At 44.4% G+C, this 143,563-nt stretch overlaps 3 protein-coding genes across 5 annotated transcripts; 2 read left to right on the top strand and 1 right to left on the bottom strand.

Moving 5' to 3' along the window:
• The first annotated feature begins 209 nt into the window (after positions 1-209).
• Positions 210-15,076, top strand: PROK2 (prokineticin 2). The gene is made up of 3 exons (XM_082698514.1): positions 210-340; positions 3,970-4,095; positions 13,443-15,076. Exons 1-3 carry the CDS (start codon positions 245-247, stop codon positions 13,545-13,547), a joined length of 327 nt encoding a protein of 108 aa, XP_082554640.1. The 5' UTR covers positions 210-244; the 3' UTR covers positions 13,548-15,076.
• A 6,718-nt stretch (positions 15,077-21,794) lies between these two features.
• Positions 21,795-27,257, bottom strand: GPR27 (G protein-coupled receptor 27). 2 transcript variants are annotated; one of them, XR_014303754.1, is made up of 2 exons: positions 25,697-27,257; positions 21,795-21,808 (listed from the first exon to the last, which is right to left on the bottom strand). XR_014303754.1 is itself a non-coding variant. In XM_082702192.1 (1 exon), the coding sequence occupies exon 1, from the start codon at positions 27,126-27,128 to the stop codon at positions 25,995-25,997; it is 1,134 nt and encodes a 377-aa protein (XP_082558318.1). In that variant the 5' UTR covers positions 27,129-27,257; the 3' UTR covers positions 24,652-25,994. The 2 variants fall into 2 exon arrangements, 1 of the variants encoding a protein (XP_082558318.1); XM_082702192.1 differs by lacking the exon at positions 21,795-21,808 and having other exon boundaries at positions 24,652-27,257.
• Positions 27,258-52,832: 25,575 nt separating this feature from the next.
• Positions 52,833-93,066, top strand: EIF4E3 (eukaryotic translation initiation factor 4E family member 3). 2 transcript variants are annotated; one of them, XM_082702002.1, is made up of 7 exons: positions 52,833-52,980; positions 69,734-69,806; positions 78,809-78,903; positions 80,409-80,469; positions 83,068-83,134; positions 86,511-86,666; positions 91,018-93,066. In XM_082702002.1, the coding sequence occupies exons 3-7, from the start codon at positions 78,878-78,880 to the stop codon at positions 91,062-91,064; spliced, it is 357 nt and encodes a 118-aa protein (XP_082558128.1). In that variant the 5' UTR covers positions 52,833-52,980; positions 69,734-69,806; positions 78,809-78,877; the 3' UTR covers positions 91,065-93,066. The 2 variants fall into 2 exon arrangements, with proteins under 2 accessions (XP_082558128.1, XP_082558129.1); XM_082702003.1 differs by lacking the exon at positions 52,833-52,980 and adding an exon at positions 55,948-56,203.
• Positions 93,067-143,563: the final 50,497 nt, after the last annotated feature.

Raw genomic sequence — 143,563 nt, forward strand, 5'->3', positions numbered from 1 at the left:
GCCGGGCCGGGGTGGGCGCGCGTGTGCGCGTGGGGGCGTGGGGTGTGTACCCGCGCCGTGCCTCCCGCGCGTGCTGCCGGGCGGGCGCCGGCGTGAGTCACGGCGGGGCTCGCCTTTATAACGGCCCGGAGGCTCGCGCCAGCCGCCCGCCAGTCCGCCCTCCCGCCGCTCCGCGCTCCAGCGAGCGCGCCCCGGCTCCGCGCCCCCAACCGCCCCCCAACCGCCGCGTAGTCCCGAGGGCGCCATGAGGGGCCCGCGCTGCGCCCCGCTGTTGCTCCTGCTGCTGCTGTCGCCGCTGCTGCTCATACCCCCCGCCGGGGACGCCGCCGTCATCACCGGGGTAAGCAGCCCTGGGCGCACCTGTCCGCCCGGGATGCGCGCCCGCGCTGCGCCCCGGGGGGCTTGGGAGGGGAGCGGCTCGGGAAGGGTCGCCCCGGGCGGGGACATCTGCCCCAGGTGCCCTTTGGCGCTCTGGGAGAGGTGCCGTACTCCAAACGCAGCGGACGGCCCGGGATCTTAGGTGCGCTATGGAAGAAAAAGTGACCAAAGTGTCACCCACCTCCTTTATCACCACCTTCTCCCCCTTGCTTCCCTCTTAGAACCCTGCAAGCTCTCTCCTCGAGTTTGATCTGTTTTTCTGTTAAGCTGAAAGAAGTTTGCTTTTAGAGTCTTCTCTAGCACTTCTTCTAGGCGTTCCAACCTCGAACCGTAAAATTTGGGAGGCCCTTTCTGAAATGCACAGGGGGCAAGACGAGTATCTCCCATTCCTGAGACTTAACCCTCTGGTCAGGGAGTTTGCTGCCCTTGCACCCTCCACAGAAACCCCTTGAAATAACTTGGTCCGAGGCCCTGTGCATGTTTTGAAAAGCAATGTGGGCACTTCCTTCTGGTTTCCAGAGGGTACCCCCCCCCGCCCCCCCCCCCAGCTTCTTGAGGCTTTCCTTGTAAAATTTTTCCATTTCCAATTCCTGATAAAACACCACCAGGGCTCGGGCATAATTATGGAGTAGGTTACAATGTAGATGTTTGTTTCAACTTAGTGTAGTTGTCCTCATCATTTCTGAAAGTAGGAACTGAGTCAGTTCTCTCTTATTCTCACCAACAATTTTCTGTGTGGCTCTGAAGGATGAGTTTACTATAGTCTACTTTGCATCAACAATGCAAAATCCCTACCGTTTCCTGATTGCTCAACTGCTTTACTCTTTTAATTTTTTTTTAAGATTTTATTTATTTATTTGACAGAGAGAGACAGCGAGAGAGGTAATACAAGCAGAGAGAGTAATAGAGGGGGAAGCAGACTCCTAGCTGAACAGGGAGCCCAAAGCAGGGCTTGATCCCAGAACCCTGAGATCATGACCTCAGCTGAAGGCAGACACTTAACGATAGAGCCACCCAGGTGCCCCTGCTTTACTCTTTTATCTTTTTTTTTTTTAAGTCTTAAATTATTTTACACCTCCATTAAATTACCTAAATTATCTAAGTGCACATTATAGGATTTTAAATAAAACTTAACATGTTTGAATTGATGATACATAATGAAATATTGAAGTTTGAGGGAAATCTGTCCTGGTCTTGAGAAAATAAAAGTTCCATAGTCTCCCAAGTGAGTTCATAGATTTATAGCATCTTGAAAGCCCTTGTACAATAACAGTATTTGGTTTTATCCAATAGGATTATAAGCATTGTGATATTTATTAAAATAGTTAGAGGTTTTTTGAAAGTGTATTTGAATAGCTTTGTCAGTCAGTCAGTGTGGTTGAAAAAAACTTTTTACAGGTCTTTCTAATATAAGAGCTGGAACATGATTGGTTTTTTTCTCCCACTCTTCCCCTGCTGGCTCATTTTAAATTTCTGCTAATCCTCTGAGCCCAGAATTCCTTTGCAATATAAGTATCTTTTTGTTCCATTCACAGGACAACACTATTTGAATAGATCTGCAATGGGTTAAGGATGAAGGGCATTAGGAAACAGCAGTCTAATTAAAATTATATAAACCTATGCATTTCTTTGTAAATATTGCCAAGAAGTGAAGTTTTTTGTTACAAAAGTGAAATTTTATCATATGGGGTATTTATCCGTTAGAGAGGCTTAGAGTGGACTTCTATGAGCTGTTTTTGTTGTTTTAACTCAGTGTAACCAAAAGAGAATTTTTTTAAAATTCCTCTAAGCAATGTAACAATAAAGAAACGTATTTATGTCTTCACGACAGGAACCATATGGAGCCAAATGAAAAACCTGGTAACTTATCATCCTCAGGATGTTAAATATCCAAGTGATTGACCGAATTTTGGAAAAATTTTGGCTGGATTTTTATTGTCTTTTAAAAAGGGCTAGTGGGGTCTCTGAATTCCAGGTCTTGAGCATCTGTTGACAGAAAATACTGCCTAAAACCTCCACCTTAAATATTTACCTTTTTTGGTAATAGGTGTAGCTATTTTGAAATTGATTTATGTTCCACATAGATTTGTTAAAACCATATTGGAAAAGATCACATACTGAACTTCTCATTTACAAATTTTCATGGCCTTGTATACATGTCTCTGGCATACAGCTAAAAATTGGAAAATGGAAATGTTTGGATGTTTTCCTCTGAATGTCCTAACGCCCCAAGGTGAAAATTGGAGTTTTGTCCACACAGTCATTTTAAATAGGCTGAGAAAAAAACTCTAATGAGGGAAATAAACCAACCTTAGAGTAGGATGGCTGATAATTTTAAACAAAAAAACATGAATGAGGGTGAGCCCATATACTTATGTTTCGAGACTTGTGGCTGGCCCCCAAACTTTAAAGGAGAAAAGCCTTGAAGGAATGTTTTAGTTGTTTACAATAAATATAAAAAATTTATATTTTTGTCTAAATTATAGACTTTTTAGTTTCTTATATATATAGTACAGCATGTTTTTACCTTATCACTAGCAAAACAGATTATTAACATACCGTTCAAACAAAGCATCCTATTTTTTTGTTGGTTCTAGGAAGGAACAATAGTTCTTCAGATCTATTTTCATGCAAATAAATTCAGACAGCATTATTTATTTCTATTTAGATAGAGTATAAAATCTCCTCTATAGTGGATTCTTTAATTATTTGTATTTACAATTTTTATATTGAGAACAGATGCCTCGAGTAACTGTTGTTAAGAATTGCATCTGTCATTTGAATTTCTAAATCTGATTAATCTTAAAGGATAGTTCAACTGATTTTGTAATGTACACATGATTATACCTTAAGCCAATAATTTCCTTTTTGCAGGTTACTCACCTGAAAACAAAACAAAACAAAACAAAACAGTAACCTAAGGCAAAAATCTTGGTTTGTCCATTCCCAACCTATGAAATTTCTTTCTTTAAAGATGAAATGTGAAAACAACCCAGTGGTTTGAGAAACATCAAATCTCATGAACCAGAATGCAAATATATTTGAAAGGGAAAATGAGCATTTTTAAAATTTACATCAATACCTTTGTGGGTCTGGAGCATTTCGTGCCAGATTTGGAGACCATTTAAATCCCTTTAAAAATAAATAAATAAATAAATAAGTCCTTTTTAAAAATTGGGCCCAATGTATTCTGCGGTTAATAGTCATAAAATATTGTGATTCGAATTATGTAGTTCCTAATGGCCATGAGTGGTATAAGACTAATCCAGACTTGTTTTTCAAACTCAAAGCCAATTCAGCCACAAAACACTAGAAAAAGAGGTGATTTTCTGTGTGCTTATTTAAGATTTTCGTAATGTGTGGGCCATTCTTTAGGCCATTTTTTTTTTAAAACTAGGAAAATCTCTTCTGTTCAGATTTTATGGTAAATATGTACAAGCAAATGAAGATTACAGTCCTTTTTTATATGTGTGATTATTAAAATCCTAGTGGTTGGAGATATAAAGAGCACTTTTGACTGCTAATTTTAGATTTCCTCAGCCAGAGTCTTGCCCGCCATCTACATTTATCTGTTTGTTTGTTACATTTCAGGCCTGCGACAAGGACCCCCAGTGTGCCGGAGGCATGTGCTGTGCTGTTAGTATCTGGGTTAAGAGCATAAGGATTTGCACGCCTATGGGCAAAGTGGGAGACAGCTGCCATCCGCTGACTCGTAAAGTTAGTACATCCATTCGTATTCACGGTGGTTCTCTTACGTTGTGGTAGCTGAACTCCCAGCAAGGCCTGTAGGACATGAAATCCAGGGTGTTGTGCTTGAAATTGTAGAAGATGGCAGTGGAAAACTCCCTCCTCTTCCCTCCCACTTTAAAGAACTGGGTCCTCTACAATCATTACTTTAGTGAATCATTTTCATAAACTTGATGTCATGACATTGGCAACTTCTCAGAAAAATAATTTCAAACACGGGAATTTGCCTAAAAGGGATTTAGGACAAAAATACGTGTGTGTAGTATAGTGTATGCTTCTCTGCCAAAATCGGAGTACAGAAGTTCTTGAAAAGACTTTTCATCTCAGACCCACTGATGAGGCAGAAGTAAATAATTGTGTTTTGTTTCTTGCAGAAAATTGTGCATGATATAGTTATCCTTGTATCCTAATTTAAAAGTCCTTAATTTTCACTCCATCTGTGCAGGACACTGTTCATAATCGTAGAGGTTAATGATACTTAATTTTCCAACTTCTTCAGCTCAGTGTCCCGATGACCTAAACAACACTTTTGAACCATTTTGGCAAGGAGCAGCAGGACCCGACGTAGGCGGGATTGGATGGTGCTTTTGAGGTGGGATGGCAGACGCTCCTGCCCACGAGGCCAGTCAGCCACATCACTTCAGGGAGCCGGGTGGGTGAGAGGCAGAAGGGAGTAGAAAGGTACGTGGAGCTTGGAGAGTCTTGGCCGTTCTGAATCAAAACTTGAAAACGGTGGGATCTCAGTAACATGCCCCAGGGACGCCAGGTGGTGGTGCCTTGCTCCCCTAGCGCCACCTCCTGGTTTTACCCAGCAACAAAGGGAAGTCAGGAGCCATAGAAGGGCCCGTCCGGAGCCAGGTGGCTTTTTGGAGGCAGAGCTGCGTGTGTCCACAGCCTTCTCTCCTGTTTAAAATAGATGGAATGTTTGCAAAGTAGTCTGCCTTCTGGACTCTGCTTTCCACCTTTTTTTTCCCCCCACATGTGGTTTAGGGTGGACAGCTGTAGTAGAGCCCACCATCTTCGCTGTCCTTGACAGTTGTGGGTGACAGTTACTGTTTTGACTTCTCAGAGTGAAGGTAATGAAGTAAATGGGCTTCTGTTGAGCTCTGAGGGCTGTAATAGGAACCCCACTTGTTTGGGTTGCACTGAAGACTGAGTTTGGCTTTCCTGTGGTTTCCTTGAGAAATACTTCCTGTTCCATTTAGACCATCCCTCCCTGTGGCTTCACTGTCATTGTCACATGTGACATGCACCTTTTATTTTTGGCCACTTTCAGACAGGAAAGGTTGTAAACTGTTAGTGGTCTGTCTCAGTGCCTGAATCCCGGAGAGGCGGTGACACCAGCCCAGCCACCTTGGGCACTGATGGCACTTTTGCCCTCACCTTTATCAAGTGCAAGTCAACTTTTGTACATTGGAGCCACTGTCCTTGAAAAGTTTCCTCTCGGTCTTTTAAGAATGTTGTGGTTTTTTTGTTTGTTTGTTTTTGTTTTTTTAAAGATTTTATTTATTCATTTGACAGATAGAGATCACAAGTAGGCAGAGAGGCAGGCAGAGAGAGAGGTAGAAGCAGGCTTCCCGCTGAGCAGAGAGCCCGATGCGGGGCTCAATCCCAGGACCCTGAGATCATGACCTGAGCTGAAGGCAGAGGCTTTAACCCACTGAGCCACCCAGGCGCCCCAATGTTGTGGTTTTTGTGCAGTGTTGGTATACCCTTCCACTCCCTGCATGCCAGAATTGTGCAGCCTTTTTGCTAAAACAAATGAATACTGACACATTCTATGCAACTGTTCTTTGCCATAGTAAAGCGCAGTTGTCCCTTGTGGAGGTCTGTGACATCCCAGACACCCTGCCCTAAATATTGTATATGAGCTTCTCGTTTCACACAATGAGCCCATGAGGCACATTTGTTTCCTGCACATTCTGCATTCAACCATGATAAGCCTCAGAGGGACTCAGTGACAGGCTGAGGTCACCAGGTGAGAGGGCACACAGCAGCATGGGACTTCGTGTCTGGCTGGTGCTCCCCTGGTTGTGGGGTGTTAGTCCCCATACTCTCCCACCATCCTGAAAGTGGGTTTACCTGAACACTTTACCAAAGCTGGTTGGTGTGGGATGAGAAACAATGGTTCCTCTTGGGAATTTGTCACATCCCACAGTTCTGATGAGTTTTCCAAATCTGAGGTATTTTAATAAGAGAACCAAATTCTCTTTCCCTGGTGTCTGAATAACTTCCAGTTCAGGTATATGAAGTGCAAGGTCATATCCGAGAGTAAACAATACCATTCTTCTCCTGGAAACCCAGGTACACCTCTACACCTTTGCTTTTAGTCACGGTTTTAATAACGAAGTCTTTAATAACAAGTTGTGGCTTTCATAGTAGAATTAAGTTATAAAAGAACTAAAGGACTAAAAAGAGGAAGGTTTTAATGTCAGCTCTTAAATATTCCCCTATTCAGATACCCATTTGGAAAGTGTTTCTAGAACTCAGTTTTATACCTTTTCCTACTGGGTACTTTTCTGTCTTAAAAATACATTTTCATATGTCATTTCTATTTTTAAACTAGGTCCTGGAGTTGTTACTTGCTCTGGGTGAAATTAACTTATCCTGGTAAAAATCTAGTTACTTCCAGATTATCTCTCTGCTATATTCTATTCAAAACAACCTGAGAAAAGAAATTTTTGTAAATGTGTCCTAGTGAATGTTAACATATAGTATTCAACTTCAAACTATAGTTTGATGGTTCATCAGTGAACAGTAAAAGTATAGACACTGCATAGAAAATTCTATTTTAATATGTGTTCATTCCTTTCTTTTTTCTTCCTTTTTTTTTTAAGGGGGGATTGTGGTCACAGGGCTTGGTGTTTTAAAAACACAAGACTATGAATAAGTCAAGACTACACCTGTTTAAATTTTAAACTTTCCATTCTGGCTTGACTTAGTCATAGCCACAAATGTCTGTTTATTTTGATAAAGTGAGTAATATTTGATGAATGAAATTGCAGACTACAGGTAGAAATTGATAGTCACAGAGTTCAGTTTACTATTTTATTTGAGATACATCCACTAATTTGTGGAGTTTACAGTGACTGCTAGGCTATACCTTATAATTGTACAGTTTTTAAATTTACATTTGATAATTGAATAATAGAATAAAAGATCAGTTTACCTAAGAAGAACAGGATGTAGGTTTTCCAAACACATTTTTAGTCAAATAAAATTCTTAACATATATTCATTTTTAATACTTAGGGATGAATTACTGAATCATGTCTGCAAGGAATATTTTGCTATTTAAAAATCACACTATTTTAATATTTCTATTAAAACTTTTCAGAATTTACAAAGATTGGCTATTTCTATCCCATTCTGATTACTGCTTGGCTTTGGAAGTTTACAATTATGTAGTTAATACTTTTATTTTTATTGCTTATTAGTTTATAATTTTCTTCAATTTAAGAACTGTGTTTCCTCCCCCAAAATTGTTTTTGCTTCACTTTTTTTTTAAGATTTTATTTATTTATTTGACAGAGATCACAAGTAGGCAGAGAGAGAAAGAGAAGGAAGCAGGCTGCTCCCTGCTGAGCAGAGAGCCCAATGCGGGACTCAATCCAAGGACCCTGAGATCATGACCTGAGCCAAAGGCAGTGGCTTAACTCACTGAGCCACCCAGATGCCCTTTTGCTTCACTTTTTATGTTAACATTTTTAGTATCAATTTTACTTTTTGTTTTCTGGTATGCTTTTTTGTTGTTTTTTTTTTTTTTTTAGCTACACTTTAAGATTTGACCAATGTATTTTCCTTTTCTGAAAAAAAAATTTGAAATTAAAACCTGGGGTTTGTCTTTGTTAAAAACAAACAAACAAACAAACAAAAGGGCGCCTGGGTGGCTCAGTGGATTAAAGCCTCTGCCTTCAGTTCAGGTCATGATCCCAGGATTCTGGATCGAGCCCCGCATCTCTGCTCAGCAGGGAGCCTGCTTCCCACCCCCCTTTCTCTCTGTGCCCTCTCTCTCTGTGCCCGCCTCTCTGCCTACTTGTGAAACTCTTAAAAAAAAAAAATTTAAAATTATTAGCTATTTCTGTCTTAAAAAAAAAGATTTAAAAAATTATTAGCTGTTTTTGTCTTAGTTCCAACCAATGATGAAACATTGTAAACATACTTCCAGGATAAAGTATAACCTTAAAAAATATTAATTAAAATATGACTAATATAACGACAGAATTTAGTGGAAGCTGGGTGGATGAAAGCCCAATATGTTAATTTCCTCATCTTTCCTACCACACAGCTCAAGAGCCATTATCTGCATTTTCTCTCCTGGGGCAGCATCCCTGCTGTGAATACAAGTTCCTTGTCAGAGAGACTCAGGGGACATAAATACACTTCAGTGTGATAAGGTTTCTCAGCCTGGGAACTTGACGGTATGGGTCTGACAGCTCTTGGTGGTAGGGGCAAGCCTATGTATCAGAGAATGTTCAGCAGCGTCCCTGGCCTCTACCACATGACGCCAGTAGTCTCCCTCTCTCAGTTGTGACAACCAACCATGTCCGCAGACTATGACAGATGTCCCCATGATGGTTTGGGGCATGGACCTTGCCCTAGTTGAGCACCCCTGGCCAAACACTACATTGACTTTGCCTCACAGGACACAGTGTAGGAGATGAAGCAGCATCATTGCATTGGGAGCTCAGCAGCTACTGAAACCCACAGCTTGGCTTGCCCTCTCTTCCACACAGGATACTTGTAGCTGCCCCACTTGAGAGCTAAAGGGGGGGGGAGGCCCCCCCTTGACTCACAGAAGCTACCACCCTTACTCTTGCAAATATTTTGCACCTCTCTAGACCCAGAGGCCCAGACCTGCAAACCAACAGTTTCTCCAATCCAACTCTAGTTCCGCACAACCCATGAGGCTGACCCCCTTATTCCCTGTTTTTCTTTACTCTTGCTGAGGACGCAGAGCAGTGGGAGGCCAGATCCCATGGTAACCCTCTGTGCACAAGAAGATAAATCATTGCATCATTTAGGGTTGTATGAATATATAATTATTCCAAAAACGTTGGAAGAAACATTAAACATTAAAATACATTGGCGACCCTCCCAATTATCAAAGCTGGAAATTGTGAGAGAGGGACAGGAACTGTGAGACCTTTAGTTTGTATTTTATGTGCCATCATGCTATTTGAAATTTTTTAAACTGTGTACTTATTGATAAAAGTTATGGTAACAAAACTGGCATTCTTTAAAATTGTCGTTTTTTATTGAGGTAAAATTGGTATATAAATTATAGAAGTTTCAGGTATACAACATTGTAATTTGACATCTGTCTGAAGTACAAAGTGATCACCATCCTTCACTATTCAGTTGACCCCCTTCACTCATTTTCCTACCCCAAACCTTTTTCCCACAAGAGACCAGCGCTTTCTATGTGACATGACCAGCCTTCTCTATATTTCTTTCTTTAGCAAAGTTGACTCTGTTTTGAGAGAAATCACAAACAATACGTGTGTTTTGGGTCTTCTCTTTACAAGTGCTGCCGATGGCTAGGAGTCATGCCTTGTGGAAAGCACTGCAGGTCCGACCTCGGTTTCGTTGAGAATCTGCTGTTTGGCATTCTGGGCTTGTGGAAATGCTGGAGTGAGTTGATTCTAAAATAAACCGTCAAGTTGGGACTGAACGGTTGGCTCCTGGGCTCTCTCTGTGCCTCTCCTGTGTCCTTTCTTGTGTCTCTGGCTATTAGACACCTATCGACTTTGTCACACAACACGTGTAGAACTAGGGGATGCCTGTGTGGCTCGGTGGGTTAAATGTCTGCCTTCCCCTCAGGCCCTGAGGGATCCAACCCTGAGCCAGGCCCCCTGCTCAGCGGGGAGCCTGCTTCTCCTCCTCCTCCCAGCTGGCGTGTGCCTGGGCACACAGGCGTGCTCTCTCTCTCTCTCTCTCTCTCTCTCACTATCTCTCTCTCTCAAATAAATAAATAAATAAAATCTTAAAGAAGAAACATATGTGTAAAGCTAGAAATGGAGGGGCCAGTGGAGAAATTGCCAAGTGTATCCCATCAGAAATGTTGCCCTTTGTCAGTAGGGGCTCGGCGAGAGAAGGAGAGGAGGAAAACTGCTATGAGCAGGCACAGATGAAAAGGCTTGGCAGGGGGAGAGACACGGAGCAGATCTGGCAAAGGGGGAGTGGGCTTAAGAAGAAAAAAGAACAGGGCTGCAAGGTATAAAGATCCCTGCAGGACAGTGTGATCATGATGTCAAGGTTGTTGGGGCAGATCTGGGCTGAAGCCCATAGTACCTTGTCTCCTTCAATAAGAAAAAGGAAAATGCGTGATATTTTTGAAAGGATCACAGAGACCTATGACCTTGGGAGCACGTTGTCAGGGTGCTCCCTAGGCCCTAGAACTATCCTGGAACTATCCCCAGGAAGGCCCTCTGCGTCTTTGGCTTCACGTGAGTCCTTCTCTGTTGAGTTTGGTGGCGTGGGTCACTTTGGGCCTGCTCAGTGCCGGGCAGTGGTGTATGGAGTGAGGAGAAGCCACAGTACCTGGGAAGGACACCCCTCGGCCGTTAGGCAGAGCACATCTGGGGAGATGGGAGGGGTCACCGACAGGAGATAGGCTTTTGATAAGTATTCGCTTAAGCGTCTCCTCTGTGTCCCAGGCTAAGTGCCGTGTGTTCACAAATGAGATGTCCTTTCCTCAAAGAGCCTGCAGTTGGGGGAATAGTGGTATTTGAGAAAAGAGCAAAATCTGGAAGAAAGTGGGGCTGGGTTTGGTGATGACAGGTTCCCTTTCAGCTGGGTGACCTCAGTCAGCCGTGTCACTTCACCTCAAGAGGAAGCCACTTAGCTTGGGTCAAAAAAAAAAGGCAAAAAGCTAGCGTACAGGTTTGGTGTGACGTTCATGCACGATGCCTCATGAAGCCTGGGTCTGGCTGGCCACCGCTGTCATTTTTCTTTGCAACTGTTTTCAAGGGACTAGGAATGCACATAACAGGCCAGAGAGCGCCCATGGTGCCTTGGGGCCCACGTCACTGGACGGCAGGTACCCCAAGGGGCTTCTTTGGTATTTAAACTATCCTCCTGGTCCTCTGTCTTCTGTCACTACAATTCACGCCACATAATGGGCCCAGGCCTTTCCTGTTTTGTTCTCACTGTCTCTTTAGCACGTGACATAAGGCCTGGTAGGTCAGGGACAGTAAATGTCTGTGGAGTGGGCAGATGAAGGAAAGCTGCTTGGCGTAATCTGTGCGTAGCAGTTTGACGCAGTCATTATAGTTACACCTCACTCAGGTCAGGCTCCTTTAGCTTGGATGTTGCTGCCTCTGTTCATTTTTCTCCACATCAGCATCATTGGCCCTTTGGGCCGGAGAGGTCTTCTTGTTGGGGTGGCCATCCTGTGCGTTGAAGGCTGTCTAGCAGCACCCCAGGCCTCCACCCACCACTCATGCTCCTTCCCCCAAGTTGTGACAAACAGAATTGTCTCTGGATACCACCTGATGTCCTCTGGGGGAGGGGGTGGGGTCACCCCCAGCTGCCCACGAAGTGGTCTTAGGCGTGACACAATGAAGCTCTCAAAGACTCAGGCCTAGAGCAGATCCGAGAGGTCCAGGGTTGGGACTTCTCCTGCTGTCCCCTTGTAATCCCCCGAGCCAGTGCAGCTGGGCCCACCTCCTCCGACACGTTCTCAGGGCCCACAAATGAGCCAGCCATCCACATGCCCCTGCCGCACACAGTGACAGAACCATTCTGAGCATGAGTCTGAGGGGCGTTGAGGGCAGGCAGGCACTGTCACCAGACCCTTGACAATAAGGCCCTTGTCAAAAGGCAGAGGAACCTGGGGTGGCTCTGCCGCTTCTCCACGTGCATATCAACGCCCACCTGTGGCTTCCCTCTCTTCCTTTTGTATTTATTGACCTCCGTCATTTCCCTGGTCGTTCCAGAACCATTTTGGAAATGGAAGGCAGGAAAGAAGAAGGAGGAAGAGAGGAAAAAGGAAAAAGGAGGTAAAAGGAACATGAGCACGGTGCCCGCCCGAAGATAGTGCCCACTGTACTGAGCCCTGACCACCGTTTGGACTACCATACAGTTGAGTCTGTCCTCTTAGTTCAGCCCCAAAATAAGGTTAGCATGGTTCTGTCACTGTCTGCAGACATTTTTTTTTTTTTTTTAACGAACAAAGGAATTATTTCAAAGGCATCTGGAAGATGCGTCTCGGACTTTTTCATTAGGACAGATAATTGGTATGGGCTGACCTCTCTTGGTGGCATAGACTAGGAAATACACGAGAATGATAGAAAGCAGACAAAAAGCAGCAGAGTTGAGAAACAGACAGGTTGCATTTTTTTGCCCTGTGTAAACCGTAGAAGGATCCCTGCGGCATGAGTCTCTGATAGCTTGCCTCTCTCAACTTGTCCTGGACCAGAGTAATTTGCTGTCCCATTTCACTGACTAACTATTGCCTCCATGCCTGGGGAAAATCTCTCCCTCTAACTTCCCAAGGAGGCAGAGTCTCAAGAGGACACCATCCCCAGGGCAGAGAATGAATTTTATTCTTTGCCTCTGGAACATATATGTACTTTGAGGGACTCCACTGGCCCTGAGACAGAGAACCATGATGCTGGTTGCTGATTGACCCCCTCAACCCTGCTTCACTGGTGGCATAGGCAAGACTCACTTGGATGTCTCTTAGAATGAAGCCAGTCTTTCTCTGCTGGCTCTCCCTGAGCCTGGGTTTAGTTTGTTGCTTTTCTGTGACTCAGGCTTGCCTCCTTCCCTAGTTTCCCTTTTGCTCCTCCCCTACCCACACTGCTCAGAATTCTGACCCCTCCTGCCATCTGTGTGCAAATGTGTGAGTTTATACATTGCTTGTTTTCAGTGACTCCATATTTACTCGTTATAATATCATTGTTGTCATACCCTTAATGTCATCCCCTCCTTAAGGAGCTTACTAATAGGATGCTATAAAGAGAATCAAAATGAAGAAGTAAAAGGCAGTATAGCTTGGTGGTTAAAAGCTTGGTCTCTCTGGTCCAGCTGCCGGCCAAGCTTCAAGGTCTGCATCTGTGAGCTTGGGCAGGTTGCTGATCTCACTGTGTCTCAGTCTCTCACCTGTAAAATGGGTATAATAAAGGCATTTGTCATCTTCACAGAGTGGTTGTGGGATGAAAAAAGGATAATAAAGTGCAGAGCGTATTGCTTGATTAAGAGTTCCAGGTAACACTAGCTGTTCTTATTCAAAGAGATTTCTCAAGAATCAGGTTTTTGGGTTTTGTTTTTTAACATTTCCTGCTCTGACTCAGTTTTCTTCTTCTGTCTTAGGTTCCATTTTTTGGGCGGAGAATGCATCACACGTGTCCATGTATGCCGGGCTTAGCCTGTTTACGGACTTCATTTAATCGATTTATTTGTTTAGCCCGAAAGTAATCACTTGAGAGTAGAAACTTTAAATGTGAACAGCCACATGATGTCTGTAAAGTCTATTTACTTGTGATTGTGCCAAACAAATAATATGCCAGAAAGAAATGCTGTTGCTTCCTCAGCTATCCAAGTAACATTTCTATCTTTGATGTTTAAATGACTTTTTTTTTTAATTGAAAGTGGATTTTAATTTTGGATATGAATATAAAATGCAGGGCATTATGGAACCAGTTCTCATTTTCCCGTCTGTGTTTTGATTTGGCTGACTTCTTTTAATGCCAATAACTCACCTATTTTCACAGAAATGAGAAGAATAAGAATTTGATATTTTGTCACAGGAAATTTTTTTTTCTTAAACCCTTTCCCACCAGCCCTGCCCACCACACACACACACACACACACACACACACACACATACACACACTCTAGGGTCTCTTTTCTCTCTTCAAAGAATTTTAAGGCTCTCACTTTATTTTTCACCATTTCCCTCACCAGTCTTCTAGCCTTTGAAAGTGGGGAGCAGGGTTGTTCCACAGACTCTCATTTGCTCGCAGAATCACTGTTGAGACTCGAGCTTTTTGCCTGATACTTAAATAGTGAAGGGTGTGTAGTTGAACTAGACACTCCAGACTTCTAGATGGAGTAGAGGTTGGAGTGCTTCCAAACTTTCACGGAACCTGTCCATGCGACAAGACTTCAGGTCCACTGTGTGACAGGTGTGAGTGAGTCCAGAGGGAAGGGAAAGTCAAGTTAGTCCATATATCTAGATTCGGGTTTGTTTAAAAAAAAAAAAAAAACTAAAAACTTCTCCAATATGACATTACATTTATTTCTCTTTCTCTTTATGAAGTTTTTTTTTTTGAAGTCTCACAGAGATGTTCCAGAAAATGCCACTTGAAGAGGAAGTATTGATTTTAATCTGGCATAACCCCTGTTACCATTTTAAAATCGGTATTAAGTTGTAATTTAAACTTCATTTGTAACCAGAAGATCTCTTATAATGGATTACCTGACATTCTGCCATGTGTACCTATATCAATATTGCCGTGTAAAAATTCTGTATCAGAAAAATTCTGTATCAAATTGTATATCATTTGATTTATTTTAATATTATATCCTTATTTTTGTCACTGTTGTCGTCAGTTTTTATTAAAAGCAGCTTTCTCTTATCTCACATTCTAAAATGGGCAAAGACCCCCCAACGCTGGGCAGATGGCACTCAGAGGACCTGCTTGTCACTCACTTTCCATACAGGAAAGTTCTGTTTGCATGAATCTTAAGGTCGTACAAAAAACAATGTGTAAATCAGTAAGGTTTGGGAACATGAAGGAAGATTGTGACGTGCTAAACTGGCTGTAATCAGGAATGCACTCCTGTGATGTCACTGTTGATTCAGCAAATCATGACCCAGTGTTTATCACGAGCCGTTAGGCAGGAGGCTAGGTGCTAGCCGAACAGTGATAAAGAACCTTGAAAAACCCCACCAAGTATTGTAAATGGAATCAATGTTGCAAATAAACAACTTATGAAATGTGTTTAACTGACTAAACTTGACCATGCCAACCCACTGACTGTTGCCAAAAAAAAAGAAAAGAAAAGAAAAAAATCTGTCCATTTTGTAGTTACTGATTCAGCCAAGGCTGACAGTTGCACGTTATGTGTAACTTTAGCCTTGGGGCTAATGTGTCCTGTAAATGTATGGGATTTTGCTGTACTCATTACCATACCTGGGCATAGAAATATTATTTTTGGTTCAGTTTCCTATGTGTGCAAGAAGCATTCCTCAGTGAGTCTGTTGGAAAAAACACCGACTTCAGCAAGTGGAATTACAGATAAAGAAACATACTGCAGCCGTTGGGCTAAATGTCACCTTCATATAATGGTTGAGACACCCTTTTTCATAAATTGTAAACACTTGATTGGATCAATCATCCATTTTCCCCCAAGTTAAAAAAAAAAATCGAACAAACATAAAATTTTAGTTTTACAAATACCAATTCAATTTAAAAAAATGACTACAAAAGGGTAGACCATAGGACACAGCCAGGACAAGGAATGTAAAGTGTGTGTGGGAAACAGAACCGTGTCTCCTGACTTGCTCACCGCCATTCAGAGAAAAACAGAACTTCATCATTTGGTATCTCTGCTCTGGGTTATTATTTTTATTGGGGAATAACTCCTACAACTTTATTTGGTTAGTACTCTTTTTAGCTTGTCACCGAAGTTAGCACTTTTCAAATAATTATTTCAAAAAACTTATAGTCATGTTCCATGGAGATTTTTTAAGATAAATGCATGCAAAGCACACAAAGTCTTGCACTGTAAAGACTGTGGTACTGTTTCTTCCCATCCCCAGGATGCTTTCTCACTGAAGTTGGCCAGATCTCATAGGCCAGAATGTCTGCAAGGAAAGGCAAAGTGAGAATTTACATAAGAAGTTGTTAAAGTCAGCAATCTACTTTTTGATGTAAATATTGTGAATGGATTCTATCCATTCTAAGAGAGAAATAGATCTGCCAGCACCAGCCAAATTCAGGTGGACCTTTAGATTCCTTTACAAACATTGACTTTCATGAAAACTGTCAATTCTGACTTCAACCTCTTTCCTTTTTTTTTTTTCTTTAAGCATCGCTTTTTTCTTTTTCTTTCTTTTTTTTTTTACCATGGAAGAGTTTGTGCCACAACTATTTCCTTACAGACCCTCTTATCTAACTGAAGACCTTCATCCTTCCCAGCGTTTCAGTGTTGTTCTCTGGTCGGAGCTCTACAAATTCAGTCAGTCCAGGGAGAGATCACACATGTAAGCCAATTTTCTTCTTCATTGGTTTTAATATCAGAAATTTCATCCCACTCAGAATTTCCTAACCTCAGTTTTTGAGAGGATTAAATTTGAGGACCATTTTGCTTTTAAAAACGGGATTTTTTTTTTTTTTGGTAGCTACTTATTTGATTTTCAGGTGCACCCATGATTGAGAGCCACTGAGAAAGAATAAAGAAATGTAATTCTATAGGAAAGCTACTGCTCCCCTGGGACATCCTTTGGCAAGACAACTTTCTAGTCAGATTAGAAGTAGCTAATTGTCTTGCCTTTTCTTGCCACCTTCAGAAGTTCCCATGATCCTTAAGCGTAAATGGATCTATTTGTTTGGGGGATTTCCCCCCGCCCCACGACTTCTGGAAGGATAATCACAGAAGGGTCCCGTGTGAGAGTTTTAGCTGCAGTTTCATAGCTCATTTGAGGAGTCTATTCAAAGTCTCTTGGAATTAGATGAGGGAAGCAGGCTGGATGCAGCCTAGCTGGTCCCTGGGCTCTGGACTAGCCCTGAGGCAGGGCGTGGAGCCATGCATCTCTTCCTCCAGGCAAACCCTCCCAGGTGACTGTTTTCCCAGCTGGCCCCTCTGCCAGCCCCACTTTCCAATATCTCTTCAGATTTCATTCCATCTTACAGGGCCCATAAATCATCCCAGTGCTCGAGAAAGTCCAACGTTGCAGCAAAATGTAAATGAGTAACTCCCATTAGTAAGCATTTAAATAAAACTTATATATGCCACAAGAGAGTAAAAGCCAGAAAGTGGAAAATCAGGATGTGAACCTGATTTCTGATGATAAAAGCACAGTCTCTTCTATATCACATGCATACATGAGTCCACGGCGTTCTTCATCCCTATGAAGGAGCCCTGGGGCCCCTACTCATGAATTGTGCTGGCCAGGCAAGACCATGGCCTGCCCCCCGGAACGGCAGCTGGAAGGGATGTTTCCAGACATCCACTCACTTTAGTGGAGATTTCTGGACACCGACACTACAGACATTCTGCGCCAGGCCATTTTTTTGTTCTGAGGGACAATCCTTATAGGCTGTTGGGCAGCACGCTTGACCCCTACCCACCAAATGCCAGTAGTTCCCCTGAGCTGTCACACCCCAAAATGTCTCTAGACTTTATCAAGTGAATGTGTAGGGGTAGATAGTCCCCCTGCGAGAGCCACTGGTTTAGTCTGAAGACATTTTCCATCTGCTCGTATAAATACTTTTTTAAAGAATTTTTTTTTTTTTTTATTTGACAGAGACACAGCAAGAGAGGTAACACAAGTTCGCAAAGTGGGAAAGGGAGAAGCAGGCCTCCCAGTGAGTAGGGAGCCCAATGCAGGGCTCAATCCCAGGATCTTGGGATCATGACCTGATGAGCCCAAGGCAGCTGCCTAACGACTGAGCCATCCAGGGGCCCCTAAATTTTGTTTCAGTATCAAACAAAATTTGAGATGACGGTATTAAAAGATAAGTTAAACCTCCAAGTGGGGCTCTACAAAATAGGTCTGCTGAAAACAAAGTATCATTTGTATTCAAAGTCATGAAAAGGTAAACATTGGATATATTTTAATAGCCAACCAAAGAACTCTTAGTTGTACATCAGCTCTGTACAGTTTACTGTTGCAAGGAAGCCATTTTTTATAAGCCACTCTTTAAAGCTTAAGGCAAAGGCTCACATAAAATAACCTCAGTCACAGATGAGAGATATCACAGCTTTATAGTGCACTTCTGAGCAAATTTCCACGTTGTTTAAATCCAGATTTTCACTGTCTTGAGTAAAATGTGATAAAATTTGTGAAAAACGTTTCTGTTGCAGAAACTCAGAAGCTTTACAAGAAGTTGGAGAAGACTGTGTTTTTGTATTGTTAGATCTGAATAGCTATTGGTAAGCTTCCCAAATTGAGTTTTCTCAGTGTGACGGGGAATGGACCTGTTCCCTATAGGTGGGGCTGAGGCTGGCTTGAGTGTATGTGGCTCATCCAAGCAAAACAAAAACTTTTTTTTTTTAAGATTTTATTTATTTGACAGAGAGAGAGACAGCGAGAGAGGGATCACAAGCAGAGGGAGGGGGTGAGGGAGAAGCAGGCTTCACGCAGAGCAGGGAGCTCCAATAAGATGCGGGGCTCCATCCCAGGACCCTGGGGTCATGACCCAAGTTGAAGGCAGACACTTACAGCTTAACACTTAATGACTGAGACACCCAGGCGCCCCCAAACCAAAAACTTTTTATTATGGAAATATTTAGACATAAAAGTAAGCAACCTAAGAAAATGCGTAAATCCATTTCCTGCTCCCACTAAAATATGTCTAAAATATGTCATCTACCCATGGATTAAGAAATTTTGGAGACAGGGAACGCCACTGAGGTCCATTACAGCTGTAAATTTTCTTAGGATGTTTAAGTGAATTTTAATCTCACCCAGAGGTGCTAGATAAAAACTTTAAATGACAAACTTTCAGTGAACAAAGCTGTTTTTTCAAGTAGCAAAAAGTACAATAATATGCCATTAGCAGGAGACTAATTATGCCTTTGTATAATTGTGTTCCTTTCAATAGAGGCAGGTTATTAAATATATATCTAAAGGTGTTTAATTCTAATATCTTTATAAAACTTATAAGGTAACTTAGAAATTTAAAAAAATCTTTTGTCAGACCACATGTCACCATACTCATAAAGGATTAGAACAATTATGCAAATCAAATTCTAGAAATAGCTCCGGGTATCCCATAATTCCTCAAGATAGATATGCTAATTAAATGGCTTGTGACTGTGGGTTGAAAGAATTACACACTGTACAGTTTCACTCTTTATGTCACTCTGCCGAATACCTGGGACAGGGGTTCCTCCTTATCTCCTCTCCTTCTGCCTCTTCTACGAAGCATACCACCATGCAAATTGGTCAGTACTCAGGAAACACATGGGAGAAACACATGGAGGAATAAAAGGGGAAAAAATAAATATGTTACATGAAAAAGACAAGGAAAATTTTCATTTACATTTCATGATCTCCAGAGAATATTCTGTAAGGCATGTATTAAGTCAGCATTGAAACTTTGATAATTTTTCAAAGCCTTTTGAAATTGTAGCACATCTATATTTCAAGAAAATGAAACCGTTTATTACACTTTGCAGGTTCCAAGACAAGTCCTAACCAAAAAACAGTATGTGCTTCTCAGATATCATAACCGGGCAGAAAATAAGATTTCCCATCCTAGAAGGCTACACAGGCTGGCATAATTCAGGTAATAGAAATGAATCAGGTAAATTTTAAAACATACACATAACCAATAGTTTGCATGTTCTCCACCTAGCGTAGGCTGGCCACTTAAATCTTAATTTATAAATGACTAAATTATTCCTCCTAGAAGCCAAATAATAATAACCTTAATGTACCTGTCTGTCTAATGTTACCAAGAAGTAAGGGAATTGCATTTATGCCTTGACATTGCAACTTAAAATAGTTTTACCTGTTTTCACTGTGTAATTTGAGGTGACTTCAAGACTTGGGACTTGTGCGTATAAATTTCAAGCTGTTTATCTGACATGACTGAAACCAGGACACAGCGTGAGTTAAATCCCTACTAAGTCTCTCCCCATCCCTTATCCTTGACCCAAAGCACAAAATACCCTTTTCTGTGGGGTAAACCTGCTTCTCTTTCTTCTTTTGGGAGGGTAGTGGAGTGGTCTTCTTAAAGACTATCTGTTTGATTTCTATTAAGTTCTGACTCTTCTAACCAATAATGTCTTTGCTGGCTCTCCTTGAGGCAAGATTTTGTGTAACAAACTTTATTAAAATGGCTTCATTCTTTACTGGCACTTGAATATTTGAAGAGAAGTGTAATAGAAAATGCTGAGGAGAGAATCAGGTGGTTTTATTGCATTAGAGAGATTTACTTTATTTTTTTTTTAAAGTTTTTTCTTTTATTATTATTTTTTAATCCAAGGCAGAGAGAGAGAGAGGAAGTGAGTGCACACAAGCAGAGAGGGAGATCCAGAGGGAGAAGGAGAAACAGACTCCTCTCTGAGCAGGGACCCTGACCAGGGGCTCGATCTCAGGACCCTGAGATCATGACCTGAGCCAGAGGCAGACACTTATCCAGGCAGATGCCTAACGAACTGAGCCCCCAGATGCCCCTAGAGAGATTCACTTTAAAAATGGACACCAGAGTGGGGAAGATGCGGCAGTGAGAAGGTAACTTAAGAACATGAGAGGAGGGGGAACGTGGAAACTGGGCAATTTTTGTTCCAGTCTTTTGGTTCTTTCTGCTTTCCTCACTTGGGTAACCAAAGCATTCTAGCGTTTTAGCCTGTCTCAGACAATCGATTATGATGTCTGATCTCCTCATTATCCCCAAGCTTTCTATCTAGATCTCGCTTTGGGCATATATTATGTTCTGACTTGATTTGTGGTTTGAGACATGCGTGCCAGGTTTCTCCACTTAGCTTGCTAACTCATTAGCAAGAGAACTAGAACTTCCATACCCCTGTGTCCTCCTGCACTGCCAAAAGAAACTGCCTTATTAGCTTACAATACCTATTGATTACTGTAGATGGATTCATTCAAGTGGTTTTCCATTTTCTTGTAACTAGATTTATTAAATCAAAATCTTAAACATACACTGATCAAAACCAGCCCAGTAATAGGTATATTTTTAATCTTCCAGATTTATTTCATTCTAAGAAATAAAGTGAAATCTACTTTCTCCAGAGACAGGAGAACTTAATTTAAAGAAATTAATTTAAAGAAATTAAAGAAATAAACTGTTAATTTAACAGTTAACAGCAGGCTGAATGACCTGATAGTTGGAAAGAGTGATTAAATAAGTCTTTTTTTTTTTAACTTTGTAAATACGGTTCCAAGATATCTAGCATACCCATCAAAGGAGTGGAGGGAGTTGAATATTTTAAGTATTGTTGCAGTTAACTATTATTTCAAAAACCAACAATATTAGTGCCTAAAGCACTGAATACTAGTGTCTGAAGCAATAGTAGTATTTATTTCAAGACCAGAGTCTGTAGATATGAGGTTGCTTGTTTGGTTAGGTAGCTCAACAATGTTAAGACAGATGCCTGTTCTTTTTATCTTTCTGGTCTGCTACCTTCACTGTGTCGACAGTATCTTTTCTCATGGCTGCAAGATGGCTGCTGTGGCTCCAAGCATCTAATCCTCACCAAAACATCCCAAAAGAAAGGAAGCAATGGGGGTGGGGGAAAACAAGAGAGTTCTATTCATGGGCTGGGTTGGACCCCAAAAGTCTTGCCTAAGTTGGAAAAAAGGTATAAGGAACCCCTTGGAGTCAGATCAAGTCTGCCGTAACTTCCATTCACTCCAGAAGCAGCTAATAGTGCCACAGTGGTCTAGAATAAGGGTGAGTAGAGGTTTCCCATTGCCTCCTTTACCCCTCATGGAGGGAATCCTGAAACTCAGTGGTCTTGGCAGGTGACAAAGAAAAACACATCTACTAGAGAAGGGTATTTTGCATCCACTACATTTTATAACCTAGGCCACCTTGGTGCAAAGACTACTCAAAATGCTGGTAAGACGATACATTTGCTACTCAACCCACCATGGCACTTGGATCTAATGCGTGGGTTTGGAGACTTGAATATTTTGCACAGTCTGTCCTAAAATGAACTCCCTCTCTCTTTGCATAGGTTAGTTCACCGCTTATATCTGGGAATTCATCCCTTACATCTGAAGGCTTAGTAGCAATGGAGTTGGGGTCAAGGGCCTGAGGACTTTGGACACAAGGAACAATACATGTAGAGCCATGTATAATACATAACACAGTATTATCTGGGCACTGTATTATTAGGGCACTGGCACTGATGGAGTGGCTGGAAGACAGGGCCTGGGAAAGGAATGGGAAGAGGTGAGACCTAAGGGAGCTGGGAGCCATGGCCATGCATGAGGATTCATGCAGGTAAACAAAATGGGCCAGGAGAACCCAAGGAGGGGTGGCTGGGGCTAGAAGGGGCTGCAGAAATCTTGGATCTGGGGCCAGCACAAACCTGATGGTCAGCCAGGACCCAGGGGTATGGATGTAGAGTTGAGTTAGCCCTCTGCCATCCCAGTTCTTAAATATCGTGACTATTGCCTCTACCCTGGAGGGGTGGGTGAAGGATTTCCAGACAGAGAAGGGGACATGGGCTTTCCAAGGAGAGCTTATACAAAGGTCATCAGAGAAGGAAGAGATGGAAATGCACAGAGAGGATGAGGCCAGGGGCATGGAGGGGCTGGGCAGTGAAAGGCCTTTTGTGGCAGGCAAAGAAGGTTGCACTCCATCCTATATGCCTCAGAAAGACCATAAAGGGTAGACCTAATCCTGCCCATCCAATCATCTTCCTGCAAAAGGAACCCCTAACTCAGCGCTAGGACCCAGGACCCTTTTACCTCTTAGCCGGTAGGGAGGGCATTAGAAAAGGTAGGGGGTGGGGGTGAGACCAAAAACTTGGCAAAAATAATTGTGTCTTGTTTTATTTCTCTTAAAAAGAGAGAAGAAGAAAGGGGGAAAAGGAAGAAAGGAAAGGGAGGGAGGAAAGGATGGAGAAAGGCAGTAAGAGAAGAGGAACAAAGATAAGAAAAAGGAGTCAAGGAAAGAAAAGGGCAGTGGAAACCAATATGGCAAAACTGGTAAGATTTGTCAAGCTTGGATAATGGATACAGAGATTATTGTCATTATGGTTATTGATTTATTACAGCTTTCCCATTTGAGATATCTCATTTTTTTTAAAAAAAGGAAACACGGGTGGAAATATAAATAATCCTTTTTTCCTGCGAAACTTTTAGACATATGATATGAAAACACCTAAGAATTCTTATTTTTGACCCAGTAGTTCCGTGCCAGGACGTGCTGATGAAGAGCTATATACAAGAAATCTACTTTCTACTGGTTCAAGTTCAGGGAGAACTTGTTATCTCATGGGAGCAGGGGGAGAGTGGAGCTGTGCTAAATTAACTTCCCAAATAAACAAATGAGCTATTTTAATGAAAGTCTTCCCCAAAGACCTTGTACCTGCCCTGGTACAATGAGTAGAGTATTCTGAAACACAACTAAACTTTTTCTTGATGATGTTTTATTAATATAATTAGCAATCAAAGTACATGTTAATAGAGTCATTGATCCAAAGAGCTGTTGAGGTGTGAGGGGCGTTTTGCCTCTATTCCCATAGACCGCTCATTTCTCTGCCTCTCTTTGTTCTTCTGTTCCCTTTACAGTTGGCTGTCATTTCTCATTACTCTTCACCTGAACTCTCATTAGAAATCATCCATCTAATCAGAATAAAACACAACAAAACCAAAACCAGATAACCGAGTTTATAGACATGGCATCTAAAATAGATCTTACATCTGAACACAAAGGCCTATTGGTCTCTCTCCAGCCAACTGGGGTAACTCTTAAGGATGTTCTTTCTTGGGTCCAACCTCAATCCCTCCTAATACGAAATCTCTGGACTCTGCAAGCACTTCACGTAATTATAATGAATATTAAAATTTGAGGATCACTGACTTATGGATTCTCCTATGAAAAAAATATCCATGAACTCAAAGCCATATATATAGGGCCCACGGGTTGTTCCGACAGGCTGCTGTGTAAGGCTGGATGTGTTCAGGAGTCAGATGACTTGGTCTCTGAGCCATGCCAGGTGTTAAATACTCTGAAAATCATATTGGCTTAGAGACTTCTTCTTCTTTTTTTTTTTTTTAACATGGATGGGGGGGGGGGGGTTAAGATGAGATTTACTTCCCCGCCTCTCTGTCTTCTGGTTAGCTGAGATTTCTGACAAGCGGCTCTTGGAGAATTAATATCTATCTGGCATCATGATCTGGGAAGAAATAGGGTAATATTTAATCATATTTTCCAAATATGAGACCATCTTCACAGACTGTCTGCTACAGACAAAACAATGCCTTTGTCAGAGATAAACTGGCCACCCCTTCTTATTTTGGCTTAGGCCTCTGGCACTGAACACTTTATATTATGCTCAATTATAGTAAACTTCAAGATATTTACTGCACCTTATTAGTTATTTTTATCAAAATGCTCACACTCGTGTTTTGTATGTTCATTTAAAAAGTTATAAAAGCAGTATATACATCGACTGTTTCTTTAAAGAGAAGATTTGCAGATTTTTATCTTGCATTTTAACTTGCATTTTAAGTTAACAAGACTCCAAATGTCTTAAATATGCTGATGGTCAACCAAATAGGCATGCACAAAAGGCTAATGGAACATGAATATCATATTTAGAAGTGTCTTACCACCAGGTACAGCCTCAGGCAACAGCAACAAGAAACCACTCCAGAATGAAAATACTGGTATATTTGTATAATGCAAAGAGAAATACAGATATAAATCCTCAAAACGTAAGGTACATTAATAAAAATGTAGCATTATAAGCAAAAAATATTGTACAGTACTTGCAGAATTTAGTCTTTCCATTTAAGATTACAATATGTCTAACAAGTATTTAAAATTATGGTTGTCATTATTAATTTAAAATATCCATCAGATGAACAGCACAGCTTAACCTAGCAAACATTTTAAGGAAATGCTTTGTCTTGTAGAAGTAGAGTATCATTATGTTTCATTCATTTATACCATGAACAAAAGAAGAACCATTTTCAAAGTGGAAATTCATTTCATAAGACAGAATAAAACTGGGCTTCTCAAAGCACAAGCTGCTTCCCTAAACGTATTTTAATCTTTATTGGCAAAAAATACCTAAGCAATTCTGATTTCGTACTCTGCTTCTCAGAGCCTTCCCAATCCGTGAGCCACAATCAGCACAAAAACATGCAATACTGTATTTTCTTCACACCATCACTAACCAAAACACTTTTACTCTTTTAAAAGTTACAATTTTACAGAAATGTTTCCACTCAAGATTGGTATAATACAGAGAGCAGTTGTAGCTGATGTGTATTTTCTAGTAGTAGAAAGTAAGTCGGAAACAAATCCCATTACTTGTTACTGCTTACAAACACCGCCTTGCAACTTTACACTCCGGTTTCTGCTCTTTAAATTCATTATCAATACCGAACAAAGTTTTCAACCCTTTCAACAAGCCAGGGCAGCGCAACGGACCCCACGGCCGGCCGGCAACTCAGAGGGAACTTAAGACAATTTCCCCCCCTTTCTCCTGCTTCCAACAGAAGACCCTCAAGAAGTCAAACTTGTGAAGTCCCCCTAGGTTCCTCTACTTCACTGCAAAATGTAATGCCACTTGAGGTTGTCAAAAATAGCTTCTGTAGAAAACTGGCCATGGTCTTTAGGAAACGTTGCATGAAGAAAATTAGTTTTAGCCTGTATTAAAAAAAGAAAGGAAGAAAGAAAGAAAAACACAGAATAAAAGACGTCAGTCAGTACCAGTACAAAGACTCCAAGGCCTATTGTCAGGATGAAAATACACTTAGTAGGACAAAAGCACGGAGCTGGGGTAGGGCTGGAACATCGAAACCCATCCCTCCCGCCTCGAAAAAAGTAGTCTCTCTGTACAGCCCAAGTGCTGATCCACTTGGAGAGTCATCTCGAAGGCAGCTTAGAAAATCAACAAGGGGGCCGCAAGGGGGGGGGGGGGGACGACGTCCCTGTCCGAGCCAAAGGGAAAGGCCGGGTGGGGCGTCCGTGGCTCGAGAGCCCCTCATAAGCCGATGCCTTTCAAGTCGCAGGGGAGGGAGGCCTGGGTGGTCTGGGGGCTCTGGCAGCAGGGGAACTGGGCCCTGAAGCAGTCTCTCAGCTCCCTGTTGAAGAGGAAGCACACAACAGGGTTGATGCCGGCCTGGGCGAAGGTCAGCCACACGGAGGCCGTCAGGTAGGCCTGGGGGACGGCGCCGGGCCGCACCAAGACCCGCAGGTAACTGGCCACGACGTAGGGCCCCCAGAGCAGCAGGAAGAGCAGGGTGACGGCGTAGAACATCTTGCACAGCCTCTTCTCCGTCTTGAACTCCTCGAGCACGAGGAGGCGGCGCGCGCCGCGGCCGGGCCCCGCCGGCCGGATGCCCACGAGCGCCGGCGGCGTGGGCCCGCGGCCGAAGCCCGCCGTCCAGTTGGCGGCCGCCTGGCCGGTGGCGCCGGGGCCGTGGAAGGTCCAGTCGTGGCTGACGGCGGGCACGAGGCGCGCGGGCCGCATCTTGCGGCGGTCGTGGATGAAGAAGAGCAGGCGGAGGTAGACGAGGTGCGTGGCGCCCACCACCACGGCCAGCAGCAGCAGGAAGCCGAGCGCGCCGGGGGCGCCGTCGGGCCGCTGCTCCAGGGCGCACGGCGCGTCCTCGTCGTCGCCGCCGCCGCCGCCGTCCAGCACGGGCGGGAAGGCCGCGGCCAGCGCCAGCGCCCAGGCGGCGCACACCAGCATGGCGGCGCACGGCCAGCCGGCCAGGCGCTCGGCGTAGAAGCGGTGGTGCGCGATGGCCAGGTAGCGGGTGACGCCCACGCCGAGCAGCAGGAAGGCGGCGTGGAAGCAGAAGAGCGCGGCCAGGAAGGCGAGCAGCTTGCAGCCCAGCGCGCCCGGCGGCGCCCCCGCCGCGGCGGCCGCACGCCGCGCCGCCAGCATGACGGCCGGGAGGCAGGCGAGCGCGCGCAGCCCGTCGGCCAGGCACAGGTCGAGCAGCAGGTAGTACGGGGCGCGGTGCAGGCTGCGCTCCCGCACGATGAGCAGCGCGAACAGCACGTTGCCCGCCAGGCTCACGCACAGCAGCAGGCTGAGCGTGGCCAGCTTCAGGCCCAGGGCGGCCGCCTCGCCGCCGCCGCCGCCGCCCGGCTCGCTAGCGTTCGCCATCGCGGCCTCCCCGGGCCGTGCGCTCCGCTCCGGGGCCGCTCCCGGCCTCGCCGCCCTCCCCAACCCCCGGGCCTCCGCGCCCGGGTTCCGCCGCCGCGCGGGCCCTCCGGCGAGCTCCCGGCCGGCGGGGCTCAGCCCGCGCCCGGCTGGCCCCTCCCGGGCTCTCCGAGCCGCCGCGCCGCCGCCGCCATCTCAGGAATGATGCGCGCAGGAGGCGACGGCCACTCCCTGCACCTCGGGCGCCGCGGGCTTCACTGCGGACAGGGCCGCGCCGCCGCCCGCAGCCCCCCGCATCCTCCGCCTTCTCCTCCTCCTCCGCCGCCGCCGCCGCCGCAGCCGCGCCTCTTGGCTCTGCCCCCCGCCGGGCCCGCCGCCGCCGCCGCAGCCTCTGCCGCCGCCGCCGCCGCCGCCGCGGAGCCCCCTCCCCTTCGCCGGAGCGCGCAGCGTGGCCGCCGCCGCCAGCCCCGCCGAGGCAGCCCGCGCCGCCCGGGGCCGGGCTGGGCTGGGGGCGCCGCCGCGGCAGCCGCGGGGCCGGGAGGCGGCCGGGAGGGAGGCAGGGCCCAGGACGCGAGGTGGCGACAAGTCGCGTTTGGCCCCAGGTAACGGGGGTCCGGCGGCGGCGTCCGGCGCCCGCGCTGGGGTCACGGTGGCCGTGCGCAGGGGGAGGTGGCTAGGGACGGCAGGGTCGGGGGGCCTGGGGAGGCGGGGGCCGAGCGGAATCTGGGGGTCGAGGCTTCTGGCCGCAAGCTAATGATTAACAGTAGCGATCGTCACCGTCGTAATCCTGTAACCGCGGGGTTCAGGCGAGCCCTGATGTGGCAGTCTTGGGGGAGCTCTACGAGCGTTATCTCCCTGACGTTCCCAGCAACTCCAAAGTTGGTTCTATCCTTAACACCACTTTCTACCCGAGGGAGCAGAAGCCTGGGGCTCGAGGGAGTTGAGAGCCAGCAAATGGCAGAGCGGGGACCCCGATGCGCTGGGTCTGATTGCCAGGGCTGGACTCTCAGGGACTCTGCCGCGTGCCCTACTCTCGGCCTCACCTGTGGTCCCAGTGAAGACTTAAGTCAGGGAACAGAAATACAGCATTTTCTCTCAGGTGCACTCCATGACACCTTTCTCCAGGGGAATCTCTTTTCTGGGTGAGCCTGAAAGGGCAGCCTGTGTTCTGGTCATGAAACTCACCAGATTCTCTCAAGGTTTTGCGTGTGCCTTTCCCTCTGCCTGGTCCAGTCCCAGAGCAAGCTTCCCACTCTGCGGGCCATCCTTCTGACCAGTCCGCCTTGTTCGGTACCTCTGCCTGCTCATTTTTTTCACAGCACTTATCATTTATCGTTTGGTCGTTTTATTTTCTAGACTTCTCTCCTTCCAGCCTGTCTGTAAGCTCCATGAAGGCAAGTGGCCATGTCTGTTTTGCTTTTTGGCTGTTTTTGTTGTTGTTTCTTTTGGTGGTGGTGGTGGGGGGGGGTGTCTTTGTTTTGGTTTGGGTTTTGGTACTACTCTATCCCCAAAACAGAAATGAGGAATATGTTGTTTCTCAGGTACCCTGATTTTTTTTTTCTTTTACACAGAACATTATTTATGGCCCACCTACGGTGTGCATGACCGGCACTTTGATGGGCCTTTCCAGGAGAACATAAGCTCATGGAAGGCCTTGACCATCAGGCTAAGGAGTCTAAACTTGAGTCTGTAGGCAGTGAGGTGACCTGAAGTATCCCAAGGAGAGTGATATTGTTAGAGCTGTGCTTCAGGAAGATTCTTTCGGCAGTAGTGCTTAATTAAGAGGAAGGACAGAGTAGAGCCTGGAAGTCTAGTCCGAGTCTCAGACTGTAAGGTACACAGAAATCACTGGGATCCTGTTAAAATGCAGATTCTGAGTCAGTAGGTCTGGGATGGAGCCAGAGACTTTGCATTTCTAACAAGTTCCTAGGTGCCATTAATGCTACCGGTCCTCACACCACACTGAGTAACAAGCACCTCGAGGACAGTTTGGACCTTTTGTAAAAATTTAAGGGATGGCCAATGGCAGTCTGTCTTAGGACTCCTAAAGGGGTCAGGTACAAATAGGTGGCTGACCTTGTAGGTCTGCAATATTTGTTGACAGAAAAGAGAAATAGATTTTGGAGAATATTTTGGCTAGGAATTGCATATTGATACCGGTAGCCTGAATGTGAATGTGTGTTTACTTTCTTCATGAAACAAGAAGTCTGGAGGTCAATGGTTGCTGGCATTGAATTATTGGCACAAGGACCAAATCTCTGAAAGTCTTTTAGCCCTTCCCTTAGGACCCATAAGCTGCTGAAGCTCCAGCCATTGCTTCTGCATTCCAGGCAAAAACAAAGGAAAAGAAGGGAAGTGCAAAAGTGTTCCTGCCATTTAAGTAGGCCCCCTCTGGAGAGCTTTTGAGAAGTCCTCTCCTACTACAAATACATCATTGGCAATCCCTAGCAGGAAGGGAAATTAGAAAATTGTTGTTGTTTGTTTGGGGTTTGTTTGTTTGTTTGTTTGTTTATTGAATGCCAGACCATAGCCAAGAATGAAATCCTGCCTTGAAGTGGACCTTAGCACTTGGGCTGCTTCTGCCCTAAAGAAGGGATGCCTTCTTAGAACCCACACAAAGATGCCAAATCTGGTTACTGTCATGTTAATGGCAGCCTCTCTTTATGGGTATTTGCTCTGTACCATGCGCCGTGCTGAAACCCCTGAATCCCTGATGTTAAATGTTACCTCATTTAATCATTGTGAGGGCCAGATGTAGTAGGTACTGGGACAGTCGTCGCTTTGCAGATGAGGCAGACAGGTGAGGTAATCTGTTCAGGCTTTCCCTCCTCATACACGTAAGGGCTGGAATTGGGAGGCAGAGTCTTGACTCTCAAACCCATAACTTCTGTTCGTATTGTGTCTTAATCATAGCTGCAAAGAAAGTTCCTGAGTTTCTGGAAAGAAAAACAAGCAAAAACTACTGAAGTCCATGTTCACAGATTTATAGCCCCTTCAGAGAGGAAAGGATTTTTCAAAACCATCTAATCTGACACTTTTATTTAATAGAGTCTCATTAATGGCTGAGTGCAAAGGCAAATCCAGGTCTTTCCACTCTTAGATTGGTTAGTTGAAATAATAATATTAATTGTCCTAATGAACACATGACATTGGACAAGCCACTTCACCTCATGGAATCTCAAATGTTGCCATTTACAAGACTTATAAGACAGGACGATGGACGAACTGGTTTCTGGCGGTCATCAGTGATGATATTCAGTGTGTCAGTGAGAAAATGAAAGTTAAATGATTATATAATCCCAAATGGGGTGAGTTTATTCCTCAGAAAAGGACACAAAAGGAGGGACATCTGTCTCTTATAACTTATATTTCCGTGTGTTTTCTACTTCTCTTTATGGTTCAATATGCTTCTGCTTGGGATTCGAGATTTGGTTTAGTTTATTTGCCCACGATCAAATAGCAGAAGCAGCAAAAGAAAATACATATATCATGGCTCTCACAGCATTTACATGACTACTACTTTCATTCTCAACATTTGTTCAGTAGATTAATACTTAAGGAAAAACTATTAACATTTTATTGCCAACTTATTTTCCTTTTATTGTTTCTAGGAAGCATCAGACAAGAATTTAAAATATAGTTCTAAGGCACGGATTTAAGTTGCTGCATTTCAAAGCAAAACAGCTCTATGAGACTTTTTTCTACAACCAAAATGTCTGTTCTGCATATAACCAAATTCTTCCTTTTGTAAGTAGATAGAAAGGTTGGGATTCCACCCCCAAATCAATTATGTCACTTCTTTTGCTGCACCTGTAGACAGTGTCAGTGGTATTGGGAATCCAAACTGGAGGAACTGGTTGATGCATCTTGACAGTTAGACTAAAAAGTCATGGGTCCTGTGGTCATGGAAGCCAATTTGGCTGATCTCTCTTGTCCAACTTCAGATCCCTGACCAGTCGCCTGCCAATGGGTGCATTGAATACTGAGTCAGAGAAGATTGGTTTGATTTAAGCCCATCCTAACTCTTAGAAGACATGAGCTAGAGTCTATACCTACTGGATATTGGGTTATCAAAGGAGAGCTCTCACATTAGCCTCTCCATGTGAGGGAGTCATACAGTAGGAATGAAAAGGGACTGGGAGTTAGTGTACCTGGGCTCACATCTAAACCCCACACATTACGAGGGTGCATCCTTAGCCAAGTCCCTTGCATCCTTTAAACCTCTGAATCTCAAAGGCCTGTTCTGGGGAAGATTGTCAATGTGAACCATTACAAAGAGTATACACAGGGTGTGCACACAGGTGGTGTGTAATAAGTGATTACTACAGTAACTGTTTTTGCTGTTAGCACACTAGCTTTGGCTAACCATGTCTTGGTGAGCTTCTGTATTTTTGCCCCAGCTTAGACTAACAGAATACCATATACATAGAGGTTCCTCAGAATTTGTGTGGCGGTGTGAAGGTCAGTCTGTAAAATCAAGGGTACATTACTCGTGCCGCGCTTCCTTAGGAACCTCATTTCTGACTTCGAATGCTCATTTTGCCTTGCAGGTGGGGAGAGAAAATGTAAACTTCTCAGTGCTTCTTGGGTTTCCATCATGACGCCTGCTTTTTCAGGGTGTGTCGTAGTCCCACACTGCATGTTAGGCCATCCTTAAGGAGAGTGTGGGCCTGTGTAGGTCAGGTATTCCATCCAATGTTTGGTCGATCGTTGTTGTGGTTTTGTGATTCTTAGCGCCTCCTGCCAGACTTAGGGTTGAGAACCTGAACGACACCCATGATATCGATGTAACCACACACCCTCTCAGCACTGTCTGGGATACCAAGTGCAGGTCCCCTGTCTCTTAGAAGCCTCCCTCTCCCCTTCTGCTTCATCCCCGGAGACTCCCTATCCACTCCGATAGTGGGAAAAACCAGTCCTTCCTTATGTTTCTAGGATTGGGTCCGTTCTCCTAGGAATCTGTGCTTCCAGAATTTAGGTGTTTGGAAAAATAAAAGCCAGGAGGCCACCTGTCTTAAACCTGTCGTAGGAAAGGAAGGCTGCCTGCTCTGTACTTGAATGTTGGGAAGGAATAGTTTGGAAAATAGGGGAAGAAGATGGTCAGCTCCTATCTCAAATATTGTTCTTGCTGCATGTATATGTTGAATGAGTATCTTTATGTGTATACATGTGGTGTAGTGTAACACTGTAGTGAAAACTCTTTTCATGGTTGGGGTTCTGCACATGCAAAAGAATGAAGTTGAACCCCTGCTTCAAACCATATACAAAAATTAACTCAAAATGGGTCATAGTCCTAGGAGCAAGAGCTGAAACTATAAATTCTTAGCAGAAAACATAGGAGTAAATATTCATGACTTTGTGACTTTAGATTAGGCAGTGATTTCTTTGATATACCAGCAAAAAGATAAATTAAAAAAATGAAAAATAGATAAATTGGATTTTATTAAAAACTTTTAAAGTTTGTTCTTCAAAGAATACCGTCAAGAAAGTGAAAAGACAACCTATAGAATTGGAGAAAATGTTTTTGGTTACATCTGGTGAGGGGCTTGTGTACAGGATATATAAAGAACTCATATAACTCAACAATAAAAAGACAAATAACCCAATTTTTAAAAATGGGCCAAGGAGTTGAATAGGCATTTTCCCAGAAAGGTACACAAATGGCCAATAAAGTCAAAGAAAAATGCTTAACATCTTTAGTCTTTAGGAAAATGCAAATCAAAACCATAGTGAGATACAGCTTCATACCAACTAGGATGATTGTTATCAAAAAGACAGTAACAAATGCTGGTGATGATGTGGAGAGATTGGAACCCTCCTGCAAGAATGTAATTTGATGTAGGTGTTTCAGAAAAATAGTTTGGCAGTTCCTCAAAAAGTTAAACATAGAGTTACCACATGACCCACTTAGACTCCTAGATATATATACTCAAGAGAAATGAAAGAATGTCCACATAAAAATTCATACGCAACTGTTTATAGAAGCATTTTTCAGAAGGGCCAGGAGGAGGAAGCAATCCAAATGTCCGTCAGCGGGTGAATGGATAAACACAATATGGCGGGTCCATAGAATGGAATACCCACTCATAGAAAGGAATGAAGTGCTGATATCTACGGCAGTATGGATGAACCTTGAAAACATTGTGCTGAAAGAAAGAACCCAAATACAAAAGACTATGTACTATAGGGTTCTGTGTATACGAAATGTCAAATAGACAAGTCCATGTAGACAAAAAGTAAGTTGGCGGTTGCCAGGGGCTGAGGGTAGAAGAGATTGGAGAGTGCTAATGGGTTACTGGGTTTGTTTTGTGGGATGCTGAAAATGTTCTAAACTCAGGTGGTGTTAGTAGTTCCCAACTCTGTAAATGTCCTAAGAAAATACGGAATTGTGAAAAAATTCATAGTATAGTCAGGTCACCTCTGTGTCCTTTGGCAGTGTCCTTTCTGAAAGGTAGATGGTGGGGCACCTGGGTGGCTCCATCAGTTACACATCCAACTCTTTATCTCAGCTCAGGTTTTGATCTCAGGGTTGGAAGTTCAAGCCCCAGCTAGGCTCCTCAGTGGGTGTGGAGCCTACTTAAAAATGAATGAATGGTGGAGAGGGCCCTGGAAAACAATGGGAACTTCTTGTTCCTGCTTTCTGAGGGAATGTATGCCTTTAAGGTGTGAATTCATATGTCCTTTCCTGGGGTGAACCACAGAAGTAAGTCGTGCCTTTCCCTGTGATCACGTGTTGCCTCTTTGGTCGGCTTCAGCTCTTACATGCTTTGATGCAGAAGTGAACTTGGAAGGAGGGGTAAAATTCTTATTTAGTCGCTTTATATTGTGCTGTCTGCCCACTAGAAGACTAGTCTTTTTTAGACCCACTAATGTTTTTTTGTTTTTGTTTTTGTTTTTTTATTAAACATTTTATTTATTTATTTTACAGAGAGAGATCACAAGTAGGCAGAGAGAGAGGAGGAAGCAGGCTCTCCACGGAGCAGAGAGCCCCATGCGGGGCTCGATCCCAGGACCCTGGGATCATGACCTGAGCTGAGTCAGAGGCTTTAACCCACTGAGCCACCCAGACGCCCTCTACAGGGGTTTTGCATACATTATACAATTTACTCCTACAAAGCCCTATACCCCTATTTTACAGAAGAGGAGCCCAGAGTCTCATGTTAATGAGAGCAGTTAATCACAAAGTCTGTGGTCACACAGCACAAAGCGGTGAAGCAAGGTTACAACTGAGACCGTCTGGCCCGATGGGCCCAAGTGCTTAGCAAATATGTACGGGCTGCATTGATGAATTCATAATGAAGGAAAACCTATCAATATCATATAAATATCAAGCTGGGGGTTGCACCACCTGAGACAGAGTTGAGAAAAACCATTATGTTGTAGGCAGTATTTTAATCCCCTGAAAATGAACCCTTCCAATATGGAAAAGAAGCAAAAATCTGCACTAACATGTTATCACAATTTAAATTCTCTCTCTCTTTTTTGTTTTTCTGTCATCTTTTTTTCCCCTAAGATTTACGGCCATGGCTGAAAGTGAGAAAAAATCACCTTTCAGGTGACCCCCCTCTTTTCCCACTATGCTTAATAGCTGTTGAAACTCCCTCTAGTGGTTAAATCATGATGTGACCCTAAACTTGACTTTTTTAGAGATTGAGTGCGACCCCCTTCTGTGAATGCAGAAGACTGTAGGGTCACACCTGTCCCTGGACTGTGCCCCTGCTGTGTGTGGACTAAGAGTATAAACCGCATGTGGAAGAGCTCTGCTGCTATAATCCTCTCTCCCACCTCTGTCCTCTTGACTCAGAAGTCAGATTGTGCATTGATCACTGTTACTGTCCAGACCAGGAACCACTGAGACGGTAATTTGTAAGATAACAGATCGTGGGGCACATCCTTATAAAATGCTCTGAGCTGTGGAAAGGAGACCCACAAGACACACCTCTAGAGATGTACCTCCTATTTCTTGATTTGCTGTCTTACCTATTATGCAACAACTTTCTTATAATGAGAAAGGAAAGTGACTACTTAAAATACCCACCCTCTGTACGCGTACACATCCCACACGTGTACCAATTCTCTCTCTCCCCTACCCGCCGGCCTTGGCACTGGGTTTTGATTTAGATGAGGCAGAGACAGACTTTTCATTGGCTAGAATTATTTCTGTTTTGAATTAATGAATTATTTGAATTCTGTTTTGAAACAGAATTATTATTGTTTCGGGGAGAGCAGCTTCAAAAGTAAGACCCAGGCTTAGCTTAGAGACAAGACAGATTTGGACAGTGAAACAAATCACACACTTGGGCACATTTCTTATTTGACATGATGGTTAAACAGCTCCATTTCTCTGAACCCTCACCCCCTCCCTGCCTCTCTTAAATTGCTTTCTAAACGTGCATAGAGCTCACTTAATGAGTACAAGCTCAAGTCCGCTTAGCATTAGTGGGATGTGGGATCATGAGATTCCATGTGGAATAGTGTAGATCACAGGGGAATTACATAATTGCATTTGTCAATTGTACCACCGTTTTGTTTTCCTTAAAGTGAATAATTATCTTTTCTCTCCCCCGTCCCCGCCCTTAATGTGATATGTGCCACTTTGACCTCTGACTTTTCTGACAGAATCTTGAAGTTTCTCATCATCTGGTTGATCAGTGGTGTTTTCATCCCTGGAGACCTCTCTCCTGGAACCTTGTTTCTCTTCTTTCTGGTCTGGACAGCTCTCTGCACAGCTGTTGCCCTCGCCCTTTCCATCAAAATCATGCTGGCCTCTTCCGTTCCCAGCTGTGTCACATCTCCCATTTCCGGACACCCACATCTTTCTCTTTCTTGTTTTGTTCTTTCATTTCATTCTTAGGTGGTTGTATGTACATCAGAAACTTCCTGAGAAAGGTGATTTGGAGGTAACTGTTTTAAACTTTTACACACCTGAAAATGCCCTTATTTTGCCTTTATTCTGCAGTAGTGTGGCTGGGAACAGAATTCTACCAGGTTGGAAATGATGACTAATGACATTGAGCACCTTTTCATGGGCTTATCTGCCATCCATATATCTTCTTTTCTGAGAAGTCTGCTCAAATTTTTGTCCATTTTTTCACCTTAAGTCTCATTTTTATTGACTTTTGAGAGTTCTTTATGTATTCTTGAAGCAAGTTTTTTTTCAGACACATGAGTCCCAAATATTTTCTCTTGGTCTGTGGCTTATCTTTTTATTCTTTCAGTAGTGTCTTTTGGAGAGCAGAAGATTTTCATTTTCACAAAGTCCCATGTATCAATTTGGATTATTTTATAGATGTAGTTTTGGTCCCTTTCCTGCTTACACCAGAGTCACAAAGATTTTCTTCTATGTTTGCTTCAAGAAGTTTTATTTTTCTTTAAAGTTTTCCATTTAGTTTTAGGCTCTGCATTGAGCCAATTCTTGTAAATGAGTGAGATATGGCTTGAAGTTTTTGTTTTCATTTTTCACATGGATATCCTCCTGTTCCCAGCACTCTTTGTTGGAAGACCAGTACTGTTCGTGCAATTGCCCTTGCATCTTGGTCAAAGAAATCAATTGTTCATACATGTCTCTATTTCTGGACACTCTCTTCTGTTCACTTTCTCTAGCTTGATGCCAATACCACACTTTATTGATTATTGTGGCTTTTTAATAAGCTTTAAAATCAGGGAGTGTTATTTTTCCGGATTTGTTCTTTTTCAAATTGTTTTGACTGTTCTAAGTCATAAGGATTCACGTATGGATCTTAGAATCAAGTTATCAAATTCTACAGAAAGGCCTATTGAGATTCTAATTGGGATTGTGTGTAGATCAGTTTGGGGAGAATTGACATTTTAATGATAGTACAGCTTTCTGTATGTGAGCAAGGCATATGTCTTCTTATTTAAGTCTTCTTTAATTTCTCTCAGTAATCTTCTGTTGTTAGCACTCAGTTCTTTACATCTTTTGTCAGATATTTTCTTAAGCATTTCATAGTTATCATAGTATTATAAATGGCATTTTGAAAAACTTTAGTTTCTATCAATGCCATTATGTAAATACATAATTTATTTTTGTGTATTTATCTTGCATCCTGAAACTTTGCTAAGCTTACCAATTCTAGTAGCTTTTGTGGGTAAGTTCTGTGAGGTTTTTTTTTTTCACATAGATAAATGTATTATCACCAAATAAAGACATTTTTATTTTTTTTTTCTTTTCCAATCCAGATACTTTTTATTTCTTTTTCTTGCCTTATTGTACTGGTTGGAACTCCTGGTGCAATGTTAAATAGAAGTGATGGTCTCTTCTCTTGGTCTCTTCCCCATATCAAGAGAAGGCATTCATGTTTTCACCAGTAAGTTTGATATTCGCTGCAGGATTTTGTAGATGCCTGTAGATGAGAAAGTTCCTTTCTATTCCTGTTTTGCTGAGAGTTTTTTTTTTGTTTTAATAAAAAATGATTGTCAGCTTTTGACATCTATTGAAATGATCACATGGATTTACTAGTATAATTTGTTAAGTGATGTGTTGTATTGATTGACTTTCGTATGTTAAACCAAGCTGTATTCCGGAGAGAAATCCCAGTTGGTCATGATATATTATCCTTTTTATAGATTCTTATATTCTACTTGGTAAAATTTTGTTTGGAATTTTTGCATCTGTATCCATGAAGGTTATTGATTCTTTACTTTTTTTTTTTTTTTTTTTAGTGATACTTTTCTGGTCCTTGTTTTGTCTGTTTATTTTTGTTTGTTCTGAGGGTGAGGCTGGCTTAATAGAATGTGTGGGAAGTACCCCTCCTTTACATTTTTCTTAAGAACACTTATTTATTTTAGCTGGGGAGGGGCAGAGGAAGAGGGAGAGAGAGTCCTGATCAGACTCCGTGCTGAGTGTGGAGCCTGACGTGGGGCTCAGTCTCACAGCCCTGAGATCATGACCTGGGCTGAAACCGAGTACCACCCTGTACCACCCAGGTGTCCCAGCAATATTTATTTATTTATTCACTTATTTATTTATTTATTTTTTATTTGACAGACAGAGATCACAAGTAGGCAGAGAGGCAGGTAGAGAGAGAGGAAGGGAAGCAGGCTCCCTGCTGAACAGAGAACCCAACATGGGGCTGGATCCCAGGACCCTGGGATCATGACCTGGGCTGAAGGCAGAGTCTTAACCCACTGAGCCACCCAGGTGCCCCCCTGCAATTTTTTTTTGAAGAGTTTTTGTGCTTGGTATTATTTTTCCCGTAAGTGTTTGGTAGAATTCACCAGTGAAACCATTTGAGCAAGTTTTCTTTGTGGGATGGTTTTTAACTGTATATGTCATTTCTTGTATGTATGTATGATGTATGGCAGTTCGAGTTATCTGTTTCTTCAGTAAACTTTGGGAGTTTGTGTCTTTCATGTTGTTTGTCCAGCTTATCAATGTTATCATTGTCATAAGGTTAATAATCTTCCCCCATTATCCTTAGAATTCCCTTATTATCTATAGACTCTGTGTTAATATCATCTCTTTCCTGATTTTGCTGATTTTTTTCTCAGTTTTTTTCCTTGAACCGTCTGACTGAAGGTTGATCAATTTTTTGTTTTATCTCGAAGAACTATGTTTTTGTTTCATTGATTTTCTATGTTTTCTACTTGCTGGGTTCTACTCTGATCTCTATCATTTCCTTTCTTGGGTCCAATTTGCTCTTCATTTTAGTTTCTTAACATGAGTTAATGATCAAGTTCATTGATTTGAGACTATAACTTAAGCATTTGTATTATAAATTCTTCCCTAAATTTGTGTTGTAAATTCTACTATAAATTTACTGCTTTAGCAGCATCCCACAAGTTTGACCTGTGTGATTTCACATGCATTTCTTTCAAAATACTTTCTTTTTAAGATTTCATTTGTTTATTTGAAAGAGAGGGAGAGCAAGAGCAGGGGGAGAGGCAGTGGAAAAAGCAGGCTCTCCACTGAGCAGGGAGCTCCATAAGGGGCTCCATCTGAGGACCTTGAGATCGTGACCTGAGCTGAAGGCAGACACTTAACCGACTGAGCCACCCAGATGCCCTGTATTTCAAAGTACTTTCTAATTTCTTTTTTGGTGTCTTTTTTAAACCATAAGTTATATAAAAAGTGTTTTATTTAGTTTATAAATATTTGGGGATTCTCAGAGATATTACTGTTACTAATTTTTTGTTTAATTCCATTGAATCAGAGAACATACTTGTATGACTTGAGTTCTTTTACATTTATTGAGAGTTGTTCTTTGGCCCAGAGTATGGTTTGTCTTGCTAAACATTCCATGTGCCCCTTAATATATATTGTGTGGTTGTTGGGTAGAATTTTCTGTAAACAACAACCAGGTTAATTTGAATGTTTTATATTCAATAAAGTTAAAATATTTTATATTCTTACTGATTTTTTGTCTACCCATTCTATCAATGACTGAGAGGAGGGTTAAAATCTTGGGCTGTAAGTGTGGATTCACATATTTGTCCTTGTGCTTTAACTGTTTTTTCTTCATGTATCTTAGAGCTGTGTTGTCAGGAGTAAAAATGCTTAGCATTGTTATGTCATCTTGGTGAACTAACTTGTTTATATAATTAATTTCACTTCTTCATTCTCCATACTATTCTTTGGTCTAAAATTCTCTTAGTGTGATATTAATATAGCATCTCCAGCATCTCTAGCTTTCTTTTGATAAGAAGTAGCACAGTATATCTTTTCTACTCTCATTTTTTTTATTTTAAAATTATTTTATGGTAGATCATGTTCATGAAATCAAGCTAAGGATCGAGGTAACTTACAGTTTTGCTTACAGTCTAAACCTGGGATTTAAGGTGTGCACCTGTGTTGGCGCATGTCCTCAAGTGTGTGGTTTTGAATGAATTCTTAAATTCTTTTGTTCTCTTAACAATTTTTCTCATATATCCTTGGCTCATAGTAGGTGCTCAGTAAATATTTGTTAACTTGAAAGCTTTTGTATACTACCTGTAGAAAGGAAAACATTTTGATCCTTTTACTTTTTACCTATTTCTGTCTTTACATTTCAAGTGTATTTCTGGTAGGGAGTATTATTGGTAGGTCTGGCTATTTTATCCAGTCTGACAAGCCCAACATTTAATTAAAATATTTAGACTCTTCACATTTAATGTGAATTTTAGTGTGGTAAGATCAAAATCTATCATCTTGCTATTTTTTACTTGTCTTACTTGCTCATTGTTCCTTTTTCCCTGTTTTTATACCTACTTTTGGATTAATTAGATGTTCCTTATGATTTATTTTTTTGTCTCTTTTGTTGGATTATTAGCTATAATCTTTTACTTTGTTATTTTAGTGCTTTATTTAGGGTTTATAGTGTAGTCTTCAATGTACCATGGCCTATCTTCAGGGGATACTGTGCACACATATACACATATAGTATACAAGCTTACAAATAGTGTACTTTCATTTCTCCAAACTTTGTGCTATTGTCACATATTTTTCTTTTATTTGTGTTTTAAATCTCATACTGCCTTGTTTTTTGTGGGGTTTTGTTGTTGTTGTTGTTTAGACAGTCCATTTTCTTTTACTTTTTTTATTTTTTTAGTCCATTGTCTTTTAAAGGGATTTTAAATGTAAGGAAAATTTTCATCTATTTACCCACGTGATTACCATTTCCAGTACTCTTTACTCCTTTCTGTAGATATAATTTCCCTTCAGGTATGATTTTTCTTTTTCTTGAAGAGCTTCATGTGACATTCTTTGTAGCATGGGTCTGCTGGTGATGGATACTTTCAGCTTTTGGATGTCTGTAAATATCTTTTTTTTTTTTTTAAAGATTTTATTTATTTATTTGACAGAGATCACAAGTAGGCAGAGAGGCAGGCAGAGAGAGAGGGAAGCAGGCTCCCTGCCGAGCAGAGAGCCCGATGTGGGACTCCATCCCAGGACCCTGAGATCATGACCTGAGCCGAAGGCAGCGGCTTGATCCACTGAGCCACCCAGGCGCCCTGTAAATATCTTTTTTAAAAAAAATTTTTAATTTTCACTGTTTTTTCTCTTCCATCTTCTTGATTTGGTTTACTTTACTCGTCTCCTTTTAGTTTATTAATGTAGGTATTTATGTTATTGATGTCAGACTTTTTTCTTTTGTAAAGTAAGCATTTCACACTCTAAAATTCCCTTTCAGCTGTGTGTACCTGCATCTGACATATGTTTGTATGTTATATTTTCATTTTCGTTTAGTTGTATGTATATTTAAATTTTCTTTGAGATTTCCCTTTAGTCGATGGATTATTTATATGTATACTGTTAGTTTTCATGTGTTTGGAAATTTTCCTGCTGTCTTTCTATTAGTGGTTTCCTTTAAATTTGTTGAGCTTTGTTTATATCCAAGATGTAATCTGCATTGGTGAATATTCCAGGAGCACTTAAAAAAAAATGGCACCTGGGTGGCTCAGTGGGTTAAAGCCTCTGCCTTTGACTCAGGTCATGATCCCAGGGTCCTGGGATTGAGCCTGCATCCAGCTCTCTGCTCAGCAGGGAGCCTGCTTCCTCCACTCTCTCTGCCTGCCTCCCTGCCTACATGTGATCTCTGTCTGTCAAATAAATAAATAAAATAAAATCTTTTTTTTATTAAATTACTTTATTTATTTTCAGAAAAACAGTATTTATTATTTTTTCACCACACCCAGTGCTCCATGCAATCCGTGCCCTCTATAATACCCACCACCTGGTACCCCAGCCTCCCACCCCCCACCACTTCAAACCCCTCAGATTGTTTTTCAGAGTCTATAGTCTCTCATGATTCACCTCCCCTTCCAATTTACCCCAACTCCCTTTTCCTCTCTAACACCCCTTGTCCTCCATGATATTTGTTAAATAAAATCTTTTAAAAAATGTGTATTCTGCTGAAGTGCAATATATGTCACTTACGTACTGTTGGCTAAACTGTGTTATTCATTTCTTCTGGAAACTTCTGGAATCTTTCTTCCTTGCTTGCTGATTTTCTGCCTAGTATTTCTATCAGTTGCTGATAGTGGGGTATTTAAGTTCTGAAATGTAATTGTCCATCTCCTTTCCACTCTTTCAGGGTTTTCTTTGTTGTATTTTGAGGTTCTGTTGTTTGGTGCACACGTACTCGGGGTCATTATGTCTTGAGTTGATTTGTTCCTCATTATGTGGTATCTTGGCTCTGGTAAACTTTGCTTTGAAGTCTACTTTAACAGATATTAATATAACCACTCTTAACATTTTTTAGATTAATGTTTACATGATATATCTTTTGCTATCCTTTTCTTTTCATCCTACCCATATTGTTTGTTTGAAGTGAGTTTTTTTTTAATAGATGGCATATTATTGGATCATGAGGGGTTTCTTTGTTCTTGTCATTGTTTCTTTGTTTAATCTCCTCCCCCCATGATGATACATGCCTACACTCCTGTGTTGGCCTTGATGACTTGGGTGGGAAATGGGATCATAGATGTTCTGTGGTGTTTGGCTGTTGTACAGCAATTCTTGTCTGAAAGTTTTCCTTCTTGGCAGGCTGCTGCTTTTCTTGTCCTTTGGCTAGAGAGAAAGCCAATTTTTCTTGGGCTTTATCTGCCTCTGCTCATTGGCATTTCGAGGATGCCAGCTCTTCCAGCTCCAAATCTGGGATATATGAGGCACAAAGAAAACCCACAGCACTCACCACCATGTTGTTCCTTGGGTGCCAAGGCTCCTAGCTGGTGTGCCACCTTCTTGCCACTTTTCACAGTCCTCTTCTGTTTAGTTTATACGCAGTATTCAGGATTTTTCACTGTACCAAGTACAAGGAAATGGGAAAAGCATGTCGACTCCATCTTTCTGGAGGCAGCGTTCTTTCCCATTGTTTCAGAAGAGACATTTCACTGCATCTAGAATTCTAGGTTGGCTTTTTTTTTTTTCTTTCAGTGCTTTAAGTAAGGAGACTGCTTCCCTATCTTCTTGCTTTTATTATTTCCTATGAAAAATCTTCTCAAATCTTTATTTTTGTTTCTCTGTTCATAATTTGTCTTTTTTTTTTTTCCTGGTATTGAGCAATTTGATTATGCTCTGCCTCAGTGTAATTTTCTTTATTATTCTGTGTCTGGAGTTCACGGAGATTCTTAGACCAGTGGGTTTACGTCTCTTAAGCAGCCCCTCTCCAAAAGCAAATGACTCAACCAACCCTACGGCAAATGCTCCACTACTGTTCATGTGTAGTTCAACTCCGTTGTTCACCAGATTCCATATCGTTATTTAGTAGGTGTACATATGCTGTGTACACCAGGTACACAGGCCCTTTTCCTAGGTGTTTTAGTTTTAAACATTTGGGAGCATAATTTGAAAACCTCCCTAAGTCAAAAGCCCATCTCGTCTTTTATTTTATTTTATTTTATTTTAAAGATTTTATTTATTTATTTGACAGAGAGAAATCACAAGTAGGCAGAGAGGCAGGCAGAGAGAGAGAGAGAGGGTAGCAGGCTCCCTGCTGAGCAGAGAGCCCGATGCGGGACTCGATCCCAGGACCCTGAGATCATGACCTGAGCCGAAGGCAGCGGCTTAACCCACTGAGCCACCCAGGCGCCCCCATCTCGTCTTTTAAATGTTAGAGAGATAAATGGAGGGAGGTGGAACTTGACCTCCAGAGGTGAGTTGGCAAATGTAGGAACACAGACTTGGAACCAGGCTGACTTGGATTTGAACTCCACCTCTTGCTGTGTGATTATGGGACTGTTCTTTAGCCCTTCTGAGCCTTCAGTGTATAAAATAGGGATGATAATCATACCTGCCTACAGGACTATTATGTGAAATAGATAAGTAAATGTGGAACATGGTTAAGTACTCATGAAATGGTACCTATTGTCATTGCTGGTAGTTTGTTTTAATAGCCTTTTTTTTAAGATTTTATTTATTTATTGACAGAGAGAGACACAGTGAGAGAGGGAACACAAACAGGGGGACTAAGAGGAAAGCAGGCTTTCCGCCGAGCACGGAGCCCGATATGGGGCTCAATTTCAGGATCTTGGGATCATGACCTGAGCCGAAGGCAGACGCCCAGCAACTGAGCCACCCAGGTGACCCAATAGCCTTTATTTTTAAAGCACTTTAGGTTCAGGGTAAAATCAAGCATCAAGTACAGAAATTTCTCTTAAACATGCACATATACAACTTCCCTTACTATCAAAATCCTCCTGTAGATTTGTACATTTGTTATAATCAGTGAATCATCATTATCACCCCCAAATCCATAGTTTACATTCGGGTTCACTCTTGGTCTTGTATATTGTGTGGGTTTCGACAGAGGTAGGATGATATGTGCTCACCATGGTAGTATCATACAAAAGAGTTTCATGGCCCTAAAATACCCCCTTTGCTTGGTCTGTTGATTCTCCCTTCCCCTAACCCTTTTGCTATCTCTAGTTTTGCTGTTTCCGGAGTGTCATCTGTTTTGACTGATAGGGTATAGGGCCTTTTCAGGTTGACGTCTTTCACTTAGTCATATTCAATTAAGCTTCCTCGTGTCTTTTCATGGCTTGATAATCCCATTTCTTTTTTGTCACTGAATGCTATTCCATTTAATGGGCGTACCACTTCCATTTACCCACTCACCTACTGAAGGACGTTCAAGGTTGCTTCCATATTTTGGCGACTGTGAATGAAGCCGCCATAAACGTCTGGGGGCAGATTTTTATACGGACACATTTTCAACTACTTTTGAGTAAATACCAAGTAGCTGTATTGCTGGACTGTATGGTAAGAGTGTGTTTAGTTTTATGGGAAACTGGAAAGCGTCACCCAAAGTGGCTGTACCATTTTGCATTCGCATCAGTGTGATTAGAGTTTCCATTGCTCCGGGTCCTCAGGGGCATTTGGTGGTGTCAGTGTTTGGGTTTTGTTCATTCTGATAGGTGTGTAGTGGAATGGAATCTCGTTGCTTTAATTTTCAGTTTCCCAATGACAGACAATGTGAAGCCTCTTTTCATATGCTTATTTGCCATCTGTATATTTTCTTTGGTGAGCTGTCTGTTCAGATCTTTGCCCATTTTAAAATTAGGCTGTTCATTTTCTTCTTGTTGAGTTTTAAGAATTCTTTGTTTATTTTGGAGCTGTTGGCATTTTGATTTGAATTATTATTGTCTTCAGTGCTATATGGGTTTTCTTGACACCTCAGCATTCTAGGCTGCAAAAAAAAATTTTTTTTTAATCTGTTTTCTCTTTTTGGAGGGAAGTAGAGAAATTATCTTCACCTGAAAAAAATTAAAAGAGTTTTCCCCAGGATTACCTTGATCCAAAAAGAATTTCAGGCTGCCTCTTAGGTACAACGGTGGCCTCATGGGGCTTCCATGCTGTAAATCCCTCCCTACAAAATTAGCTTATTCCATGTGTTTCTTAATAATTATCTTATTAAGTAGTAGGAAATACTTGCTCAGCACAGCATTGCCTTTTTTCTGTGTCTTCTGTAGGTGAGTGTAAATGAACAAGGACCTCTGCTCTAATCAGCCATGGTGACAAGTAACAAGCCACCCTAACTTCTAGAGGACTGTGCTGGCCTAGATCATTCTATAACAAATAGTCACTAATGCTACTGAAGAAAAATAAGTCCCATTGCAGGTGAAGGATGTATTATATTCTCTGGTTTCCCTCCTCCCACCCCTTCACTATGTGTCAGGAGATTTATATCAGGGGATTCATTTTCATTTTATGTCTTTTTATTTACGCACCAGTTCCTTTGCAAGTAATTTTAATTCTCCCTTTTATGAGAGTGAGGTATTGTGTCTGTGTATTTCTATATAAGATAAAGGAAATGATTGTTTTTAATGCAGATTTGAAAGAAATATAATGGATTTCAGCGACAACAATTTCTCCCCATTTAGAGGAGATGAACACCTAGTTAGATGAAGAACGTCATTTCTCGTATAATTTGAATACATTCTGTTTCCATGACAACTTGTACTTACCAGCTTGCCTAGTAAAAGAAGTGTTTGAATTCTTTCTTTGAGAGAAGATTTGACCAGACACTGGGATTCCAGTTTTTTAATTCCAGTTATTTAATTCCAGTTTAGGGGTATGTCTCTTCTTAACATGGGCTGCTTTTGAAAGAAACAAACCCAAAGATCATTGGGGGGTGGGGTGGGGAGGTAACTCCACCTTCAGAATAAAAGGAGAGGATTCCCAGGCCACTAATGAACCCAGGAAATGATATTGCTGTAGGTTGTACTCGTTTTCTGACATTCTCCAGTTAAATCAAATCAACCGGGTGATGTAACAACTTATTAAGATGCTATTTGATTTGAGAGAATGACTCGGTTACTCATTGCCATCTGGACACTATAATCATTAGGCTTGTTTCCTCACTATGAACTTAGGTCTTGCCTTTATGCGTGGTCTGTGCCCTCTTAGTGCTGAATTTTGATTCTTGCAAGGAGTATGGTTTTATTAATGATTTTCCCTCAGAACGAACGATAGGAGATTATTTGCATCATTAAACTATGCTTGTGCAAAACATGAAAAAGATAGTACTATATTTTATGGACAAGATGATGTTTCATGTCATATGAAATATTTTTCCATAAGGCAAGAAAGAATGACCCCTTTAGGGCCCTTTTAAGGGCATTTTAGGAATGATAGAGAGTTAACTCCAAGTTAGGATAATTCGGAGTTTAGTTCTGAGGGACCTGGAAGGTTTTGAAAGGACAGAAGTGATTCTTAGCGATCTCCAAGATCGTGCTCAATGATAATAAATATTTGTGACCCAAAACACATGTGCACAGTGGTCTGTGGGGTACCAGGTTTATCATAGCTCCCATTAGAAGCCACATTTTTAAAAGATTTTGTTAGAGAGAGAGAGAGAACACAGTGAGCCAGAGAGAACAGAGTGGTGGGAGGAGGGGCAGAGGGAGAAGCCAACTCCTCTCCTCGTTGAGCAGGGGGCCTGCTGAGCCCAGGACCCTGGGATCATCACCTGAGCTGAAGGCAGACGCTTAACCGCTTAACCGTCTGAGCCACCCAGGCACCCCTGAGTATTTATATATTTACATATATATATATATTTTCAACCCTGAGATCAGTAGTCCCTGAACCAGCGTGGTGCCCCAAAACTAAGGAATTGTTAAAGATAACCATACCACGCAACTTAATGTCATGTGCATAATATGTAAAAAATGAAAGCCAACAGGAAAAAAGGAAAAAAAAAATCACAATATCTCTATGTATTGGGAATACGCAATTCTAGCACTTGGCTAATGGAAAGAGATTGAGTAGCTACAGAGATTTCTTTGACCTCAAATTCTGTTTCCAAATTTTGATTCCTAATGTTGCACTTTGCTCAGTAGTTGCAGTTCTGAAAATTTTATGCAATTCCAATTTTGGGGGGGAAACAAATAATATGGCTTTACTCCAAACTTGCTTTATTTTCCTTTTCTAATTGCCCATCAATTGATAATAGCTTTGCAAATTTTAGAGGACTCAGCTCTTAAGAAGAAAATGACTTGTAAAATATTTTAATATTCACTTTAATGAATGTTTTAATCATAGATTCATTATCCAGATATTTGTTGTATATTCAGTACACGAGGAATCTTTAAAATACTCTGCTTGGCGGGGGAGCCTGCTTCCCTTCCTCACCCTCTGCCTGCCTCTCTGCCTGCCTCTCTGCCTACTTGTGATCTCTGTCAAATAAATAAATAAAATCTTTTTTTAAAAAAATGAAGCTTTGGAAAGCACAGTGCCTTTCTCAAGAGTACAGGCTTGCACAAGCTTCCCCTAAGTGAACCGTAAGTGAAGGCACAAAATCCGATCTTATCCCTGAAGAACCTCTTCACTATGAAGAAGTAAGCAGCTTTCTGCGGACTTACCCCACCGCGCAAGCCAAGCGTCACCTTGCAGTGGGGACTGGAGGCCTCCTGCTTGCATGCGGGCCACCAAGTACTCTGTGGACATGCTCCTGGTGTGACCAAGGCTTCTGGATCGCCCAGGACGGGTTGGGAGGTGGGTAGTTCTAGGATGTATGTTGCTGAAATTGGGACAGTCTCAGACAAACTGGGATGGCTGGTTCTATACACTCTTCTTTCAATCTCCAAAGAGTGCCAAGAAGAACACCTGTATCCAGGTAGCCTAGAGGCTGTCACGTTAGCTCTGCTGGGAATTGTAATAAGGAAACAAGAGCCAGTGACTGTGTGGCATTTTGTGGCTCGTGGAGGACCTCACCTCCAGGCAGCACTGGGAAGCCAGTATTAATAGTCCACGCATTTTTTCAATTGGTGAGAAAGAAGACTCAGAGAGGTTGATAGATTTGTCCCAGATCACACAGCTGTTAATTGTGGGCTCCAACACACACTTGGAGGTCTTCTTCTGATCACGTTACCCCTCTACTGACCATCTCTCCTTCCCTTTAAAACATTTCCAAAGACCAAGCTGAAGCCTGCTGGCTTTCCTTTTTCAGGTGCATTCTCCACCCTGAGCATCCTCACAGCTTTGGTTGATTGAGAGGCCAGGGGAGCTTGGATAACTAGTCTGTGATAGGGAGCCACTGATTTGCAGAGAATTACACTTGCTGCAGTGTTGCACATAATGGGGACAAACCTTGGTAACAGTCTGCATGCCAGCAGTAGGAGTGGGTTATGTTAACCTTAGATATGAAACCTCCAGTTACTTATTCAGAAGTAACAGAGAACTGGAATCCAGTAGAAGCCAATTGCGGCCAAACCACTGGCAAGTCCAGAGAACAAAGGAGAGGAGCACTCTCCTCTGGAAGAAAGGGGGAAGCTGGCAGGCTGTTAAAAAACAAAAATCCACTAGAGTCCACTGGGAGCTCAGAGTATAGAGACTTTCCATTGGCTGAGTTGTGACTGCATCTCAGGAGCTGGGCTGTTGCTGGAGGAGGAGAAGGAAAGCCTTCCTCCTGCTGGGGTAGTGGTGAAGGTGGGTGTATTGGCTTGCAATGTACGTCTCTTCCTGTTTGGTATGCAGTTAGCCACAGTGGTAGTGCTGAGAGCTTCCTCTGGCCTCCTGACTCCATTTTACATGAGGTTTCCTGTATTAATTTTCACAGCTAGATGAATTGTTGTTCTTCCAGTCAGTGAACTACTGTGCAGTCACAACAAAGATCCCTTAACCTGAATTCTTGGGCCACAGAACCAATGTTCCTGAAGTCTTTGGGACTTCTTTCCTAAGGCAAAGCAGGCCATGGTAAGGGGCTTGGGCTCCTGCTCAGCCATGCCTCCAGAACCCTAGCTATCTTGCCCCTTTCTGGAGTTTTGTTTGGTCACGGAGCTCCTGTGACAGAACTTACCCTGGCCCTTGAAGGATGGAGAATTTGGGTGAGCAGAGAAGAGAAGGCTCAGGGAAAAGTGGGAAGATGAGAGTGCATACAGTAGGTTTACTGAGAGGGGAGTACATGGATCACATCAAGTCGAGTCCCCCATGTGCCAGACGCTGCACAAGGAAGTGGGGAGGCACGGCCCGGGGCGGGGGGGGGCAGTGGGAGGAGCTCGCAGGCCTGCCTTCGAGATCTCCTGCCCTGGCAGAGTTGAAGATGCAGCAAGGAGAAGACGATGCATCCAAATACAGATTATATATATATATATATATATATCTCAAAATACATATACTTGCTCTATGTTAATACATATACATATGTTGGAAATATATTAATATATCTTCAAGTATATGCAAATTTAGGTATGTGTATATATAATGGAATATATTTGGAAATATACTTGCAAATGTATTCGGAAAGGTGGCTGGAGTAGGAAGACTGCAAATGCTAGACTGGATTTGCAGACTTCAGCCTGTGGGAGAGAGGCAGCCCTGCAGGTTGAGCAAAGAAGCAGCGGGGAAAAGGTGCTTTTTATGAAGAGTAATATACCATCCTCAGAAAGGATAAACCGGCAGAGGAGAAAGATTAGACATTGGGAAACAGATTCACTGACTGTTCCTTTCAACCAGCAGCTGTTGTATACCCAGTTCTTTTCCTTCACAGACCTTGGCGATGTGCCATCCACGTGGCCAGACCTAGGCTGTGTACCAGGGGCTGGTCCCCTTGGACCAGATGTCCTGGGGTGGGAGATGGGCAGTAGATCCGTGCAGCTATGACGCAAGTTCGGGTGGGCATCAGTGGGGATGAGGACCTGCTCTGGAGCTGGGTGGTGGGGCAGCCCCTGCGCAGGAGGCCAGGGTGGAAGAAGAAGCTAGTCATGCAGAGCAGAGACCGGGTCCGTTCAGCAGAGGAAACTGCTTGTGTAGATGCCTCGAGGCTGCAGAGAAGCTGTGAGGAATGGGGCAAGTGCAGCTATGTGGCTGGAAAGGCAGGAAGCCTCTAGAAGACCCTGAGCCCTTTTTGCAACCGGAAAGAGATGGTCAGAGCCAATAGGAAGCTGGCGAAGCACGTTAGGCACGATTGAATCGGTGCATTGGAGACAACGGCTGAGACTACTGTCTGGCCCTGGGTTGGAAGGGCAAGTGCTGGAAGCAGGGAGACTGGTCAGAAGCGTGTCGTGATTGGCCAGAACTCAGGAGGTGAGGACTGGGAGTGGACGTTATTGGTGGGAAAAAGGAAGGAAAACCAATGCAGGCGCTGCAGGAAGAGCAGAACCAGGACCGCGTGGCTGTTAGGCAGCTGTGGATGTGGAGGGTGCGTCTGCGGAAACTTGATGTCCCCTTTTCCAGGCGCAGTGGTTGCAAGGACATCAGTGTCCTCATCGCAAATTCTCAACAAATGCTATTTCGTTTACCCCTTTCCCTTGTCCTTGTGGCTCTAAGCCAGACCCTCAGGGGTCTTCTGGATTCTAGACAAGGAAAATGGGTCGAGCTTTTCCTGTGTGCAGCTTACGAGGTGCATAACAAACCTGTTTTCTCCTACTTGCCTCACAGCAGCCTGTGGAGTGAGAAATCTGGCATTCAGCAAGGTTAATAAATGACCGAGGTCACACAGCTTACCCGTGGCGGGATCTTGGTTAAAGCAGGCTTCGGGTCTCACTAAAGCAGTAACTCTTAAACCACCTCATAGCCTCCCGCGACACCCTCAGTGCCCCAGAGCTGTTTCAAACCTCCTCCTCGTGCTCCCGCCCCGCCCCTAGCCCGCCTCCTCCGGGCCCCACCTGGGGGCCTCTGCTGGAAGCTTCAGCACGGCCTGGGCCTCCTTGTCCCCTGAATCTTGAGAGACTGAGGTCTGCCATCTAGTGGCTACTGCTTTCCTTTTTATTCAGCGCTTTTAAAAGAAAGGAAACCGGGAGTTCCCACAGAGAAGACAGGCCTGCGTATTTATAGCATCACACCCTGTAAACAGGAAACTTCTCAGTCTTAGAGAAGGAGCCTGGTAATGTAAACATAGCATATTGGCAATGAGTTCCGCCGCCCATTCAATAAACATTTAAATATATATATAATGCATGTATGTGTATATACATATATATTTAAGTGTTTGTGTTTATATATATTCATTTATACACACACACACACACACATACATCTATATTCATTCCACTGGAAAGTAAGCTCAGTGAGACGGGGATTTCTTTTGTCTGTATTGCTCACTAATGAATTTCAAGAGCCTAGAACAGTGACATTTGCGTAGCAGACATGCAACAAATATTTACTGAATGTACAATAAATGAGTACCTAGGATTAGTGCACCTTTACTGTACACTTGGTACATGGGTGTTTGCTCGTTTACTCCTGGCGATGACTTAAGAGACAGGGAATGTCAAGATGCATGTGCCTTAGATGTAGAGACTGAGCCATAGAGGGACAAGAGGTTTACTAGGTCTGGGGAGAGCTGCTGGGTTTTGACCCAGGCTTGCTGACTTGAGAAACACTGCCTTGAACTACGTGCATAGTGCCCCTCGTCTGCTCTGTGTGCAGGCGTTGTATGCGACACTGCCGCCATTTTGATGGGCGGTAGAGGTGCCTCCAGGGAACCACTAGCCCTTCTCCTCCTGTGTTTTGACTTCCCTGAGTGAAGTTTTCCATCCCATAGTTTTATGACAGGAACAGCAAATTGAGGGAATTCAAGAAAGGCTGGCCGGCCAACAATGAGTCCCTGTCACTAGCTAGCTGTGTGGCTGTGTGACCTTGCACAGTGCCCCCACATCTCAGCTTCCTCATTAGTCAAAGGCAGAACAGAGTTAGGATGCCTGCCTTCCCTTCTAGCTCCAATATTCTACTATTCCTGTGACTCCCAGGGAGCTGGATGAGAGTGTAGAGAGAGGACCACTGGTTCCTAGGCAACCAGTACCCGCCTCACCCATGTTGCCATGGTGACGATGGAAGTTGGGCTGATGGGATTACCAGCTCCTGCTAATTGCATATGAGAGCTCAAGGTCTCTGTCTCGTGCTTGCTGGCTGGCTTGCTCTTACTTTCTCATTCTTCTAGGAACGGTGGAAAGATCTCTCCTCCATCTGCAGCGTCCCCAGGGCATCCCTAGTGCAATGGAAAGCAACTGGAAATGCAGTCTAGTTGTGTCTCTGAATAGCTGTGTGACCTTGGGCAGGTTACTCGGCTTCTCTGAGCCTCTCCTTCCCCATATGGAAAATGAAGGTGTTGGAATAGGGACCCCCCTCTAAGGCTCTTCTTAGCTCTCAAATCCTTTGATGCCTAGGGAGCATGTCAAGGGAGCAGACCACATTGTTACTAGGCAACCAGCAGGCACCCTGCCCAAGTTGCCTTGGTGACTGGATACTAGAGGGGAGGGGAGTAGCTGCTGCAGCTAATTGCTTAATTATTTATGAATGCCTCAAGTCCTTTTTGTTGTTTTCGTTGCTAGGGGCTGTGGGGTCACCTTCTCTTCCTCCCTCCTGCTACCCCAAGTCGTCTGAGGTGCGCATTACCCAGTGGGAGAGCACGTTGGCCTGGATCTCAAGCTACTTGCATTCTAGTCCTGCCTCTGTCATTTCCCAGAGCTGTGGCCTCGGGTAAGTCACCTCACCTCTCTGGGCCTCAGTCTCCTCATTTGTAAAATGGGGGGCTCACTGCGATAATCTCCACATTTCCTTTTTACCCTGAATTTCTAATTCCTGCTGTTCAGTTGTGAAGTGGGGGAAGAGGAGGGGGAATTTTCCTAATTTTTTATCTTCTAAGGAGGAGTCTGAAGAGCAGTAACAATAGTTAAGTCTCTTACACATTTCAAACAGGAAGGGGATGAAAATTAGGCCCATTGTTCTCTGCTTGCCTCTCATCCTAGCCTCGTTGCCTGACCTATTTTATTAATCTTAAGGCCATTTAAATTTTATGCTTTTGTACATCACCTCCTTCCAAAATGGATCTGCGGAGTTCACAGTGTAAGATGCACATGTGCAGTTAGGTCATTAAAATAAATATTGGAGTAAGTTAATATAAAAATACTGATGCTGCTTCATTGGTTATTACCAATGTTCTGATTAGGCATCAGAGGTAATTCTGAGCATCCTGGAAGCCAAAGCAAAAAGAGGGAGGTACATAATTGTTATTTAATAAGGAAAAATTGCCAGACAGATCCTTGTTGTAAATTCTGGAAGTAATTTATCATGTGGTACTTAGTCTCTTTGAGAAACTGCAGATAAAACTTTTAAGCTAACCCTTTGTTGTCAACAGTATTGTTGAAGGACAGAAGTAAGAAACTAGACTAGACAATTTGGCAAGTCTTTATCTAATTAGAAGGCAAAAAGTCCCTCCCTACCTCAGAATTTTATGAAGATAACTATCACTTAATAAACATAACTTCAGAATCAACCATTACTTCTAAATCAGTTATATAGAAATCCATGTACCCACTTTGCACCATAACTTAGCAATATGTGTCAAATTTTTTTAATGCAGACCAAAATTCTACTTCTCCTAACTTATTCTGAAATAAACTTGGGCAGCTGAAGAAAAACACTGAATATAAAAATGCTTATGATAGCATTATTTATAAAGGAAAATGACTGAACCACATAAGTCTTGAGGGCTAGTGAATTAGATTACATTATTTCTTTACAATGGATTGTTTTGTAGCCCTTGAAGTAAAGGTATATTTTTTGATATGGAAAAAAGAAGATCTTCAAATACATAATGTTAAGTACATAAGGAGGTGCAGCAGTGGTATAAGATGCTTCTATTTCTCTTATAAAAGATACAGATAGGTATACAATTTCTGTATCTAGATACACACTTTCATGTGCCTACTTGCATTTTTCCGGAAGGAAACTGTTAACAGTGGTTTCCTCTGGGCAGGAAGATTGATAGCCTTGGGTGGGAGGGAGACTTACTATTCACTGCCTTATTTTTACTATGTGGACCTGTTCATTCTCCACTTAGAGAGGCAGTAGAGCCTGGCAGTTAAAAACCTAGACTCTGGGTTCTACCCCAGTTATATCACTTATTAGCAGTGTGACTTTGGGATTAATTTACCTTCTGCATTCTTCATCCATAAAATAGTCCTTTCCTCACTGGATTGCTGTTAGGATTAAATGAATTAATATACTCAGAACAGACTAAACAATACCACATATGCTTTTTCTTGGAAAAAAGTAAAAGGGAAAAAGCACACAAACAAAAAAACCCTGTATCTAACCAAAAGGAGCCTGGGATCTCAGAGCCAGAGGATTTTATTAGTATGTCAATGCTTTCAGCATCATATGTTGTATATAAAGTATGTTTGAAGCAGAGATCACAAAGCATTGGTCTCATTTAGCTTGTCATTTTATCTGAACTTGAATACCTTTTAGGCAAGGCACCTACCTTGGGCTTCACAATAGGCATTTGCAATCCTTGAACCTATCTGGTCTACAGCTCCTGCTCTAGTCCATCCCAGTGAATGCTCAAGCTAAGAGCTTGCTAGGTCAGGTAGAAAATCTGAGACGATGGAACTCTCCATCCACAGCTGCTACAGGAAGGAAGGGGCTAACCGAAATTCGAGCTTCAAGAGGGCATCCATGCCCATGCCAGTTATGACATGTGTTCACAGCCCCCAAGGAGCGGTGCCAAGAGGATTCCTCTTTCTTTGGACCCAGGAATCTTACAGCCACAGGGATTTCCTCTGTCTTCAGAAGTTCAGAGAGCAGAGGGTTCTGTGTTCAAGAGGGCCCGGTTTCCTCTTTCCTTGCAGGTGCTTTGGGGCAAGTCTGGGGACTTGGGCTGACTTTGGGAACCTTCCTCTGAACTCTGCCACACTCCGGGCCAGACTTAGTCCCTTACCATGGACGCCTGGCGGCCCTGAAAAGGGCGGGATGGGAGCTGTGTTCCCTTGAAACTAGCTGAGTTAGGACATGTGCTCACCCTGAGGAACGCAAAACTGACCTATCACAACCTCATGCCCAAGTCAGTGGCTCCTGGCTTGTGTCTGCCTGGCCCTCCCTTCGGGCGCTCTCGGGCATTCCATTCTCTTCATCCATTTGGCCAGCGGTTCCCCTTGCCATCTCTCCGTCGCATCCAACTGTGCTTCCATCTGCCCTTCCATCCCTCCGTCCTCCTCCAGCCGTCTGCCGGCTTCCGCACCCGTCCTCAGACCGCTGGTATTAACACGCACCCGTCCTCCCCTCCCACCACGTGCGTCTGAAACGCCGTCCGCTGGTCCATCCATCTTTCCGAAACCCGCCCGTCCACCCCCACCCCCGCCCCCCGGCCTCCGGGCTGGCTGCAGAACCAGCCCCCTCTCTCCGGCCGGCCCTGTGTCCCCGACCCCCCGGAGTCCGCTCATCCGTGCCCGGCTGCAGCTCTGCCCTCCCCCGGGCCGGCCGGCCAGCCGTCGGTCCGCCGCCCGCCGGGTCCGGGTCCGGGTCCGGGTCCGTGCCAACCGGGCCCCGCCGCGGGTCGGCCGGCTTCGGTCTGGCGGCGCGGCTCCCAGGCCAGGCGGGCGGCGGGCCCGGGGCGGGGCGGGGCGCGCGCGGGGCGGGGCGGGGCGGCCGCGCCGGGGCGGGCGGGCGGGGGCCGGGGTGACTCAGCCGCCGCTCGCCCCGCGGTCCGCGCGTCCGCCGGCCTCGCAGGCGGGGCGGAGAAAATGGCGATGCCCCCGGCCGCCGTGCCCCCCGCCCGGGCCCGGGAGCCGCCGGGGCCCCGCGCCGCCGCCGCCAACGCCGCCAACGCCGCGCCGCCGCTCGGCCTGCAGCAGCTGTCGGCGCTGCGGCCCGAGCCGGGAGAGGTCCCGCTGCACTCGCCCTGGACCTTCTGGCTCGACAGGTGAGGGGGCGCGGGGCCCGCCGCGTCCGGCCCCGACCCCGCCGCCGCCGCCGTGCGCCCGCCCGGCCAGCGCCGCCGCTTTGTCTCGGCGCCGCCCGGGGCCCGAGCCCCGGCCCCGCGCCGCGGCCGCCCGCGCGCCCAGGACTCGCGCGGAGCCGGCTCGGGAGCCCGGGGCCGGGCCGGGGCGAGCGAGCGTTTGGCGGCCTCGCCCCGGGCCGGGAGGGCACAGGCGCAGCCCCGAAAGTTTCGGCAGCACTTTCCCTCGTTATTTCCATCAGAGGAAGCGTGCCCGCGGGCGGCCGTCCTGGCCGGGCGCTGGGAGATGGGCCGGCCGGGGGTCGCCGGGTCCTCGGCGGAGAGCGGGGAGAGCGCTGCTGTCCTGGCGGCCCCGCGGGGCTCCTCCGACCTCCGCTGTGACAGCGCTCGGGGAAGTGGGCCGGCCCCCTGGGAAGTGTGCGGGGCGGCTGGATTACGGCCCGGCGGGGCCTCCACTCCGCGCCCCCCCCCCGCCCCCGAAACTGCCACGGACACCTCTTGGCATTCTTTCTCAAACACTGGGCGGGGGTTTTCTTGACAATTTACTGTGCAGCCACACGCCTTCTAGACGCTGGGAATTCACTGGTGAGCGATACCTCACTTTGTCAATAAAGTGGGGACGATTATAGCTTTCTCAGGGGACAGCTCAGGTGCCATCTCCTCAGAAACGCCTCCCTGACGGCTGTGTCTAAATTAGCACACCCCCATCTTGCAGTCATGCTGTATTCCCCTGCCCTGTCTTGTTTTCCTGTTATGCTTAATGCTGCCACATAGTATTATGTATGAATCTGTTTATTTTCAGTCTGTCTCAGGGACAGGACTGTCCTGTCTCGGGACTTTTCAGAAAGTCCCTCAGTATTTTCCCCTTGGTTGAAACTCAATGATCAGGGCCTTCGTTTTTGACACTTGCTATATCCCAGCACCTAGAACCGTGCCTGGCACATAGTAGGAGCACAAGAAAATTTTGATAAATGAATAAATGCATGAATGCAAAGCCCTTCTTAGTATCCATTACCCTGTGGGTCCACAAAGAGGACACCTCAAGGTTGTCCCAAAAGCTTATGGAAATTTTGATGACACTGCAACTGTGGTTAAATGTTTGGAAGAAAGGTATATGACTGTCTTCTACGAAATTTACTTAATAGACCCAAATCTGGTCTTTAAAAGCCTCACATAAAGTTCTTGCAAGATTTTTTAAAAGTGATAATCATCCTTTTAAGGAAGTTAAGTTCATTTCTTTCTTCTTGTTGGAATTAGCACCCATCTATAAGAATCTATAAGAACTGACACTTGGAGCAGCGGTCTCTTCCGGGACCCGAAGAAGTTGGGGGTGGGGTAGATACAAAGAGTCTCCTTGTCTGAAACATTTTCACTTTCATTATGGGATGCTAAGAAAGCATTTTACTGTCATAGTAGGAGTGGTTTTGGCTAACATGAGCAGAATGAAATCATGTGTCTTTGTTTTCAAAGGTGTGCTATAACTATTGTTGCTAAGTATCTGTTTTCAAGACCTTAAACCTGGGGCCTCTAGTCTAATGTTCTAACTTGTGGAGATTGTTGCCTGGTGGAAACAAGTATCAAGAGAGTTTCTTTTTAAAGGCTCAAAAATTAGTCTACCTAAAGGCACATCATTTTAAGAATGGTCCAAGATTTTAATGCCGCATAACAACACACAACTTTTTAAGAATATCTGGTATCTTTCAGGATAAGAATACAGTAACTTCAATGAAGACACAAACTCCAGCTTTCCTCGTATGCATTTGGGTATTTTTGTTCTCTGAAAGCCAGTAATCCAACGAAATGTTATTGCCACATTGTCCACATTTGGAATAGAAATAATTAGATTGATCTAGAAATTACTTCCAGCATTGCTCATTTGAATTCATTTTGCCTGATCAATCATCCCATAGCTTTTACTGATGCTGTTTCCACTTCTCTGGGAGTCCATTACATTTATGTCAGCTGGCCCCGTTCCCTCGGGGTTATGAACACATTGTGTTCTAGAAGTTCTGTTTATAACTTTTTCCCCCTAGGGAAACAAGATTCTAGAGAGAGTAATAAGGCTCTCAGGAGAGCCCTCCAAGGAAGTCTCCCCCTCCCCCAACCCCCAGCGTAGGTGGTGTCTGCCACCAAGGGCATCAGTTTTGAGTTCCACAGCATCCAGAGGCCTTCTCATCCCTAAAACTCTCCTTTGGCACATACATCTGCCCTGTCCTCCCTTTCAGTCTACTTTGTGACCAGAGACAAGTGATCTACCCCCACTAAGCCTCAGCTTCATTGTCTGTAAAATGAGGATATTCATAGGTTCTCTCTCCCAGGGGTTGTTCTGAGGATTAATGGATGAATATAAAACACCAACATGGGTGCCCAGCCTAGAATAAGTGCCTAATTAATATTGATAAGTAACATTGTTACCTGAAGTTCGCCCATTACCCCCACCCCCAACAGTCCCTGGAGCAGCTTGTCTGAACTTAGTGTTAGGAAGCCAGCAACCTGAACTCATTTCCCCTGCTGGATGAAACGGAGAGCCCCTTAAGTAGAGTTACTTGCATTTTCGATAGCAAATTCCAGTAAACCCATGTCTCTGTGTTATTTGGACTGTATGGCTTAGAATGCAAGCATTTGGGGTATGATTTTGAATGGGGATATAGAATGAAGATACCGAAAACCTAATCCTGTCTTGGTCTTGGAAGCTGCTCTTGGTTGCATGTCTCTGAGTGGTGACCCCCTTTCCTCAGTTTTATCCACAGCACTCAGTCCTCAGGCCTCTGGTCCCCAGCCACACCAGCGACAGCATTCAGTTACAAGGCGTTCAGTTCCCCTGGTGCGCTGGTGATTTCCCACAATTTTATACTTGTGCATGCGTCTCCTCCTCTCTGTGTCCATATGGATGTCTAATACACATCCAAACTCAGCACATGTCAAACCACCTCTTCAGCTTCTCTCCCAAATTTGCCTTCTTCCATCTGTCCCATCTCAGATCATAGCAGTTCGCAGTCACTCCTTCCATCTGGTTGCTCAGCCTCCAGATCGTGGTGACCTCTGTGACTCTCCCCTTCCTCCCCTTCCCCATTCCTTCTCCCTCTCCGGCACCCACTCTGCACAGAGGCTGTTGATTCTACCATGCAAGGGTGTCCAGAATCCAGCGCGGTCTCACCGCCTGCATCCTGGACCTGAGCCTCACAGCCTCTCCCACCTGGACCGCTGTGGGAGTGTGTTCTCCCTGCTTCTCCCCTTGCCACCTACGGTCCCTTCCCATCGCAGCAGCTGAAGTAATACCCAAGTTAAGGCCTGTCACTTCTCTGCTCTCCTCTTCACTCAGAGCAGAAGCCAAAGTACTTACAACTGCCTGCGAGACTCTGCAGCATTTCCTGTCCCTGCCTCGTGTGCCTTGCCCCCCCCATCCCAGTCCCCCCCCCCCCTTCCCTCTCCCTTCTACCCTTCTAGCTATTTCTCCGTCATCCCAAGCATGGGCCTTGACCACCAACAGTCCCTCCTGCCTGGAATGCTCTAACTTCTACCATCTGCTAGGACTGCACTTTCTTCCCCTTCTGGTCTCTGCCCAGATGTCATCTTCTCACAAGGCCTGCCCTAACCACTGAGACAGAAACGGCACGCACATCCTGACACACACTCCCCGTGCCCCTGACCCCACTTATTTTCTCCATATGGGATTCTGTGTCTGTCTGCCTTCTCTCACTGGAACGTCCACTTCACAGGCTTCTTTCTGCATCATTCTGCCCTCTCCTCCTGGACCAGGCCGTGGCACAAAGTCACCCCACACTGAAGGGTTCGGGGCTGTGGAATTCTGCTCCTAGTGACTTCTCCTTCTCCCATGGTGGTTCATCTTACTCCAAGTATCATTTGTAAACCTGCATCCTTAGCCTGACCGCTCTCCTGAGCTCTGGACATCCTGTCTACCACGTGCCGGCTAGCAGTGCCACCATCCAACACATTTTTCGGAGTTGGAATTTCCTTTAACCAAATCCTCTTCTCTCTTGAGTCCACTACTCCGTCTGGCTCTGTGCTTCAGAGGTTTGATCCCCTGTTGGAAAACCTGCTCCAAGCCTAAGCCATCCCCTCCTCTCCCTGTGCCTGCTCCCTAGGCACCTCCGCTCTCTGGCCTCAGGTAGACTGGTCCTGCCTGCTCCTAAGCTCTTCCCTCCTCCCAGCATCCCTGCCCTCCCCCCCCCCACACACACACACACACTCCCTACCCTACCCCCTCTTCCCCCACCAGCTGCCAGGGCTTAGCCTTCTGCCTTCTAACCTCCTCCTGGTCCTGTCATTCCAAAACTCCCCGCCTTTCTCCTTTGCCACAGCTGTGTATTGTGACTCTGTCTCCCACCACCTAAGCAAGCATGCCTCTCTTGTGGGCTTGTGCGCTCCCGGCAGGTAGAGTTCTGGATCTCCACCCCTACTTTTACCAGAGCAGCTCTGATCCGGTTTTGTTGTGGTGTTTGTTTTAGAAATGGGCCACTCTAATTTGAAAAGAGCACTCCCCAGCTTAGAAACAAAAACAAAACCTAAAACCCACAACCTTCAGATCATGCTACAAACTTCTATATTGCTATTTTTAACTTGAAACTCACTTTTTTTTTTCTAAGCCTCATCCTCTATATGTCCCCAACTCCAGAATACCACTCAGTGTGTCCAGTCTCTGCTAACAGTGGACTTGTGGCCTTTTCCTGCATATGCCATGGACTTGCCAGCTTCTGAGATTTGTCTCCTGATGTCATTTGTGCTTGGGATGCGCTTCTGCCCTTTGTCTACCTGAAAAGCTGTTGGGCATCCTTCAAGGCCTTGCAAAGATTGCCCTTAACAGCCTTTGACCCAAGCAGGATTGAGCCCACCCCGTCTGCACTCCTACCGCACGTTTTTACAGGCCATATTTGTATTAAGGATCATTGGTGGGTCCCCTGTCCCTCCCTCTTGACCATGAGACTCGGACTGCCTCATGCCTGACTCCCCAGAGTAGACTTCATAGTACACACAGAAGGTGCTTAGAGAGTATTTGTGTTCTTGTGTCTTTAGTCACAAAGGTAGGCCAGTCACATATGTCCCCCACCAACCCCCCCCTCAGGGTTCGCCTCTACCCAACCAGTGTTCCTCACGGTCATCCCTCACCACCCACATCTGAACCACCCGGCTGGGCCTTTTCAAGTGTCAGCTCCCAGCCTTGCCCAGGACCCGCTCTCTCAGACCTCGGGGGTGGACTGCACGTTTGGAGCAAGCGTCTTACGCATCACCCCTGGAGAACTAGTGCTCTCTTTATCGATCAGGTCAGTGGAGCCTGTTGACTTGTCCATCGCTGCTCTCGCTGCCAAGAATGCAAACACTACGACAGCGTGGTCCTGGGCCTCCCAGGAGGGATGCCTCTCATACCACATGTTTCCACGGCATCAGTGGAATGTCCTGGGAGGTACCACGTTCCAGAGGGAGACCCCTTTCACGGTGTGATGCTTTCACACACATCGCCGTGGGGTGCTCCATAATAGTCAATCTGATATGGGGTGCCAGGCCAGGCTTGATAGAGAGGATCCCAAAACCATCCTCATTCACAGAGCGGCCTGTTGGGACCGGGTGAGGGTAGAAGACCACGTAGAAGGATGTAGAAGTTGACAGGGAAACACCGGCTGGCATCTGCATCTGTTGCCCCCATTTTTGCCTTTCTGAACCCACAGACTTTCTTATAGCCCAGGATTTTACTTTCTGGAAGTGGGGAATGGTGTTCACATAGGTCAGGGAAAGGCTCTGCCTCGGGGGCCCACAGCCTCTCCTCCTGTGCGGCAGTGCTGGCTGGCTTCCTGCCGTTGGGCCTGGAGGCCTTAAACACCCTCAGAAAAGTTACCAGTCCTCCCCTGGTACTAGCTGCTCAAAAAATCTATTTTCTTTCCTTTAATATTACAGATGCCATTTCCTTATTTTCAAACCTAAGACAGCTGGCAGGACCTTAATGGTCTGGCAGGGTGACAGTCCAGAACCTGGCCTCAGTTTGCTGTCACCTCTCTTGCACCCAACCTCTGTGTACCAAGGGATTAATTATCTGGCAAAAGGAAAAGAGTCCTAGTGGCTCGTGTCAAGGAGCTTATAGGCTGGGAATGAAAATATAAGGAAGCCTGGAAAAGTGAAAATGAGCTAAACATGCAAAAAATAAAGCATTTAGATTATGAAGTGTGTTTCAGTAGATCCCTTATTAAATGTTAATAATATGGCTGGGACCATTTTTTTGCGTGTGACTCTCAAACAGGAAGCGGCAATGGCCACAAGCCACAGATCTATCTAAAAGTAATTAAAATGCAATCAGCAGTAATGGAGCGCATGATCTCCGAGGGATGCTCTCCATCACAGAACTGAGCCTCTACAGATTTTCCCTCTGACGGCTGAGTCTGATGTGAGCACATTCACCTAGACGGGCTTTCAGGAGACACATCCCTCTGGCTTTAAAGTTTCCCTCTCAGATGAAAGCCGTACTCTTGGCTCAGACGCAGGTGTCACTGAGGTGGAACGTTGTCCGTATTCATTTCTTCAAACAACATCTGTCATATGTGTGTGTGTGTGTGTGTGTGTGCGCGTGCGCGTGCATGGGGCATGCGCTGTCCCTGCTAGGTATGACCCTGGGTGTTGTACACAATTCCCCACGAGTCCTCACAATACTGAAGTAGGACATACCAGCCACGTTTTACATGTGAGAAAATTGAGGCTGGGAGCAGCCACTTGACCAAGGTCACACAGCTAACATAGTGGAAACAGGATTGGAGCTAAGGACTGCGTGACCCCAAGCACTGGTGTCCCTCACCCTGCCGAACACCACTTCCCTGTGACTATGAACAGTGCACGCAACACAGTTCTCCCACGTTCCACATTCTGAAATAAGGAAGCTGCGTGGGACTTGATGGGTAATCTGGGCCCACCACCGAATTTCACAGATGAGGAAACCAAGCTCCCACTGCACGGGAAACAGTTAAGCCAAGGACTCCCTGCTTCACAATTTTCAAAGAAGAGACCCTTCCCATATTTAAGAACCTGGGTAGGATTGTCCTTCACATTTTTTTTTTAAGATTTTATTTATTTTATTTGACAGAAATTACAAGTACACTGAGAGGCAGGCAGAGAGAGAGAGAGAGAAGGAAGCAGGCTCCCTGCTGAGCAGAGAGCCCGACGTGGGACTCGATCCCAGGACCCTGAGATCATGACCTGAGCTGAAGGCAGCGGCTTAACCCACTGAGCCACCCAGGCGCCCCTTGTCCTTCACATTTATTGATGGCCTCATCTTGATCGTCTCTTTGGGCGATGACACGTCTGTGAGAAAAGTGATTTTTATGTGTTTTTGATGATGCTATCTATAGTTCATTAGCTTTTACTTGCCAGGTTGTTAGCATTTTTTCTGGTGACTTGATTTAGATGTATATACTTCAGTATATACACAAATCACATAGGATTCAGCAGGTGTCTCATGGGCCTGGAGATGCTGTAGCTCTCACACCAGATGATGCTACCTGTTGGCCGAGCACACTTTGGCAAGGATGCAGGCAGGATTTGGGGAGAAACCTTTCCAGCTTCTTCTCTGTGTAAGAAGCATTTCCAGGTGTCCAGGTCACTGGTAAGTGGTGCCTCGGCCTGTCAAGAGCTAGCCAGGCAGCGGTGACGATCACTTCCTTGGGTATTTACCAGGGCTTCGGTCTCCACGAATTATTCATGAGCCTTGCTCACCTGTAGCAGACATATCTTCTTTTTTTTTTTTTCAGATTTTATTTATTTATTTGACAGAGAAAGATCACAAGTAGACAGAGGCAGGCAGAGAGAGAGGGGAGCAGGCTCCCAGCTGAGCAGAGAGCTCGATGCGGGATTCGATCACAGGACCCTGAGATCATGACCTGAGCCAAAGGCAGAGGCTTAACCCACTGAGCCACCCAGGCACCCTGTAGCAGCCATATCTTTAAGGGTGCCTGTGGGGTTGAGGGGAGAAGGCCCATTCGTAATACAGGGAGATACAAGAATTGCAAGCTGCAGAGGATTTGAGACTGCTTGGTGCAGAGCTGAATTCATGGCACCAAGCAGAGGAGGGGTCATGGAATAAGTGATCCGTCTAGGCTGGTAACTTCGAGCAAGGCTTCCCACCACCTGTGGTTCAAGTCCCAGGTCTACCCCTAGCCAACTCTGTGTCTCTGGTGGGTCACCACCCTCAGACTGCATTTGCTTATCTGCAGAATGGAAACGCCAACCAGTATTTGCCTCATGGTGTTTGAATGAGGATGGAGTGAGATTGTGCATGCACGGAACACAGGATACACAGGGTTGTTTCTTTCTTTCTTTATTTTCAATTATTGGAGTCTCGGTATGTATTTCTAGAATAAGAGAGAGGATAAAATGCTTTGAAGCACTGCAAACTTAAACTGAGCTGAAAGTGTTCTGTGTTGTGAGAATCTCGGGGACCTGCTTTAATGAACAGATAAAGACAATTTGTAAGTAACACATTAATTTTTGCATGAAGTGGTGCTTAGGTGCCTAGAAACCATTTAAGTAGAACAGTTGGTCCAGACTTATGAGACTGTCTGCTTTCTCCTAACTCCCCAAATGAAATTTTAACCAATTTTACATAAAGAGCCTTGAGATGCATTTCCTGTTATTTTGTTATGCATTTGAAGATGCACAGACATCATGTAAAGCTGGGTGGGCGGTGTGGGTCATATGCAGCATTAAGACGTCCCCTCTTACCTGTGCACCCATCATCTACTTGGCAGACCTGGAAGGATCCCCTCCCACTTCTGCCATAACCATCACAACTTCTGGATTAGCCAAGTCCAAGTGGAAATAGCTGTCAGGGTAGTCCCGGCCTTGAGCCCTGAGATACTGGCACCTGATGGGCTTTCTTTTCTGAGGAAGGAATCTAGGAGTTTCTCAGCTCTGTGTGTAACTCCCACAGATTTCTTGGGATTCTTACTGGCTGCCCCACAGATTAGAAAATGTGTTCAGTGTCTCTTAATTCTTATTGCTCTCTTATCTCTTCCTGGTTCTCTGCCTCTGATGGTGATGATACGATGGTGATGTTAGCAACAATGGCTTATTAGATGCCAGATATTGGGTAAATGCTTTGTAGAGCATTCACTCATGTCATCTAAGTGGCAAAGCAATGAGTGTCATAGAGACCATGTTCTCAAAAAGGGGAAGTGGGGGCCAGAGAGGGTCAGGCTTGCCACATAGCTGGGAGTTGGCAGAACTGGAGCTTGAATGCAAATCCATGGGTTCCAAGGGCCATCCTCTTAACCCTTCTGCTTTCCTACCTTCCTGCTGTAGCTCATTTGTAGCTTTTGTTTGCTAAAGGTGTCTTCTTCTCATACCTAGCCCCAGAAGATGATGACCTGTATGTGTGTTCTTACTGAATTGTGTCTCTTATATGATGTTTTGGGATGTCATTAATGCCAGGGGTTCTGGTAGCCTCCAAGTCCGCCCTGCATCTCCGCATCTCTGCGCCCGCCCCCTTCCAGCAGCGTGGCCTGGTGGATGGCGGTGGAAGAATGACAGGCCAGAGTGGGTCCAAGGAGAGAGTAGATAACCTAAAAAGGGATGAGAAAGGGATTTGCCCTAAGATTTGCCGTGGGTGACCCTCCCATGATGACAGTGACTGCTGGGTTTTTACTTCTCCTTATGGAAGATCATGGGCATCAGAGTTAGACCAGGGAAAGAACCCAGATTTTTCTACTTAAAAAGCCTCTGTGCACCTCAGTTTCCTAATTAGTAAAGTGGGGATGATGATAGCAACTTGACGGGGTTGCTGTACGATTAGAGACTGCATAAGCAAACCCTCTATAAAAGGATCCCATTATTACATTGATTTCACTAAATCAAAGGAAAGACTCCTGGCAGACACTTCCAACTCCTTAATCTGATCCACCCAGGGAACATTTATTGTCTCACTGAGGGTTCCTCACCTGTAGCTGCGTGCTGGGAGAAGGCGGCATAGAATTCAGAGATGTGCAAACAGGTCCTGATTCCTTGGTTCTGTGATTAGCCACCAGTCGGACTATGTGTCCTTCTAGGAAGGGTCGTCATTGATACATATGCCCCTCTCACAGCTTTATCTCCCATCTCCTCCCTTCTGGGTGAAGAAGAGGGGATCTGATCAGAGTTGCTTTTCTTCTGGGGGACTGGGGAATTCAGAAAGCAGTGGGGCTAGTTCTAGAACTCCATGAGGACATGGACTTTGTCTAGAGTGACCACTGATATAGCCCCATCAGCTGAAAGAGGTGTGCACTGAATCTTTGTGGATTACATAAATCATAAATCCTCAGAGACTCTTTGTTACGTGTCTGTGTCAGGGTTTCTTGGCGTTGACTCTGGTGACCTTTTGGACTAGATAATTCGTTGTTGTGGGGCTGTCCTGTGCCTTCTACCCACTAGATGCCCCTGGTATCCCCCTCAGGTATGATGACAGGAAATGTCTCCAAATATTACCACCATATGTCACCCTGGGGGGCAAGATCATGCCCAGATAAACACCTTTGGCTGCAGAGCAAGGGCTGGGTTGGGTTTCTGTTGGGAGGTTTCTGTTTGTAACATGAATGGAATAAAAAGACTTTTAAAAGATAGGAGAGTAGCCTGTATATGTGAGACGAGTAAAACTGTGTCTCTCCTCAAAGTCCATGGCCAACATTTATGTTCCGGTTGGTAGAGCTCTCTTTCAGAGTAACGGGGAGGAGGGGGTGTGGGGCGGTCTGCCCAGCACTACAGCTCTGGCACGAGCAGCCTGTTTTGCTACTTTAAGAAACAGTAACCGTAGACACTACAGCTTCTGGTTCAACTTTGAACCAGTGAGTTCAGTCGGACTGACCTGTTTACAAGACAGATGATTTTAAAATCTCAGCCTGTTTACCCTGTTAAAATTGATTTTGTGGCTATGGTCCAGTTCTGCTTGTTAAAGATGTCCTAGGGCGGGCCTGAGGTTTAGGCACAGCGTGATTTTTCAAGGACTGTCAGGATCGGACTTGGCTCACGGAAGAATGTCCTTCCTCGCGCTGGCCAAGCCAGCCACCAAGTACGATCAGAAGTTCCAGCGCCGTTGTTTCCTTACTTTGAAACCTGGAGAGCCTTAAAACTGTCCAGCAGCTGCAAGAAACCCTTGAGACCCCAGAACCCAAACTTCCCTGTGAAGAACTTAGGAAACCAGAATACAGAGGAGCTGATGTATTTCCTTCAAATGCCCATACCTTCACATCACAACACGCTAATCAGAATAGACCCATCATGGAGGGTGATCTGTTTTAGCGGGAAGCTTCTCTCCTCGGCGGCCCCAGAAAGGCGATTCTCTGAAAGCTGGGTGGCCAGGGTTCAATGCCGTAAAGGAGGTAGAACGTTTAGCACACCAGTGGGAATGGAGTCACTGCACACCAGCCCTCATACTGTCATCTCACACAGACGGTGCTGCCTTCTCGTCTTATTCTAGAGCCCTTGCTTGGACTCTGGAAACTAGGCTTCTTTAAAAAAAAAAAAAAAAATTGAAACCGAGGGGCCCTAAATGATTTTGTACAATTTTCTCCTCCACTGGAATAGAATTAAAAGATCAGAATATAGAGACAGAGGCATTTAAAAAGAGGCAGAGAAAACACATGTTCATCAGAAACTTTTTCCAGGCTAAATGGTGTTATCCTCGCATTGTGTTAAGTTGATAGAATGCTGTCTGAGGCGAACATTCAAATACTCAAGTTCTACACGTTACACATGGAAGTGTGACTTTAAAAAATAGTAAAACTTAGAAATATGCTGTTTTAAAAATGAAAGAAAGGCAAAGTACATTTCTTTCCTTTGGATCCCAACAAACTTCCATCCTGTTAGTGAAGGAGCTCTCTCTTTGCTCTCCTGTGTGCTTTGGGTGATGCAGGGATGTCTTGCTGGGCATTTCTGGTGGAGAGGTCAGCTAAACTTCCCAAAGGGGGGAAAAAAATCAGCATTGGAATAAATGCCAATAGATTTTCTTGTAAAAGGGAAAGATTTTTCATGTGAAAATCTATCCAGAAAAAAAGTTCAAGGTCTGTTTAGTGGGGTTTTTTTTTCACCCAATCATTTTATAATCGAAACCAAAACCAGTATAAAAACCTGCATTAAATAGTAGGTTAATACTTAATCATGTCAAGGCAATCTCTGTGGACTGATGGATTCATCTGGGGCCGGGCACTGTCCTAGCTAGATGCTGACCGAATATCTCACTCTTCACCACTCTCTTCAGCATAGTTGTATTAGGCTTCAGGTCTAGCAAGAAAATGCGATCACGCTGGTTATTGTGGATTTGCCTTTTTTTTTTTTTTTAATGTCCAGCACATTTATGAACAACTGGAAAAGAATTGGAAGCCCATGCATTAGGGTAGCTTTGATTTATCACATCACCAACTTAACAGGCTCCTTTGTTTGCCCTCAAACTAGTCCACACTTATACTTCCTTAGTGACCTTGAAGCCAGGGAACTGTATTCAGAAGGACACTTTTCTGTTCCATGTAGACACCAGGGAACACTGGTCCATAGTTCCAGTTTATAGATTCCGGGTTGACTGTGAGCCAGAATGTTCTCTCCGCAAGCTTCATTTCCCACCTCGCCACCGGACACAGGGCTTTCAAGTATTAATTGAGAGGTGAATATTCCCCTTTGCCCAGACATTTCTGGGTCCCGACAGTCTTGAGCAAGAACTGCTAGTTCAATATAGGAAAAAGGAAAAGGTAGCAAGAAATGAGACTCTGCTTCTAAGGACTGATGAGACCTTGTTACGTTGCCCCTAAACCCAGGAATGGTGCTGGGGTAAGGCCTGTCCCTAGCGCCCAAGCTTTCCGCTGAATAAACCTGTCGTATGTTGCCATCTAGTGGACCGTATGGCAAACTAAAGATTAATGTATTCTGACCACAGAATTCCCCAGAACTAATTAAATCAGCCCGAGAAAATAACTGAGTTTTTCTGAAAGCACATGTTGGGGAAATATATGCAAATTTCAGGTGAAACTAAAGTTGACTTTTAGTAATCATGTTTTCTTAAAGTTGGCAAAAAGTTACTCTGTTTCTTAAGAGTTCCTGAATATTTACCACCAGAGAACTAACAAGTTTTTTCAAACATGTCACTGGGCCAAGAGCCTATGATTTCAGTCACCTGTACTCTGGGCACAGTTTCACATCCAAAGTCCTAGAAAAAGGCTTGGTTATTACAAGGTTATTATAGTATTTTTTTAAAAATGTGATTTTTTAAAAAGGTTTAGTATTTTTTAAAATGTGATTTTTAAAAGTTTCCAATATCTTTTTTACATACATTTACTTTTTTATTTTTCCCACCAAATAAATATGCTTGCTTCCTACTTCACAGAGTAGGAATTTCACATTTTAAATTCTAAATCACATCCCAGAAATGTCTGCTGCTGTGGTTTCAGACCTAATTTGTATGAAAACCTGCAGACTGACTTCATGAACATTGACTCCTTGTTTTGCTTGTGTCTTTGCTCTTTATTTCTGTTTCCTTAGATCCCTTCCTGGTGCCACAGCCGCTGAGTGTGCCTTGAATCTGAAGAAAATCTACACAGTTCAGACAGTGCAGGTAAGATCCGGAAATGGATGTACCCAGTGAACACAGTATATGGGGGACATTTGATCTTCCAGCCAGAAAAACGGCCGCTTGGCAGGCAGTCCCCACCCGGTGTTCTGTCCCCCGGTCAGCTCTCAGGTCTTTTGGTGGCTCTGTGCTTAACTAGATGTAACCCAGAGGCTGGTTGAGCCCATATCCAGGTGGCCTGCTCTTCTCCTGGGGACCTACTAAAACATAGTAACTGCCTAAATATTTTGTACCTCCTCGAGAGGAGCACACTGTGATGTGTCCTTTCATGAATCTGTGTCCCCATTCAGATGCCAGTGCAGGGGGTAGAGCTCAGTGGTAGAGCATTTGACTGCAGATGCCAGTGCAGCTACTCCCTCTCTGAGCTCTGAGCTCTGTTTCCCTTCTCTGAGATGCAGTAGCATCCCCCCTGTAGGCTTCCCTAAGGCTACAGGTCACACGGGAAGAGCAGAATCGGAATGCGGGTTGAGCATGAAAGTGGAAGGTCTCAAGCCTGTTTCCTACTTCCCGTTTAGCTTCCATTATTCTAAATTAAGCAAGTATCAACACCTTTAATTTCTGTAAAGTGGGTATAACACGAGTACCTCTCTCTGGAGTAGTCAGGAAGAGTAAGGTACTGTGCCTAGCAGGATACCTGATACACTGTAGCTTCTCAACACCTGGAAGCTCTTAGTCCTGGCCATTCTTTCTCTAACCAACCCTTCTGAAGAAGATTTCTGAAAAACCTGATTTATTTAGTTGATCACATTTCCATTTTCTTTAAAAGTGTGTCTTTTAAAGTCTGTCAAGTATGTCCCCCTTTTTGAGGTTAATGCACCGTTATAGACAGAATAAGGATTTAAGGCTGCTGTCTACTTGCAGTGACTCTATGTTTAGAATGTTCTAGAAGGGCCCAATTTAACATGTTCCTGTTGTGTCTCTAAATCTTTTAATGCCGCTGGACATTTAGAACTAGCACAAAGTTCCTTTTTTTCAGAACTTCTCCCACTCTCTGTTTCAGAAAATTTGATACTCTCAGTTTTCTGTGGTCCCCAAAATCTGATGGTAAGGTGCCATGCATGGCCACCAAGCCAGATGTAAAGACACAGTCCAGACCATAGTCCATTTCTGATCTAGTTGGGAAAATGGCATAAGCATGTGGAAAGCAAAAGAACAGTGCTGCCGTAAATAATCGTGTGGTGCCAAGTACAAGCAGTGTCACAAGGCAGCACGTGGGCCACTATCCAGAGGAATGAAGGCTCTCCGATTCCAGGAAAGGCTTCCCCTTGCTTTTTCCCTGTGGTGATGTTGTGGACTTTCATTGCCTCTTACATAGTAGTCATTGTATGAACCTCGGAACCCTTGATTTTGAAACCTGTTTTCAAATGGAAGTTCTTAGATCCCTTTGACTTAGGAGGGTGCTCAGTAGACTTTTCCCCACTCCATTATGACACAGGCCTCAGATCTCTGCCTGGGACTCCAGGGCGGACATTGGTAAAGTCAGATCGTGGGGTCTGTTTGTTTCCCTGACCCTGTGTGACCACAGACCATTTGGTTGAGTCTTGGCATCTAGCAGCAAGTCAGAAAGGGTCTTCAGGACCAATTTTTAAAGTACCCCCGTTGGCACATACTAGGAAATACTTTCTTGAAAACTATATTGGGAGATAATTTATATTCGGTAAATGTAGATTACGTAAGTGTGCAGTTTGATAAGTTTTGACAAAGGTATGCAGGCATGTAACCATAACCCAGATCAAGATAAAAAAGATTTGCATCGTCAGAAAGTCCCTCCTTTCCTTCTGTTTATCCTTCTCTTCCAAAAGCAGCCACTATTCACATTTCTATCACCATATATCTTTCTGTGTTTTACTGAACATTCTGTAAATGGAATCACACCATACCATATTCTCTTGTGTCTGTTATTCCTTTCCGCCAATAAATACCGAAGGATTGGGGCACCTGGATGGCTCCGTTGGTTAAGTAGCCAACTCTTGATTTTGTCTTGGGTCATGATCTCAGGGTCCTGGGATCGAGCCCCCTGTCAGGCTTTCCACCGAACAGGGAGTTGGCTTGAGGCTTCCCTCTCCCCCTCTCCCTCTGTCCCTTCCCACCACGAGCCCACCACGAGGTCGCTCTCTCTCTCTCTCTCTCTCTCTCAAATAAATAAATCTCTTATAAATAAAATCTTTTAAATAAATACATACATGTATAGGACATACTAAAGGACCGAAGGACTAAATGAGAAGTTAAGAAATGAACCACTTTTCCTGAACCACAACGAACTACTTGCATAACGATCCTGTAAGCTGTTGGCTCCATTCTTAATGGGGGCAAAAACTGATCCTTGGTGGGGTGAAAAATCCTACTCTTTTTATACATAAAGCATAGCTGTCTATCCAGTACATAAGCAAATGAACAGCTCTGCTGTGGTATTAACATTTCACAAGGGAGTGATTAGAAAAAAGGGTTCTTTGGGGGTGGGGCAGAGGGCCATGATAATGAAACACTGCCCCAAGTGGTCAGGAGGTTCTTTCATATCTCCCATGTGCCCCTGTCTGCCTTGGTTTCCTTATCTGTCTGGCTGAGGTCAGAGCGCTGCCTACTCCCTAAGGTTGATCTAGGGTTAAATGAGATTGCATATGTTTCTTAGTCGTGCTTGGCACCTCATACCCAGACTTTGGCAGCTTTTCCTAAAGTGGTGTTGGATGCTACCCCTTGGCATCATCAGTTGACAGGCGAGGATGTGGGTGAGGGTGTAGCGTCGTCACGCTGCCTGGGTTCCTATCCTGTATCTGCCACTCACTTGCTCGTACAAGTTGCTTAACTTCTCTGTATCTGCTTACTCATCTCCAGGATGGGAACAGTCTCAATACTGATTGTATCATGGGGCCCTGAGAGTGAAATGGCACAAGGAGGTGAAAAGCCCATGGTCAGGTCCAATAATAATAATAAGAAGAGGCCCGTCTCCCATGGCTCACCAGCTTCTCCTGAGCATCTTCTCGCGTTGCCCTCAGTCATGTTTTCTCTCAGACGGCTGCGCGCCACTCCTTTTCAGTGATTGATTTCAAGCAGTTGTTCCCCAGATGATGTTCCTGCTGCCACCCCGACTGTGGAAAACACATTTAACTTATCAGTAACTTCTGGGATTCCAGCCTCTGCATGTCCTCAACATTTGCGAACGGTCCTGAGTATTTAACAACTGGCTTTGGTGCCAGTTTTTAAGTCATTTGAGGACGTGCTTCGGTTCCCCTGTGTTCTTATTCTGTGATTATATATCAATTCTTGGACCTTCGCTCTTTCAGCACTAAAAAAAAACCCTGCATCCCTGATTGTGTCTGTGATCCCCCCCCCCCATCTCTCTTTGGGTGAAATTGAGCATCCTGTATTATTAATGACTGCTTTATACGTCTCTTTGTACTTTAAAGCCCTTCAGTAAATCAGAGGTGTTGATGGGGGTGGGGGAGGAATTGTTATTCCCATTGATTAGCTGCAGAGACTGAGACTGAGAGGTTAGTGCTCTAAAACACCCAGTGGAATCAGCCAACCTTGCCATGCCCCAGGGACTAGAACACGCCCCCCCCCCCCCCCCCCGCTTCTAGATCATTTCTTTCCTTTCACTCCGCCCTGACTTGGGGTTGGTGGGGGGAGGCCCATACCTCCAGACAGCCCACTAACCCCTGCTAAGGACACTCACTGTAGCCAACAATAATTCTCTTTGCTTGAAGTTAAATTTATTCCTTACTTTCCTGCCGTTCTTGGAAAATTCCATTTTTCATCTAGTTGCGTTTTCCAGATGCTTATTGATTCCGTTTACTCTTTTGTAAACATTTCTAAATTTTCCACATTTCTCCTGTGTTTTTATGTCCTAAATGGATGCAGTACAGAAGAGAACCACAGCTTCTGAGCAAGCCTAATTCTACCTGTGGGAGAAGGAAGAGCTACCTGCCAAATAGTATTTGCAAGGGAGGGCTCCCTCGTCCCCACTCTCTTTTAGCGTTGCTGCTGCAAAACCCAGCAATTCCACCCCCAAAATCCATTCCTCCGCAGCATTCTCTCCCACCTCGGTCATCTGTGTTATCCCCTTCAAGGTTTTGCCACACCGTGTCCCACTTGTGTTGTGTTCTACCCAATATTTTGCATAAATTGGCTGACTTTTTACTTAAATTTGCATAATACAGAAACTTCATGTTTTTTCTGTAAATGGATATCCAGCACCACTTATCATAAACAGAAAGGCTTTATCAAAAATGCATACCACATGTTAAAGCTATGACAATGTTCCTTCTGTACCTGTGTCCTGCCAGTGACGTCAAGACATCCTCCCTCATGGGTCGGCGTGATGTGGTCAGATCATCGAAGTTAGCATGACAGATTGCCTTCCAAATCATTGGGGAGCGAGAGCGGCCCCTTTCAGAAAGAGGGGTTTATAGGTCAGTACTGACAATGAAGAAGGAGGTGAAGATTGATTCAAGTTTTGAACACAGATGGGCAGCCCACCATGGGTGGCCTCTGCAATAGAATGACCTGGAATGAACCGTTTGGGGGAAGGTTTCTTCCTGGAGTAAGAAACACAAACATACCATGTTGAAGAGACGAAGAGAAGGACCTGCAGCCAGGTCTACCTCATAGGTCTGTGGAACACAGACTTAATTTGGAGTAAGACGGGATTCTTTATCATTGAATTTGTTCATGATGTATATAATGAGATCAGCATTCACAGTCACCACCCATTTGTGCAGAAACAGAACTGCAGTGGTTACCCGTGGTCCTCTCTCTCTGCTGGCTTTTCTCTACCTTCCTTTGGCTCACTACCAGGCTGGGTTTACCAAACAGAGGGACTTTAGCTTATTCAGTTACTAAGTAATTATGAATCATTATTCCAATTGAACAAATAGGAGTATAAGCCCTAAGGAAGTAAGTAAGTTTTAGGCCAACTGATTTTTGGATTGTTGAGCCTGTTGATTTGAACCAAGGTTATGTCACATCAAAACACCTGGTATCAGGTGTTTTGGCACGGGGGGCCACTGTGCTGGTGGGGGCTGAAGGCAGAAATGAAGTCTTGCACATAATTTAGTCACTTCAAATGTAAAACTGGGTCTCCAAAGGGGCTCAAAATATGTCACCCCTCAAAATGCGACTCTAGCATAAGAATTCTGTTAAGCTGAAGGCAGTTGAGAAACGGTAGGCAGGGGAGGAAGGCCGTGCTCTCCTGTCTGCCTAACATCAGGCATGAATTTCCCTTTGAAGGGTGGCATAAACTTCCATTTGTAAAGGTAGCCCCTTTTCTTATCCCTCGAGTCTGCATAGCAAAGCTTACTCCACAGCGGTGACTCCCATGTAGGTTCTGTCACTTCCTCCAATGGACTACCTGTCGGGGCCCCAAACCCCTTTTCCTTTATTCATTCCCTTTTTGCACTTTATCACCCTTTGTTATGATGGTATACAAGCTTCCGAGGCTGGCCACTTTCTTGAGCTTTCACTTCCATTTTCTGAAGCCCCTGTGCCCTTTAAAGTATTAACATTAATAAGGAAGTATACGCTGGTGGCCTTATGTGGGAAGCAGTGCTTCCTTCTGCAGAAACACTGCTCTGATGTGTTTCCCCAGGTTTTTCTGTGGGTTCTCGCCTCTCAAAGTACGAATCCCACTTAGCTCCCCCATTCAGACTCTGTGATTTATTCGGCAACTTCCTATAGGGTGGGAGAGTGCCCTGATTGCATTTTTACCCACGTGATGATTAGTCCTTCCAACTTGGGTTCTCTCTTGAAGTCAGGCCGCCTTGGAATTCAAAATAAAACCCATTTCTCTCTCAAGTACCCAGCTCTTGCCGATCAGAAGCACTTTGCTTTCAGCCTACAGTGTCTGCTGTCGGGTAAAAACATCCTTGAAGTTCTTCCCTTGTTGCCTTGTTTGCTCTGGGTTCTCTCTGTCCTCCCTGCAAATATCATTGATTCAGTTGGTGGGAAGCAAGCTCTAGATCTAGAAACCCATTCCTATGGAATAGAAATACTTGCTTCTTATTTAAAAAGTACTCTCCTGCTTCAGATGCAGTGGCCCTCAGAAGAAATTCTGGATTTTGTTGTTTTCCGGTGGGGGAGAGTGTTTGCTGAGTGTTTTTATTTTATTTTACACCTGCTCCTCTATCACAACACGGCATTTTTTTCTTTGCTACTATTTTCAAGTACGGTCTCTTTCTCATTTCTTCAGAACATTCCAGTAGAAAATTGAGGAAGAAATTTGTCAGTTTTTCTGGTAATGAAGGATTATCTGTTTGGCAGAAGACCATCAGATGGGGCATAATTGCTCCCATCAGAACTGGTAGATTGGGGATTTATCAGTTGGTCACACCGTCTCGTGAGTCTGACCACACCTTGCTTCCTTGCTGGAGGCATATCACAAACTCTTACTTCATCTCTAACCATTAAATCATCCAATGCAGTAGCTGTATCTGCTCGATACGTAGAGGAGGAAATTAGGGTTGCAAGTGCTTCATGAGCTGTGAAGGTGATCCTGAGAACTCTGGTCCTAAACGCAGCTAGACTTGAATTTTTAGCTTTGCAGGACCACCATCTGCCCTGCCTCCATTCTTCACAGAGGGTCCCTGAATGATGCTTGAAAACTTACCCACTGACATGTGGGCTCCGTGGGCAAGGCTGGCCCTCACATGTTCAGTTCTGTTCCCCCAAGAGCTCATCACAGTACCTCCTCATGACTGGTGCCTGCCAATGTTGCCCAAATGAAGGATGCCTGACTTTTATACCTTCCCTCACCCCAGGGGATCATTTCAGGCTTTTGAAAAAAGCACTTGGCTCTGATTTATCAACGTTGTGCTTAGTTTTACTCCAAGCTGCTGTTTGCAGGCCACTTTGAATTAATTATAGGAATTCTAAAAATTTTAGGCTTTTGAAATCTATGGGCAAGTCCCTATTGATAGTAAGATTTAGGTCTTTTTCTTTTCTTTTTTTAAAGATTTTATTTATTTGACAGACAGAGATCACAAGTAGGCAGAGAGGCAGGCGGGGTTGGGGGTGGGGGTGGGGGTGGGATGCAGGCTGCCTGCTGAGCAGAGAGACAGATGTGGGGCTCGACCCCAGGACTCTGGGATCCTGACCTGAGCGGAAGGCAGAGGCTTTAACCCACTGAGCCACCCAGGCACCCCAAATTCAGGTCTTTCAACAAAACTTAAAATGTGTACAGAGAACACGATCATGAATTTCAAGCTTCTGGAGAAAGAGCGCTTTTACTTTCTCGAAGCAGGAGGAGGGTCTCAGGAGTGTGTAATGCTGGACTCCTTCCTGAAACTGTTTCTCTATCATGTTTATGGGCATCCCCCCCCATATCTAGCAGGGGTGTCTTCCAAGCCCCCCCCATGGATGCCTGAAACACTGCGTAGTACTGAAGCCCATACATAGTAGGTTTTTTTCCTGCACATATGCCCTGCTGGCACGACTGACCTACTTCCAGCTGTTCCTTACGTGGTACCGCTTTAGTATAAGGGATCAAGGTGGCTGTTTTCAGTTTTATCTTCTATTTCGTTGTTGCTGTCCTTGCAATTAATTGGGCTTTAGTTTTTACACCAGACAGGCTTGAACAACTCCTAAGACTTATCATTCAGCGTATATAAACTTTCATTCCGCTGATGTTATTCTGTGGCAGAAGCCCTAGGATTTATTTTTCTGGTTGTTGTGTTGCTCAGGCTGTTTCCCTCAGATCTACCTGAAGACCCACCCAGCCACCCTTTGCTTACCCTACCACACAGAGTGGTATTTCTTGTTTGTGTAGCATTCATAATGCAGTGTTATGATGGCCCATTCCCAACAGTCTGGGAAGGGCTTTCTTATTTGTAAACTGAATCCTCATCCTAATCCCTGTGGTCATACCAAACACTGACTCTTAGGCAGATGAGTCTCGATGCCTGCATTCCCTTATGTATAAAATAGGAGTAGTAACCGTGCCCCCAATGAGGCTGTTGGAAGGATAGATGACAGGCATATGTAAAAGTTGGTATAACAGGGCCACTATTAGGAACTACTCTTATTGGTGTCATTCTTATTCTCTTATTTTTCTGAAATCTGTTTTTGTCCACTGGCCACTCTGCATCTGAGTAAGTTCCAGTTGCTATAAGAGAATACTGTAGTCTGGAGGGCTTAAACAGTAGACATTGATCTCTCACAGGTCTGGGGGCTAGAAGTCCAAGATCAGGGTGCTTGCATGGCTGGGTTCTGGTAAAGGCCATCTTCCTGGTTTATAGACAGATAGCCCTGTTCTTGTTATATGCAGACATCCAAAAGAGAAAGAGGGCTTGTTCTCCTTCTTTTCTTGTTGAGATACTAATCTCATCCTGGGGGTTCTATTCTTCTGACCTCATTAGCTCCCAAAGACCATACCTCCTAATTCCATTCCCTTGGAGGTTAGGGTTTCAGTATATGCATTTGGGGAGGACAGAAACGTGTGCTCCCATATTTGGGGCAACTTGTTGCTTTAGTAACTGAGCTGTTCCCTATTCCTTCTAGGAGGGGAGAGGAAAGAAGAGAGTGCATAAGGTGATCTCTCTTTGCCGCCTCCTCCTCCATAAGCCATCCCCTAATCCAAAGTGGAACAGTTTCCTTCTGGACTTTGAAAGAAAGTGGTCTGTGTTACAAGGAAATAAGGTTCATTACATATATTCAGCACTCAGGTCTGTATCAGATGCCATCCACCTGCTGGAAAAGTCAACAGTAAGGTCCTTGCCCAGGTTTACACGGAGATACATTGCATACGGAAGTTCGTTAAATAGCCGTAGCTTCCTGGGAAGCGAAGAACTTGGCCCACCATCAGCAAGGAACATTCTTTAATGCTGTTACATTTCCTAGCAGAAAACTAGAAAGATTACTGAAAAGAAAATCTATTTCAAATGGATAGGATTTAATGAGAACTGGCTTTTTTTTTTCCTTTAATGCATTAATTTTATAATCTGGTGGCACAGTAAATCAATACTGGGTATATTAAACAAAGTGTTTTTCTTTTGAAGATATTCTGGAGTGTGTACAATAATATCCCTCCTGTGACTAGCCTGCCTTTGAGATGTAGTTATCATTTAATGAGAGGAGAGAGGCGACCACTTTGGTAAGTGTCTAACTTGTAATTTGAGGTTAAGGCGGGAGGGAAGTGGTTGTGAACCTCATAAAATATTTACTTCATGCCAAATTGGAATGCCAAAGTCATCTTCTCCCGGTAATGATGGAAAGTAATTTCAGCTCTTAATTACGAAGGAAGCTGCTGCCCCAACTTTCCCCTTCACCCTGGGCTCCACAATGATGAGTAGTTTTCTCAGTGTTCCCCACTGAACACCCCATTGTGGTCTCACCAAAAATAGGTCATTGTTCACACGCCAGACTTATGATGCAGCTCCTTTGTATGGGGCGTTGCTGCATTTTGGTTTGTTCTTTCATTTGCACGATAATGACCTAGACCGTGGGGTATAGAAGCTTCTAGGCTGCTGGGAGATGAGAGGATCAGGTGGAGTATGCACGTCTGCTGTGCGCTCGAACCTCAGAGACGTCTCTCACATGGACCCCACAAAAGTGTGGGAATCAGGCACAGCCCAGGGTCTAGAGGAAGGGATCCTTCTTTAATAGCTTGGTGTCATGATGAGAGTAGTAGACGATGAGCCAGTTTGCTTGGGCTGGAGTCCCAATTAGGAATAAACTCGTATATCGTGTCCCTTGCGTGTTCTAAGTAACGGAGATGTCCCCTGGTAGGGCTGATTTCTGCCATACCCAAGCACTCAGATGTTATTAGGAATCTGACACACTCCGTCAGATTTGCTTTGCTTTCCTCAGAGTTGGTGTAATTTTTCAGAGAGGCTCTGTCTCCGGAGCGGCGGCATGGGTCTTGGGAGCTGCCGTCTTACACCCTCCAAGTTTATCGCTCTCAGCCTTCACCAGACCCCATCTGATGCCAGGGCTGACTGTCCTTGGCCCACCACGGGTTCTTTCCATCACTGGGCAATCACAAGGCCTAGAAAGAGGCAGTATTTTCATAGCAAACCTGGGTCAGAAGCCCATCTTTGAGGCTAGAATGCGGCATCAGCCCTATCAGAATGGGTCTGACATAGAAGTAGGGGACAAGTAGCTCCTTAAAGGGAAATCAGGGTGCTTTTACCAGATGAGCAGGCAGATACTAAATAGGAAATCATGGCGAGTGCCCACCACTGGGGCCGAGTCTCCTATCAGGCATAGAGTGGAAGGTCGATATGAGACTTGGACAAGGCAATGCCATGAATGCGGTGCTGAAGCGTAATGGCTTTCACGCGTGTAAAGCACTTGTATTGATTGTCCTTTCCCAGACAGCATAGGGAACCTCTCATCGCCACCTGCTTCAAGGTGAGCAGCTGGTGGCCCATTGCCACCCCTGCCCATGTGGCCACTGAATCCCAGTTTCTTCCCTTCCCATCTTCACCCCCTTTCTTTTTCTTTCCTCCACTTCCTTTTACAGTAAAAGGGCTGCGGGAGAATTTATTGAAGAATGTTCCATGGTTTGTCATTTTTAATGCCATTTGTGGATAAATTAAATGCATGTAGAGTTACTTAATCCTTGAGTCTAATTTCAAACCTCGGTCTCTGATCCAGGGAAGAGGAGAGTAATGCGAAGGGTGGCGTATGGAAGATGAAAGTCCCCAAGGACAGCACGGTAGGTTTGTTCCGGTCCTCTTCTAGAACTGGCTGTGGCTGGGTTGTTGTTGACTGCTTGTGGTGAGCATCTGGGGCTATTTAGGCAGCCCACTTGGTCCTCTCAGAGCAGGACTGGGGGTGAGAAAATCTGTTCTGACCTCGTGAATTTCTGCCTCCCAGTGTCACCTTGAAAAGGTAGTACCGTGTTTCTGTACAGAAACGGTGCAGCCGTGGGACTGTATCGAAAATTCCGAAGAGCTGCACGCTTCTAAACTTTACAGAAAGGCTGATGCTGGCGGTCATTTCCTCATGACTAGCATAAGGAAGTTGGTATATGAGAGAGAAGCACATCCCCGCCCACCCAAGCCTGGTCCTTCCTCCACTGAGCTTGGTGAGGACACAGGGATGCTTGGGAGGCCACGCATCACACCATGTCGGGGGGGTTCGTGTAAAGTTGTGCCCAGCCTCCCTGTGGGACCGGGGAGAGTCGGCTTGGTAGGATGGCCTATGAGACAACTGGTTTCTTGTGGTCAAGTCTCAGAAACCGAGATTTTCTAGAATAGGCTCAAATTCATCCTACTGACTAAAAAGTGAACATTCGAACCCATTCTTAAGCTTTGGGAAACCAAAACACTTCTTTGAAAATGGATGAAAGGGCAGAAGCTACCCGAATCAACTCTTCATGGTTTCTTTCATGTGGATAAGCTCAAAGAATTACAGTGTCTCCAGAGACCCATAGGCTTGAGTCATTTCCCTATAAGCACAAACCTAAAGATGTGACCAGATTTATTTGTTAATGAAGCAGACTGTCCCCAAGATGCATAGCTCCAGGATTTGCCTGTTACTTGGCTTTCCCAAAAATGTCAGGGCAGCCAACCACCAGGCAAGGCCTGCGAAGCTCCTCCTGCCCCACACCTTTAAGAGGAGAGAACGTAAGTTTTTAATTTCAGCGAGAGCACGGTTTCCTTTTCATGTGCTTGATTGACTCACACCAGACTTTGAGTGTTGGTAGATACAAATGTGTGATGTCCGCGTGTGATGAACGGTAGCTGATGGGCACGTTCGTCCTTTCTCTCCTCGTTCATCTGCCGTCACAGATACTAGCACATTGACGTCTGTACAGGTGTCCTTTTCACTCACTGCCACTTGTGGAGGAGTGGGGTCTGGTGGGCCAACCTTGTCTGATGTCACAGCGGGGGAGGGAACCTCCCCTTTCCCCTAACTTACTTGCAATGCTCTCAACTTCATCATGAAAGTGTAAGACGCCACAGGTGGGACGAAGAGAATGGAGAGGATGATCTCCAGAAGGGAGACCAGCGGAGCCAAAGGGAGCATCTAGAAAAGGGAAAAGACATTCTCTCTTGCGAGTGAAAGCTCCTGGTGCTTAACAGCTATCATCTTGGTTAAAAATTCAGCTAGGCTGCTTTCAATGTATTAGGACATAGTAATAAACACCATTATTTATAGTTAATATGTAGCGAGCACCTGGCATAGAGCAAACTTGTTGCTATTTGTGGAACAGATTTTAAGTATTAACTTCTTTTGCTGCAGTCACAGTGCTAAGCCCTTTGAATACATTTGTTGACTAATTTCATGGTCACAGCAGCCCTGGGAGATCAGCCTGTTGTTATTCCCCGCTCGCCTGAGGAAACTGATATTCCCTTAGTCTGTCTGCTCCCTGACCAAGCAGCCTGGCAAGATTCAAACCCAGTTCTGGGAGAGTTTAGGGCCTGTTAGCTCTGGCAAGGAAGATACATAGGACCAAGAGCTTTTTGAGGGGGAATAACTATAAGAACTTTTATGCCCCCGGCTGCCTGTGAGCGCTTGCTGGCTGTTGACTGGATGGCCTGAGTAGTCCCAGTAGTCCCTTGGGTAGAAGGGACTCCAGGTTTCTCACTTGCAGGAGGTGGGTGGGAACACGAACTGAGTCTTCCAAGAGACGCGTGCACACACACACATCAAGTTCTGCCCCTTGATGTAGCAGTGTGTCTCCGCTGGATGGGAATTTGCAAGTCTCTAAACTTCCTTAAGAGCTCATCACTGCGGTAACCTCTTAAGTACCTCGTAAATTGCCAGAAGAACAGACAAGGAAGGGTTTTGGAGAGAAGGATTTTACTAATAGCTTTCAACTCTAATCAATTGATACATTTTGAATCCGTGAAATCTCAAGGAATTGGAACCTTCTGAGTCATTTGAAAGCATTACCCACCACCCATCCCATTCTTTTGAACTTCATCATGGTTTCACTAGAGATTGACTCTGTGGCTTTGGACACAAAGTGTTACGGACACAAAGTTTGTGACTTTGGATCCCTGGTATCGATCTGTGTAAAGTTACTTGTGAAGCGATACAATATATGCCACTATTGAGTGTTGACACCTGTGACCCGGGGATGTCTGTGGGCTTCAAATAATGGATAAGAACAATGCATGTGAAGCTGAAAGAAATGTGACTTGTTGAAGATACTTGTCTAAAAATATATGTGTTGTTATTGGTTTTTGTTTCTTTTGTTTCTGGTTTTGTTTTATTTTTGTTTTTGTTTTTTTTTTTGGTTTTTGTTTTGATTTGTTTTTTTGTTTTGTTTTGTTTGCTGTTTTTTATTCTTTTCCCATGCCAGTCCACAGTTTGGAAAGAGTTGTTGTTAGCGACAATCGGGGAACAGTTCACAGACTGTGCCGCTGCAGGTAAAGAAGCCCATGCCGTCGGTCACCTGCTCGTGTCTGCTTGGCTTGTGCTTGTCACTTGGAGACATTTGTTTCTGCGTGTTTGACTTTTGACCTGTTTCGAAGTTCTTTACTCGGTAACTGTGAAGTTATAGGTTTTTTTTCATGTGATCATGGCATTTTGTGTCATATGTGTATGTACACATACATATTTATGTGTGTTAAATGTATGTACATATGTGTATGTACATATCTTTTTCCTCACATAGCTCATGTTAGTGGTATCCACAAACATCTGTCTAAAATCAATAAGTGAAAAGGAAAGAAAAGAAAATTTAGTATCAGTTGGTTCTTGACACAGTTTGTGTTAGACTTCTCATTCCAGTTCTTCCAGAGGGGTAAGTGGTGTCTAGTGGAGTGTGGAGTGACACCACAGTCCCTTGTGTCCCCCCTGGTTTTTCTCCCTTCCTCCTGTCCCACTCTTGGGCCCCTGCTCAAAGAGCCTTACAAAGGCGAGGAGGGGATGTACTCACCCCAGGACTTGTAACCCCACAACAGAAGCTCAGATAGAAGGTCCTCAGACATTTTCAAATACTGGGTGAATTTCTCAGAGCCTCCATGAAGTCCACTTTTATATTGCTTTGTTTTTATGATGAAACCACTCAAAGAGAAGAGTTGAATTGCATGCTTAACATTTTGTTTTCTTCCCGGCTAGTTACTTCAGAACCCTTCTGAGGTGACATTTAAAGTAACACTTTACCTGTTCATCTTTGAGTTAAATTTTTTTTTCTTAGCTAATTAGTACTGATTAATTAGTCCCCAGGTGCCTTAGATGGTGCTAACTTTGGGCCCCCCACCTCAGCCAAGTCATTGCCTGGCAACCTTCAAATTCACTTACTAGCCGTTTCCATAATTCTCCTTTTGTTTTGCTTCCTTATTAACACCAGTTTTTGTTCCCTTCAGACAAAACCTGGGATGAGATGAAATTGTCTTAAGAGTACAGATTCCTTCTATGTTAACAGGGAATAGTTAGCAACTTCACAATATGGAGCCAAAAATATGTCCTAGGCATAATTATAAACACATAAATCCCTGGGAGAGGAAGTTCCCTGTGCAAATTATTCCTGTTTCCAGAACCCCGGGAAAACAGTCTAAGTAATAATAAACAGGCAGGATTGAGTAAAGAAGGCCTGTTGTTCCGTAGTTGAGTTAGGAAACCGGTGCACCATTAACTGTGTGTTACACGTTAGCTCTGCTGTGACCCCCGCTCTGCCACCTGGAGCAAGCTGGCCAGTCTCTCCAAGCCTTACTTCCCCCATCTTTAAACAGTGGCTCCTCCTCACTCTTCTGCCAGTCCCCTAAAATAATTAGGGTTTTGCCGGTTGATTCTACTTATGAATATTACATGATTGCTGACAGATCTGCCTTGCGTAAGAGTTGCAGCCTTTGACCACGCCGCTTCTGAAAGTGCTAGGCTGGTAGGAGCTGCCTGGTTATCAAGAGCCAAGCCAAACTGAAATCTGGACGGCTCAGCAGATCCAACAGCCATCAATTACAGCACCCTCTGGCCAAGAGTGTAGAAATGGGCCATCCCCAAAGACCGAAGAATGCTGATGTTTCCCTAAAAGGCTGATCTAGTGTCTTCATGGCCATTCTCGAAAATGGTAATGAAAATACATGCACAGGGCTTCCCTCTTGATGTGTTGATTTTCCATGCACATAGGTTCTTGAGCTCGACCAAGTGCCTGTTGCAGGCGTAAATTCAAAAATGAGAAACCTGAACTAAAAATTTTTGATGCAACAATGTTTCTCTTGGCTAAGGAATGGCTGGGATTAGGTCCTTCCTATTTTTTTTTTTTTTTCGAAATTTTGATTTAGTTGTGACATACATACCAAAAAGTACACCAATTGTAATGTGTACAGCTTGATAAATAGTCACAAAGGCAATAGATCCCCAAAACTGCATCCAGATCAGGGAGCAAGTGGAACATTACTCGCACCCCAGAACCCCTTCTTCCCCTCCTTTCCTCCCAAAGGTGGCCACCAGTCTGGCTTCTGATACCATAAGCCAGTCTTGCCTGTTTTCAAATGGTGATATAAATGGCATCATTTAGTGTCAAATCGTACACAATCAGAAGAAAAGAAGGGAGGGAGTGAAGCAGTGGAGGGAAGGAAGGAGGAAACAAAGGAATGATTTTACTGAAGATGAATTCCTGTAGTAAATTAGACGTGCCCTCTTTTAAATTATATTAGAATACTGGCATGTTTTAACCCCCAGAAGACAATTGGAAAAATTGATGATATAAATATTTAGATGCACAGATTTAGAGCAAATTAGGCAAATTAGACAAAGCATATTAACTAAAGCAAAATTTCCTAATTTTGATAATGCTCATCTTTTGCATCCTGGGCACTCAAGTACAGAGAGCCAACTCTGTTTCATTAATATGGCATGAGCATATAAACCAGGAGTCAAAACCCTTTATTCCTGTCATTTTGCCACAAATTAAAAGACACAGAGTGGGTGCAAGGAAGCATTTGATGGTCCAGAGTCTTCCTTATCTGGCCATCCTTCTCAAATATCTACAGAGTAGCCCCCAGCCCAGAATCTAGTTAAAAATAGATAACAGACCTACACGAATCAGTATTGATGAATGCTTTAATGTCCATTCACAGAAGTATTAGACTAGCAGAGCCACACTCAGATATTTACTCTCAGTTTATACACAGTGCTGACAGGTGGTCATTGGTTCTCTAGCCCAAAGTTCAAAACGCCATAACCTGAAGGGGAGTAGCCGGAGAGGAGCGCTGGGGAGCAGAAAGCATGAAAAAAGAACGGGCAGACCAGCAAACCACGCAGAAACAGAATGAGCAGCTAAGAACACATGGTCTGGGTCCAGTTAGGATTGGGGCAAATAGCACTAACCACCCCACGATCTCTGAACACTTGGCAGGAAGTCCAGAAAAATACTTGCTGTTCTTAACAAAGACAGTCAAGCATCAAGGAAAAGTTCATTTGAGTTCACTTGGCTTTCAGAGGACAGAGCATTATGCAACCCATTTTAGAAAAAGTCTCCTCAAAACAGACGGAGAAATAAGTCAAAAAGCTTTGGTAACATGTTAAAAAGGATAAATTACTTATCTGGAAAATTCGTTTGGCTGGAACACGATGTTTATCTAAGTCCCTGGGTCAGTGTGACATGCCTGTTGCAGCTTTTGTCCACTAACTTGCTTTTTGTCCAGCGGTTCCCCTAGAAACAGTATTTATCATGTGTTCTTTCGTGCCACCTTTTTATTATCTTATCCGTAACTTATAGCTGTGATGATAAGTGCTAAGAAACAATGCAGACAGACTTGGAATTACTGCTCATTTCTTTATTCCCTGCCTTCCCCTCAGATGACGAAGTCATAGGAGTCAGTGTCAGCGTTCGCGACCGGGAAGATGTCGTCCAAGTCTGGAATGTAAACGCCTCTCTAGTGGGTGAAGCGACCGTGTTAGAAAAGATCTATGAACTTCTGCCCCACATATCTTTTAAAGCAGTATTTTATAAACGTAAGTGCTCTATTTTCAGTTATTACTTTCTAGTTTATTCTATGATTACTTTTAAAAAGGTAGAGACTATGTTGCAAATGAGGTGAAGGCAGAATCACTCAAAATTTTATAATCCAGAAAATAATTTGATAAAATACATGTAAGTGTTTAAAAAAAAAAAAAAGGTTCAGTATCAAGAAATTAAAATGAGCTTTTATTGTCACCCAAACACATGGATCAGAAAAGGTGATACGTGTTGTATTGGTTATTTTGGAAATTTAAACCTGACCTTAAATTTGTCACTCTCAGGAAAAAATTACCTTCTGTTTGAAACAAGAATAACAAGAATTCTATTATATGAGCTGGCAGGTAGATATTCAATCATCCCTTCATAAACAGGAATTTATAATGTATAACATCTATATTTGTGGAGGAACTCATTCTGAGCGCAGGGGTGATTGAATGTGCTACTGAAATGCTAATACTTCCTCATTACGGAGGACTGTGACACAGAACGAAAGAGAATTCACGCACAGTGGTGAAATGTTAACAGTATGAATAGGTGTGTGGACCCATTGTTTCCATCATGATTCATGTTCATTGCTTTTGTGTGCTCTTTTGAAAAAGTCATCTTTTTCATAATGAAAACAGCTTAGTACGATTAAATGAATGTTTGGTAGATCAAACTGCAGGTTACCCTTTTAACAGTGAGTTCGAGAAATGTACCGACAGCCCTCTACATACATCTGATGAATTCCCGTTTCCCAAACCATTCCAAGAGTCAATAACCCAGTGTTTTTTGTTTTTTTTTTTTTTTGGTGTTTTTTTTTTTAACTGTGTGGAATTTCATTGACTCTAAGATGCCTTTGATGATAAGTATTATTTTATAATCACCAAGAGAGAAAAATAAAAGACGCCCAATTAAACTATGATGTATTATTGATGCCAGGGGTCTTCTGATGTGGGGTGAGGAGTGCATCTCAGTCTTGTTGAAATACACTCCATTATTGTTTCACTTTTCCCGACCCCTTGCCAAAAAGGAGGGAAAAAAAAAATCAAATGTTCTTTTGGGATTGTCTTGGTATGACAGAGGTTATTAAAACAAAGGCCTCCCTCGAAGGAATCATAAAATCACAGGCCAAGGGATTTAGATTTTAAGCAACAAGACTGATATGTTGCTGTAGATATTCAGCAGGTGCTTAGCTCCTGAATTTTAAATAAAAGTTTCAATAAAAGAGACAGAAAAATGGCCCTGCCGAAGTGGATTCTTGGCTGTGCAGTGTGGAAACTGCACATTTATGGATACAATTTTCAGTCCTTGGGGAACCCTAATTGTATTTCAATCCACATATTAATTGAAAGGTCACCAAGGGTCTTTTCTTATTTTTTTTCTGCTTCATGAGACTAACTCTCTGGAAGGAAGTATATTTCATGGCCACTTACAAATGGGGCTACAGGAGTCTTTCCTACCTTTGAACCCACTCAAACGAGGAGAGAAGCAAATTTGGGATCATCAAGTCAGGCCCTCTGAATTTTTGTTCCCCTTAACCATGGGACCTCGAGCAGATCACACTTTTCTTGTCCTTTTACTTTGTCATCAGACTATTGAGGAGGTTGGTCTTAAATGATCTCCAAGGTTCCTTCTGCTTCAAAATTCTCTGATTAAATTTCCAAGTAACACAGTTCATAGCAGGTCCAAGATGATAGGAGTATTTCACTAGAAAATGAAGCCATTGAGCGGTTAGGCGAGTTGTTAGGGCACTGGTAATAATCAGGTAAGACCGAACATGGATGAATCACTGCTTAGTTGTTGTGATGGCTTGGGGAGGAAGGGGGAGGGCAAGCCAAGCAAGGGGGAGAAGCTGCAACCTGGCCCGTTGAATCGAGCTGACTAGTTGCCCTAAAGATAGATGCCATTGTGAAGTTTGTGAGTAATGCAGAACTGGCTAGGGTCTCTGTAGAAATCCATATTTTAATGGCATAAATTAACATTTAAAGACTCAAAGATTATTCAAATAAAAATTTGAATTGGAAAAAACAAGCAATTCTCTTTATTTTATATAAAGCAGGCAGTCCTTTACTCAGTAGGATTATTATACACCACGTGCTGCAGAATTGATTTGGAAAAATGAGGTTTGGGCAGAAATCTTATTCACAGCATGATGAAGAACAGTCGTAGCGTGAGCTAAGTTAGGAATGGCCAACTCCATGCTTTGATTCTGTCTTGTTAACAGGATCCTGTGTAAGTATTCACAAGTGTACAGAAGCCAGGTGACATGGCAGATTTCCCGTGTGGAAAGAGCCCAAGCATCTTGGGTCAAGGCCTCCAAGAGGGAGGGGAGATGAGTGGGCTGTTGTTAAGCTATATGGGATTTGGACACAGATTAATTATTTGACAGAGACACTCACAATGTACAGGGAGACCTTTCCAACACCCCATACCCATTCCGTTGTGTTCTTCAGAGCAGCTGAATGACATCTTTTCTGATGGGAGAATTATTTAGAGCAGAGGTTGGCACACTAGGAACCTTTTGCCAAATCTGCCCCCTCCTTGCCTTCTTCAGCAGGGGCTGCAGCTAAGAATGGTTTCACATCTTTAAATGGTTGGAAAAAATCAGGGGAAGAACGACATTTCGTAGCACATGAAAATTCTATGAAATTCAAATTTCCGTGTCCATATATAGATAAAGTGTATGGGTGCCTAGCGGTGCCCGTTCATGCACATACCGTGTACGGCTGCTCAGTGCCGATGGTGGCAGAGTTCACTGTTGGGACAGAGAACACGCGGCCTGTGTAGCGCAAAATACGTATTCTCGCCCCTTTCCGGAACAAGATCTCTTGACTCCCAGTTTCGAGAATTCTATATTATCTTCCACCAAGGCTCACCCAAGGCTGAAAGAACTTCTATCTCGCAGGACTCCCCCAGTTCTGAATGTTCTATTCAGCTAGCTCCATAACCCGTGACAGTTCCGCGACTCCCATGTCTCAGCCATGACTGCCGCAGACTGCCCTCACACTCAGAGTCATGAAAATCCCGGCTCAATCCATATGTCTCAGTTCCTCAGTTGGAGCCCAGCATCACCAAGAGTCTGGGCCTCCCCTACCTGACCCTGCGGCACTCTATATTTCACTGCAGAACAGACCATATTTGCTGTTTTCAAGAGAAAAAAGTGGAGGTAGGGGATATTTGTAAAGTTCTACATGCGAAAAGCATTCAGTTAAGTCATTTGGGATTGTAGGGTCTCCTTGGGAATTTGGCCAACCCACAGTAACCCTGGGAGCTAATAGGTATGATTCCCCCAGGATTTTATCCAAATGAAGAACAGGTTGGGGCGAACATCCAGGATGATCCTGAAGGGAAAACGGTCCCTGTGCCCACCGCTTCACCCCTGCAGACAACAGTCTGAAGAACTTAGTCTTTATTAAAGACAGAGAAATGGGAGGGGCTTGACAGGTGGAATGGGCCAGTCCATCCGTGCCTTCCTAGGACATCCGCACAGCCCGCAGGGGAGGGCCCAGGGAGACAAAGCACAGAGAATTGTGAGTTGCCTTGGGCTTTATCAGACCCAAGCTGGAGCAACATTTCCCTTCAAGAGAAGAGAATCTGCCCTTGCTTCATGACGATGTTAGTCAGATTCCAGGAAGTGGACTTTCACACTCAGCCTTTTTTGCCTTGGAGAAAATGTTATATGTATTATGAATGTCTTATTTCCCACTTCTTTATAAAATTTTAAGTCTTTGAAAAGTATCTTTGATAGCGCCATTTTTTATCCTAGGGTCCCCAGCTGTAATTAGTGACTTTGCCAGCCAGACAACAGGACTGAGGGGGAAAAAAATGAACAACATGATTGGAAAAAATAACAGTCCCATCCGTTTTATGAAATTTCATTTCCCACAGAGGGTGCTCAGCGGTGGGGGGATGTGATAGGACTGCTTACCCACTTGTGTTGTTCTTTGCTTTGCTTTGTTTTTGTTTTATTTTATTTTTAAAGATAGGTCCGTGCACAGCCCTGGCGTGGGTAACATTGGGTTCCCCCACCCTGTGCATCCCGTGGGGCACATTCTCCCCCACCCCATAGCATTGGAGGCCCTGCATATTCTCTTCATCAGCTCGTGGGGATTACTCATCCTCTCGGCACAGCAAGAAGAAACAGGCAGCATGCCCATTGCTTGTTTATTCCTTGTTTTAATTTTCATGATTACGTTTCTCAGGAAATGCACGCCTTAGCTAAGAGTTACTGGCACAAAAAGGTATTTGCATTCTTGCCAGCCTTTGGGGAAACTGAATGAGATGCCTTAGAGAAGGGTTGCCCCATCCTTTGCTTAAAGTTTTCTTTCCTTTTTTTCTTTTTTGTTTTTTTCTGTCCTTTAGCCCATGAAGAGCATCATGCTTTTGAAGGTGGACGTGGAAAACACTAATTGCACACTCTGTAAAGAATTCTTTGTCCTTTGCTGATTGGTTTTGGAAACGGTCTTAACAGGAGGGAGAGTGAAGAGAAGACTTGCCGAAGCCCGATGCTGGTCCATTTAGAGTGGGTTCTGTCCTTGCAGACGGGGCGATTAGGGCTCAAAGTGGCAGGTGGGGTGGGGGGAAATGTGTGGGGTTCTACCGTCACATTACTTGCTTTTTTTTTTTTTTTTCTCTCTCTCTCTCTTTTGCTTTCTAAATTCTCTGCTCTTTTCACTCTGGGTTTGTTTTTTGTTTTTTTGTTGTTATTGTTGTTGTTCTTTTTTTCCTTTTAAATTTCCTTATTCAGTCTAATTATTGTTTTCTACACTCCCCTTTCATTGAGGCACAAGAAATCGGTTTCCCTTTGAGTAGCTCTGCTGTACCTAGTTCATGAGAATATGCCTAATCGTGACAATACTGCTTTTGAAAACCACACTGAACTTGGAGGAATACTAGCTTGGTGAAACCTGTCTTGATTATTTGTTGTGACACATTCCTAAAGACTGTGCACTGGGCATTGTTTTCTTCTGTCCCAGGGAAAAGAAAAACCATACTTAATCTGATATTGCACTGACAGCACACACTTCTTTTATTTTTCCTTTTTAAACTTTTTTTTTTTTTAGCAATAAAAGGAAAATAATAGTTGGGTTGCTGAACATGAAAACTATAATCATAGTTGAATATTTCAGGATATAAATCAAACTCGAGGTCTTCACACCATCTATGGAAGTATATCTAATCAGAATTTCAATTTGGCCCTCTCCAAGGATAGGCATAGAGTGTGCAATGGATTTCTCCTGGTAGGAGACCTTGTATTTCTGATTTGAAGAGGTAGAGGTATTGTAATTGTTTGCATTAAAGCTACTTCTGAATTTTGGATGTATGTGCCCACTTAGGGCTTTCCAAATCCTTTCAAACACACTTTGTTAGATCATCCCTTTTTCCTGCTCACATTGTATATGATTTCCAATAATCGATAGTCTTCCTGCCTGGGCAGCTCTCCCCTGCCTTTGTCATTTAGGAGCAGGAAGGTAAATCTCATTTCCAGGATGAATGTGAACATTAGCAAAGTGGACCGTAGAGTGCATTGTGTCGAGAGTAATTTTTGGAATTGTTGATATATATTGTATTATGTTACCAAAGAAATGCCGGTTTTAGTAGAAGGAAATGGCCAGCCTCTGGAACACTGAGACTCTTTCCAAAATGTGCCAGTTTCCCTCTCTCGACTCTGCCAAGCCTCCTACTGCTGTTATTTGAAAAAGGCAGGGCCATTTGAAGACACTTCCTCTTCCCGGCTTTTTCCGAGTCCAGGGAGCTAGTGCACGCTATACATGTCACAGAAAGGACCCTCCCTGTGCCCAGAACTTCGTTGTACCCAGGATTTTTAATACCTCTTGCAGTATCGACCAGCAGAGAGAGGTGGGGCCTCTTCAAACCTCCAGCCTGTGTTTGTAAATAAAATTCTCCCATCAAACATTTTTAAATACTTCCAACGATATCTATTTATAAAAGTTGTGCCCTTCACTTGCATTGCTAACCATATCAACCATAATCTCAATGATCACAGTCATGAAAACCTCCTTTGTTTCTAAACTGACTTTCCTCAGTGATTTCAGAATGAGGTATAAGGATTTCAGACCCCTTTTTACAAAAGCCTGGAACTTGCTTCCTTAACATTGTACTAACATCCAACTTCTTTTTAAATTATTCATCAAGGATTTTTAAAAAAATTATTTTGAACATGAATTTAAATTCTTTTTTATAATATAAGTATTTTTCTGATAGAGTAGAAAAAAAGGATGATTGACCTATCTTCATTTTAATTGTCATATATATTTCCATAAGTAAATGGATTTTGAAGTATTTTTATTTTTTTTTTGAACTTTATTTAAAGCATTGTGATGACATGTTCAGCTTCTGCATGTATGTAGCCTTTGAAGAAAAAAAATAAATAGGAATGCTAGGCTCACATTAATGTTCTCGAGTTTCTGTTGTTTCTGATCGTGGCACATGGCTTAACACACAAAGTAGATTTTTGTCCCAGAGAACTTCTGCACCTATTTCTGACCCTGTGGAAAATACCAACTGTGAGAAGGATTTAATTTGCCAAATGTTAAGAACCTATTATCTAAATTACTCTAAGAGTGGAGTCTGTCAGATTTTGCTTTGGAAATTGTTTTAATTGAATATTTAGTTCCTAATAGACTTTGTATGAACTAAGCTGATTTAATCAGTCTAAAAACCTCTCATTACCTTCTTGGATTAAAGAAGCTAATACTCTTTTTGAGATACAAGGAAATATCTTGTGGGGCATGAGACTTTTGTTTAGGGCAGTGTACCCATGTGGGGGTGGGCGGCACCTTGGGGGGATCCTGATTTCAGGCCTGACCTTGCAGGTACAGCCTGTCCTCTCTCCAGAGAGCCTGATGGAAACCACAGTGCTGACTTGCTCGCTTTTGTCCTTCCTTAGGTCTTGATGGAGAGCCAGGGTCTCTGAGGGAAACCAGTGTGCACTTTCTCCTCCCACTGCGCCATACTAGGTCATTAGATCACAGGTGCTTGTTTACACTGGGGAAGTGACACCCATTTAATAAGGACAGGTGATACCCACTTAAAGTAACTTGTCTCTGTATTCACTTTTCTTCTGTAAGCACAACCCGAAGTGTTGGCTTATTCCACTTAAAGATTCACCGCCCAACTTTTCCACACTTCTGAAATGAGGGGATAGTTTACAGTGAACATGTACATTTACTATAACATGGCTATTAAATTCACGGTGAAAGTGACAGCAAAAAAACGCAAAAGGGAAAACACAACTCTCATAAAACTTTAAATAGTTTAACTTGACTCGTTCTCAACTCTCTTCTTGACTTCAGCTCAGGCCTGCACCATACACACAGTTCCAAGACCTTATAGATGAACGAAACTTTGGGTGTCATTGAGTCATAGACACACGGCGCCGGCTCCTAGCAGAGCCTTGACGAAACCCGTCCCTTGTGAAAGGACATGGGGTAGCAAGGGACAGAGCTGGGCGTTAGAGTCTGCAGGCTACATACCCAGTCCAGATTCCTCAAACTGAGAACACTCAAGTCTGTCAACCGAACTCCCAGACAGCTCACCCAGGCCAAGCACTACATACCCGAGCCCGTCTGGCCAGTGATATGCCCCTAGGTGGCCAGAAAGCCTCTCATTTTCTTCCTCTGACTCTCAGTGACTAAAGCGGTGCTCCAGTTTGGTGTTTGAAAATAACCTTGTTGGGACAGGAGGTCGGCCTTTGCTGTGAGAAGACCAGCTCCTAGAAGGTCCCATCTTTTGTGCTTAAAACAAAAGTGACAACATTTGGAGCTATCACATGAGGGCGCTGCCTTCCAGCCAACCGGTCCGGCTCAGCACCGTTAACCCAGCTAGGTCTGTGCGATTATTTTAAGATTCAAGTGCATTTTGCTCTTCTGCTTTTATAAAAATGCAGTTAGATACTACCAATAGAAGTTTAGCTCTCCAATACCGGAGAAGAACGTGTGAAAGACAGAACTCTCTGGATGTGCTTTAAAAAGCTCAATTCTTAGGCTCTCAGTGAGCCTCTAAGCAGTGACAAAGAGAAAGAACGAAATAAACTAACATATAGGAAATACCAGGAATGTTTCATCAAATATTGTGCCCAAAGGCAGAAGTAAAACTAGGGTTTGGTTTTCAGGTTTTTTTAAGGGCTTTCTAAATATGGAACTCGCCTTTAAAAACATAAGTTCGCTGTTCACCTTTCCTAGACTGTGTATTTCTGTACGATTTCACTCCTAACAAGGAAAAGTAGAGGACTGCCTGTAGGTAGTTTATTTCTGAAAAGAATGTATGCAGAGCAATTAAAAATTACTTAAGAGTGTGGCGACTCAGGGTTGTACAAGCCTGGGTAATTGCCTGGACAAGTGGGAGGGGTCACAAGGTGCCAAGGGAAAAGATGGGAGCTGGGGGGGTGTAGTGAACGCACTTTGGACCCATGCTTCTGCCTAGCGATTAGAGTGGGTTCTCCCCCTCGTCCTGTCACAAGGAAGAAAGCTCAAATAGGTTCTTTACACATCGGATTATGCTGTTCTGTTTCCGTTTTCTATATTCACATATACATCCACATCCAAGCACTTCTCAGGTTAGCGCATTCAGGCTCAAAGTCACATCTCGTGTCGTAGAAATCCTCTCATCTTGCTGACGCTACTCCGTTTCTAAAAGGAAACTCACCGAGTCTTTGAATTTTAGAGTGGAAGGGACCTTCGAGATCATCTGCCAGTGCTTCTCACCCCTTAGCGTGCAGAAGAATCACTGAGGTGCTTACTCAACTTGCACGTATCTCAGCCCCGGCCCTAGAGGTTCTGATCCGCCAGGTCTGGCAGGCCTAGATATCTGCCTTTTTTAGCAAGAGTCCCAGTGATTGTAATGTGGATGGCCCTCAGACCTCACTTGGAGAACCAGCCCTCACCTATCACAAAGGAGGAGAGCCTCCCACTCCATCTTCCCAAGCTCTCAGGTGACCTGATTGGAATTGTAATACCAACAACCCCAGGAAGGCTGGAGAAAGCCATTATCACTAAGACTTGAGAAGATCATGCTCGTAAATAGGAACTTTATGGCTAGGACCACAGCGGTAATAAGTAGCCCATCTCTGGAAGTCCATGATATAAAACCTTTACTACAGAGTGGTGGCTTTTCTCTTTTCTAAATACCATTTCAGCATGTTAAGAGAAAAGAAATTAATGTTCAGAAAAAGTAGTTACTCCATATGTGCAGTAACTACTTTTCTATAATATCTTATGGCATCTGGGGTTCAGCATCATTGAACAAGATTAAATGAACGTTATAGAGCTATAAAATTGCATGTAAAATAACGCAAAACTGTTCAAATGACTATCAAAGTAGCCTGGGAAGAATTTCCACTAAAATTGTCACTTCTAGACGTAGCTTAGCAAAGCCGTTACTAAAGTGGAGGGATTCTCTAATACAAAGAAGTGTCCAAAAAAAATCAAGTAAGTATTCCCTAAAACCATGTAAATGATAATCAGAAGTCATTGTGAAGTCAGTATTTTTCTGTCCATCATTGCTGCTGAAATTTAGAGTTCCATTGTATATGTGTGTGTTGAATGTACTGATTAGAATATCCAATAAAATGGCCTTTTGGATATTCTATGCTTTTGTGTCCTTCAGAAATCATGAGGTTGAAGAAATCTGTGTTTAATGTTTGTTTAGGTTGCTACCTCAAAAAAGCTATCTAACTCATTTAATGAAATGCAAGATTTCTTTGTGAGGATTTCAACTCCTAATGTTGAAGTGAGAGAATTTTTCTGAAACTTTTATTTTGGAGCAAGTGTTCGAGATTTATAAAACGGTCAGCTTTGTATTAGAGAAACAAGCATGAAGTAAATACAAGCGTTTCTGAGTTTTCTGTAGAAAATCAATGGTATCTTTTGTCTTTTTTACCTAAGAAAGTTTAAAGAGGTGAAAATTTTAATTATAGCACTTTTCCTTCTGTGATGAATGGGGACTTTGAACACTTTAATAAAACTTGTAGGGTTTCTGCTTTCAAATAGAGCTATTAATTTTGTGAGCATGCATTAAATTCCTCCCCAACCCCTATTTCTCCCCAACCCCTTAATCAGGTAATATGGCTCACAACCACCGTGTTTTGGGTTTTTTGTTTGTTTGTTTGTTTGCTTTTTAAGTTTTAACTACTCAGTTATCATTTAATAACAAGTTACCGTCCCCTGGTATGTGTCCTCCCTGAGATTTTAGTTTCATTTAAATTACTACACCAAGGATTTCAGAGTTTAAGCCAGTGAGCACACTTTAGCTGGAGACATCTAGCACCGGTTAGCCCAAATTTAAAATCTTATCAGTTGCATTCAAAGTTATTCATCCTTTGAAACTGTCCTACCTGTGTGAAAGCCGAAGCAGGTTTATTTGCCTTATGTTTTGGATCTGCTGCGCACCCCTCCTCATTGTATACCATCTGTGCCCTGTGCGGTTGGGGCCCTTCCACATATGGCTACAAGCTGGTGTAATGCCCTTCCTTTTGATCTGGCTTCATCCAGTGATTTGCTCAGTATTTTTAAGGTCAGACTGAAAACTTTTCTGTTCTAGTTATTTTTGATTTTATATTGTGTGTTGTGTTTGATGTTCAGATACATGTGAAAGTTGCTTCCATGAGTCAGTAATTTTTATTCCAGCCTTTTGCAGCAATAAGGTAAGACTAGACTGTACTTTTCTTCCTCGAAAATGTAGTGATTTATGTATTTAGGGCAAATGTTTAGGCTTTTCATGTAAAAGTTCTTGTAGTTTTCTCCTTTGGGACTGTGCTGTTACGAATCGGTGCTCCTTTTCTCAAGTTATAATTTTGTGGGGGTTTAAGGGTCCATGAGGTTGTAGGCTTTCTACTGAGATTTTTTTTCTCATCTGTTGCCACTCATTTTCACTCTGTATTGGGATTCTGTGGAACAGAAACGTCCTTCTCCTCCCTCGGGTTTAAAATTTCATGCCATTTCATTAACCACATTGCTTCATCTCAACTAGGGTCCGAGTGTATGTGTGGTGAGGGTCATCACACTGTTTATTCCCACTCTTGCTGAGCCTTTCGGTCCAGCAGGCATAGGGGCGTGAAGGTCCCAGCACGGCGTGTGACACACGGTGTGTGACACGTAGACAGCCGTCTGAGGTGCTCCGACAGGAAACACGGCTGCTTTTCTACTCCCCTGTTGAACATATTTGGTGACAGCGTTCCTCTTCAGCATTTAGAAAACACAATTCACTCATTTTCATTCCTTTTCACTACTTTTTGCTAAGAATGGTCTCATTTTAGAATAAGTCAATTACTCTTATTTCTCTCCTGTCCTCTGACTTGCCCCTAAGATCCAACTATCCCCCATTTCGCCACGTAAAGTGAACTTACTCTTCCTTTCTGGCTGTCCCACATATCCCTCTAAAAACAAAAAGAAACCAGCGAACTCGTACTTCCTCCCATTTATCTGCAGACTTTCCTGTCTCTCGCTGCAGAAGCAAGCGGTTCAGGATTATGTGTGTGATGCCCAGTTACCATGAACACAGCAGATTTTTTGTGAAATCTTGGAGGGGCGGGGCATAACACCCTGAAGGTGTTAAGATTTCCCAATATCTCCTTCTCACATTCGAGTCTAATTACTGCCGCCATGTATTCTGTGGTGCTGTATCATGTAATGGTTATCGATGCACTTTTGGGGGACGTGTTCTCGGTTGTGGGCTCTGCCTTCCCCCTGAAGATACAGTTTCTCAGAGGCCAACCCCAGTGATTCTTTTGGTTAGAGTAACCTCTGTTGCAGAACTTTTTAACTACTTTCCGTAATGAATGTATGTTTAAAAACCTCTGGAATCCTACAGGAAGATCGGTCTTTTGTTACAGGAAGAAAAGAAAACAGTAGCATTTACTGGGCTCAGCCAGTTAAAATGTGTACCATTGAAATATGTATCTATTTCCCATCATCTGGCTAAGCTGTGGCGCTGACTAGGTTATTTCTTGCCAGAGAAAATAATTTTAAATCATAAGCATATTTAACTAGCAAGCATAAATCATAAGCCCTTCTAATCATAAGCATGTTGGACTCTGGTAGGATTTGTACAGATGGTATGGTTAAATGTGTGGGCTCCTCCCAGCCTCAAAGATGTGGACAAGCTCTTACTCCCCAATTTCCTCTTTCACTTGGGGAACTTAAATCATTTGTTGTTTGCACATATAGAATTCTAGAAAGCATGGACTTAGAGGGAGGTTTCGGGTCTTAAGAAAGTTTGGAGTTTTGTGACTCACCCTGACTAAAGAATGCTGGAAATGAAGGGTAAATATTAATGCAGCATTCCCTTTTTGAGGCAAAAATAATTGGTGTTTCATAAAGATAGTCAAATGATAAAGGACAAGACGCTGATTTTCAGAATGTGTCTTTTTAAAAAAAAAAATCCAACGTCATGGAATCATAAATAACAGTTTAACAGAAGCCCGTTGGCTTTCAAAAAGTGTTCTCCAGGTGGTTGGTTCTACAGAAATACTTTTAGATACTGCAAACAAAGCTCCTATTGTAAAGTATATTTTTAAAAGTATTTTTTAAAGTGTAGTAACACAATAACACATCCATCCTGACATGCATTGCAAGGCAAATTGTTAACATTTTGGAAGCCATTCGGCATAATTTACATACTCATTGATTTTGTTTTATGAAACACCACTTTTTAGAAACTTTTTATTGTAAAAATAAAACAAAGATACAGAAAACCACCCAAAACAAACGTGTAACTTAGTGAATCATTATATGCAGAACACTCCTAGAGCAGCACCCAGGTCGAGAAATAGATCTTTGCCAGCCATCCCAGGAGCCTCTGCTCGAATAACCCTGATGCTGACTTACAGTAAGCAACTCCTTGCATTTCTTTCTGGTTTTATCACTCAGGTGATAAATATCACCTTTACCTTTTTATATAGAAGCTCCTCTATTCGTGAAAGTTGGGTTCAGCAAAGTTACTTACAAGCTCTCTGAACGCTAGGTGCCAAATGACCCTGTAAGCCCGGGCTGCCCGCATAAGCCAGGGAGCCGATGGGGTTTGGTACGCTTCTACTATGCGGTGTGGCTCTCTTCCTAGCTGTGACTTAATGGTAACTAATGGTGTTTGGAGCTCCATGCCATGGAAGCACAGAGACTAATTTACTTCTCCCCAAGATACAAGGAGGCACTGTCATGATTGTTCCCTCCATTTTCTGTGCATGGAATCTAAGACTCGAGGGGGTGAAATAACTTGCCCACAGTCACGCAGGCAGTTCGTCACAGAGCAAAGGGACAGCTCAGGTGCTGTGGCTCTAGCCTGTTCTCCTGACACTAGGCTTGATGGAAGATTCCAGTAGACAAAGATCTTGACACTGCTTAGAGGACTTTGTAAAGGAAAGGACCTACAGCTTTAAGAAAAAGATGGAAAGCTCGCTGGCCTAGTTCAACCTTTGCATTTTACAGATGAAGAAATGACCCAGAAAGCATAAAGAATTTGCTTAAGGTCACACAAGCAGTTGGAGGCAAAGTTGCAGCCAGCTCCCCGAATCTCCTGGCTGTTAAAATCAACGATCTTTCCTTCATTCCATACCTTATGTGGGAAAAATACACATTTCCTAATCCGCTTCTTTGCATCAGTTCCACATGAGCAGATTTATCTCGAAACCAGTGTACACCATCTACTTGCTTACTTGTTCAAGGTTTTAGCTGGGAATTAAAAAATTTGTACTTGAAGTTTGCTTTTCTGTCTCACTTATTGAGTGCCCAATCTGTAGACGCACATGCCTAACACTCTCCTCCAAAGAATGTACAAGAATAACACATTTGACTGGTGTGGATGGCAGGTGGAAAAGAATTACTGGTGTAGTGTAGGCCCTTCAACATATTCACGGCCAATTCTGGATTATCCCAGCACAGATGGATCATGCAAAATCCTCTTCTACTTCTTACTGGTGACCTTTAACTATTTGTGTTTGCAAATGCTTCTATTGGAGATTGGAAAGGAGAAGAACGGGGAAGATGGGATTTGGTTTCTTGACCAGAGCGTTAGGTGTCCTGGGTAATGGTTTGGTGGTTTTTGTGGGAGACTGTGGGATTCTCTCTGCGTTGAACCACTCTGGGATTTCCAAACCTTAGCCTTGGATGTCAGCAATCGGAAGGGAGGCAGACTGGCACAATGCAAAGAGCTTAGCTTGGAATTTGTTTTATTGGGTTGAAATCCCATTAGCTTGTGCCTCAAGCAAGTTACTCATCCTCTCATAGCCCCAATTTCCTAATCTACAGAAGGGAAGAAGACAGAGCTTCTTCAAAGCCAATGACATACTTAAGTACCCAGCTCAGCACTTTGCTCATGTAGAGAGCTGCTCGATGGTACTTCTATTAGTTGACTCTACATCCACATGGTAAAGAGAACGAACTGATTCAATGGAACTCTGGCACCTTCCCCTTGACGGATTGGTCTGGCTTAAGCCGTTCGAGGCCCTGCACGTTGATGGCAATGGTGGCCAAATCCAGTAGTCTCGTGACTGCTTGTCTACCAATCTCTCTACCTCTTCGCACCATAGTGGCCCAAACAAGTCAAACAAACAAGTTCTTCACTGGAGCTCTGTGGACCTGACTTCCGGGTCATTTGCTGTGAACCAGTTAAAAACCTGAATGAATCTTCCAGTTAATTATTTTCTAAGGACATTATTGCCATTGTTACTCAGGAGTAGATGAAGGAAGTCCAGCTGATGAAAACGTTTTCCAGGCTGATCCAATTACCGTTGAAACATAAGTCCCATGTTATGCTCTGTGGATTGTAGGCACTCAAACTTATCGTTGGAGGAGGACCGTAGGGGGGCCCCCGAGTGTTCCTTGTAGTCCATGCATATTCTTTTAATGCCGGATGCCTTAAGGAAAGCCAATGGGCATTGGGAGAGCTGAGATAAGGATTACATGGGATATTGACTCACTGACTCAGAAAGTATTTATTGAACAGCTATGACGTGCTCCTAGGCACTGGGGATACAAAAATAAACAATGCAAGACATCATCCGTTCTTCATGGAGCTTACTGTTGAGCATATTGGCAAATATCATTAAAACTTAGGAACTACTAGACTATAAAAAAAGCAAGAAATCTATCTTAAACATGTTTGAGCTCCATATACCTACACATACTATGAACGAACTCAATGCATGCTGGGGGGAAGGCATGTTTGAATGTCGCTATAAGCAGGTTTTGGGTTTTTTTTAAGTTAAAATATCCTTAGATTTCTAAAGCTGAGTGTTTTTACTAATCTCATTATTGTTTTTAAAATGCTCTAATAATAGTTCTGACACGGAATTCAGTTAACCACAAAGGCTGTTTATAATTTGTCGGTGCTTTTCAGACATCTTTAAAAGCTGAGGGAGCCCTGGACTTTGGCTGGGTAACTCACTGAGTCTTTATGTATATACCTGAGGGGTGACCATCATAAAGGAGGTCTGTGCGCCGACATGTTCAATGTGGGGATTCGTACACTGTGGAATGTCTCAAGATTGCTTACTCCGTAATTTTTAAAAGCCCTGTAATTCCTTATAAAGCATATATAGCATCTGAACAAGAAATATGACACTAAGTCTCGGATTAAATAATATCTCGGGGCCACTACCTTATGCATTTTCAGCAGTTCAGGAACTCCACTAAGTGCAGGTTAACAAGACCAGAGCATCGTAAATGAGCATCTGTCCCATGACCCAGCCGGAGACCCCTTCCGATTATTCATTCCAGAAGCACGTGCTGACACCGGGTTCAGCCCTCTCGAATCTCCCACTCGAAGTGGTCTTTTAAGATTGGCAGGAGGTCAGAGCCCCGCGCCCCCGTGCTTTGTGGTGTGGCTCAGTGTTTTCTGGGTCTTACTGGCTTTGTAGCCCGTCTAACTCTATTTTTCAGAGTTCAAGTAAACAAAAGGAGACTCTGGACGGGGAGCCGTCCAACTCGGAACCCTTGTATGGAAAAGGGTTCTCTTGTTGTTGTTTTTAGAGCGTTTTAAATGAGCACAGGCAGCTCCGGCCGCACAGAAGAACTCGGATTGGGCACCATCACCGTTTCTCCCGCTGCAGTCCCCGTTCAGCGTTCCACTTCAAAGGCCTGGCTCTGAGGGGATCACACATTTGCCTCGATGACAAATTAATCAAACTTGATTTCTTGGATGAGATGGGTACAAAAGAACTACAGCTCCCCAAGGCCTGAAAGTCACTACGGCCCTTCTGGTTCTGATTAGAGCAACAAAAGGATGTCTGAGAGCCATCTTCCTCCCCGCTCAGGCTGGGGGACAGAGCTGAAAGCCGCCGGCTTGTAAAGGAGAAAGGCCTTATTAAAACACATTTCAGCTGCGACCAAGTGCTCGGCGAGCCCTTCTGACAGAGAAAATTACTTTTTAGTAGATGCTCACCTTCTCTCATGAGCAAAGTTCCCACTTAGAAGAATGAGAAGAGGTAGTATATTAGCAATCTGAAATGTTTATAGAGCTCCCCTTTTATGTTTCTGTTGGGAAGGTGAAGTTAAAAAAAAAAAAAAGAAGAAGAAAGAAAAAGAATGAAATCGACCTGTGGTATCTGGCAGGCGTTAGGGATAGGCGGAGTTTGGCTAAGGAAATTCACTTGTACCTGGTTAAAAAGCAAATTCTCCCAGCTGGGAGATTTATGTGCCTTTAAGGCAGGCCTAGGACAAGGCAAAGAATGGGATTCAAAATGCGACTGCCGTGGGTCTGCTCCCGCAACCCACTCATGCAAGAGAGCGAAATAAGCCTTCTGCTAAATCGGGGAACGCAGGATTTCGATGCAAACCCTCTTAGCAGCTTTGTCATCCGCCTGTTCCGCGGAGCATCCAAGGACACTGCTCGCATCCCTCTTGTGATCGCTGTGCGTTCTATATTTAGAAGAATTGCTGTTGCACAAAATATGGTCCCCTGACTGTCCTGGGTGTGCTTTACGCCTTTCCCAAAAAAGACTTCAAAAAAAAAAAAAAAAAGGTTCCTACCTTTATATCGCAGTTTGGGAAAGAAGCACCCAAGGGGTGGTCCCCCCCCCACTTTAATATGGAGGCAAATCACACAAATCCACATACTGCGAGTTCCCGTTTTATTTGTGGGCTCTCCTTCCACGCAGCCGCACCACCGCCAGCCGCCGACTGATGGCTGATGAACACGTGCGCGGTGAAGTGGGGTCACACAGCTCGTCTCTCATTTCTGACACTTGGTTTGAAAAGAGCCTTCCGCCAAGCATCTTTGTGATCCTGACAGGCAGTTTTCAGAAGTTTGTGGCATTCCAGGATCCTTAATAATTTAAAGCTGTATTTTAGATTCCAGCCATGAGCAAAGTATATAGCAGGTTCTCCCTCTCCCCACCCCCACCCCCCAAAGCTGACGGCCGCACTGACCCCTGGGCCCTCTCTGAGTGCGGCCAGCGAGGCCCCTTGTGTTCCCAGCCCTCTGCCTCCCTCCCTGCCTGCTCACCCCTTCCCACCCTGTGAGTGTGAGCCAAGACCCCCTCCTCCAGGAAGCCAGTTCTGAGCTTTCAAGCTGAAGAGGAGCCTCCTTCTAGCAACATAGGAGGCCCTTACATTTTCTTTTAGCTCCTCTGTGGCACCAAGTGCTTCTCAGGCGTCTTCATTTGTAAGTATGGCCTTAACTCAAGAGTCCCCGGGCCTTACACACCCCACTCTTTTTTTGTTTTGTTTTGTTTTAAGATTTTATTTATTTATTGGACAGAGATCGCAAGCAGGCAGAGAGGCAGGCAGAGAGAGAGAGGAGGAAGCAGGCTCCCCGCTGAGCAGAGAGCCGGATGCAGGGCTCAATCCCAGGACCCTGAGATCATGACCTGAGCCGAAGGCAGAGGCTTTAACCCACTGAGCCACCCAGGCGCCCCAACACCCCGCTCTTACTGGGGCTTTCACACGGGAGGCTCTGCCTCGACAGTGCCTTGCAGGATCCTGGGGGATTGGTTTGGTGGTTGGAAAGAGCACTGCCGTCTGAGCGAGAAGACTAGCTCCTCCCTCCCTACACCCCAGCCTGCAAGTTCTGTGAACTTGCATGCGGCTCCCTGACCTTCCTGAGCTTCGGTTTCTTTCGTCTGGGGGACAAGCAGAATGAATGCTCCCATCACTGGGTGGGAAGATGAAATGAGAAAATCTGTTGTGAGACCCTTTCCAGCTGCTTGTGCCGTTCACGTGTAGGTCTTGGTAGTCCTACTTTATGATACTACAGTGTTCTGGTCAAGATAGGCCTGTTGTTTTACGCCAGGTGTTCGAAAATCACCTTCTAATGTAGAGCCCAGGAGCTTCTGGGTGGCTCAGTTTTAAGTGCCCAACTCTTAATTTCAGCTCAGGTCATGATCTCAGGGTTGTGAGATCAAACCCTGCGTCGGACTCCAAGTCTCTCTCTCCCCTCTGCCTCTGTCCCTACCCCCTCAAAAAAAAAAAAAAAAAAAAAAAAAAAAAAAAGTCCAGACACTTTATGTTTATAAAAAATCCTCTTTTTAGTATAAAAGTGGTAACATGTTCATTTTAACAAATGCAAACAATAAGAGCTACCCCCCCCCCAACCCGCAGCCAAATACTTTTTTTCCCCCAGAACGATACCCATGGGAACTAACCGTGTTTATGGATATCTGAGGATAGGCAAGAAAGTGGGGCTGCTTAGAGCCAGCTCAAGGCTGAGAGATGTGAAGATGTCAAAGGAAGGAGACACTAAACAGGAAAAAGGAGAGACCAAAGAACTGTGAGCCTTGCAAAGCGGCCTGACCTCACTCAGGTGGCACTGGAGAAGTCATTCATCTGCATTTTCTGTCTCCGGCCCCACATTTGGGGTTCTCTAAAGGAAAGCCATTAGGCTTCATTTGATGGGTCCAACTCCTGTAGGACTTTCTTCCCTCTGCGCCTGGAGGTGAGGTCTGAGGGCAGCTAAAACCTGCCAGAGCCCCCCTGACTTTCTAGAGTTCAGATGTCCCCCTCGAGGTAGTTAAGTCGGCCCTCCGCTTCATCAACAAATGTGTATGATCTTCACATGGAGGCCCACAGACTGCTGGTCCTGGAGAAACTACAGTGGAGGTTTGTGGTTTTAAATCTAATTATTTTTCTAGTCGGTGTTGTATCTCGTTCTCAAGAACGGCTTGGGCCTCTTGTGTTTAGGTAGCTGGGTGAGAGTCGTCATGACGAGAGTTGGACAGTGTTCACAGTTTCCTTCTGTTAGTCGTTCTGCTGGTGTTCGAGGATGTGCCCCATTCCAAGAGCATAAACGGGAGAGATACTCTGGTCTTCTTTGTTCCGCTGGGAAGTCTGTTATGGTTCTAGGCCTATGGAACCCCTGACAGGGTAGCCCTAGAAAGTCATTCAGATAAGGAGGGGGGAGGTGGAAGTTGTGTTAGGACTTCACTAGGACTTACAGGGAGCACCTTCCCCGGTGTTTTCTGGGCGAAGGAGATGATTTCCACCTTGCAAGAGGGGTCAGTGATTGCCTATTAGAACATGACCTTGTTCTGACCCATCTCCATAGCCACTTCACACATCCAGTTGTATATTTCGGTTTTAACAACACAGAACTTAAACTCTCACATGTTGCGGGCAAAAACCCCTAATTAGTTCACAGGTGGAATCGTTGGAGAACAAAGCGTGTTTATCTGTAACAGAATACAGGTTTTAAAAGGAGACTGTCTTCAAAGTCTGCTATAGTGACAGGCATCTTAACTCCAATTCTTGCAGATGCTTTTTTTATTGTATGAAGTTGAAAGTGGGTGAGAAGTGTCTGTTTCTAAAAGTTGTAGAAATTCTGAAGTTTATTTTTAGCGGAATAGCTAAATAAAGCACCTGGCCCATCAGAGTCTTTGAAAGTCACTACCCAGTTGCAACCTGCCAGCGTCAACCTTTATAAACAACCAGCGTGGTTTCTGTGGGTCCCTGTGGGCCGCCTTCCAGGTCACTGGCTGGCCGTCATCAAAAGATGAGAGCAGCTGCCCTTGGGGACTCGCGGGAAGAGTTTGTAGAGCGAGGCTCCATGACGGCGGAGAGGAAACTGGGCAAGTCCTGTCTTGCAAGTAGCAGGATGGTGGGATGGTCACACGCCTTGAGCACAAGAAGACTGGTGCCAGGCTGGAGACCCTCTCCCAGGGCTGCCATTTGAGATTTCCAAGATCCAGGACAAGCGAGGTTCTCTGCCGTTTGTCGGTTACATAATTGCACTTCCCTGAACACAAGCCCAGTGATGAGCCTTTCTCAGCAGCACCTGCCAGATACAAACAGGTGTGAGCTTTCTTGAAGCTAAGGCTTGGTCTATGTTAGGATATGAATGGGCCTCCTAAATCTGTGTTAGTCAACCTTGGATGATTCCAAAACAGCCTACGTAGCAGTCATCAACCTAAGTTGAGGTCCCGTCTAATGATGCTTGCTTATTCCATAGCTTTGATGCTGAGAGAGCAGAGGGCCCTTGCACGAGGTCACAGAGCTGGTGAGCCACAGAGCAGGGGCTGTGCTTCCGTCCCTCTGTTCCCCTTGCTCTACACCCCACCTCCTTTTCCTGTGCAACTAATTTTATAGTTGTTTAATTAATGCATTCCTATACTCTGCCTTTATTTTCATAGCTCAGTTTATTCCATGCTCAAAATTTCACTAAGATCATTTTTTTAAGTGAGAAATTAGCAAAACAAAGCAGTTTCAGCCGCGTGTGACACTAGGGGTACAGGATGAGAGGGTCATCGTAAGCACCATTGCCTTAGGGCTACTTCGTTGCAAGAGAGAGAGAAACCAACTAAGAATATGGTAAATATTCTCACTCAGAAAAGTTGTGGAGTATTGTGGCTTCAAGCAGAGTTTGATCCAGGAGACCTAATCTCATGGTTCTCTTTGTGCTGTCTTTATTCCCCAGCTCTAAACCCATATCCTCCCACTTTTAAGACCCCTTTCTCTCTCTCTCTATCTCAAGATTCCCAGGAATTTGCAACTTTGTGTGCCATTGACTCTAACTGGCTCTCTATCTTATTCCTGAGCCAATGGTTGTGACCAGAGGATGGCAGTGCTCTGTCAGGCCAGGCATAAGTCCTACACCCATGCCTATAGCTCTAGTGACGTCATGGAGATGGAGTTCCAGAAAAGGGGGTGTTGATTCTGGGTGACAAACTCAGAAACCTCATCTACAGCATCAAGTCCCAGTAGCAGGAGGTCCCAGGGTGAGCTACCTCACTGCCAAGCCTCCATTCTTACAACTGCAGGGTGAAGATGATATTGGCACTCCTCTTGTTTTGAGTGGTACCCTAACCTTTGTATGTGGTCAGTTTCAATACATGTTTGCCTTAGCTGAAGTTAACAAGCCAGTGGTGGGGCTGTGGTTTCCAGTTGCCCTGTAGAAGATATACTGACTCCTTGACTCACCTGCATAGAGCTAAGTCTCCAGGCTTTCCTCCTTTAGCTCCCATTATCCTTCCTTCCTACTCCTCCTTGGAGGCAAGTGACCCCTCCAGGGTGCCATTACAGCATTCTTCTCTGTCCCTCTTCCCACCTCGAGCGCCCCTCCTGTGTTCTCTCTTGGAGCCTGAACCTGTCCCAGGAGAGCAGAAGCACATGGCGTTGTGACAGCCTGTTTGTCCTTCCCACTAGACTTGGTGAGGACAGACACCGTCATTGTCACTCAGGGGGCCACCAGATCTGGCTGCTGGCCAGCATGCGATCATCTTTGTCATAGAAATCAATCAGGGCTGAACGATAGGCAGGCAGGCTGTCTCCCACGTGAGGGCTTGGTTGGCGCTGTGTGTCAAGTGCCCCAGTGGATGGGGGGCTTCACTCTGATCTATAAGCCGCAGTGGGTGCCCCCACCCCAGGCACCATCCCCACCATCGGGAACCGCTCCAGGTCCTGCTGGATAGTGTGGGAGCGATCACTTGCCTACTCCACAGACGCTTAGCACTTCTTGTCTAGATCGTAGACAACATTGTAGTTCCGTAATACGTGCTTGTTTTTAAAAGATGAGGTGCTTCTTGATTCAAAAAGTAGATTTTAATCCACAAAAGAACTTTGCCATTTGTAAAGATGGACTTTGTGGCTTAGAGCTTTAGAGCTCCTCAAAGTAAAGATGTCCCTGTCTGTGTGTTAAGGGAAACTTGCTATGGGAGGAGACTCAAAAATGCAAAAGAAACAGACCTGGAAATGACACAAGGGGCGACGAGACCCCCACCCTCTGCCGGCCATCCCCACCCTTCTCAGGTCCCAGAGGCTACCGTTCCCCTCTTCCCGGGGTGGGGGGGGGGGGTGATAGCGTGCCGATAGGCTCTTGGCCACAGTGAGGTATTTCATTTCTTCTAGTCAAGTTCTGTTTCGACATTTCATGGGTTGGTACCTAAGAGATGCCGCCTGGCTGTGAGGGGGTGGGGGAGCTCAAGGAACAGACCCCAGCTGCAAATCCAGGCCGCCGATCTGAGATCTGAGTATCCAGCGACCCGGGCCTTCGGGCTCAGCTTGCAACCCGACTTCTCTCTCTTCCTGGCCCCCGGTTTTCTTTTGTGGACCTGGTCTCTCTCTTATTGAAGTATTTCCCATGTGTTTGCTAAAGGGAAATCACCACCAAGACATCTGCAAAGTCTCTAGGCTTTGAAGTACCCACAGGAACTCAGCAAAGAGAAATCCAGCTTCTCTGAGTCTCCTGGGTGGGTGGAGTGTGGCGGGCCTGGTGTTAGCGCAGCTGGTGGTGGATCCACGGTCCTGGCACCGCCGGAGATGAAGCATCTTCATTCTTTTCCTACCTGAGACCAGAACTTTCTCATTCTCTGCCACACACACCACCCCCCCACAAAGGGATGAAATGTAGAAGCACATACACGCAAAAAAGGTGTTCAGTTTGCCCTGGCTCGAGTGAATATTCGGATGTTAGTGGGCTTTGAAAGTGTGTGCGCTTCTGAATTCATAACCCTTTAAACACAGGTAGTATTTATGAATTCACAAAGCACAGTTGCGTGTATTAACTCAAGTCCCCTGTTCAGCTTGTTACCACTGTTCTCCAGAGGAGCTGACTGTGCCAAAGAAGGCGGTGGAATTGCCCGGCTTCAGCTCGCTGGTGAGGGGCAGATCTAAGGCCTGTCTGATTCCAGAGGGAGTGTTTCCCAGCTTCGAGATGTTTCTTCCAATTTACTGGGGGATAGCAGACTGCCACAAACTGTTTTCCCTCCACATCATCTCCACATCGTAATCTCTCTCCATATGTATGGAGGCCGGTGTACATTGTTCCACAGATAAACTAGAAATAAGAAATGAAGCCATAATCTAATACAATTTATCAAGCACAGTCTTATGCCCAGTTCTGTCCTGCATTCTGTGTGTGAACTTTCTTAGTCCTCATGGGAACCTACCTTCTCCTGTGAAATGAGGTGACTTGCCCAAGGTCTCTGTGCTGGGAAGCCGGGGTGGGATTGAAAGACCGTCTGACAACAGACTCCTCCTGTAAACCACCTATGGGGATTCACTGAGCTCTTGCCTATGCTAGACCCTTTTATGCAGTGTATTAAGGAATTGTCACTGTCCCTGTTTGACAGACGAGGAGACTCACTCAATGTAGTTAAGTGACCTGCAAAAGGCGGTGTGTTTAGAAGTGTTGGAGCCAAGATCGGAACCAGGCTGTCCATCTCCCAAGCCCGATCTTGGACCCTCTTGCTTCACTGCATGCCCACGTATGCCATTTCCACTGCCGTGCACAAAACCACCTTGTGGATAAAATTGCCAACGAGGAACATGTAGATGGCACTGTTGGTTGGGTGTATCCCACTTTTGGTTTCTGCTCAGGTTATGATCTCGGGGTCATGAGATCAAGTCCTACCTCGGGCTCCAAGCTCAGGGCAGAGTCTGCTTGGGACTCTCTCTGCCCCTCCCCTCTACACTCACATATGCATAAGTTTTCTTGCTCTCTATCAAATAAGTAAATCTTTAAAAAAAAGAAAAAAGAAAAAAACTGCCAACAAGCCCACTAGGGTTGGATTCCTGGCCTTACTATGTCCTATCTCATTGAGGCATTTGAAAGATGGGGAAACTGAGACCCAGAGATGCTAAAGGACTTGCACAAAGTTTTAGATCTCATGGAGTAGTGGCACCAGGATCTGAATACAGGTGCTCCGGACTTAGGGCCTTGGCCTAGACGGTTGTGGCTCTTCAGAACTTGGCAGCGGAGGACTATCTGGGAGAAGGAGGTTGGGAACCCTGCTTCCATTTCTGCACCATCCCCAAAGTACTCCAGGCCCTTTAACCTCTCTCTGCTTTTCCCTCTCCTCAAGAACTATAGAGAAACTGCCACCCACCTTCTTCACAGGAATTTTGCAAAGATTAATTGGATAATTTCAGAATAGTTCTTTGAGCTGTTTGAAGGAAAGTTGCCATCGTGAAGAACAAAGTAGAATAACAATAATAATTATTATATTTAAATGTATTTATGAAGATCTCTTTGGGGGCAATTAAGAGGAGACCAGCTTGGACTTGTGGGAAATTCACCAGGCGATGGAATGTCCGTGTCCCTGCCCGTGGCCCCCGGCCCTGCCGGCGTGCTGGCAGCGTGACGGTACTGGGTCTGCAGGGTGGGCGCAGGAGGGTGGGGGCTTTCGAGTCAGAGCCACCCATGCTTTACTCCCAAAATAACTTGCCCGCCTGTCTCAGGCCTTCAGGAGGCAACACCTGTCATGACCCCAGACTAGTGACCTCAAAGTGCTCACACAGCTCTTCCCAAAGACTCCACTCCCTTGTCATCAGCGGTGGAGAACTTTATCTTCAGACTTCTGCGTCTGTCCTATAATTAATGACTGCCCATTCACCACAGGGACAGAAAATTCCTACCGCCTCAGCCGGGTGCCTCGGAGGGCTCCTCTCCCATCTGCTGTGGAACCTGTGTGTTAGTATTTAGCGGTGGGCCTGGCCGATAATGAGGTTTTGATGCCACAGAGCTGTTCAAGCAAGTTTATTCTGGGCTCTCAGGATCCCTCGGCTGCTCACATCTGGTCTTTTCAGACATCGCCCTCTCTCCGTTCGGAGGGCCTGGGTTTGGTGGGCAAGATGTTCTCTTTTACAATCGACTTGCCTTTGATCTTTAAGACTGGCTTTCCTGCTTAAACACCTGGCCACGCTTAGCCTCTGCAGCGGATCCAACGCGCCTGCACAGTGTTGCTTTTCTTTTGCTACACAGATGGCGGTCATGCTGTGTGCAACTGTAGCCACAGCCTGCTCGTCATCTAAGAACAGATTTTTTTTTTCCCCTGCAGCCTATCCAGACAGGATAACCTCTGAGGCGAACACTTGGGTACCTTCCCAACTCTCACAACTTCATTTTCTGCTCTGCACCAACCCCCACCAGCTCCTCTCCCCAACATGTGAGCAGAGGCTGGGCCCCCTGGAGCAGAGCATCTCCTACAGCCCTGTGCATACGAATCGTCTGGGCATCCGATTAAAATACAGAGTGTGATCCGTCAGACAGGGTGGGTCTCAGATGCTGATTTCTGATGGGCTCCCAGGGGAAGCGGATGTCGTTGGCCCATGAATCACATGTTGAGCTGGAAAAGTCTTAGATTACTTCTGGAATCATCTCCACACTGGCCTCCCCCTAAAATATTCCTATTTCTTTCCCTTGCTCTTAACCAAATGTCACTCTTTTATGTCCTCTTCCCGTAGACGCACTGTCCTGTCTGCACACAGGTGACTATTTCATACTCAAGTGTTGATCGCTGATAGAGAAGCAGGTTAGATAATTAGAAGAGAAAGGGGCGTAGGCTCCACATTGTGACTGCTATCTGAGGATCACTTTTCCAGTTGCTGTTTCCAGATTGTTTTTAATCTATCCTGACAACATTGTACCCTGGTGGAAGTTTTTAAAGTAGTGATTTTCTTGACGATATGCAATCACGTGTAGAATCTCTTTACACCCATTTTCCTCCCACCCTCCAAGAACACTGAGGATCACAAAGGTACAACTCCGTTCTTCGAGCACCCAGATGTAAGAATAGCCTCGTCCAGCTGTGGTCGAGAAGACTAGCTGTGTGCCCGACAAATTCCATTCCGCAGCTGAGACCACCTTCTTCGATTAGGTCTTGAACAAAGCACTTGCCATGTTGTATGTCTGGTAACATAACTGAAACATTGTCAGCACAATTGAATTGATGCTCGTATTTTAAAGAATCCTCAGGGATGTCCTTGAAGAAGAGCATGGGCACCTGAGCCGAGCTCATGGGGTGGCTCTCTCTAGAATGGACTCTCTTTTAATGAGCTGTTACGGTTCTCCCATTGCTAGATCGTGGTTGACAGGGGAATGGGGATCTGTGCTAGGATATCATATGATCCTAGGTTCATATCCTGGTTCCACAGTACAGTTATTTAACCTCGTTAGCCTAGTTTTCTTCATCTGTATAATGGGCATAACTATCAACCTTTATCTGGGGCTTTTCATGTAATAGGCTCTGTCGAATCCATCCCTGTCTCTAGAACAGCCTCATAAAGCTATGTAACAAGTGTATGACATGGGTCCCAGTCACAGAGGGCAAACCTGCCCTTCCTATTGGACAGGCTCTCGAGGCTCTGCTCTACCCACAGGTGCCTTTCGCTCGGGATTGCAGCGTAGCCCAGGGTGGGGTGGGGTGCTACCCAGGGACGGGCTGGTTGAGCTGGGATCCTGGGAGGGTGTGTGCTCTGGGGACTCAAGGCAACTGCTCCGAACACTCGGATGTGAAGGGACTGCAGAATTGTAGCGGGGCCATCCCCACTTGGCCAGTGAGAATATGGAGAATCAGATGAAGCCAGTTCCCCCAAGACTACACACGTAGCAAATGGCGGCTCAGGGAGGTCTGTGCGTAGCATCCATGGTCTTCCCCGCCCATCAGCCCTGCTCGGTCTGACATGAGGTGACAGAGGGGAGGGTGTGTGCTACAGTGCGGGGTGCTCGGTCTGTTGGCACTCAGGAAATCTCGATCTTTTTTGTCCTTTGTCCACACTCAACTCCTGCCTGTGTCTCCACTGCGTTCAATGCTGTCCTCTTCCTGGGGACTCAGGTAGGACGGCTGAAGCTTAAACCTTTGACCTCCTCCTTACCCAGCAGGGCCTGCCTGCTGCCGTGACTCATGGTTTCCAGTTCTCCCGGCTGCACCTCTGCGCACGGGAGTTTTCTAGCTACAGGTTGGTGAAGCCTTCCAAGGCAGGATGTTTACAGCCCCTAGAGGAATGGCACGGAATCAAGCCAGCCCTTGCTTGGCAACCCCTGGCTGTTCTTTCCAGCCTAAGGCGCCCTGCCAAACCCACTCAGGAGAAGGAAAACATAACAAGCGCTGATGTGCTTCCATTTTACATAGAACATAATAAAAGTTTTCAGGATGATTTATTTTCCTAAACAAGAAAATACAATGGACGCCATCCATTATTCAAAACGCTAATGATAACCTTTACCCCCCTTGTCGAGGATGATCTAAGGTGGTGTTCCGCTGAAGGACAAAGAACACACAGAGAAAACACATGTGTGTGTGCACACACACAACACACACACACACACACACACACAATCATACGGTCCCATGACACGCCATGCCATGACCGTGGGGAAATTAACTGTGGAACAAGGGGATTTGAATGAAGGAGAAAAACATGTTTTCACATTTGCAGTTTTCCAGACAACATAAGAACAGGGGCTTCTTGAATTTTAGGTGATCCACTCGGAAGTGTCCCCCATCCAAAGTGAACATTGATAACTGAGTGCGTGCTTGATTGCACTTTTTATGAAATCTATTCTTCCAGCTGACATTATTGAAGCCACATGGAGCAGAGGGCAGGGAGTTGGATCATTTCTCAAGATCCTTGCTTTTGGCCCAAGGAGCACAGGCGTGGGAGGTGGGAGTGGGGTGACCAGGACTACCACGGTTCCCTTTTCACCTGAGAAAACAGAGGAGGTCTTTTTCCCTGAGAGTTAACAGTTAACTGGGAAAAAGTGGAAGTTTTTGATTCTGAGCAAGTTTGATAGAGCAGGAGAATCTCCACTTTCTGACGAATGATGATTTTTTCCAAGTAGAAAGTAAACGGTAATTAAAGTTGTTAATCTCCAAAGTGTTGAGTGACATTGTGTATGTTCAAATGGCTACCGATAAAAATTAAATCAATCCAAATAACTTATTTGAGAATTCACACCATAATTCAAGTATGGATGCCACCAGACATGAGTTCCTTTCTAGAACTTCCTTCCGATTTTAAGTTTTTTAGGTAGTTTGTGCCCCAAGGGAGTGTGCTAGTAGGAGAGCCTTGTGAGTCGTTGGGAGTGAGTCATGTGACTCTTGTCCGTGTGTTCCAGGAAACTCTTATTTATCAAAGAAATAGTTTTTGGGGGGGGGGACAGCTAAAGCCTTTGCCGATTCCCTAAATGGTTTGTTGGCTGTGAAAATGTAAGCATCCCTAAAAAATTTTAATGGCCTGAGCCATTCTCCAGTAATTCCTCCATTTTGAGTTTTAGATTTATGAGTAAAAACAGAAGGCAGCATTTCTCAATTCTGAATCACAGCAGAACAGGCCATGTTTGGGAGCAGTTGGGGCTTGGGCTCTGGAGCTGGTTGGCTAGATGACCCCAGACAAGCTGGTAAACCTCAGGCAAGTTATTATTCCATTATAAGATGTGAAAGATTATAGGTTGTTGTGAAGTGGAAATAAAGCAACACAGGTAAAGTATTTAGGACCGTACCTAGCACAAAGGAATCTTTCAAGGAACGTTGCCCTTCCCACACTCCCCTCAAAAAGAAAAGAAAAAAAAAAACCACAAAACAAAACCCTCATATATGCCAAAGTTAACATAATAAAATGGAGAACTGAAGGAAATTTTCTGAAATAATGCAACATCATATACTTAGTACTCATCAAAGAAGTTCTGTTTTTATTCTTTGATCCTTCCCGGTAAACATTGATCGAGTGTCTATCCTGTATACGGTGCTAGGACGAATTTCCTTCTATTCCAAAGCTGCGGGCACTGGCTATGCAACCAATCATGTCTAATTTTAGAGGTTTTCTCAGCAGGAAGAAACGGCCAGGGGCAGTCCTGCTAAAGCCAACAGGAGATAGAATTGAACCGCCCCATCTCAATCTAGAGATTTCCAAAAGATAGTTCTAAAACTATGTTCTTCCTTAGGAAGGAGCTCCTAAAATTCTTCAGGCTTAACTCCACCATTCCCTACTTGCAATATCATGTTTAGGACTATTCTAAATGTTTCTGAGACTTTCCACAACTATGTCTATTTCAAGTCTGTTCTCGGAAAATGGAACTCCACAGAAGGCAGCTCACGTGATTTTTAGTCCGAATCTATAAATAATTGGTGTATCCATTTTAGCCCCCAAAACTCCCATCTGGTTCTCTGTTCACATGAGACATTGGGCCGAAAGCTTGGAAGGGTAACAATATCCCGCGAGGCATGAACATCGTAGGATAATTGTGATCATAGTAGATGCTCCTTACTTCCGGTTTTTTGAGGACTCTAGCTTGGGCTTCCCCAAGGTAATTTGCACAGGATCAGCTGGAGGGGGGTGGGGGGTGGGGGGGGAAAGCACTGGCAGGAAGACATCTATTTCATCTTCCCTGTTCACTTAGCCTGCCTGTCTGCTGGCATTAGGACTCTTCAGGGTTCAGGATCAAGGCCTGACCTCGCCCCTGCTCCGACTACAGACTTTTTATAATTCATGTCTGTGAGAGGCAGAAGAACACAGCTTGTTTGGGGGATCCCAGATGGAGTTTGCAGGATGGATATTAGAAAAATCATCTCTTTGACTGGTAAACTGAGAAATTTAAATTGGAACAGCCATGAAAAACCATACGTGTTGGGAGGTGGGGTGGGGGTGAGGCGGGCCAGGATGTCGCATTTGTATCTGTAAGAGTCCTTTTTTGTAGAGTCGGTCTGCACTTTAAGAATTCCTAATGGGTACAGTCCGTTCAGAATCTTAGCTGAATGTGTTAGAGTCTCTGATCGGTTACTTTGGATTAAAGGGGAGTGGGGGCAGAGGAAACAAAACAAAACAAAACAAAACAATGACACACAAACACACCCTTAACAAAAGATGAGGAAAATGTGAGCACCAGGCGTGTCCCTGCTGATCTGAGGATGGCAGTTGAAGAGGAACATTTCCAGTGCAGGGATTGAAGCAAAAGCAGCCCCAGGCAGGAGAGGAGAGGAGGGTCAAGAAAGGTAAGTTCATAAGCAAAACAGGCGGGGGTGGGGGGTGGGGGTGTGGAGGGAAGGAGAGTCCAAGTCAAAATGAGGGGGAGCAGAAGCCAAGTAAAGGAAACCCACCATGACGTATTAGGAATGTTTAATTTGCAATTGGGATCCCTACAGTTGTTGAAAATGGTGCCGTTAAAAAGAAGGCAGTTGCACTGTGACAGGGCAGGAAGAACCTGAGACATGGTTGACATTCAAACGCCTTTTTTTTTTTTTTAATAGCCTTTGTTCCAAAGTTCTTGTTTTGCATCTGATGAGATGCATATTAATTTTTCTTCTTTCGTCATGTGTGTTCCGTATCTTCTTTATGGAGACGAGAGGGGGGTGTCCGTAGATGGAAAACGGAAGGATACCCTCCCCGTCTTGCACCATCCCCTCCAACTTTTCATCTTGGCCCTATCGCATGGATGAGAAAACAATGGGGCGGTCTGGAAAGGAGATGGAGCTCGAACAAAAGCATTCTTGAATATGGGGGTTAGGAGCAGATCAGTCTGCTGGCGTTAGACGGGTCTGTCGTGAAATAGGGCCAGGCATTTGCTTTAGTACAAACCTCGCTACCACTCCAGGGCCCCCAGGATCCCCGTCTCATGACCTCCTTGATCCGTCGCCCCCCAAACAAACCTGGAACTGAAACCGTGTTTTCCCTTGCGCCTTTCTGAGAGTGACTGGCAGTGTAGCCACAGAACTGGCAGGTTCTGATTAGGAATTAAATTCAGGCCCATTCACGATGTACGTTAACTTTGTGGGTGGAAAGAAACCTGGAGAAGAGAGAGGAAACAAGCCTTTGAGCCTCCAAAAATTGGCAGGCAGACTTCCGGAATGAGGCTTCTCCAAGGAATCTTCTCGAATTAAACCTGGGACTGAAATACATTTGCAAATGATCAGGCTTCAAAGTGGGGTTGAGTTTCCTTGTGTCATGCTGATATGGGCCCTGGAGAGTTTTGTGGTTTTTTTTTTTTTTTTTTTTTTTTTTTTTTGGAGCTGAGAGGGAGAAATGATGCACCCTGAGAACGCAGAGTTGAAAATTCCGGGCCCGCAAATCACTTACTCAGACTGGGCCCTCCCTCTGATAATCTTCCCAAATACGTCATGGCATTCATGAAGAATGCTTGCTGCTTAAATGTCGGATTATGCAGTAATAGTCCCCGAATGCCTTTAAAAAAAAAAAAAAAAATCATCGATTGTCTTTAAGGTTTGTGAGGCTGCCCAAATATTCTCTGTCCTGTTTGGCCTTTAGCAGACCGCACGGAAACAGGTTTCTTATTTACAGACCATCCTTTCCAATACATTTCTTTGGTGTGATTAATTAAAGATAATTTGTAAATCCGTATTTTCTTGAAAACGCTGAAGAGCCAGCCCTGCGTTTCCCCGGCCGAAATGGTGGTCCCAAACTACCATAAGATGGCAGTCTAACATAAATTATGGCAGAAGTCAGCTATATGGTATAAGGACTGAAAAAATTAAAAGTGGATGGCCAGATCTGCAGGTGAGAATCCGGGAGAGAGTCCCACGGAGCTACATTCACTAGGAAACGCGCTGAGAGCGTGTCCTATTCGTATTGGACTTTCATCAGTGAGACGCTCTCCAGGAATTCAATGTAGACGGGCCCTTTTACATTTTCGGAGAAAAAAATGAGTTTAAATAGAGCCTGAAAGAAAAGATTTAAAATAATGGAGAAAAAACATCAGACCAAACCACAAGCACAAAAATGGAAAGGTGTTTTCCACTCTTGGTTCCGTCTCAGGAATATAATCACTAAGGTCAAAAGGAAAGCCTCGTTTAACCATGTTCCTGTTCTTGGCTCCCCTGTCATTAGGGGCAAGGGGGGCTGTAGAGGATCTCGGGCAAGCGGCCAACCCCGCGGGGCCTGGCCGTGGAGCCTGAACGTCGGTGCCAGCCTATGTATCCCCTTGTTTTGCACAAAGCAAGCATTGCCTTTTACAGATGGGCATTGGGGAATAAAAAGTATTCTGGGATACTGATGCAGCAGACGTCCTTTTTTTTTTTTTTTCAATGCTCTGTTGGAGAAGGGCTCAGTCAGTGCTGCCTCTGCCAAAGTGGACTCAGTTTAGTGGTAATCCCTTAGAGATTAAAAGGAAAGAGAGGAGGAAAACCTCATCCAAATTCCTTTGTAGGGGCTTCCTAGCTTCAGGTACAGTGGAAAACAGCAGCATCGCCAGCATGTTCTCTGGCTTCATTTAAAAAAAAAAAATAAAATCACTGTTTCTTGGCTCTCTTAGGCTATTGTGATACCAAGTGGGTAAGCTCTTGGGGTTGGCATCAAACTCGGCACACGCTTTTCTGTGCTTAGCAAGCAGGTATCGAGGTCCTGTTCAATAGAGCACACCCCAGGGAGAGGGGCGTCCTGCTGCTGGAGCATGCAGGAGCTGGTTTGCTGAGGCGGGTCACATCCCTGTGAACAGCATGGCAACACTGGGCCAAGAGCAGGTCGTTGGGGGAACCTGGCTTTCTGTGGAAACATCAGGCTCCTTTTCTTAATGATTTTCCTCCCCACCACTCCAGTTGAGAAAATAGATGGAACATCAGGCAACTGACAATGCTGGTCCTAGTCCAATCAGAAATGCCTCCGGGTGCGGGGCTGGGGGGGGGGGAGGTTGTAGTCTAGAAAGCCCCGATGATGATCAAGGGGGCTCAGAAGCCAGCAGAGCCCAACCTCTAGCTGATACGAAAAAGTGATGGGCTTTTCTCTCCGGTGGGCGAAACCTCCATTTTTAGGAAGACTGGCTTGGCTAGTCTCTCCGGCAAACAAGCCACGTGCCAGAGAGATTGCGGAACAGAAATGGACTACGGACCAGCCTTACTCTAGTAACCCGTGCAGCTTCTCACCTTCCTTCCTGAAATCGCTGTGGGATTGAGATGTCTGTTTTAAAGGGTGAAGGACATCAAGTGTAGGTTTGGGGATGGAGGGAAGAGAAATGACTTACCTCTTAATACACTTGTGTCCTCTGCTTTCTGCTGGCAAAGGTTCAGGGTGCTTTGTTTCTCTGATTACCTGTTCATTGGCAAATACTGGATTACCCCTTCCACCTCTTACTAATTGTCTGCATGAATGTTATTTTGAATATACTGTTTTAGCCATCTTCCCTCCACCTCCCTCTCTTTTTTTCCTAACGGAGTACTTTTTTTCTCAACTGGAGAAAATTATAGCTTAGTTCATAGGTGCAGGAAAGTTGATGTATAAGGTTCCCGATTCCTTACCTGAAACCCTTGGTGCCAGAATATAGAATTTGGGGGATTTTAGCAAGGTATTATCATGCAAAAATCATACATTTCATGCCCTGTAATGATAAACATTAATATTTCTGCAGGGAAATATGTGAATATTGGTATTAATGGTATAAGTAAACTCTATAAAGATCTTATATCAGGTCAGGTCTTGCCAACGTTAAGAAAAGAAAACTTTAAATTTCAAAATTATGAATAAGAGAATGTGGATCTGTATTTCTTTTTCTTTCTTTCTTTTTTTTAAGATTCTATTTATTTGACAGCGATCACAAGTAAGCAGAGAGGCAGGCGGGGTGGGGGGGAGTAGGCTCCCCACCAAGCAGAGAGCCCAATGTGGGGCTCAATCCCAGGACCCTGGGATCATGACCTGAGCCGAAAGCAGAGGCTTTAACCAACTGAACCACCAAGGCGCCTTTCCATTGTATATGTGTATTTTTATGTTAGTAGAAATCTAATATACAAGTTACATTCAAAAGCTATGGATAATAGAAGAAAAGCATAGCCTTTGCGATCTGGCTCTCGAATTGCCTCTAATCATAACCTCTTATATATTCATAGCCTTCTAGTTTCGCCTCCTCACCCACTAATTAGAACCTGTGGCCTGGGAGTTGCAAACTCAAGTGTTTCAGGAGACCAGAGAGATAATATAAACTGGGTGGGTTGGAGTAGGCAGCAGGGAGTGGTGAGGACCAGGGCACAGGAGAGCTCCCGCAACCCAAGGAGGCACCTACCACTAAGCAGTCCCTGATGATTGCTGCCAAGTGGGAAAGAGTCTAGTGCCCTGGCACCTAATTTACTTTTTTAAAAATTCCATGTAAAACATATCACTTGTGATGTTTTTACTATCCTCAAAACCACATATACATCAAAAGATAAAACAAAACAAAAACCGTAGGTATCTGTCCATCTTCTCCTTGCCCAATCCCCAAGTGGTTTCTCCCTGGTTTTTACTGGTTGCTGTCATTGCCAATCTGGCTTTGATGGCTTCCCTATCCCACCCTGGCCTCTTTACCTGACCTTGACCTCTGTGGACAGGTATTTAAACTGTGCATTGGATATAATAAATGCACCCCACTTTGTATAGACCTTTCCTTCACCTGCCATGTCTCCAAAGAGCCACATAGATTATGCCTCAGGATATTGTCCACTCTCTTCATTTATTTTTTTTAAATAAAGTATAATTGGCATGTAATGTAGTGCTTTCAGGTGTACAACACCATGATCTGATACTTGCATGCACGCTGCAAAATGAGCACGACAGTAAGTCTATTTAATATTGTCACCATACATGGTTAATTTTTTCTCTTGTAATGAGAACTTCTTTTTATTTCTATAAGATTTTATTTATTTGACAGACAGAGATCATGAATAGGCAGAGAGGCAGACAGAGAGAGAGGAGAAAGCAGGCCCCCCACCGAGCAGAGAGCCCGACGTGGGGCTTGATCCCAGGACCCTGGGATCATGACCCAAGCCAAAGGCAGAGGCTTTAACCCACTGAGCCATGCAGGTGCTCCTGTATTGAGAACTTACAAGACGTACTCTCAGCAACTTTCACATGCCCAATATAGTATTATTAATTCTAATCGCCATGCTGCCTTATAGCCCCATGATTTATTTATCTTCCAACTGGACATTTGTACTTTTGACCGCCTGTACCCATTTCAATCACCCCCTACACCCTGCCTTTGGCAACCACCAGTCTGGTCTCGTGAGCTCAGTTTTGTTTTAAGATTCCATATGGAAGTGAAATCATGCAGTATTTGTCTTTCTCTGACTTATTTCACTCAGCATAATGTCCTCAAGTTCCATCCATGTTGTTGCAAATGGCAAGATTTTCTTATTTTTTTTTAATGGATCAATAATCTATCATTGTGTATATGTATACTTTTCCCTATCTTGGTTATTTTAATTAATGCTGTCATATTGGGGTGCCTGGGTGGCTCAGTCAGTTGAGCATCCAACACTTGATTTGGGTTCCGGTCATAAGTTTAAGCCGCACATCTGGCTCCTCGCTGGGCATGGAGTCTCTTAAGATTCTCTTCCTGTCCCTCTCCCTTTGCCCCTCCCCCACTTAAAAAGTGGGAAGTATATATCTTCTCAACTGGGTGTTTTTGTTTTCTTCAGGTAAATAACCAGTAATGGAATTGCTGGATCCTATGAGAGCCCCACTTTTAATTTTTTAAAGGAAACTTCATAATATATTCCATAATTGTTGTACCAGTTTACATTCCCACCAACAGTGTGCAAAGTTTCCATTTTCTTCAACCCCTTGCCAACTCAATATGTCTTATCTTTTTGATGATAGCCACTCTAACATGTGCAAAGTAATAGCTGATTGTGGTTTTTATTTGCATTTCTCTGATGATAAGTGAATTTGAGCCCCTTTTCTTATATTCATTGGTCATCTTTATGTATTCTTTGGGACAATATCTCTTCAGATCCTCTGCCTATTTTTATTGCTATCGAGTAGTAGGAGTTCTTTTTTTTTTTTTTTAAGATTTTATTTATTTATTTGACAGAGAGAGATCACAAGTAGGCAGAGAGGCAGGCAGAGAGAGATAGGAGGAAGCAGGCTCCCCACTGAGCAGAGAGCCCGATGCGGGGCTCGATCCCAGGACCCTGAGATCATGACCTGAGCCGAAGGCAGTGGCTTAACCCACTGAGCCACCCAGGTGCCCCAGAGTTCTTTATATATTTTGGAAATTAGTCCCTTACCAGATATATGATTTGCAAATTTTTTTTTAATCATTCGGTAGGTTTGCCTTTCATTTTCTGATGGTTTCCTTTGTTCTGCAGAATTCTCATTCATTTTTCATCTGATGGAACAGATATAACCCAAGTCCCTAGTTTTACTGTGTTCTTCTTGAACTAACTCCATCATTTGCAACATTTGAAATTCTCTCCTCTCTGGTATCGATGTCACTACGTGTGTCAGCTTTCCCTCCTTTTCCCCTGTGTTTTCACTCTGCACACACTGGTTTCCTCCAGCCATTTCCTAGCCTCAGGTTTCTTCTTCCCTACACTCCAGCTTTTTTATTCTCTGAATATTACCTCCATCTTGGCCATTCCACTATCTGGACTTTTAGGCATGCCTTTTCTCCTTAGCGACAAGAACTGACCTTCCAGGTGTATATTCCACAGGAGACTCAGAGTCAATCTGCCCAAAACAGAACCTTACACATTCCCTTCTAGTCAGCACCAGCATCTCTTACTCGGCTCTGTCTTCCTGTCCGTGAATTAAAACCAGTCATCTGGGACGCCTGGGTGGCTCAGTGGGTTAAGCAGCTGCCTTCGGCTCAGGTCATGATTCCAGCGTCCTGGGATCGAGTCCCACATCGGGCTCCTTGCTCAGCAGGGAGCCTGCTTCTCCCTCTGCCTGCCATTCTGTCTGCCTGTGCTCGCTCTCTCCCCCTCTCTCTCTCTGATAAATAAATAAAACCTTAAAAAAAAAATAAATAAAACCAGTCATCTGTGACCCACATACTTTCCATCCCAGCAGTCACTGAAGCCATTACGGTCCATCTCCCTCATGATTCTTTTTTTGTGCCCACTGGTAGTGCTTTCCCCCCCCCCTCTTATTACTACTGTGCCCACTCTTAGACTCTCATTCCTCCAATCTATCTGTGAAATTGGGGAATATAGCTCCTAAAACCCAGCAACAGCCATGCCATCCACCTGGTTCTCTGTTGGCTCCTTATTGCCTTCCAAATTACGTTGACTCTCTTTACCAAGCTGTTAAGACTTCAATAACCATAACCTACCTTATTTTCAATCTTACTGATCATGATTCCCATTTGTGTACACTATAAATTTTATAAATTAGACTACTTGTTGAAACCATCTCATTTTTCTGGAAGGAAATGGGCTCATCCTTATCTATAGTGAGGGCTTGCTTGAATGCCCAGAAGCTAAGATGCAGATGATGATATAGTTTGACCAATTCATAGATCATGTGACACAATGTAGATATTCCACTGTCTCCATTTAGATTTCTAAGAATTTATCTTAAATGTACTCCCCATGATAAAATGGAAGAAGAGGGATTCATGGCCTCTGAATATATTTAAGACCTTCCTTATTGCATTACTTAACCCCTAAGCAAGTGCTAAAAAGCTGTAAAACTTAGCTAAATAAAAATAATCTGTATGGCTGAAGAATAAATGAAACAAGATGGGATTGGGAGGGAGACAAACCATAAGTGACTCTTAATCTCACAAAACAAACTGAGGGTTGCTGGGGGGAGGGGGTTTGGGAGAAGGGGGTGAGATTATGGACATTGGGGAGGGTATGTGCTTTGGTGAGTGCTGTGAAGTGTGTAAACCTGGGGATTCACAGACCTGTACCCCTGGGGATAAAAATATATGTTTATAAAAAATAAAAAATTAAAAAAAAAATAATCTGTATGGCTGAGAGGTAACAGATCAGTAGTGGATCATGACATATACTGAACCATGGTAGCACAAAAAGTCAAGGTCAAATTTTCTACTGATAGTGGTCATCAGCAGCATATCTAATAGGGCCATGATAACTTCAACATAGTTAAAAATGGGGCACATTACTGAAAAAAAAGGTTTTATATCAAATATATGGTTCATTTAAAATCCCCAAGGCAAGGAAACTTATTTTGTCTGTTGGAAAAGATTTCTGATTCTCAGTTTTGTGGTGGAATTTGTTAGAAAATGCTATTGGTGCATCACCAGAAACATACTCATTCTTTTCATTGGCTATCATTAGAAATGCAAGTCCTTTGTATTTTGTCTACACTCAGATTTGGGAATTTAACCGTTTAATCACGCATTATTTCTTTTAATGATACAATATTGATGAAAAAATTTTTTTTCCTATCATCACAAGAGACCGGTAGAAACCCATGTACCTGCCCAAGAAAATTCATACTTGGAAAAACGTGGTGACCCAGCATGGTACCAGGTTAAGAAAGCATTTCTAATTCATCCTGAATGTATTTTTTCCACTCTGAAGAAGGATTTTGGAGAAACACTGGTCTCTTCCTCCTCTGAATTCATAAGGAAGTTCCAAGCCCAATGATGAAATTTTGGGGAGAATGTAAATTCATCTTTCCCCACAAAATTGAATTTGGATAACCAGCCTTTTAAACTGAATAGTCTCTCCTTTTTCAAAGTAAGCAAATCAGTCTTCACTTTCAAAGCTTAAATTCCAACTCAAGTAATTGAAATTCTCACGTATCTTCCAGAAATGGTTTGGTTCCTTAAAATATTATTAATGACAAGTGCAGATATTTCAGTTGTGATTTGAGAAGGTATGATGCCTGAGAGTAAACACCAGTGATTTCAGCATCAACAGGTCTCATGTCCCAACAAAACACTGACGCTAGGGGAGATGAGTGCTTGGCCATCTTGTCCCCCTCTACTTTGAGTTTCAGAGCCTCAGCTTACACTGAAGAGGCCATTCCAACTCAACTTCAAGGCTGTAGCCACGGCACCGGTGGGTTACTAACCTATGGTCCACTATACAGTGTTAGGAAGCAAGTGTGAAGAGAATGTAATACACAGCTGAGGCTTTTGAAGTCTTCTCAAGTCAAACTTCTCTCCCCAAATTTCTGCACTTGTGGCTGTCTTGCTGGAGAAGATGATTGCAACGTGATTACCCAAAAGTACATTCCGGCATCCCCTACATCCCAGTTATGTATCGCACAGGTTGATATGCCAAAGGGCTGCCCCACACTTAGGATCAGTAGAGCCTAGATGCCTGCTTGTAACTGAGATTATCAAGATCTGGCACGTGCAGGTTCTTCTGTGTAGGTAACATTTGTCAGCTGAAGAGCAATCGCTCTCTCGATCTCCTCTTGGTACTCACGAGCTTACCTTCTTGCGCAACCACGTTTTTCTTTATACATCACCGGGATAATTTGAATAGAGGTGGGTGATTTTGAAACACACTTCGAACGCCTGCTTTTAGTCCAGACTCCGGCGCCTGCTTCTCAAGCTCATTGATCCTCGCTGTGACACGCCACATCTGGTTTTGTCACTCCCGTTCTGTTGATGTAACATAGCGTGGTGTCAAGTGGTACTGGGTTTGGCACCATCGTCAGCCAAAGACATCACAAATCAGACATTATTTCTGAAAACTGCAGTAGAAGTGCCAGTGTATTTTAAAATTTGTTCAGACTCCTTTTTTTTTCTTCCTTCAAGAAATAGAGCTATTTATTTTAAAGGGTTGTGCTTCTAAAAATTCTTGTTCAAAGAATCACTGTTCCCACAAACTAGAGGGGCAAAGAGTTTAGTTACTCACTTGAGCAAATATTTATTGAAGGGTTACTATATGCCAGGCACTGTGTCTGGCACCATATTCATTTTCTGGGCTGCACAGCAGTGAAGGAAATTAAGTCAAACATTCATTTCGATAAATGGGAATTGTGTGCCAACTCTTGCATATGCTGATGACTCCCAAATTTATGTCTCTAGTTCTCTTCTCTCCCTATCACCCCAGAATCAGTGTGTCGAAGAGCTCTTCAAGATCTTCACTTGGATGTCCAGTAGGCAGCTTAAATACACATATCCGCTAGAAAGGACATAGAGCAGGGATGACCAGGGCCTGGGAGGGGAGGAGAACGGGGGAGGGTAGTGTCGAATGGGTACAAAGCTTCTGTTGGGGATGATAGAAGAGTTCCAGCAAGGGACAATGAATGATACGATTTAAAATGATTACATGATAAAATGTATATGTATTTTGCAACAACAAAAGAACATGGGCAAAACCAAGCCCTTGATTTCCACTCCCCAGACCAGTTGCTCCTCCATCCTTATAACCCGACAGGAAATGACACTTCCGCTCACCCCTAGGCTCATGTTCAGAACTTGACGTTGTCATCCTCGACTCCTCTTTTGCTCACATCCAACGTGCAACCCCTTCCTAACCCTTGGTGGCTCTACGCTGACAGGACGCTCAGAATCCAACCTCTTCTCGCCGCCTCCACCTCGAGCTCTTGGTCCAAGTCCTCTCTTGCCTTCTAAGTGGGCTCCCTCCTGCCACGCGTGCCCTTCTATAGCTCGTCCTGCCCCCGGTCCTAGAGTGATCCTTTCAGCATCTGTGTTTGGTCCTGCCAGTCTTCTGTCCCCCACCCACCAGTGCTCTCTCATCCCAGCAAAATCCAAACCACAGTCCGTCTGGGCCTGGAAGGCCCCGAGGGGTCCGGCCCCTGCCACCTTGCTGAAGTAAGGCCTGTCCCAGTCCTCCTCACTTACTTGGTTCCAGACATGCTGGACTCCTTGGCGTTCCCAGAACAGGCCAAGTGCATGCCTGTGTCAGGGCCTCTAACTAGACTTCCTCTTAGTCTGTGACACTCTAACATCAGCATTGCTTCCAATGTCACCTCCTCAGAGAGCTTCCTGGCCATCTGCCGAAAATAGTATCCCACCCGGGGTACTGAGTGGCAAGAGTCAGTCGATTGTCTGACTCTTGGTTTTGGCTCAGGCCGTGATCTCAGGGTCCTGAGATCGACTCCCATGTTGGGCTCTGTGCTCAGCATGGAGTCTGCTGGTCCCTCTCCCTCTGCTCCTTCCCCTGCTCTCCTCCCGTACCCCTGCCTGGAATAAATAAGTAAAATCTTTAAAATAGCATCACCTCTTGTGATGCTATTTTCTTTCACTTTGTCCTACCTTGTTTATTTATATGTTTGGGTTTTGTCTATTTCTCTTCACTAGGATGTAAGTTGCCTGACGGCAGGATTACTCTTCTTTCATTTAATGCTTTATCCTCAGTAGCCTGGAACTTGGTGGGTTCTCAATAAATATTCTATAATATGCACTCACATAACTATTTTTTTTCCTAAATATTCTTAGTGCATTAGTTGGGGTTATTACAGAGAATTGTGTTATCTAATAAACTCCCACTTGGGAATAAAAGGGAGTTTTCCCTTTTAAATTAAAATATTGAACTTATGGGCAAAAGTTTTTTGTTTTTTTTTTTTTTAAGTAGGCTCCATGCCCAGTGTGGAACCCAATTCAGGGCTTAAACTCACAACCCTGAGATCAAGACCTGAGCTGAGATCAAGTCGGACAGTTAACCAACTTAGCTAGCCCAGGTGCCTCTGGGCAAAATAACCTTTTTTAAAAAAGTATTTCCCATTCCTAGTGTGGAGGCCAGTGCAGGGCTCAAACTCATGACCCTGAGATTGGAGCTGAGATCAAGAGTCAGACACTTAACCAACTGAGTCAAGATCTGAGATCTTGATTGAGATCTGAGTTCAAGATCTGAGCTGAGATCCAGAGTTGGACACTTAACCAGCTGAGTCACCCAGGCACCTCTGCGCAAAAGAATTTTAGGGCATGAAGTTTAAAAAAAAAAAAAAGAGGTGAAATTTAAAAATCTGTAAATCTTCTACAAATTGATAAAGATTTAGGAAAACAGAGCAATTCAGGGAAGGTAAGTGTAGTTCCAGAATACATGGTTGAGTCAATGGTATTACTTCTGGCTTTTATGATAGGAAATTCAGAGACCCCACTCAATTTGCTTAAGAACACAAGGAAGCATCTGCTTTCCTTTGTAACTACAAGGTCCAAGGGATTGATTTCAGATAAGGCTGCATCCAGGTGCTAGAATAACGCAATGAGTTTTCATTCTCCACTCCGTTTCTAGGCAGCTCTGCCACCTTCAGTGTTGGCTTTATTCACAAGAAGCTCTAGGATTATATCCTCCATCCCCTTTTTAAAATATTTTATTTATTATTTTGAGAGAGACAGAGAGCGAGAGAGTGAGCGAGCAAGCATGAGCAGTGGGGGAGAGGGAGAAGCAGGCTCCCCGCTGAGTAGGGAGGTGACTCAGGGCTCAATCCCAGGACCCTGGGACCATGACCTGAGCTGAAAGGAGATGCTTAACTGACTGAGCCACCCAGGCGCCCCAGATTAAAGCCCCTTTATAGCTGGTTATCCCAAGGGAAGGAGAGCTTCTTCATATCATCAGTCTAGCGAAAGCTCCCGGACTGAGTCACATGAGATCATTCGGGTGACCAGCTATGAACCAAATATTGTATGTAGAGGGATAGAAGGCATATAGCTGGCAAAACTGAATCACATGCCCATTTTGCACCTAAGAAGAAAGGAGGAATTAAGGTCAATTACCCTCAGCTCCCTGGACCAAGCACCAGGAGGGGTTTATTCAATGGGAAATCAAAACAAGTGAAATGGGTGGGATGGGGGTAAAACGTCTACTGTTCACTAGATCAAGAAGAGACAACGCTTCTGCTTGGCTCTGTCATGTCATGCACTGCTCTTTGACTTAAATATTTTCTACTGGTCTTAACAAGTTGTGGTGGGTTTTAAGCTGATTATGCCTATGTTCGGATGGATTGCAGAACGTGAAAAGGCTGTCCTCAGGACAGAAGAGGTTGTGTGTGCTTGTTAGACCATAGTGGCAGGAGACTGGAAGGGCTTGGTGCGTGGAAACAAGGGGGATAGGAAGACTGGTGACTCCGTCTTTATTGACTCAGACACGGTTTCTCCTTACGTGAAGCCATCTCTATGTAATTGAAAAAACTCATCGAACAGTGCAGTGGTTAATGGCTTATGAGGCCATTGCCCCCATCCCTGAACTAGTTGAGCACACATTGAACTCAGTTTTAATTCACCTCTCCTGTTGCCTTTGCGCCAGCTCTAGTAACCTGGTTTTTTAGCCCTGCTGGTGAGCCAAGCCCTTCGCCCACTGGAGACCATGCAGTACAGGACAGCAATTGCATTGGCCTCGGGAAGACGTGATTTTCAGTCCTGACTGCGCCACCCACCTGCTCATGTTCTTCAGCAGTTACTTCCCCTCCTTGAGCCTTACCTTTCTCATCTGCAAAATGGGCATGATACTCTTGACATCAGTGTGTAGTTGATGGTTGAAGAGAAAAATCTGGGGAAAAGACCTCTTACAGCTCCCGGCTCCCAGAAGCGCCCAGTGAGTGTTGTGGAATGTGAGAATACTCCTTGTCCGTGGCCATGCTGAACTTTACATCCTGGCCTTTCAGCACTGCCCTGGGTCCCTGTAGTTGAATTTTCTGGGCTGAGCACTGCCACAGATTGTACAAACATGCCGGTGAGAATGCAGAATGATTTGGTTGCGGGCGATACAAACCAGCACTGGTGCAGTGAAGCGAAAAAGAGAATTTGTTTGTTTCTCAGAGAACCGAAGGAAAATCTGATCATCTGGGATTGGAAAGTATAGGGACGAGGGTCAGATCCAGGATAAAGTGGGCTGCCCGCTATCCTGATGGGTCAGCTCTAGAAAGCTTCTCTCCATGTGTCCTTCCATACGCATGGCCAGGAGAGGGCCTGATGGGTCTAGGGCGAGCACACAACTCAGGCCTGCCCAGTCAGGGCACTTCTAACCCCACAGCTGCTGTAGAAACCATCCCATTGATTTATTACACACTGCACGCTGTGTTCATTCATTTGTCCTTAAAACATTGACTGAGGGCCAAAACTGTGCCTTGTGCTAGTGGTCGAGCTACCAAAGGCCAGTGCCTCCCCTCGTGTAGTCCACAGTCCAACAGTGGCTGAGTTAGAGAGGAGCCTCTCATTCTGGAGTGCCCCACTAAATAATATGCAGAAGGAGAGTGTGGTTCTCCAGAGAATAACTGAGGCTTTATTTAGCAGGAGAGTGAGATTGGCTGAGGGCAGGAAAGAGCAACGGTTATTCCACTACCCCTAACTAGCATAGGAACCCATCTTTCCGAGCCTTACTTTCCTCATCTGTAAAATGGGCATGATAATGATGCCCACCACATAGGGCTATTTGGAGGAGTAAATGGATTGACGCAAGTAAGGTGTTGAGAGGGTGCCTAGACGTAAAATGTGCTTCCGTGAATGTTAGCTCCGTCATCACCATCCCCATCACTGCTCCAAGCTTGAGATCTCCTATTCCTTCTCACGTGTTGTTTTCACAATGGAGCCCCGAGGAGTGGTAAACTCCTGGCCATACCCTCAAACCTCTGGGCAATAGGACTCTTTGAGCAGTAATAAGAAGAGGGAGAAATTCGGCACCCTCTCCTGCAATCACATGGGGTGGGCCTTCTCGTGCTTCCCCTTTGGCTGGGGGTCTGCAGCCTGTAAGTGTTAATTTAAAGTGAATTCTCTAAACAGCAACCTGGGCAGGCCTCCGGCTGTGCAGAGAGCCCATCTGCAGAAGATTCCAGGCTGGTGGCTTTGGTCCAGCCCTAACCCTGCACATACTCATAACCCAGAACTCACCGAAAGTGATTGAAATGCAAGTTTGTGTTGAGCTGAGATGCTAAATTCAGGATTGGGAGCATATGGATCGGCCCATATTTGTTTTCTGCATATCTGATGTTAGCAATTTAGAACATCACTGGGACGTTCCCTGGAGAATTTCAGTTCTGTAAATGAAACAATTATTTTGGCAGTTTGGGAAAGAAATATTCATAACTTTCATGGTATTTAAAGGGGAAATACACCTTCCCCGAGTCCCTTTTTTTCCCTTGCCAGATAGGAAGAATGAAATTAGCGTGCCGAGGGAATAGATGGCATAAATAGAAAAAAATTGACAGTGTGTTGCATTCACAATTGGATTTCTAGGATTGACAGGGAGACGGGAAGTAAAAGGGTTTCTCCAAATCTGGGCACAGAGAAGTTGGAGAGAGCACCAGGCCTGGGGCATGGTGTTCATTCTTTCAATCATAAGGATCGAGCAGAACCTTCAGTGTGCTCCTGCTAGGGTGTGAGGGGAAAGGGACCTGTGCTTGTCCTCAGTAACTGTTGAGCATCTCCAGTGCTGGACAGCAGAATTCTTGGGTTGCAAATACCTGAAAGCAGCTTAGAACAATCTTAGGTGGAAAAGAGAAAATTTTTCTAATGATGGAAGTGTGTCTTGTGGAACTCAAGAGAGGGGAGTCCTGCAGGTGAGAACGGGGCCTGGCCCCAGGCACTGGAAGTGTCAGGACTCAGGCGGTCCCTGCTGTGTCTCTCATCTCGCATACTCGCTCCGTTCTTCTGAGCCTCCTGCTTTTCCCCTTTCCCTGGTTCACATAGCAGCAAATAGCCAACCCACAGCTTCTGAGTTCTCGGATCCCTCCACATTTGAGATACCAACCAGGGAGAAGAGAATCTCTTTGTTTCAAGCCTCAGTGTCTGGGAGGAAAGCTGATGGGCTCAGTCGGGTCGGGCATTCACCCCAGGTCCAATCAGCTATGGCTAGTGGTGGATGTGGGTGATACGACCTGTCCCCCAAAGTGTGGTCCCCAGATCAGCCACATCAGTCTCCCCTGAGAGTTTGTTAGAAACGTGGCCTGCCCAGCCTCCCCAGACGGACATGTTTGCAAGCTCCCCAGGTCACTGGTATGCATGGGGAGGTTCGAGACCTCTGGGGCTCTCTGGCTGTCCTTCTATGCAGGAGGCGGGCAGGGCTGCTGGGAGCTGAACAAGGCGGCCTGTACACTAATTAGGCTGCTCCTTTGAACCAGATCTTACAGAAAGCAAAATAAACAAAACAGAAATAAGCAAGCAAAGTGATTCTTGTTGATTTTATTTTGTTAAATTTTTATAAATTTTTAAATTAACATATAATGTATTATTAGCCCCAGGGGTACAGGTCTGTGAATCGCCAGGTTTACACACTCCACAGCACTCACCATAGCACATACCCTCCCCCAATGTCCGTAACCCCACCAACCCTCTCCCTACTGCCCTCCCTCCCACCCCACACCCCCCAGTTTGTTTTGTGAGATTAAGGGGACTCTTGTTTATATGGAGTGAAGAGCATCTCAGCTCGCCCTTCAAGCTCTCCCTTCTCCCCTCAGGCCTTTCCCCGCTTTCTCCTATGTGCCAAGGACCCCAGGGAATCCATTTGGAAACATCAGCCTAACCCAACCTGTTCATTTCACGAGTGGGCACCCACCAGGGGGAAGTGGTGCTGTTGGTTTTACCCTAGGTCACCTAGTTTCTGACTGGGGGATTCTGGGGTCTTTCTACTTCCTCAAGGAAGACTTGTGGCGGATGAGCAAAGGAAGCCTTTCTCCAGAGTCAGGATCTTTAGGAAATCCTCCCTTCCCACCAGCCACTTTTTCGAGCATACTTAAAACGCATGGGGACCCTTCCTGGGGCTTATGGTTCTTCCCTTCTGTACCCTTGCTGAATGCTTCATGATTTACCTTCCAGATCCTTCTTTTTGCTCAGTTTATTGATGGTACCAGGTTTCAGACTAGAGATGACAGTGAGCAGTTTTGAAGAGGCGCGCGGACAGGGCTGAACCAAGTCACAATTGTGATGCTAACCACCCGCTCTCCCTCCCGCGGCCTGCCAAAGGGAGTGGCTAGGAACACCGCAGCTCAGCAGCTCACACCGGTCCCACAGCCTGCCAGTGCCGGGGACCGCTCGGGACCTGTTGGACCTGTCTATATGCCCTGTGACAGCCCACTTAAAAAAATTATTTGTGATTTGCGCTCTGCTATCAATCGAAATCGAGAGTATTGATCCCCACTGATTGCCGAGGACCGAAATAAAGTGAAAGGGTAATTGACTGCCGTGTCCCCCATCGATCGAGCGCCACAGTTCATCGCCCCTGAAATTATTTTCAAGTACTTTGGTTTATCATTCCTAATAAATATAGAAATTGAGTAATCAAAATGACTTACATTCACATCGAACCAAAAGCTTTTAAGGAAGTGTCTATGTTTAAGTGAGTCCATATTCTATGCTGGGTTTGTAATCAAGACCCCCGGGCCTATTCTGACAATGCTGGAATGCAGCCTGGCTTAAGAGAAGAAAAAAAAAAGTGTCATCGTCACAGCAGCAGGAATCCCAGGTACCAGCACGTTTCCGGAGATGTCATGGTAATGGTGGCCCCTGGGATTTTGAGGCTGAGCCCTCCCAAATCGTGGCACTGTCCACCCATCCATTAAACACTTCCCCGGAAGCAGCAAGTCTCTTTTGTTTCGCTCCCCTGGCGCCGCTCATAAAAACACAACAGTTGTCTTGATGTATACAGGGATGTTAGCAGGAAAGTTATTAAATCAAAGTCGGCCTTAGCCACATCCTTATGTTGCGTGGTATTTGGTCCTTTAGTGCTTCAGAATCGTATTGCCATGCATTTTTTTGAAAAGGTGGTTTTAAAGGAAAATCAAGCATCTTATTAAGTAGGTGGCTGAAGAGCGGGACTGAGGGGCTATAATGTGCTTTGGGAAACCAGGCTCAGGAGTGCAGCACCACCCAATAGAAGTACAGTCGTGGGCATTTTGGAAAAATACCATGATAATGCACACTCTCATCAGAAAAAATTCCAGGACTTAAGAAGGAAGTGGGGTTAGAGGCACGCCACCCAACAACTTTGTCAGTGGTGTGTTAAAAGAAAGATAGGAGCCTCGTAAAGATAGCCCTGTTTTGTGTATATTAAGTGATTGAAAGTACACACTATGCTGTCTATTGCATTTTACCTTAGAAAAGACCTGCGGGATGCCTGGGTGGCTCAGTGGGTTAAGCCTCTGCCTTCTGCTCAGGTTATGATCCTAGGGTCCTGGGATAGAGCCCCCAGTCAGGGTCTCTGCTCAGCAGGGGGCCTGCTTCCCTCACCCTGGCAAACCACCCCCACCCCACCCCACCCCCGCTCTCTGCCTGCCTCTCTGTCTGCTTGTGGTCTCTGTCAAATAAATAAATAAAATCTTAAAAAAAAAAAAAAAAAAAAGGAAAAGACCTGGGATTTGCTTGAGGAGTTGACGTCCACACCCAGTAGGCTGCTGCTTATGGGTTATTAGGAAGTGGTGGAAGGAGGCGTACCTGAAATTGGACGGAAAATTGTAGCGCCAGACAAGGATGCATGTGGTGCATAATGTATGTCGTGGACTGAAGTAGCTGGTAGGTGTTTAAGCTTTTTGTGAAGTCACACACAGCCCTTTTCAGGTGGTGCCGCTTTCGGGGTTTGCCTAGTATTCCTTGCGGGCCTAGGCAGGCGCAGTATCTGCAGGATCCTCAAATTATCCTTAATATAGCAATCACATCGGAACAAATTCACATTTTCAAACAAGCATTACAGTAGAGCGGACTATATAATATGAATCACACATGCAAGCCATGTATGTAATTTTCAGTTTCCTAAGAGCTGCATTAAAAAAAAAAAAAACATGTGAAATGAGCAATATATTTTCTTTAACCCGGAAGAGTCAACATATGATGTCAACATGTAATCAAGATAAAAAAATGACTGAGATAATGTCGTGTTGTATATGTATGCTAAGTCTCTGGAATCGTGTGTGGATTTTAGACTTCCAGGACTTCTCAGTGCAGACTAGTAAAATTTCAAGGCCTCCATGAGCCTATATGGCTTATGGCTACCATATTGGTCAGCCAGGATAGAGGGGATGAATATTTTGGACAGTGAGTCAGTAGAGAATAAGAAGAATCTACAGTGGAAAGTGGAAATCCATGGTCTGGTATAGGACCGCTTTGTGTTATCCAAAGCTATAGATTAGGCCCATATTCCAGATCTTTAAAAATACATATGTGTGGGTTGTGTACTTATAGTATATAAGTATATATAATACATAAAATTCTATAATAGAAATATTTGTAATTATATATATAATTACATGTATATATTATATTTATTTATATGATATATTAGGCTACATACATATATGTATATATATAGGCACATATACATATATATACATATACATATGTATTTATATATATATATATTTGGGAAAGACTATGTTCAGAAAATAGTTTCCTATGCTTAATACGCATTTCAAATCCACTTTATTTATGCCTTTTTTTTTTTTTTTTAAGATTTATTCAGTTATTTTAGAGAGAGAGAGAGCACACTGGGGGGTTGGGGCAGAGGGAGAGAGAAACTCCAGCAGACTCCATGCTAAACTTGGGGCTCGATTCCAGGACCCAAGATCATGACCTGAACCCAAACCAAGAGTCAAATGCTTAACTGACTAAGCCACCCAGGTGCCCTGTGCCTCATTTTTGGTAACAGTCACTTAAGTGTCGAAGCAGAGGGGTCTAGTGGTCATACAATGTCACTTACCTTCTTGAGTCACTTGCCTTTTCTTCTCTAGGACAAGAGTCAAATTCACAGAGCTACTATGAATGTTTAACATGTAGTAAATGCTCAAAAAATACTTCCTGAGTTCAGTTTAACTCATTTGAAACTGAAATTTTAATGGCAATACTGAAATACTAGAAATATTAGATTAGAATTTTCTTATTTGTGGCTCAAGTCCCTCGCCACCCATTTATTTTCCCATTTATTTACTAACTGTTAATTGACCTTGAGCCTCGTCTCCTACCCACTCTGTTTTCTTCCTCCGTGCTTTGGCCATACCCAGTTTTTCAGTTGTTCAAACACACCCTGCTCTTTCTTCTTTGGACTGTGCACATGAACTTCTGAATCTCACTGAGCCCAAGTTCCCCTACACCTTTCTTAATCTAGAGAATTGTCCTGACCTCTTTTCTGCAAAAGTTCCAGATCTCTCCACTGCACCAGTGACACCCTCTCCCATCAATGTTGTGTTATCATTACCACTTACTTTTCTGTCTCTGGATTAGCTCATGAGCTTTGCAAGGTCACAGACCATATTTGTTGTGTTTTGCCTGTGGCTTGCACACGTTCGCAGGGGGTGGGGGGTGGAATTGGATACTCTAGTGGTATCATGGGTAGGAGATCATGAGAGTTGGAATGAACACCTAGCACAAGATGGGTCAGATTACTAGAACCCCTGGGCTTCCACTCTTGCAGGTTCCAAACTAGTCTTCAAAGAGAATAAAATTTTAAAAACCCAATCCCGCCATGTCATGCCCTTGCTTAAATCCTTTCACTGGCTTCTTATGGGTCTTTGAATAAAATCCAAACCCCACATCCTAGCACAGAAGGCTGTCCATGGTCTGACCCTTGCTCACCTCTCCCCATTTATCCTGTACGCACTCTTCCTTGTCCCTTGTACTTCACCTAACTCCGACTTCCTTTCCTGTCCTTGGACATTCAGGCTCTTTCTTGTGGCCAGACCTTTACATATGCTGTTCCCTTTGCCTGTAATACTCTTCCTTTACCCCTAAATACTCATAGGTTTGGCTTATGCCTCAGGTCACAGGTCACATGTCCTTTTTTCCCCTGACCCCATTACCTATGGTGACCTTTCCCCACCTCCTCATCCTGTTTTATTTCCCTTATAAAACTCATCCCTGTGGGGATTGATATTGTTCATGTATTTATCTCTTCTTTGTCACTCTTTCCAATTAGAGCAAAAACTTTTGAGGGCTGGGAATCTGACTCTCTTGTTCACAGCTACAGCCCTAGTAACTAACATATTGGGTTTTTTTTTTTTTTAAGATTTTATTTATTTATTTGACAGAGAGAAGTCACAAGTAGATGGAGAGGCAGGCAGAGAGAGAGAGAGAGGGAAGCAGGCTCCCCGCCAAGCAGAGAGCCCGATGCGGGACTCGATCCCAGGACCCTGAGATCATGACCTGAGCTGAAGGCAGCGGCTTAACCCACTGAGCCACCCAGGCGTCCCACATATTGGGTTTTTTATCGTATTTTTGAGTGATTGAATAAGGTACTATTGTGTGTGCGCACATGCATGTGCATGTGTGTGTAATCAATAAGACATGGGTGTCAATGAGAGGGAGTTAAAGATTTCCAGCTCAGTCTGGGTATTCGTTGTGTCTCAGTTCCGGTTCCAACATGAGAAGGCCCAGATAGAAGGATTCGGTACAAGTGGTTTACTTGGGAGGTGAGACCAGGAAATGCTGGCAAAGGAGCAGGAGAGTGAGTCAGGCTAGGGAAGTGAGCCAGTTAACAAGCTTATGGCCGTTTTGGAGAACAGGAGCTATTGCTAGGGAACTCTGGGAATCAGAGTAGAACTCTGCCTCAAGGTGATCTCTCAGAAGGGCGAGGGAGCCAACCTACAGAAATCTTCTATAGCCATTGGTCGAAGGCTGTGCCTTGCAGGGAGGTGATCCTCAGCCTCTCCTGGTCTGTGGGCAGAGTGGGCTTCAGCTGCCACAACAAGCGTGTGCATCACTGGAAGTTGACCGAGTCAACTGTACCATGTAAGGTGTGAGGAAGTATAGACAACACCAGTAAGTACTCCACATTGTTTCCACAAACAAGCAACCCCCCCCCCCCACACACACACATACTGAAAGACTTAGGGATTTGAGCAGGAATCACCTGCAGGCTATCTAGGTGAAGACGGCCAACGTGCAGCTGGAAATGTGGGTGAGGAGCTAGGAGACGGGTTGTGGCTCTGTAGAGTACTTGGCAGTAGTTGACAGATAGGGGCTTCCTCAAGCCACTGGCTTGGTTGAGGTGGCCCTTGTTTACTGAGCCACATAACTGCATTTGGCCAAAGTTGACCATTTCATACTTCTCAAAGCAGCCTTTTCACATGTCCTTCATGATCTTTCCATGTTGTTCTTTCTCTTCTGCCTTTCCAGACACACACTTAGGGAGTGGATATGAAGTGATTCAGGATGTAGGCAGGAGTGAAGGAAGCCGATGTTGGTGCTACAAGCAAAAGAAGAAAATGATTGATCCAAGTTTTGGGTGAAATCGAGAACTCGGATTTAGGGTTTCTCTTTAGTCAGTCAGTAAATATTTCTGTTTGTGTTTCCAAGTGCTCTAAAGGCCTTGAAAAGAGCAAGGATTATGTCTTCCTCTTAGAGCAGGGGAAGCAGGATTGGGACTCTCAAAGGTAAACTAGCTCAGTAGCCACTGCCAAATAACAAGCAGCAATAAAATTTTGGTGACATTTTTTTAAAAGGTATCTATTTAGGCCACACATTATGGAATGGCCAGTGGTAAAGTGGCCAGACCTACGCTGGCTGGGTGAGGCCATCCACTTGTCTCCCATTCTCCTTCTGGGACCATTGGGCCATGCTGGGCGATGTCAGAAGCACAAGACAACATGCCCAATCTCTCCAGTGCCTTCTGAGCCTCTGGCCACCTCATACGGGTTAATATCCTATTGGCCAAACCCAGTTACATGGCCAAAGTCAAAATGAAGAAGCCCAACTCCATCCATGGAATCGATGAGGGTAGGAAGTGAGTATTTCTGAACAATAACCCACCCCATGAGAATAGGGGTCAGAACACAAAGAGATCAAGGGAGTACCCTAGTGACTTCTTTCTCAAATTAGCATTCTTTTTCTCTTATTCTTGAATTTTCCAAGACCTAGGAAGGGTGCCCTCAGCTTGGTTAGGGGTCATGAGTATGAGTGGATTAGACAGAACCGCTAACAAAGCTTGGCTGCTTCCTCTTCCTGAAGAACCCAGACAGAGACTTGAGGGAATTGCGGGGGGGACCCTCTTGAGAGGGGACATCCGCTTTGAGCCCTGCGTCCCCGCATGCCAGCTTCCTGGGTGTGACTGAAGGAGGCCTTGCGACTTGTGCCCGCGGTCTCACCCTCCGCGTGGCTAAGTCGCTGAAGGAGAAGGTACCAGGAGGTGGGGAAATACGGAGAATCGATGACTTTGACCAGTTGTATCTCTTCTTTTATCCCTGAGGTTCACAAGTTTGTATCTTCTGAATCTTAAGTTCATTAATCAGCATGAGACAGGAAGATAAAAACAGGCCACTAGGATTACAAGGGGCGAGCCAGTAATTACCATAGAAGAGTACAATTGAAAACACATTTTATTTAAATATTTATCTTAGAGAATTGCGGTTTGCAAGTTTACAGTGCTTCTGGTGAGCGCCGCGCGGTTTGGGAGTCAGTGACCTCTGGTTCTGGCTCTTTTGCCGAGTGTCAGAGCCTGGAAACTTGCTCCCCGGGGCTCCACCCTTCCCAGCACTGCCAGGTACATGGTAACGACGCAATAGGTTTGCACGGAATGAATAAACTGTACAATTGGAACAGAATGGCCCATGGAGATAGGAAGGCTATGAATGAAATGACATTTAAAAGAATCCTGAGTCTTCGAGGTAGAAAAATGCTGGATTCTCCCCACTTTGAGTGGAGTATAAATTCAAGAATATGTGATTTTGTGCAATGTAGGGATTGTAACTATCCCCAAATTACATAAATATGCTATTTCCCCCCTCCAACCTCAGTTAGAGAATTTTGTGGGCTCTTCAGTGTAGAGGATGTTCTATGCACAAAAGGCTTTGTTCTTTGTATTATCTTTTTTTTTTTTTTTTATTGACAGCCGGGTTGATGCACGGCTGATTCCTGTGTTAAGAGAGTGTCAATTGCTTAGTTAACTGCATTTATCACCCAGGGTTCTCTCTATCTGTGGATAGCAACTGCGTCTTTGGAGTTTTTGTGTGCTCTGCCTATATTTCCCTAGCTGCAGCGAATATGGTTTTTATATTTATGTGAAACTGCTAATGTGCTGCTCGCTAGATCACGAGCGATGGGCTTCTGACAGCTCCGTTCATTAGTCAGCTTGAGGAAAAAAATAAAAGAAAACACATTGATATAGAAACAGAGTGTGAGCCAGCAATTACCATCAGAAAGCACAATTGAAACCACATTTTATTTAAATATTTATCTTGTGAATTGATTCATACAAAACAAGAAACCTTTTTTTTTTTTTTTTTTTTTTTAATGAATGACTTCGCCACCGAAATTTGAAGCGTAAGATCCCTATTTGAGTTGGGTTTGGTGTGGTCCACGGCTCAGAGTACAGAGTTAAAGAACCTCAAATTATTCACAGCAATGTGCCCTTGGGATCGCTATGTATGAATGTGTAGAAAGACGGTAGCTCCGTGCAGCTGTTCACTTTGGAATCCCAAGTTCGCAGAGTAAGAGGAAGAAGGGGGAACAAGCCCATGGATAACTTTTAGTCCCCCTAATCATAATGCCAGAGACGTAGAATGCTCACCTTCTCAGTGCATTATGACTATTAACACCATGAGCTGAGTACTGTTCTTACTCCCGCTTGACAGATGAGCAAACAGGGCCATGATGAGGTTAAAGGACTAAGCCAAGGTCACACCTGGGTAATTGTCTGCAACTCCTAGGAAGGGACATCTGGGGCTCCAACGGAAAGACCCAACTCCTTGCTACTTCCTGTTCAGCCTCTCTTGATGGAGATTGGCTGGCGTGGCTTCAGTACCAACGGGGACAAATCTGGGTCCTCCCTGTGTCTTGCCGGGGCTTCCAATGATGGCAATTCTGGAAATCTTGCAACTTGATGGCATCCATCTCACTAGCCTATCTGGGAAGTTTGGACCATGATGACACCGGGACCCCCCCATCTCTCCCCTTCCCAAAAAGGGTTGTTTGATATTTGGCTCTCTGTCCTCCATTCCCCCCAACTTCCCCCTATCCCAACCCCCAAGGAGAGAACTTGAACTCATCTCTGTTTGACAACCATATTCAGGACCAGAGTTCCTTCCCTAGTTGCCAAATATAGGAGTTGGAGTTATTATAGATATTTACAGAATTGTACTTTTTTTTTTTAACTGACCCTCTGTCATTGGACCTTGAGGTTCATACAATTTGCCAGCATTATAAACACTGTAAACATCTTTGACCAAACAACTTCGCATACTTATCTTACAACTGTTTGAGGACAAATCCACAGATATGCCATTGTTGGGTAAATGTTCTCTGTTCGCATTGGGTTTGCCCTCCATAAAGTTCGAGCTTGTTTCAGTTCCAACCGGCGGGGAACATGAGGGCCTCTTGTGTTGTGGTTCCGTGTAATACAGTGAGGGAATGAAGTAGGCATACCATGAGATGTATGGATCCAGGAATAAACACTTGGGTAAGTGCATTGTTCAGACCCTGGGTGTTAATGGTAGTCATTAATCTGGAAAACAGAGAACTTTGGAAAGAGACCAGTTCGGCCAGTTTTATGTAGAGAGATAAAGAGGCTCCAAGCACTGTTTTGTGGGAAGTCTTAAGACCAGAAACGTGAAGCAAAATCTTACCAAAAACTACAGGCTTGGGAGAGTGACTATGAAAACAGAACACGGACTGTAGATATTCTATAGGTCAAAGGAGGTAGAGGAAAAGGGACAAAAAGAGATGAGCTTGATGTAAAGAAGGGAAGTTATAAGTAAGAGAGGGAAAGGAAAATTTGCTTTTCTATTGCTTATGTTGGAAGGATTTCTACAGACCAGCTGGGTTTAACTGCTTTTGCTATTTAAAGAAGCCCTGCCTGAAAATAGTGGGGTGCGAGTGTGGCATCACTTCATTGCAGGAACTGGTTTGGATAGTCAGTTTGCTAAGTATACCCAGATGTGTTAAAGCCTGGATACTGACTCATGGGAACCAAACTCATAAGTCACTGATGTATAAAGCCAGAATATCCTTCATTTAATATGCTGTCCATAGCTACAAAAGGTACCACCTTCTCATGCTCACTGAGCTCTGTATTGTCTCCCTGTGGACAAAGCATCATGGAAAGCCATATTAGGATCAGAAGCTTGCTTCATAAGCATGGTCATGATAAAATAAGTCTTATGAGCTAAGAGGGTGGTATATTGGTTGAGCCGGTCGCATAGATCAACGATTGGAAGTCAGGCTTAAATTGTTGTCAGCCAAGGCAGACTTTATTTGCTTTTGTGACTTGGAAGTCAAAGGGCTCAGACACAAGTTGGATCCAGGAGTTTCCGCCCTAGCATCTAGACCCAGCTTCTCTACTCTCCAGGGTAGTACCTACCATGGATAGGCAGCGAGCTCTATGCTGGTAAAGAAACTCACCTCTTGTAGCTGTTCGTCTCTTGGCCAATGCTCAGTGAGGATTTGTCAAATATTCAGAGAGAGTGAGCCAAGACACTCTCTCTAGGCAGTTCTAGAAAGAAACTGCTAAATTTCTTCCCTCTGTAGAAACACTTCAAAGTTTCCTTGAACCTTCCTGATCCTAAGAATCCCTTTAAAATATCAACTCCCAGGTCTTCCTCCTGGGAAGTCTATAAAGCAGGCTGGGTGGGACCCAGTAATCTGTGTTTTTAACCCAAGAGGTGGGGATTCCTGTGTTTAAGGGAAGAGGGAAGAGCCACTGTTGTACATCAACGCTTATCAGATTTTAATGTGCATCTGGGTCACGAGAGGCTCCAGTGAAAATCCAAGTTCAGATTCCGTAGATAAAAGACGAGGCCCAGATTCCGTATTTCTGCCTTGGTCTGTGGCGATGCTGGTGCTGCTGGTCTGGGGCACACTCGGTGGGAACCCTGCTCTGCGGCCCAAGGGTCATGAACTACAGTCAGTTTTGTGTGCCGGAGGAAATGAGGCAGGGTCTGTGGGCAGTTTTTATTATTGGAACCATGGGAGGCATACCACTGGCATCTACTAGGTAGAGGCCGACAGTGCTGCTCTGTGTGCACAATCTCCCAACACGGGATCGTCAGCCCCAGATGCTGCGCCTCTGCTGTAGAGACCCGTCTGAAGAGCATCCCCTCTGGGTGGCACACATGCAAGCTTTATGAGCTGTCCCCACGGTCCAGTCTGGCCTCCCTGGGGTTCCACTCATGATCCCTGGTTTGGATTTTTTTTTTTTTTTTAAAGATTTATTTATTTATTTATTTGACAGAGAGAGATTACAAGTAGG

Source organism: Mustela nivalis, assembly GCF_964662115.1.
Source record: "Mustela nivalis genome assembly, chromosome: 1".
NCBI lineage: Eukaryota > Metazoa > Chordata > Mammalia > Carnivora > Mustelidae > Mustela > Mustela nivalis.

Coding starts and splice junctions, on each gene's coding strand:
- PROK2 (XM_082698514.1), top strand. CDS start 245: ATGAGGGGCCCGCGCTGCGCCCCGCTGTTGCTCCTGCTGCTGCTGTCG. Junction 341..3,969: donor ACGCCGCCGTCATCACCGGG/GTAAGCAGCCCT, acceptor GTTACATTTCAG/GCCTGCGACAAGGACCCCCA. Junction 4,096..13,442: donor GCCATCCGCTGACTCGTAAA/GTTAGTACATCC, acceptor CTTCTGTCTTAG/GTTCCATTTTTTGGGCGGAG.
- GPR27 (XM_082702192.1), bottom strand. CDS start 27,128: ATGGCGAACGCTAGCGAGCCGGGCGGCGGCGGCGGCGGCGAGGCGGCC.
- EIF4E3 (XM_082702003.1), top strand. CDS start 56,025: ATGGCGATGCCCCCGGCCGCCGTGCCCCCCGCCCGGGCCCGGGAGCCG. Junction 80,470..83,067: donor AAGTCCCCAAGGACAGCACG/GTAGGTTTGTTC, acceptor TTCCCATGCCAG/TCCACAGTTTGGAAAGAGTT. Junction 83,135..86,510: donor CACAGACTGTGCCGCTGCAG/GTAAAGAAGCCC, acceptor CCTTCCCCTCAG/ATGACGAAGTCATAGGAGTC.